The sequence below is a fragment of the Cynocephalus volans genome, chromosome 4 (assembly GCF_027409185.1).
Source record: "Cynocephalus volans isolate mCynVol1 chromosome 4, mCynVol1.pri, whole genome shotgun sequence".
In the NCBI taxonomy this organism is placed as follows: domain Eukaryota; kingdom Metazoa; phylum Chordata; class Mammalia; order Dermoptera; family Cynocephalidae; genus Cynocephalus; species Cynocephalus volans.
Genome location: NC_084463.1, coordinates 30,633,044 through 30,744,094, shown reverse-complemented (window position 1 = coordinate 30,744,094; position 111,051 = coordinate 30,633,044). Strand labels below are relative to the sequence as shown.

Below are 111,051 nucleotides of genomic sequence, written 5' to 3'. Positions count from 1 at the left end.
GATTTACTGATGCAAACTGCGGTGACAGGGCTTCATGCTGTGGCTCATGTTGCCGGTGCCATGCAACCACCTTATCATCTTACAGCACTCATCCTGGCTGATGAGAAGCCAGTGGCAAATACGGTGTTTTCACAGATCCATAGTTCCCAGCACAGGAGAAGTTATGTGAGCAGATGTTTAGTATCATCCTAACACTCATGGAAATCAGGCCAGAAGCAGACTGGGATCTCCAGCTCAGTGAACTCACTCAGTTTCTTTTCCTTGTAGTTACTGTGCCATCTTGAGGAAAATTCTTTTATTCATGGAGCTTGTTAAAGTATAAAAAAGGAGCAGTGGTCACTTTGGCCAAAATAAAAAGCTGCTGCATGAGTGTCGAGCTCTGTCCGAGTGCACTCGCATCACAGCTGCCCTTGACAGGAGTTTGCAGTCGAGGTATTTGCATGTGTTCTCAGCCACACCCCAGGACTCAGATCACAAACGACGACTTGTGTCTGAAGTCGCCCTGCAAAGCCAACATGAAGTTAGAACCTATCAAGAGGCCTGGGGGGTAGCAGGAAAGGAAAAACACCAGTCAAATCTGACATGGGCTAAGCATGTCCCTGAGGAGGAAACTAAGGGCAAAACTAAATTAAATAACCATTCTTAAGAAGTAGCCTCCACTTGGGCTTGCCAAGTGTGCATCTCAGTGTGTGCAGATGACTGTGAAGGGCTGAGCAGCTCAGGGTCTGCAACGTAACTCGGAGATCTTCCTCCTGGGGGACCCACTGGGTTTCCATGGAGAAATGTCGTTTGCCTTGCAGCATACACCCAGATCTCCATGTTTCCTAAATGATGTCTGCCCTCTTCCCTCACTCCCTACCTCCTCGTCTGTCCTGATGTAGTTAGCGTCATCTGGCTTCCCTGGGGTCTTGTAACTGTGGATAGGAGAAGAGAGCAGTTCAGTGACATGTCACATCAGAGCCAGCTTGACCTTTGCTTTCTGCACATAAGGTAGGCTCACCTTTCCTCATCCTGCTTGTTGATGAAGTAGCCACGTCTGTAGGCACAGCAGATGCCCAGCGTTATCAGTGCCAGTACAGCAAGGACAACCAGAACCCCCCCAATAATTCCGCCAATGTTCAGGTCATCTGAAGAAAAGGAGATGTGAGGGAAGAGATGATACACTCTCCGATCTTTAAAAAGACCCTGAGCCCGCTGTGCCCACCCCACTTACCCCACCTATCCCTCTGCCCCTCATGCCTACCCCAGCCAGAAGAGCAAACTGAAAACATTTAAAATCTTTCTAGCTTAGGACATGCAGGACACCATAACCCCTGATTTCACACATAAAAAGTACCGAGACTTCCACAGTTCAAATGCGGTTACACTTTACACTGTATAAAAGGGGCTTGGCAGTCTATAAAAACCCTCTGGCTAAATGCCTGAGAATGTTATCAAGGAAATGTTCACATTATAAGAAAAGAATTAAATCCAGGAGTCCTAAAGAAAAAAAAAATCCCTATTTTCTTGGGCCTTCCTTCATTGTAGATTACTTGGAGGAGGAAAGCTAGTTTCAAGCCTTACTTGACAGTAAAAAATACTAGATGCAAACCTGCCTTTCACTCCACTGGCTGCCTGGCCTCCTACCTGCAAGCCTCTTAGAGGAAACCCCCTGGAATTCCTTTTCTCATTTCTCTATGTGTACTGGGCAGAGGCACTTGGTCACTTTCAATGTGGGGGCACGGATGGCTGTTTCTTTTATGCAAATAAAAATGCATGGAAAAATACATGGGGAATTTATCAACAAAAGTGAACTAACTTGGAAGGTGTTAAACTTCTCCCTTATCTAGTTCTCAAATGTGAGTGTACATTTAAAAATTAATTTGAAAATTTTATTTTAAAATGTTAATTTCCAAGCTCCATCACTAAAGACTCAATAGATCTGGGGCAAAACTCAGGAATCTTCCTCTGGGAGAAAACGACCCTAGAGCAGTTTCCCTATTTTGACAGATGAAAAGAATCACCTTGAACACTTGTTTTCCACTCAGGCATTTCTAGCACACGTCTGGGCTAGGCCCTGGAGTCTGTGTGTGGAACGGTGGTCCCAAATGCTTATCATTAGGCAATTTTGGAAAACACCACTGTGGGGATGGTTGCAAACAGGGAGAAGGGCGGGACTCAAAAAGCTCCCCAAGTGATTCATATACACTTTACCTGCCCCCATGCTCCCCTCAACATCTCGACCCTTCAGAAACAGAACCCCAGAGATAATATCATCACAGAACAGGGTAAAGTGACTGGGGATAAAGCTCTGTCTCAGTTTCCTGCAAAATGATAATAACTCAATAAATTCCTGGAGACCTCACATAACCGTATGTTTTGACAATGCTATCAACTGACAAAGAAAGTTTATTAAACTCGCTGTGAGAGTTACATGACTGGCCCTGCTTGTCTAGACCCAGAGCTCTCTCTTCCTTCCCTTCAGTGTTCACAGTGGATTTGGGGGGATCCAGTCAGCACCAGAAGAAAGTAAACCCACAGCCGAAGAGCCGTCTACACTGATGGTCTCACATTAAATTTAAAATGTTCTATTCACTTCCCACTTCCGATGAAATTTTCTTGAAAAGTAACTCACAGACTTCCATCTCTTGCTCCTCACACCTGGCGGAGCCTGCGTCATTGGAAGCGATACAGTAATACCGCCCAGAATCCTCCTTGTGAACAGCCGTGAAAACCTGGTTCAGAAAATGACAAGTAAATAATTAGACCAATCACCAGGGCAGAGACCTCTGAGAGACAGGAGCACTGAGGCTCCCACCCAAGATCTCACTGAGTCCAGAAAATGGTCAAACGTCTGCTTGCTTGCTTCAGGCCTCCCCGAGGCTTCTCAGGCCCCGCCAGGTTCCTCCCTGATATGCTTCTCTGACACTCTTGCCTAAGCGTTCCCGAACAGTGAGATCCCCTTGGTATTTGGAGACACCGACGCCTGGCAACGTCCACCATGAGATGTTCGGCCTGACTTTTATTCTGGTAAAGGGATGCTCTGATAATGTCTGCTCCGCAGGCAGCACTTTGGCAAAACAAATACAGAGAATCTGTCATAATCTGCCTGATGATCCACAGACCAGAAGGCACCTCCCGGAGAACTACACATAGGAAAAGCCTGCTGGGGATTGCTGCTGAGGTCAGTCTGTCCTTCAGTGTACGACCAATCTTGTTTCCTCTCCTCCACCACCCACCTTCCACCACCACCACTGGGTTATTTTGAAGCAAATTCCAGACAAGTTTTATCCAAAAATACTTCAGTGTGTATCTCTGTAAGATAAGGACTTTTAAAAACCGTAATCACAATACAATTATCATGCCTTAAGCAATTAATAACTGCTTACCATCATCAAATATCCAGCCAATAATCAAACTTCCCAGATTGTCTCACGATGATTTTCACCATTGATTATCCAACCCAGGACCTGAATAACGTCCACTCATAATGTCTGCTTAATATCCCTCCTCTGTCTCGTTTAACCCACAGGTTTCCCTTCCTTTATTTTACCCCCTCAGGATTTGCTTATAAAAATGGGTAGGGCCATTTTTCCTGTACAATCTCCAACATTCTGGATTTTTAGCTTGTCTCTCCTAATAGTTGTTCTTTCTACCACAAGCATCCCTTGTGCCAAAGACACCTCCATTCTCACCTCTCGGAAGAACTCTTACCAGAGTGCCTGTGTCAGAGTTTAAGAGAAAAGAGGAATTCCGGAAGCGGGGGTTGGCCCTGGAGTCTGTGGGCAGTGGCATGTCGTTGCGGTACCAGCTGTAGTGAGGCCGGGGGGAGCCTTCGCCCTCCTCGCAGTGCAGCGTCGCCACCTTGCCTACAGGAACAGCCTTCGGCACTCTGCAGACGGGGGTCACCGGCTTCACTGTAGGAACAATATGGGCTGCTGCTCGCAATGTCAGCAACACGGCTCCCTTCTTACCAAAGCCCACAGGGAATCAGCTCCAAAGACAAGGAAGCCAGCCAAGAGCCTCCTGCACCCCTGCAGTCCCCATGATCACATCTGCAGACTCATCTGCGCCCCGCCCCCCAGGCACCTGTAATCCCTTCCCCCTCCAGGAGGGGCTGTGGAGGGACTGACGGTATGCTGCAGCTGAGGAAAGAGGCTGAGCTGCACGGCCCTCCTCACCTTCCACCCCGCTTAGGCAGCCTCGGCTCCCAGAAGTCCTCCCTCCCTAAGTCACGTGACAGCTCAGGGATGCAGCTCAGGAAGGAATGAAATCAAAGCAAGAGTTGAGCTCTTCTATCCTACGGAGCAGAGATGCATGAGGCCTGAGATGGGGTGAAAATGTTTTACCTTCACATGCGTTCCTACCTTGCACAGTCAACTCAATGGCAATCTCATCAATTTCTTTGCGGTCATTTCGAGCAACGACCTCGCAGCGATAAACGGCCGAGTCTGTCCGTGTCACATTCCAGATCTTCAGGGAAGTTTTCCCCAATAGCTCTGCACGACCTGCCAAGTCTCCTGTGCGAAAGAAGACACAGGACCCTAAGACACTCTTTAAAGATATCTTTGCTACTTGAGGAAGGTGGTTTCTGTGGCCACAATTTGATGCCACATTAAGAAGACGGTAGACTGGTTTCTGTTTCTATCCCCATATAACAGAAGTGACTCCCTGAGAACAGGAACCATGACTTACACCTATTTGTAACCTGAGCAGCAAAAACAGCCCCTGGTGTGTAAAAGACAGTCATTACATGTGTCTCTGTTGTTAAAGCCAGGAACCTCATCTCCTCATCATTCCCAGGAGGGATTCCCCATTAAAAGAAAAACAAAACAAACATTTAAAAAACAAAAACAAAAACACCTAACCTTCCACAAAGGGTCCTGGGACAGCTGGATATCCACGTGCAAAAGAATGAAGCTGAACCTCTACCTCACTCCATACACGACAAAGACCTGATGTTAGGAGGTAAAACTGTGACACGGGCTGGCTGGTCAGCTCAGCTGGTGGGAGCACAGTGCTGGTGACACCAAGGCCAAGGGTTTGGATCCCCGTACCAGCCAGCCCACACAAAACACAAACACAAAAAACAACAAAAACACTCTTAGGAAAAAAACAGGTATAAATCTTCATGACCTTGGATTAGGCAATTATGTCTTAGCTATGACACCAAAAGCACAAGCACACCCAAAAAAATTATACTGGATTTCATCAAAGGACACAGGCAGGTGAAAAGACAATCCACAGGTTAGGAGAAAATATATGACAAAGGACTAGTATCCAGACTAGATGAAGAATTTACCAATCAACAACAAACAGACAAATAACCTAACTAAAAAATAGACATAAGATTTGAACAGACATTTCTCCAAAGAAAATATACAAATGACCAATAAGCACATGAAAAGATGCTAAGTATCATTATTCATCAGGAAAAGGCAAATCAAAACCACACTAAGATACCACTTCATAGCCACTAGGATCAAACAGCCAGACAGTAACAAGTGCTGGTAAGGATGTGGGGGATACACCGCTGGCGGGAATGTAAATGGTGGCACCACTTTGGAAAACAGTTTGCCAGTTTCTCAAAATACTACACATGCAACTACCATATGACACAGCAATTGTATGAGGGTTCATGGAAAAATAGAATTAACAGATAAAACGAACACTGCCATGAACTTTTTGAAGTAGCCTTGTACTCTTGGTCATTATCCCAAAGATGAAAACTTATATTCACACAAAATAATGTTCATAGCACCATCACTGATAACATTCAAAAAGTGGAAACAACCCAAATGTACATCAGTTGATGAACAGATAAAATAATGTGGTATATCTACAATAGAATATTATTCAACCATAAAAAGGAGGGAAGTTCTGAGACACTCTACTACCATGGATAAACCTTCAAAACATTATGCTAAGTGAAAGAAGTCAGCACAAAAAATTGTAAGATTTCATTTACAAGAAATGTCCGGAATGGGTTAACCCATTGAAACTGAAATTAGATTAAGGGCTGCCAGGGACTGTGGGGAAGGGGACTGACTACTATTGGGTGTGGGGTTTCTTCTGGGGATTGATGAAAATGTTCTGGAATTTGATAGTGGGGATGACTGCACAACTATGCAAATACATTCACCACCACCACTGAATTGTACACTTTAACAAGGTGAGAAGAAACAGAGCACGCCTGGGGTCATAGGCATGGGCCGAGGGCAGCATCCCCTGCCAGGGAACAGGCAAGGAGCATGCCCAAAACACCACTCCCTTGCAGGTGTCCCACCACAGCCACTGCCACAGCCATGTCTGCCGCAAAAGCTGCTCAACACCACAGCAGTAGCCACAGCTACCGTGCAGGCCACCCGCCAGACACCCGAGTGCAGTGACACAAGGAGAGTTGACAGTGGAGACTGGAAAAAGAAGACAATGTCTCTCTCCTCAAAGCCCACTCCAGCGTAATAGACGCAACTGCTCTACCATGCCCCTGCTTTATTTCTGATTTTAGTAATTTCTGTCTTCTCTCTTTTTTTCTTGATCAGTCTATATAAAGGTTTGCATACTGTGTTGATCTTTTTAACGAATCAAAACAAAGACTATTAAGCAGTCTACATAGCACATTGATATAAATATCGTAATCAAACATTAACTTTACATAATTCTTTTAGGATATAATAACCTTTATATATATTGTATAACTTTTTAAATATGTAACTATCATTCATTTTCTTTGACAGACTTTGTTATGGGAGACTGAAATCAAGCTCAAAACCCATTTCTCATTATGATCTGTTTTTTCCCTTACTTTCTTTTCTGAATCTCTTAATGACAATATTGAATTTTCTAAATCAGATAGTTAAGAACATTTTTGTTTTCAAGAGTTCTATGTATTTTTTTTTTTTTTTTTTTTTTGTCTTTTCCGTGACTGGCACTCAGCCAGTGAGTGCACCAGCCATTCCTATATAGGATCCGAACCCGCGGCGGGAGCGTCGCCACGCTCCCAGCGCCGCACTCTCCCGAGTGCGCCATGGGCTCGGCCCTCTATGTATCTTTTTTAAAAAGGGTAAGACATGCTGTATGAATTATCTCATAAAAGAAATTTTAAGCATTAAGAGACACAGTGAAATCTTTCAAAGAAGCATGAAGAACCTGGAGAAAAACAAATAGGGAAAGGAGTTCAGAAAAAAAGAATGACCCAAAAAAGAAGAAACTATTTCGAAACCTTACAGCTGGTGATAAGTATATAAAATATATATATTACCATAATATAATAAAAACAGGAAGATGCTTATGAGAGAGATGAACATTTTCAATGCCTTCTTCATAAAAAGGTTTTTTATATGGTTGTGATTAGTAGATTAGAGTTTCTATCAGTTGTGATTAGTAGATTAGAGTTTCTATCATGTAAGAAAATAGTAAATAAAAATCTACCAGGGTAGTCCTGCATTGAGGCAAGAGACCAAGCAGACTCACGTTTTCCTCCAGCCCTCATATTCTGTGATAAATACTCTCCCTCAAACTCCCCATCTTTTAATTTTTTTTTAAATTAATTAATTTTTTTTTGCATGCTAAAATTGTTGCAGAGCAGTTGTGGGAGGGGAAGGGAGAAGGAAATAGGGTGTGAGTAGGAAGGAGTGGGGCTTATTTGAGGCCCGTGGAATCCCCCTCATTCCAGCAGGGAAGACTAGGGGGGTTCTGGTGGCAGCCTGGTCATCACTGGGCTGGTTGCAGATGTAGGGGGGGCGTGGCTGAGGCCATTGGCTCTACCACTGCCCTGGCTCGGGGGCCTGGGACACTTCCTGCAGCAGCTGGGTGGTCAATGCTGGGCTGGTTGTGGATGTTGGGGGGGGCATGGCTGAGACCATCAGCCCCCCACTGCCCCAGCTCAGGAGCCCAGGGTGCTTTCTGTGGAGGTTCAGTGGTTGTCACTGGGCTAGTGGTGGTTGTCAGGAGGGTACGGCTGAGGCCACTGGTCCCCCACTGCCGTGGCTTGGGATCCTGGGGCGCTTCCTACAGCGGCTTGGTGGTTCTCACTGGGCCGGTTGTGGTTCTCACTGGCCTTGGTGGTTCTCACTGGGCCGGTTGTGCCATCAGGTGGGCGTGGCTGAGGCCCTCTTCCCTTCTCCCTCTCTGGCTTGGGACCCGGGGGGGGCTCTGGTTCTTCTAGGTTTTATAGGTGTTCTTTGGTGGTGTAAGACCTTTACTAGTTAATATCAGACTTTGCCTCTGATCTGTGCATATTCTGTTTTTTCTTTCCGTTCTGTGTTGCATTATTCACTGTCCCCACCACTTAAACTCTGCACTGGAACTAATTTGTAGTCCTTTGCTTACTTCTAAAATGGAGGAACTTCCTGTGGGGACCAGCACTTGAGACCTGTGTTTGAGCTAAATTGCTTCATTGCTGCTGATTCCCTGGGGGAGGCTTTCTGTGCAGCTCAGGTTTTAATTGTTGACCTTGTAAGTACTTCCAGGTCTTATGAGGTCTGGTACACCTGGGTTGTGTGGAAACTCTGGTTTGGGCCTGAGTCTTTTCAGCAAACTGCACCCGCTGCAATTCTATATTCCTGACTAGTCTCCACTGAGTGGGCCTGTGCTGACTGGAGGGCAGGTCAGCTGTCCATGCTGTGCCCCAGTGTTCCCCTGGTGGGCCTGTCTCCCCCACTGCCCACACTCCAAACACTTCCCATGGGATGGGCCATGTGCTGGTCCCTTACAGTGACTCACCAGCCTCAGAGTGGCTCCTTTTTTCAGGTGTCTGTGGCCCCTCATTTCTGTGTGGGTCCACAGGAACCCTGCTAGTGGTCTTGCTGGTCTGGGGTCACCAAGGCCCTCTTCTCCCCTGCAGCCTCCAAGCAATATCATAGGAAGGGCACAGCTCTGGCTTTTGCCAGCTCCTGCTCCATGTGCTCACGAGCTCCTGCCTTGAAGCGGCTGGGCTCAAGATGATGAGAGCTATTCCTTCTTTCTCTCATCGTGGCTTCTCCTGCGTTCATGCACTCTGTAGGTCTCTCCTCTTCCCCTGAGCTCCAGTTGCCCCAGCTTGGCTGCTGTTGCTTTTTAATAGTTGTCTGAATTCCCCATCTCTACAGCTAACAGTAAGATATTTAATTCCCACAAAAAATTTCTTTAAAGGATTTCTGACTTGATTTCTCTGATGATCTAAACTGCACGTATAGGGCTTAACAGAGTCAGCCTAGTGGCCAAAGAAAACTGATTTATATTCTTAGAATAACATTTCCATCTCTTCAAAAATAAGAGGTAGGAGCCCTGATATGATCACTGCACACAGTATAATTGTACCCAAATATATTGTACTCTGTATATATATACATAAATTGTCATGGGTCAATTAAGAAAAATAAAAAGAGAGAGAAAAAAGAGAGAAATAGGGAGTAGAACAGTGGTTACAGGAGGGAGGGAACGGGAGGAAAAGGCTGGGGAAAGATTGGTGGACTGATACAAAGTTACAAAGTTACAGTCGGATAGGAAGAATAAGTTCTGGTGCTCCGGGGTGACAAAAGCGAGTAATACTGTATTGTATATTTTAAGAGAGCCAGAAAAGAGGATCTTGAGTGTTATAACTACAAAGATTTGATCAATGTCTAGGTGACAGCTATGCTAATAACTATTCTAACTCGATCATTATATAAAATATGCATCTTTTGAAACAACAAATTGAACCCCATAAACATGTACAATGAAAAACACTTTAAATTACAAAACGAAAAAGGTGGGGGAGGGCCCATGTTAGAGGGAAAACAAAACTATCTGTAAGAGCCTACAGCTCCTGATCCGGAGAACAGAGAGCAGAGAGACCGCAGAGTAGATCATGTCCACGAAGGCTTTCCCCACCCCCGGCCTCTCTGAGCGCTCTGATGGCGCTGCTTTGAGTGCACCTGCCCTTGTGCCCCTGTTCACTCCTTGCCTCTCTCAGGAGAGGTCATGTCCTTCACTCTGTGCCATCAGGCCCTCCTGCAGCACAGCCATCCTAGCAACCCTCCCCTGGACTCTCCATCACCTGTGCCTCCACCTCAGCTCAAGCCACGAGCAGCTCCCCCTGGGTCCACAGAGGAACTCTGACTTGGGCCCCTGCTCTAAGACTCGCCCATTCCCAGTCTCTTCTCCACAAAGCAGCCGTCTCCTCTCCCCAGCGCAGTATGACCGCCCTGCGTCCTCTCAGAACCACTCGGCGTAGCCATAGCCTCATCTCTTCCCAGCAGTGGTGGGGAAAGTGCAGCCTCCCCCCAGCCACGTGGGCTGTCACTTCCGCATCTTCACACCAGCACCCTTTCCTGGACCAACACCTTTGCCCATGCCGCCCTTGCCATCTTGCATGGCTCCCTGGCCACTCTTCACACCACTGCCCAGCTGCTGCTTTTGGGGAGCCTTCCTTGACCACTGTCCTCCCCCCAACTTGGTGTCATCCCAGGGTGCCCTGTGCTGACACTGGAATGAGGTCCTGCCAACCTGTCTAGCAGGGGCTTTCTCCTTGCAGGGAGACATGGTGGGGGACTTGGTAAACACCTGTTGTCTCCTTGCTGCTGCGCATGATCCTTCTGATCAACTCACTTCTGTCACCCTTGCCATGGATCATGATACAAAGATGGCCTAGGAAAGTGTTCACATTGATTCCTCAAAAAGATGAGCTGTGGACAGACTAAACTAACTAATGAATTGATATTTGCTGACAGGGAGGTTCAATATACTATTCTCATTACTTATGCACATGTTCGAAATTTTCCGTAATAATAAATAACAAAAACAAAATAGTCCTCGCGACAGACGCAGGTTGCCTGTCCAAGGTGAGTTTCTGGCCATAAGCACATGCCTGGGCCTGTGGACAAAGGACAAGTCAGCAGGCAGAGAAGACAACAGGATCATACCCTGAATGCTGTTGTCAAAAAACACATATGTGGTTTGTTCATCTTTAATTTTCTTCCATTCAATCCTAGGATCATTTGTCTGTGAATCCGTAATGATACAAGACAGCTCCACACCTAAAGAGCAAAGGAAAAAAGGACTCTCAGTGACTGCGTTGGAATGCTTCTAGGTTTACCTGTGCGCCCAACCCTGCATGCTGTGTAGAGTTTGAGAGACCACTCATGCACCGTAGAAACCTACCCACCTCCAGGCTCCAAGAGACTTTGAGAAAAGATGAGTTTTTGTCAGAAAAACATAAAGACAATTAGCAAGGATTTTACCACATATAGTACACACTCCCTTAAAATATGCTGCATGTACATAAATGTCTGTGTGTGAGCACGAAGCTGGGCAGGAATCGGATGCTGACCAGTACAAACCCACACAGAGTGTGCTGCAGGCCTGTGGACATGCTGCACATGAGCAGCCACCCCCCAACATCTCCTTGGCCTGACATACGTGTCCTGGCATGGCTGCAAGACCACCACATGTCCATTAGGTGGTGCTCATTCTCCTTATAGCATCTGCCTTGTACTTACTTTCAAATTCCTGCACCACTGGGTTTCGGTTGCTGGATTTGAGATTCACAGCCCCTATCAAGCAGCCTGAAGGAAAAAAGAAAAGTAAAATGAGAGACAATACATCTCTAAAACAGCAGAGAAAGTGGAACTGAGGTCAGGTCTTTCCCTTCTGTGTAGGCTACAGTCACTAACCATAGAGGATAGAAAAATACTATATTGCACAACGAAGTCTCTCAGGTACAGCAAGTTAACTCTCTCTCAGTCTGGCCGTCACTGGAAGGAACCAAGAGAAAGAGAAGTATTCTGAGAACCCACTCTCCTTCTGCGTCCCAGAGCAAAGCCCCTAGAGCTATAAAGCCCCATAGCTAAGCATTTAGTTTTTGCTCAGAGTCATCACTAATACTTTCGACACCTACAAGGGCCTCCTTGCGTGTTCCTCCCCCCAGCCTCACCTCCGCTCCTGCTTCCAACCCTGCAGTGGCCCCCCCCATGCCACATGATACAGTCCACGCCTGAAACGTTCCCCTTCAGGATGGCATCGACACGCTCTGGGTACAGTTACCAACCAGCTGGGAGTCCATCTCGCTGTATTAGCATCCAACCCAGTGGTTCCAGTCCATGAAGAAGTTTTCACCAGTCCTTGGTGAAACAGTAAAAATAATGATAACATGGTGATTTTCAGGAAGATAAGTTTATACTACTGATGAAATCAAGATATGCTACTTACATGGCAATCTCTTTCAAAGGCAGCATCTGATTCCTCATGCATTTCAGCAAACATTAGAAATCAGTTTATCAGGGTCTCAAAATTTCTCAACTACTCTTGGAGGTATCTGCTTAAAAAATGTCATTCTTTAGCTACCTGGCCTCTAAGAAAACATGTAGTTCCCAAAGAAGTCCTTCATACAGAAAACCCTTATTAAGGTCTCTGGATCTTGGCTTACTATATTTGCCAACCAAAGAAAATGTGCAGAAAGACTTGGTGCTCTGAGCTGCTTTCTTACTCCTTATATATTAGGAAGGCTGCTAGCCACAACAATGCGTTCTTTTCTTTATCTTATGTAATGGTCCAGCTGCATGTACCCATGCCAAGTATATATTTTGATCTTTTCTTACTTAGTAAAACTTCACTCATTCTAGCAAAAGCCTCACAGAATCTAATAAAAAGGGAAGAAAACAGAAGTATAATATACCTGAGTTACTATCAGTTTCTAAAACACTCACTTCTACAAAAGACTATAGAACCAGGACAGGTGAAGATAATGTTTTGTCTTATTTTGGAGGCCAGAAGTACACTACATGCATGTGTGGCACTTTTACTTCTTCCATCTGAAAGCTCCAGTGACCCACCAATTAACAGAGAAAGATACAAGATGCTCAGAGTGTCTACCAATGCCACACAGGTCCCTTCTAAGAAAAGTAACCACAGACAGTTGAGTATGATTATCATGATTTACAAAACACACCCAAACTCTCGCTACAAGTATCTGTGACCAGGAATCAGCCTCTGAACCACAGACCACTGAAGGGGCCTTAGGGGTAACTCATGAGAGTGGATAATAACTGGATAACTGGACAACCCAATCAGATCCTTTCTCTTAAGAAGTATGAAGCCACAAGAAATAAGAAAATGAGTTAAAGAGCTTATAGTCACAAGAGAAATAGAGTACAAGTAAATTATAAGGTCAGAGGCACAGATGTGTCAAAAAGGTGTAAAGTACTAGAGTGGGCAATAACAGATGAACTAGAGGACATAAAAGGTAAGTAGGCCACTAAACTTTCCGTAGTATCTGAACAATGTCAAATTTTCATGAAGGCCAACTGAGCTCTATATCTTTACAACAAACCTGAGGGTAAACTAAGCCAATGTGTTTCTTACAACCTAAAAGAAGCTAAGGTAACAGCCCCAGATACTGGAAATAATAACCTCTTATCCCTCTGTACTGTAGCAGAGAAGTGAATACTCTACACCGGTTTAGGAAGCCTTGGCATGATCTCTCTCCTGTATACCTATCCTACGTGAGTTGTACAGGCAGCATTTTGTGTCAGTCCTAGGAGACAACAGAGGGCACTTCAAGAAGCTCATGGAAAAATTCCTATTCTCTTTTAAATCTATTTTCCCATGAATTTTTTGAAGTACCCACATATGTCCTCAAAAGATTCAAGAATAGAGTACCACTTCAAAACAAGTGAGGCTCCACCTTCAGTGACCACCTGCCACAGTTGGGCCCTAGATCTGATAAGGTCCCAAGCTGAAAGTCCCTCCTCAGAATTCTCATTCTCTTCCTAAACCATTCCTAAATTTATAAATATTCTAGAACTCTTTAATCTGTACATCCCCAGTAGCGTAGGGTCTCACTTTAAAATTTAGTAATAACTGTGTAAAAGAGTGCTGCTATGAGGATTCGAAGACACTTGAAGACATCATAAGTAACTCATCTGGAGTACTATTCAATGCCTGGGGATAAGTTCTGACATAACCAGTTAGGAATGGGGTCTGGGAGCCAGCTTCAAGTTGTGGGTGCTGAAGTTCAATTGTGCACACACTGAATCCCAGTGCTATCAGAAAACTCACACACTGAGATTATGTTAGTTAAGACTGGATAAAGAGTTTCTTGGAAGGAGGAAAAAAGAAAAACTGCTCATCTATCAAATGTTTTTCCTATTTAATTTCATGTCTGTCTTGGCCTGTACATCAGCCTCTAAGCTGTTTGGGAGAATCATTCATTCAGTAATTTCTATTTAGCACCTAGTATGTACTATATACTGGTACAGATATTAGAGATAATATATGAAGAAAACAGATAAAAATTTACACTCTCGTGGAGCTTACATTTTAGTGTAGGAAAAAAAAAAAAAGGGTACTGTATTATTCATCTTTATTATATCTTCAGTGCCTGACTGCAAAACTTACTACAAAGCTACAGTAATAAAAACAGTATGGGATCAGCATAAAGACAGACATTTAAACCAATGGAATGGAATAAAAAGCCCAGACATAAATAAACCCTGTATATATAGTCAGATGACTTTCAACAAAGATACCAAAATCATTCAACAGAGAAAGAACAATCTTTTTAACAAATGGTGCTGGAAAAACTGAATATCCACATGCAAAATAATAAAATTGGACCATATGTAAAAATTTACTCAAATTGGATAGAAGACCTAAACATAAGCAATAAAACTATAAAACCCTTAGAAGAAAACACAGAAGAGAAAAATCTTCATAACACTGAATTTGGCAATGATTTCTTTGACATGACAGTAAAAGCCTGGGCAACAAAAGAAAAGATAGGTAAATGGATTTCATCAAAATTTTAAAAATTACACATTAAAGGGCACTACCAAGAAAGTGAAAAGACAATCCATAAAATAGGAGAAAATATTTGCAAAGCATATATATGATAAATGATCAACATCTAGAATATACAAAGAACTCATACAACTCACCAGCAAAAAAACAAATAGACTCAAAAATGGGCAAAGAACTCGAATAGACATTCTTCCAAAGAAGACATACAAATATTTGGCCAGTAAGCACATGAAAAGATGCTTAACACCACTTGCCTTCAGGGAAATGAAATCAAAATCACAATGAGATACCACTTCACAGCAATTAGGATGTGTTATATTAAAAAAAAAAAAAAGAAAGAAAGAAAAATAAGTGTTGATGATGATGTGGAGGAATGTGAACCCTTGTGCACTGCTGGTGGGAATATAAAATGGTACAGCCACTGTGCAACAGTTTGGCAGTTCCTCAAAAAGTTAAACACAGAATTACTATATGATCAAGGAAATACGCTCCTATGTGCATACCCAAAAGAACTGAAAGCAGGGACTCAAATAGATACATGCTCACCAATATTCACAGAAGCATTATTCACAATAGTTAAAAGTGGAAACTATCCAAATGTCTATTTACGATAAACAAAATGTGATATGAGCATACAATGGAATATTATTCAGCCTTAAAAAGGGAGGAAATTTTGACACATGCTACAACATGAATAAATCTTGAAGACATTATTGCTAAATAAAAGTCAGACACTAAAGAACAAATATTATATGATTTCACTTATATGAGGTACCCAGAACAGGCAAATTCATAGATAGAAAGTAGACTACAAGTTATAAGGGAGTAGGGAAGGGGGTAATGTGGAATTATTGTTAAATGGGTACAGTTTCTGTTTGGGATGATGAACAAGTTCTGGAAATGGGCAGTGGAGATTGTTACACAACATCATGAATGTACTTAATGCCACTGAAATGCATACCTTTAAAATGGATAAAATGGTAAATTTTTGTATATAGTAAAATATAGTAAGATATACCAAACCTGTGGTTTGGTGTCTGACATTAATTATGAGAAATTCTCAGTCATTACTGCTTCAGATATTTCTTTTGTTCCCTTCTTCTCTTTCTGGTATTATTACCATTACATATGTATTACACCTTTTGTAGTTGTCCCATATTTCTTGGATATTCTGTTCCATTTTTTTCCCAGTCATCTTTCTTTGTGCTTTCAGTTTTAGAAATTTCTATTGACATATCCACAAGCTCAGGGATTCTTTCCACAGCTGTGTTCAGTCTACTAATGAGTCCACCAAAGGCACTTTTCACTTCTGTTATAGTTTTTTCATCTCTAGCATTTCTTTTTTATTCTTAGAATTTCCATCTCTCTGCTTACACTGTCCATCTGTTCTTACATTGTCTTTTTCCATTAGTGCCCTTAGCATATTTATCAGTTTTTTAAAAATTCCTGGTCTGATCATTCCCACATCTCTGCCACATGGAAGCTCTAATGTTTGCTCTGTCTCCTCAAACTGTGTTTTTTGCCTTTTAGTATGCCTTGTAATTTTCTGTTGAAATCCAGACATGATGTACTGACTAAAAGAAACTGTGGTTAAATAGGCCTTAGGGTTGTGGGAGGGGAAGCATCTTTAGGGTTTTCTACATATAAGATCATGTCATCTGCAGAGACAATTTTACTTCTTTTTTTCCAACTTGGTTGCCTTTTTTTCCTTTTAGTTGCCAAATTCCTCTGGCTAGAAATTCTAATACTGCTGAATAGAAGTGGTAAAAGCAGGTGTCCTTGTTTTGTTTCTGACCTTAGAGGAAAAGCTTTAAGTCTTTTACCACTGAATATGATGTCAGCTGTAGGTTTTTCATACATAGGTTTTATCATATTGAGAAAGTTCCTTCTATTCTTACTTTACTTTTTGTTTTTGTTTTTATTTTTATTTTTTATCATGAAAGGATGTTGCATTTGGTCAAATGCTTTTTCTGCATTGACTGAGATAATCATGTGTTTTATTTCCCTTTCATTTTATTAATATGGTATAATACTATAAGTGATTTTCATATGTTAAACCATGCTTGCATTTTGGGAATAAATCTCACTTGTTCATGGTGTTTAACCCATACATTTAAAGTAATTACTAATAAGGAAGGACCAACTGCTGCTATTTTGCTATTTGTTTCTACATGTTTTGCAGCCTGTTTTGTCCCTCATTTCTTCCATCACTGTCTTCTTTTCTGTTTACTTGATTTTTTTGTAGTGATAAATTTTGATTCCCTTCTTGTTTTCTTTACTGTATGCTCTACAGATATTTTCTTTTTGGATACAATGGGGATTACAAAAATCGGATTTGAGTTGATACCAATGTAACTTTGCATATAAAAACTCTACTTCATTACTTCATTCCCTACCATTTATGCTACTGATGTCACAAATGACTTCTTTGCACACTGTGTGCCAAATAACATATATTCATATTTATTTTTTATACATTTGTCTTTTAATTCCTGTAGAAAATAAAAAGTGCAGTTACAAACCAAAATTATAATACTAACCATGTACTTACATTTAGGGAGATCTTAATATCTTCATACAGCTTCAAGTTACTGTCTAGGATTCTTTCATTTCAACCTGAGGGACTCTCTTTAATATTTCTTATAGAGGTCTAGTGATAACGAACTCCCTCAACTTTTGTTTATCTGGCAATGTCTTAATTTCTGCCTCATTTTCGAAGGACAGTTATACTGGATACAGAATTCTTGGTTTACAGTCTTTTTTTTTTTTTCTTCAGCACTTTAAATATATCACTCCACTTCCTTCTGGCCTCCAAGATGTCTGGTGAGAAATCGGCTTATAGCCTTCTTGAGGATCCCTTGTATCTGCTGAGTCACTTCCCTTTTGGTGTTTTCAAGATCGTCTCTTTGGCTTTGGACAGTTTGATTATGTACCTTTAGTGTGGGTTTCTTTGAGTTTATTCTATATGGGTTCCACTAAAATTATTGGATTTGTAGATTCATGCCATTCATCAAATTTGGGAAGTTTCTTCTTTTTATTTCTTAAAATGTTTCTGTCCTTTTATATCTCTCCTCTTCTGCAACTCCCACAATGCTTATGATAGTCCATTTGATGGTGTCCCACAAGTCTCTGAGGCTCTGTTCACTTTTCTTCATTCTTTTTTCTTTCTGCACCTCAGACTCAGTAATTCCAACTGTCCTAACTTCTAGTTTACTGATTCTTCCTTCTACCTGCCTAAATATGCCACTGAACCGCTCTTGTAAAATTATAATTTCAGTTACTGTATTTTCAGCTCCAGAATTTGGTTCATCTCTATAATTTCTATCTCTTTATTTATAATCTCATTTTTTTCATAGGTGTTTTGTGATTTCCCTTAGTTCCTTGTCTATGTTATTCCTTTAGGTCTTTGTTCATATTTTAAACAAATAACTTAAAGTCTTTGTCTAATAAGTCCATTGTCTTTCTTTCTTCTGGGACAGTTTCAGTCAATCCATTTTGTTCCTTTGAATGGACCATATTTTCCAGTTTCTTTGTATGCTTTGTATATTAGTCTGTTTCTATTGCTTATAACCAAATACCTGAAACTGGGTGATTTATAAAGAAAAACATTCACTGTTTACAGTTTCTGAGGCTGGGAAGTCCAAAGTCCATCCAGTGGTGGTGACGGTGACCCAGGGGTCTCACAATGCAATAAGGTGGAAGCAGAGAGAGCAAGAGACAGACTCTCCTCTTCTTTTAAAGCCCTCAGAACCATGCCCTTAACCACCATTTTTAATCCATTCACTACTGCATGGACCTACAATCCAATCACCTCTTCGAGGCTCCACCTTTCAATTACCATAATGGGATTTCCCACCCTCTTAACAGTCACAGTGGGGGCTAAGTTTCTAATACATAAAACTTGGGGGACACAATTCAAGCTTCAATGATATTTGGGGGGACATAATTCAATCCATTACACTTTGTGATTTTTTGTTGTTGTTGTTGAAAATCTGGTATTTGATTATTATAATGTGGTAACTCTGGAAATCAGATTCTTCCTGTACCTCAGGATTTGCTAAAAAATTACTGTTTAAAGCTATAATAGTCTATTTCTTTTGAGACTTCCAAACTTTCTTTTGCAAACACTATTCCTTTCCAAGTGTGATCATTAAGGTTACTTAAGCTTGTGTTCAGCTAATATTTTAACAGAGATTGCCTGGAATGCCAAGAGCTGAAACAAACACCAAAAAACAACCAACCAAACAAAAAGAACACACAGCTGCCTCTGTGAGTCTTTGTAGACTGGCTCTGTGCAGGGATACCCCTTCGTTCCTTAGCTGGGCTTGCTCACTGAATCTAGGGATTAGCCCAAGATGAAATCTTAAAGTCTTCTCAGAACTTTTCTTAGTATGTATCTTGCCTGGACATGAACATAGCTTTCTATATTCCCCCATATATGTGGCTGCTTTTGAGTGTCCTAATTTTCTAAAGAATTTCACCTAGCTTCTCCTATGGGTCTTAAATGGCCTATTGTATATCTCTAGCCAGAATCTCTTCAGGCCTCTATGGATTTGCAGTCACTTTGTAGCTTTTACAAGCAGTGCCCACTGATTGTTCTTCCTGTTTTCCTGGTTATACAAAACAAGCACTTTGCATTAGTCCTTCAGGTAGCCTCCAGACAGGTTAGAACAAACATAACACTAATAATTTCAGAATAAGGTTTGTTCTGCTCCCTCTGGCTCAACAGGGGAAACTGGACATCAACTTTTGCCTGCTCAAGACCAAAACAGCTGCCACACCAAGAAAGAGTAGGGCAAGGGTATGGAAAACACCATAGACCTTTCCTACTGGTTTAAAGATGCTTTTTTCCTTTTCTTTTTTTGATGTGGAAATTCTTTCTGCTCTTTTATCTCCTTCCCCCAATCATAATTTTTTTGTTAAAAATTTTTTTTTTTTTTTTTTTGCTGGCCAGTACAGGGTGAGCCCTGAACCTTGCTGTCATCAGCTCCATGTTCTAACCAACTGAGCTCACCGGCCAGCCCCAGTTTGATTTTTTAATTGACATGTAGTAATTGTACATATGCAGGCACTTCAGAAAGTTCATGGAAAATTCACATTATCTTTCCATTCTATTTTTTCACAAACTTTTTCAAGAATCCTCACATTTATGAGGTACAGTCAATACCTGTAAATACTATGTGGTGATCAAACCAGGCTAATTAGCATACCCATCACCACGAACATTATTTCTTTGTGATGAGAACATCTGAACTACTCTCTTCTAGCCATAAAGATGGATGGTTGCTATAACCTCTCACTGGTTTCAGAGCTCTGGCAAAGTTGGTTCAGTCAGTCAGTGAGTGTTTCTTCAATGTTTCTGTTGCAGAACAAGAGCCTGGAACTTCCCAGTCCACCATTTTGCTGAGATCACAAGTTAGCATTGTCACTACTTTTTTTTTTTTTTTTATTATAGCCATTCTTATTTTTCTTTGTAGCCTGATTCCCAATCACAATACCTGAGATTCAAAAAGTTTTTGGAAAAGTTACTGATTGTAAGTGGGGAAGAGGGACAGATAATTTCAACACAATATGGATTAAATGGCATGATAGAAATCTACAATGAGTGTATGACAAAGCTAGCCAAAGAGCCAGGATTCCAACCCTGAACTGACCCACTGTTTTTGCTCTTTCGGTGCTTCATTTGACAGTGGAGCTCTCACTCTCACTATAAATTGGTAAGCTGGCACTGCTGGCTTATATGATTTCCTAAGACTAATCACTTCAGGTAGAACTGACAGATGTGTTTTCAACCCAGAAGAACTAGGTCACTCAATCCAAGATAGATGTTGTGCTTGTAATTCCATCTTTGAAACTCTTTTATACGCCAAAGCTATGAACTACTATCAAAAAGTCTGGGCCCTACTTTTAATACTCTTATGGATTTTCAGTGTGATTTTGTACCCTTCAATTTTCCCACCTCTAAAAGATTATCAGAAAATCTTTACTCTTCTTTCACTAATAATTAAAGATAAATAAACATTTTGGAAGAAGAACCATTTATTATCATTATTAGTATATTTACTATCTAGGGACCAATGACCTTCTAGGGGCCAAGAGAACTGCGTTTCAAATAGCCTTAAACCTGAGGCCAGAAAATATATTAGCACTAAATACATGAGTGAAATGATACAAATGAGGATCCCAGGAAAATCCTATGTGAGGTCTAAAGCAGGTGAAGGAGAGATGGGCTAAAAAGCAAAAAGAAGAAAAGGAGGGTGCTGAAAAAGAGCGTACAGACTGAACTGTGCCCCCGCCCCCCCATTCACGTGTTGAAGCCCTAGCTTCCAATGTGACTGCAGATAGGGTATTTAAAGAAGAAATTGAGTTTAAAAGAGGTCAAAGGGTGGGACCCTAATCCAATATGACTAGCATCCTTATAAGAACACAAAGAGACACCAGGGATGTGCAAGCACAGAGGAAAGACCATGTGACAACACAGAGAGAAGGTGGTTGTCTGCAGGCCAAGGAGAGAGGCCCCAGGAGAAATTAACCCTGCCAACACCTTGATTTTAAATTTCCCAGCCTATGGAACTGTGAGAGAAGAAACGTCTGTTCTTCAAGCCACTCTCTTGTGGTATTTTGTTGGGACATCCCTAGCAAACTAAGACAAAGGGAATTGAAAGAGCAAGAAAAAGAAGGAAAATAGACAAAAATGTAAAAATGGATGTTTTCTGACTTTATACCAAATCCAGAAATTCTAAATTTTTGAGTAGCAAAATATGCCTGAAGTCAGAGCTGACAAAAGCTGTTGGTCTTTTATTCAATAATGTTTCATCTCAGCTGGGAAGAGTGGGGAGAAAGGAGCTCTGAGGATGCAGACTCTGGGGTCCACTCCTGGGAGGCTGTCCCTGCAGGTGAGCAGAGATGACAAGGGATCTATAACCCACATGGAATGACATTTGCAGTCATATTAAGGAGGAGACTAGACCTCAGGCTGGTGTGTTCTCAAGCTGATAATAACTACAAAAAATATACCAGCAGCTCAGTGTCAGGCCAAGGCTCAAACCCAGGAGGGAAACATTTTGTTTTTTCTTTCTTTCTTTTTCTTTCTTTTTTTGACTGTAAACAACACCCAAAAGGCTCTGATTTTATTTTTACAAAAAAATAATCACTGTTTGATTCACTGTGGGAGTCAATAAGTGCTTTCTGCCTAGAGGCACCCGATCCGCAATGAGAGACACCCGCCGGTTCAGACACACAGCGCAGGATTAGAAAGCAGCCCCAAGAGGGCACAGCGATGATGGAAAGTCCAGCTGAATACCAACCAGCCTCACTTACTCTCTTCTTGTTTTTCCCCTCTGTGCCTTTCTAGGAGCAGCAGCTGTCACGACATTCTCCAGTGGGCTTACTTGTTTGAAACATACTAAATTAATGCTGTATTTCTAAGTGGCATCCACTTTACAATGGCTTACTACCAGGACATTATCTCTCATTCTTGAAACCAGGAAAGGAAGTGAAAATGATTCAGGTTCATTCCTTGGCATCACCCTTCAAGATAGTCAAGGTAAGTGACATTGTTTCCAGTTTATAAAAGATGGCATGCCCAAATGGCTTGCCTCCAGTCCACCGCTGAGAGGTGGGGCTAGCACTTCAAGCTGTGTCCTTAGACTACTCCTATCCATCATTCTTCCCATCACACTGTGATGCCCACAATTCTTTTTCCTGTGACTCTATGAAAGAAATTTAAACATTTCTTTTTTTAATGTGTGCATGCTTGACAAGAAATGTGTCAAGAGATTAAAAAAAAAAAAAGTTTGAGAATTCCTCCTCTATAATCTAACCACTTATTCCCCCAATGCTAAATGACACTAAGATTGTCAAAGGCAAGGCTATCGTACAACATGTCACTGCCAGGCTATCTACATCACAATGAGAGAACGAGGTAGAGAGGAGCTATTGATATTTTCAGGGCCAGAACTAGGTATTGAACAGCTAAGTATAATCAGTGGGATTTGTGGACGAAGAGAGAAAACCAGGATTCAATAATATTACACATGGGATAGATTTACTTCCAAATTCATGCCCCTTGCCATAAACAGTGGTAGCTGGCACAGTTTTCTACATAGGAAGATCTGACCAAGAAACTGTGACTTTGCTATCCTACCTCTGTTACAAATTTTCTGAATTATCTGCACAGTCTTCAGACCTACCCAGCAAAATTCCTCCATATCTACATGCTCATATTTGAAATACACTAGTAAAGAGCCTCAGGAAAGACACACTACTGTGGGGAGAAGTAACCAGCTCTGAATCCTGCCTTGAGCATGCACAAACATTGACTGCCCTGAATTAAAACCACAGGCTCTTCCCAGTACCGAGGTTTTCCTCTCAGCTCTCAGAAGCAGATGACAGAGTCAAGCATATAAACAAATCTGCAGGGCACTGCAGCATGGGCTCTGGCAGAGGACAACGGAGATGGCAGGGATGAGCATGCTGTGGCCCCTCATCTGCACATGAGTCGCCAGCAGACTTTGCCTCTGCCTCACTCGGTTGTGGAACAAAGCGAATGCAGAGTAGAGAGCCGGAGGGCTGTAGCACCAATCTGAGTTTCTAAACTGACTGTGGCGTCAATTTCTAAGCATCTAGGCTCAAGAATTACAAGCATCCCACCGTTCTAAACACAGGGCTATTAGAAAATATATGCTTCTCCTGGAAAGACAAGGGTGAGCTGGGGAAAGGATGTCAGGAATACTTACCAACTACACAGAATATAAATTTTCACATATAAGGAGCCAATCATAGGTGCGCAGAGAAAGATGAGCAGAAAGAGAAGTGAGACCTTTGAACTCACAAAGAGCATTATTTTGACATGTAGCAAGTGTAGCAGTAAGCTGCTGCTGCTTGTAGGTCAGTTGACTATTTGGCTAAAGAAGAGAACTGAACCCTTTGGGGCACTTTTCTCTGAACTGGACTGTCAACCGGCCTGCAGGACTGATGCCTAATGTAGGGAAAGAACAAAGCAGACATTGTACTTTATCCTACCAACACTTTAATAATTAATGAAGCCAGAGAGAGCCAAAGGGTAAGCACACAGTGCTGCTGGGACTGTAACGAGCTGTATGTTCTTTGACTGTCGCCTGCCCTGTCTCACGGCACATGCTGAACACTGATTCAGGCTCCCAGCTTCCCATCAACACAGGTAAGGATGACAACGTTCATTTCTCATGTAGGGGGTCAGACCCAGGGAGGTTAACAACTACAAGCACAAAGTGAAAACCAGAAGCCAAGAGTTTTGACTCCTAGTCCCTACTTCCTGGCTTTATTTTACAATCTTTCTTATAAGAAGAAACATATGAAATCTATCCAGAACCGAGAGAGCAACAAATACGTGTGAAGAGGATCTGGAACTAAAAGGAAGTCATGAGTCAGACCCTGAAGCCTACACTGAGATCCCATTGTTCTAGTGAAACCCTTTCTTAGATGAGTTTGCAAGGAAGTGGCCTAAAAAAAGCCTCTGACCTGGTCTGCAGCGGCACCGTTGTCTTCAGCGCAGCCATCTCTTCCTTCCAGGGAAGGTGTGGGACTGCGTTACACGATAGTACAGGGAGCAGCGAGATGGGAGCGATAAGGCAGGGGAGGAAATGCTGGCTCGCTGGTGCACTCAAGGGCCTTCTTACTTCACAGGGCTCCTCAGGTTCTTCTCTGGAACTACTGTGTTCTTTGCTTCCCCTTCCTTTTCCTAATGTGGAATAATTTTAGCAGTTGTGGACAGCTGCAGTTTATTTCAGTTTTGAGAGACTTTCCAGAAAATCTGCCAAGGTCTGGGGATCTGATACCAGACTAGTTATATGACCATCATTTTGGAAACTTGTTTAAAATGCCATTTCTTAACTTGCCTTCTCGTCGCCTAGGTCACATGGCTCCCCACATTCTAATCCAGGAGGCTGGGAAAGGTCTGAATCTGTATTTTCCCCAAGCCTTCCATGTGATTCTCATGCAGAGCCTCATTTGGGGAACCCTACTAAATCACTTATCTGTGAGGGCCAGGTCCAAATCTGGGGCTGTACGCACAGAAAGGCAGCTCTGTTGTTGGACATGAGGACCATGCCTGCTGTCCTTTACTATTCTGAAGAATTACTGGCTATAAAATACTTCTACAACCTCAGAAAAAAAGAACTCATAATATAAAATATTATAAAAAAAAATACGTTTAAGCCATAACAGATGTTGAAGTATTGTTAGTCTCAGACCACAAACTTTCTGATTCAGCAGAGGCTGGCTTATTTTGATCGGTTTTTTTAAGAGCTTTAGCATACTGGTGGCAAGCATCCTGAAGCAGTGAGGGTCCATGAAAAACTAAATTCCAAAGGTGACCATTCAACCCATATCCAGACAGATCAAGGTCTCAACATGCAAACCACCTGTATTTCTCTCCTGTGGAAACAAAACTCATCTGAACAGCAGAGCAGGCCTGTTGACTCCAACAGAATGCTGGGACTGGGGCACTGGGAGATGAAGGGGCTCTGTCTTTACAATGGCTATTATCACTTCACTGTAGAGACAACTAAAAGAGAAAAATCAATAGCTGTTTTAGCTATCCATAAAGAATTAAATTACTTTGGGATTATATTCATTACTATAAACCAAGAGGGAAGAGAAGTTCTTTAAGAAAATGCTTTCACTTTAACTCAGATGTGTTGCTTGCTAAGAACTAATTTATGTATGTCTGCTCTCTGAAGAGTTATATTTAGCCTCTGACATTCTGTCCAGTTTGTCTAATGCTCAAAAGACATTTTTCCCTGACCAGGACTCCAGCAGCAAGGGTGCACGTCAGCATGCATCACTGTGGGACTGCAGAGGCCCACTGGGGCTCAAGTCTAAATATAAAGCAGCAATGTAGGCTTTCTAGCGGAGAACAGCTACATGTTTATTCTTCAAAACAGACCACTGCTGCATGCTTGCTTAGCAGAATCCATCTCAGAGAAGAGAATGTTCCATTAAATAGCATCTTTTCAACAATGTCTCAGTTCCTTAACTAATTTTTTAAGGAATTTAAGAGAAAGAGCAGGGGGAGAAAGAACACATAGTTCCCAGACCCTCTCACTCATACACACATAAAAAAATATATATATAGTAAATCAATCAAATAAGGGTTCTGACAAGAACACAAGCCAGCTGAAGTCCTGGTAGGCATATCCATTGTGACCTAGACTAAACTAAATAGTTATATAAGCAAAAGGACCCTTCAAAATAAAGTACAAGAAGATCCAACCAAATATCATGGAATTCCAAATAATCTGGCTATGGTGGTTAATTGTATGTGTCAACTTGGAGGGTGTTTTGGGATGAGATTAACATTTAAATTGGTGGACTTTGAGTAAAGCACATTGTCCCCCATAGTGTGGGTGGGCCTCATCTAATCAGGTGAAAGCCTGCATAGAACAAAAGGACCGGCCTTCCCATGCAGAAAGGAATTTCTCCAGCTGATTGCCTTTGAATTTCATCTTTGCCTCCAGCTCTCCCGGGTCTCCAGCCTGCCAGCCCACAATGCAGATTTTGAACTCACCAGCCTTCATAATCATATGAGCCAATGCTTTACAATTAATATCTGTCTATCTATCTAGCTCCTAATAGTTCTGTTTCTCTAGAGAGCTCTGACTAATACTACTATGGCTATGACACTTCTTAGAGGAAAAATCTACATCATTTTACTGCACATATGCTCTATGGAGAACACTTTCAGTGGCAATCCTAAGAGCAAAGTCAGAGCAATATCATGTAATATTCCCATTAAGCTAGCAGGAAGATATCAGATGAGATGCTATTTCTTTGAGTACACTGTCCTGTTGTTTCTGTTTGACTCAACTGTCTCCAAACCCAAACCATCAAAGATTTCCTGTCCACAAATCTTATTAATCCAGTCAGATAACACCAGAGTGAAACTCCATCTACCAGTCACCTTAATAAAAGCGCTTAAAGAAATAACTACCCTGGAAGAACTGTTACCCATCCCCCTTCCATCTCTAACAGGTTTATAGAGTTTAAGTGGGAAGTTCAGGATTATCATGGGAAGAAATTAATGCCGTATTAATAGAAGCTATGGGAGAAGACCAAAAGGAGAAACGGGGATGGCTGGGTCTGACATGCTCTTTCAACATTGAGCCATCAATAAAAATATAGATAAAATATCCTAACTACTGGTTGGGGGCAGGAGGTAAGGAACCGAGTGACGGGAGAACAAAGGACGCAGAGAAGACAGGGTGGGGGAAGAGGCAGGGAGGTCAGCAGGTAAAGGGAGGAGGAAAGGCAAGGATGAACGACATGGAGTAAGGGCGCCACTTCTGTTGCAGTGGTGCAGGGGCTCCCCATTTTTTCCAGTGGTTCAGAAAGGATCTGTGCAATGGAGATAGAACTGTGCACACTCCACTCACCACGAGCTGAACTCCGCATTGAAATAAGCCACTGGAATTACACTAGTGCTTGGTGGAGAGGGGTCACCATCTTTGCCTGAACCTAGCACTGTCACTTTTTCTAACTGCAGACCAAATGCAAACTACTCTTGGCTCTAAAGCACAGATAAACATAATATACTCCTGTCTGTGCCATGGGACCCATCTTAGAGGTACTGAAGCATGACAAGTGTGTGTGACTGAACACAAAACATGTGTCAAGGCATATTCTTGTCTGTAAAATACCTCCTCTGGAAATACATCATCCCTAACACTTGTCCTGTGCATAAGACCTTGGCATGAGGCTACTCTCTGTATGAGCTCAGTCTTGTAAACACTATTTGCATGGGATACGGATTCTGGTATCATATGCTTTAGAGAATAGTTCCAAGTTACATTTGCACTCCGCTGCAGACACACTGCAGTGATCCCCCATCCAGCACATCCTCTCTAGGCTCACTCTTTCTCTGTACCCTTCAGAGGGATGTGGAAATAGCCTGAGCTGCTATCGTGAGAGGCAGTACAGGAGTACCCTCTGACTTCAGAATCTGAGTGGATGAGCCACTGTGAAGGAGACACGGACTAGTTATGTGTTTATTTTTTGTTTTATTCCACTGACACATCAATGAGAGTAAACATATTCAAACTGCAAAACATAGGTTTTAGGTTTAACACGTTAAAAAAAATATACACAGGCTTAGACATATTCCAATGGTGACTGATATGTTGGGGAGTGGGGAAAGTGGAGGGGGTGGTCTCTACGAAAAAGTTAAATTCTTCTTTTTTCACTTTAGCTTCAGTGCAGTCCCACCTGAGGTAGAACAGATTCTAAACTACTGAGCATTTCTCTAATACAGGGGTAGGAAAATCTTTTTTCTGTTGATGACCACTGAATCATACACTCAAATAAAAACAATTTAATTGGATTTCTCTTATCTCAATGAGGAATAAAATATTCAGTCCACTTATATTTTAAATTAAGACCTGAATAAATATACATTCATTATATACATATTAGATACACACTATATAGTCAATAATTATAACTGAATATAATCAATAAATATAACTAATACTACAAGTTAAATATTTTAATTTTATATTAAAGCTAATTTAAGAAGAAAGAAGAAAACAGACCAATATAAGACTAAAATCTACAGTTTAGTGCCTCATACACAGTCAGGACTAAATATATAAAGTTTACTGAACAAATGAACATAGGAAAAGGGAGTGACAAAAGGACAAAGAGGAGGAAGAAAAGAAAGTGGACTGCAGATGCAACAGTCAGCCACGCTATGCCATTACAGCACAAGGGATTTTTGAAATAACAGTGGCAGGTTTTGGATAGGTATTCTAACAAGTGACCTTTGATTTCTTCTTAACTGGTTTTCTACCATTCACTGGTTTTCAATTGTTCCACTACAAGCAGGAAAACTGAAGATGCCTACTTTGAGAAGAGAGTATTCTCTGGGAAGCCACATCAAAGACTATCATTCTAGGGACAAAACAAAAACAAGGCAACGGCCTTCCAGGCTGACTTCCATACTGCTGATTTCAACCTCACAAAACGTAATGATTCCAGCCCTGCCTAACCTTCATAGCTTTCATGTCAAAAACCACTGTGTAAAAAATATGTTGGCATTTTTCTATTGGTTAGTTTTAATAACAAAATACACTATCAGGATCCATGAAATCATTTGTTTTAACAAATAACTTCATTTTAAAAAGAGGCCAGGGACCGGGGTTGACTAAAAAAGAGCTCCATGAGGGAATTTTTAGGGTCTGGTACTGTAATGATGAATACAGAACTGTACACCACAAAGAGTAAACTTTGCTGTATAAAAACTAAAAAAGAAAAAAAAAAAAAAAAGCCAGGATGTCCAGGAACCAGGACGGAATGCAGACAATGACAAATGAAACTAACTGTGTTACAAATGATACATAACCTCACTTAAGGGGTGGGGGAAGGAGATGGCATAAAAACCTTTGGAAAACAGTGTTTTGACTGTATATTATAAAGCTACCAACAAAAGAATTTTACACAGACATTGTGATCTAATTGATAAATTTGTTTCTCATAGCAGTGTGGGTTAACACCTCTGAAAATATTTTACATGCACTCAAGGGTTGAACAAATAACTATAAATATGCTGTAGATAATGACAGCCAAGTTTCTCACTGTCAAAGAAAGAAGTAATGAATAGGCAAGGGGGAAAGGCTAGCATTAACCCTGTAGTGCTGGATTAGAGTCAGAAATACCAGTATAATGTCTATTTTAACATATATACAAACAGAAAAATAAATATAAACATGCATGTATATGTGGGTTAGTATAAATATAGACATCTCCTAGCCCTGTCCACTGAGAGAGCCTAGAAGCAGTGACACCTTAGTAACAAAGAGCATACTAGTACCCAGCTCTTGTTTTCTAAGTGCCATTCTGCAGTAAAGGCAACCAGGATTCCTTGGAGAAATGGCTGATTCTAGGACAGGGAAAATACAAGATGAGTCTGCACATCTTGTAGTGCCAGAAAGTAAAGAAGTGCTAAAAAACATACCAGCAACAATGAAAACATAAAAGGACCAAGAGCCAACATGAAAGAGCTTCCAGTGGTCAAAGCTGGATGATTTTGAGCAAGAAAATAAATTATGATAATATTAGATTATAACACAAATAATAAAATATCCATGTATCCATATTGATATAAATAAATGAATGAATAAGCAAATAAATGGGAGAGATAGGACAAATTTTCTTTAGGGAAGAATTGCAATTAGTAAATGTAGAAAGAATGAAAGGAATAAAAAAGGAACATTAGAACACCACAGTAATAATTGCTGTAGGCAAGACCCACTGAAATTGCTAAAATTAGTGGAAAAACTTTAAGAAGAAACAATATTTGGAGATCCTCATAATATTTGATCCACCAAAATATTTATTTATTAATTATTATGTGGTAGTTTATTATTATTAAAATTACCAAGTTACTCTATAATTAATCATAATATATAATAATAGTTATTATTATGTGACAGTTTTAGCATACATCCACAAATTCTTTCCTTCTCCTCCTCCCTACAGGAGGTGAAGCTTAATTCTCCTTCCCTTGAGTGTGAGCTGGATTCCTAACAAATAGAAAGGGAAAGAAAAACATAGTAACATTACTGTGGAGAAACCCAGCAGACACCACCTAAACCTAGTGATCAAGGTAGCAGTACAAGTAAAATGTCATGATGATGTTATATCATGATATTACGTGATAAGAAGGGCACTGCACCTTTGTGGTATTCTTTCCACCCCCACCCCAACCTATAACCCAAGTCTAATCATGAAAAAATATCAGACAAACTCAAATTGAGGACATTCTAGAAAATACCTAACCACTAGTCTTTAAATGTGTCAAGGTAATGAGTTAGAGCTAATAAACCAACAAAGGAGATAAAATAGAATAAGAAATACTTAATCCAAAAGAAGGCATAAAAAGTGGAAAAGGGAAACAAAAAACAGATGAGACAGAAAACAAATAGCAAGAAAACAGACTTCAGCCTAACTATATCAATAATCACATTAAACGCAAATGTTCCAAACATCACAATTAAAAGGCAGAGATTGTCAGCCTGCATTTTTTTTTTTTAAAGCAAGACTATTTTAAATATAAAGACATGAATAGCTTCAAAGCAAAAGGATGGGAAAAATATATTATGCTAACACTAGTCAAAAAAAAGTGGAGCAACCATATTGATATTACACAAAGTAAATTTCAGACCAAAGAATATTACCAGGAATTAAGAAGGTCATTTCATAATGATAAAGGGGTCAATTCATCAAGAGGACATAAAAATTCTGAACAATTATACACCTTATTGTATAACTCACCTTCAAAATATATGATGCAAAAACTGATAAAACTGCAAGGACAAATAGACATACCCACAATTTTTGTTAGAGATTTCAACACTTTTCTCAATAATTAATAGAACAAGTAGACAGTAATCAGTAAAAATATAGAAAACTTAAAAAAACATTATCAACTAACTTGACCTAGTTGACATTTGTAGAGCACTTCACCCAAAGACAGTAGAATACACATTCTTCTCAAGTGCACATGGAACATTTACCCTCCTCCCCCCCTCTAATTACCCTAGATTTCTTCTTTCCTTTTGAAAGAATAATGGTTACTCTGTTGATTTGTTGCTTAGATGATCTGTCCAATGCTAAGAGATGTGATCAGGTCCCCCAATATTATGATAGAACAGATGCTTCTTCTGTCACTCTGGAACAGGCTTTGTGGAGAGACATCCTCTTCTTTATCTCTGCTGGTGACTCTCCTTGTGTCAATGCACTCCAGTGGCCGATGGACCTTCTGTGTGGTGGTTGTGGCATCCAACTGCTTTTATGGCAGCCTTGGTTATTGTGGTGGCTGTGGTGGGCCACCCACATGGAGGTGATGTTTCTGGCATGCTCCTTGGCACTGGCAGTGTGCCTGGTTGTATGAGGGGGGGGTCAGGTCCCCAAATTCATGCCTCGGATCCCGAGGTGGGCCCCAAGGCACTGGTGCAGTGTGCCTGGTTGAGGGGAGGGGGGGTCTGGTGTCTGGATCCATGCCTCAGATCCCGGGATGGACCCAAGGCGCTGGAGGTGTGTCTGACCCAGAACTAATTTTTTATCCTTTGCTTACTTCTAAAGTGGGGGAACTTCCTGTTGGGACCAGTACTAGAGCTTTGTGGTTTAGCTAAATTGCTGCTTTGCTGCTGCTTCCCTAGGAAGGCTTTTTGTGCAGCACAGGTTATAATGAATGACTTTATAGGTACTTCCAGCTCTCCAGAGACTTGGTGGACCTGGGTTGTGTAGTAACTCTGATCTGGGCCTGAGTCTTTTCATCAAACTGCACCACATGCAGTTCTATATTCCTGACCACTCTCCTCTGAGTAGTCTTATGCTGATTGGGGGGCAGATCAGCTGTCCTTGCTGTGCCCCGGTATTCCCCCAGTGCACCCGTCTCTCCCACTGCCCATGCTACAAACACTTCCTGTGGGACAAGCCATGCACTGGTCCCTTGTGATGACTCATCAGCCTCTGAGTGGTTCCTTTTTTTCAGTTGTTGTGGCTCGTCGCTCCTGTGTGGGTCCACGGCAACCCTATTAGTGGTATTGCTGGCCTGGGGGCCACCAAGGACCTCTTCTCCCCTGCCACCTCCAAGTAACTCCATCCAAAGGGCACAGCTGTGGCTTTTGCCAGCTCCTGCTCCGTGTGCACTTCCAGTCTTAAAACGGCCAGGGCATGAAATGGTCAGAGCAGTTTTTTCTTTTTTTCATCATGGTTTTTCCCACCTTCATGCACTCCATAGGTCTCTCCTCCTCCTCCCCTGAGCTCCAGTGGCCCCAGCTCGGCTGTGGTCGCTTTTTTATATAGTTGAAAATTGGTTGATTTCTGGGAGAGAGTGACACTGGGGACTGTCTATTCCACCATCTTGACCAGAACCATCTGCTCCCATCATTTCTAGTCAACACTGTATTGGAGGTTCTAGCCAGTGCAACCAGGCATGAAAAAATAAATTAAAAAAAAAAATCTAGATTGAAAAGGAAGAAGTAAAACTGTCTTCATTCACAGGGCACACAATTCTCTATGTAAGGGGTCAGCAAATTATGATCCAAAGACCAAATACAACCTGCTGCCTGATTTTGTTGATGTCGTTTGCTTTGGTAAATAAAATTTTATTGGAACACAGCCATACCCATTCACTTACTTATTGTCTATGGCCGCTTTGACTCTAAAAAGGCAAAGGTGAGTAATTGTGTCAGAGACCTTATGGATGCTCAACATCATCAGTGAAAGACAGATTAAAACCATACGATACCACACCTATGGGAATGGCTAAAATTAAAGAGACCATACCAAGTGTTGGGGAGGAAGTCAAAAACTGATTTCCCATCTACTGCAGGGGGAATGTAAAATGGTACCATGTATTTTTGTTTTTGGCAGCTGGCCAGTACGGGAGTCCGAACCCTTGACCTTGGTGTTATAGCACTGTGCTCTAACCAACTGAGCTAACCAGCGAGCCCTTATACCTATTATTTGGCCCAGCCATCCTACTCCTAGACACTTACACAAGAAAATGAAATCATACATTCATACAAAGACTTGTACACAAATATTCATAGCACTTTTATTTGTAATAGCTAAAAACTGGAAACAACCCAAAAGCCAATCAACAGTGAGTAGATAAATAAATGGTGGTATTTCCATACAATTAAGTACTACTATTCAGCAATAAAAAGGAATGAATTATTGATGCATGCTGCAACATAGATGTATCTCAAAATGATTATGCCGAGTGAAAGAAGCCAGACAAAAAAGCGTACATATGGTATGATTCCACTTTTATAGAATTCTAAGAAATCCAGACTAGTATATAGTAACACAAAACAGGTAAGTGGTTACCTGGAGACAAGGCAGGAGCGGGTAGAGGGAGGAAGGAGGAACAGAAGCCAAGGATTAAAAGGGGACACTAGGAACCTTCTGAGGGTGGTGGATACGTCCACTAGGAACCTTCCGGGGGTGGTGGATACATCCACTAGGAACCTTCCGGGGGTGGTGGATACGTCCACTAGGAACCTTCCGGGGGTGGTGGATACGTCCACTAGGAACCTTCCGGGGGTGGTGGATACGTCCACTAGGAACCTTCCGGGGGTGGTGGATACGTCCACTAGGAACCTTCCGGGGGTGGTGGATACGTCCACAAGGAACCTTCCGGGGGTGGTGGATACGTCCACTAGGAACCTTCCGGGGGTGGTGGATACGTCCACAAGGAACCTTCCGGGGGTGGTGGATACGTCCACTAGGAACATTCTGAAAGGGGTGGATATGTCCACTAGGAACCTTCTGGGGGTAGCAGATATGTCTGCTAGGAAACTTTTAGGGGTGATGGATATGTTCACTACCTTGATTTTGGTGGTGGTTTCAAGGATTTACATACGTGATAAATTTATCAATTTGTACATTAAATATATGCAGTTTATCATATGTCAGTTATACCTTAATTGTTTTTTAAAAAGTCCAAATGTGAAGAATAAGGCTCTGATGTGAAGACATGTGAAATAGTGATCTGGTGAATAAGGGTACATACAGCAGCTTTAAACCTGAACTCCTGATTCCCCAAACTGGGCAGAAATGGAGGTGTCCTAAATGTTTCCTGCGAGAAGCTTAGGGTATCAGAGCACGAGACTAACATGGATTCTTGAGGATGATTCTTTGTTCTTACTATGTGCTTCCTATGCCTATGCTACACACCTGCACCGCCCAACACAGCAATCTCTTAACTCAGCTATGGAAAGACACTAACGAAAAAGCAAGCAATTTCATTTTCTGCCATTCCACACAATCCTAAGGGAAAAGCAAAAGAGTCAGTAAAACCATAGTACAGTATTAAAAAGGAAGGAAGTCTAATTCTTATACCATGCAATGATCCTCCCCAAACATCCCAGAATTAAGTTTTTGGCACTGTTTTTTAACTTCTTTAGAATGAGATCCTACACTGTTCCAAGGAAGAGAATGGGGAAGCTGAAAAATGGTTAAAATTGCAAGGTAAAATAAAATTAAAGCTTAGAAAAAATGTTTTGCTCTCATTCCAGACAAACAATAAAATGGAAATCTCCAGGTTCATGGCAGATAATTCCCCTCAATGGAGAAATATTCTATTTTTAGCTGTTGTAGATCCATAAATTAATAAGATACTCACACATCGAATGTCTCCCAGTTATGATGGAAGCCCCACGGGCTCACAGTACCTAAACACCTCAAGGACCTGGAGTCTAGCCTTTCCTTCCTACTATAACCTCCACAATCATGCCAATTACATTTTAGAACTGAGAAAGAAACTAGATCTCTAAAAATAGAAAAATTGCTTCTATATGAAAGGTCCCCATCTCATATGGCAATATTTTTATTACTGGAAAGCAATTTAAAATGAGTTGTATACTCTGCATCGGAAATGGAGGTGCAGATTTCAAGTCAGTCTAACCAAAACTACTGTGTGTGTGTGTGTGTGTGTGTGTGTGTGTGTGTGTGTATTACATAACTTATACATGCTCATATAGATATACCTGATTATGTACCATGACACACACACACTTGCTAACATTTCCTGGAGTATTTACTATATGCCAACCACTAAGTTCCTTACAATTAACTTTTATATTCCTCCCAACAATCCTCCAAGGTAGGTACTGTGATTAACCCAATTAAAGATGAGGAAACTGACTCACAGAGAGGCACATAGCTACTAAGTGGTACAGGAGGAGATAAGCCCACATAGCGACTCCAGAGTACATGCTCTTACTAAGACAGCCTGCCTTCACGTAGTGTAAAAGGATATCAACGCAGACATCTCCATTGTCAAAGAAGAGTAGAGGATGAAAATCTTCTCATTTGAGGCCCACAGCCACAGACTAGTCTTAGAGAATGCTTAATATGCTGCCTTCTGTGTAATGGGCTGGGGGCTGGAGGGCCCTTGTTAAATCACCACCGAGGTCACTAGCAAAGCACTCCAGTCAAGGGCACTCTTGGAGAGAGATCATTTGAACCCAAAGGCCTCCATCTTGGTCTGAATCCTCAGTACCTAGTATGGTAACTGGCACAAAGTAGGGGCTCATAAATGTTTTGCTGCACAAATATCGAGAAATAAATATTTCACTGACAGACAGTACAGAGTAGTAATTGACAGTGTGGGTTCTGGGATTGAACTGTCTGGGTTTGATATGAATTCCATCATTTATTATGCTACTCTGGGTACTACTGTGCCTCAGTTCTCTCCTGCAGAATGTCTAAATCAGCACCTACTTCATAAGGTAACTGAGATAATTAAATGCGTTAGTGCACATAAAGGACCTATAGCATTGTGGTAATGGTCATGCTAACATTATTGATCTGATCATTACATCTTGGGCACAGGTGGTGATGGTCAGCTTTCTGCCCCATGAATATGCATAATCAATAAAAAAATATATACAAAAAAAAGATGAGACCCATAACAATTCCTGGCACATAGCACTCAGTAAAAACTAGAGGGAGGAAAGAGCATAAATGAGGGGGTAATGTGATCAGATTTATTTTTAAGATGATAATGGACAATATTGGTAGTGGTTGGAAAATTCTACCAAAAGAACAGTGCGTCATTACAAAGGCACAAAGAAGGTTACCATATTCTCTAGTACACTTAGGACATTTTCTGATATCAGAACAACAGTATTAACAACAGAAATACCTTAGTTAAACTCAGAATAGAAATTTAGAATGGAGACAGGCTTAAATTCCAGATATCCTGACTCACAGCAGAACGCAGTGTCCTTACCCATGTCACTTCCTTGCTGCCCCTCTCTGAATAAATATTCTGCTCTTACATTTCGCAAATCAAATGGTTCTGCTTATAGTTAAAAGGCTGTCCCCTTGACAATACTAGTTCCCAGAGCACAGCACTTACTACAGAACTGGAATAAAAATCCACACTTAAATTTGTACTTTAATGACAGTGCCATTCTATAAATGATATCACATTAATTAGTCACTACCATAAAGCAGTATGTGTGAAGTTCCTTGCTCAAGTACCACTGTTAAATTGCCTCTGGTTGTTTCTGTTTGAAGGAAGATGAGCACACAGAAGACATTTCCACAGTTCTCACACTGTTATCCCACGCTGGCTGCTTGTGACAGGGGCAACATCTCCTTGAATTACAAGAAGCACCAAGCACAGCAGCATGTCTCCTGGCTGACCACTCAGTGAGTGCATGGTTTATTTTATGGAGATATAAAACGTCACTGTGATTTCAGAAAATGAATTTTATGTTTCGGTCATTCATTCTTTTGCTCAAAAAAAAATCTGCTTAAAAACTAAGTATTTAATTAATAAGGAAGCAGTACGAAACAGTGGTTAAGAGCTGAAACTCTAGAGTGCCTGGGTTTGAATTCTATCTCCACTATTTACCAGGTGTTTGTGACTTGGATCCTAGTCAATCCTCTCTGTTTTCTCATCCATAAAATGCAGATAATTATAACATTTTCCTCTTAAGGTTGTAAGAATTAAATAAGATAGCATATGTAAAATGCTTAGTACAGTACCTGATATATAGAAAACATTCATTCAATCAACGTTAGCCATTATTATTACTGTACCAGAGAGCCACTTTCTAGGCGCTGGGGTTTCCATGGTGCACAAACCCAAAACTGCCCTCAAGAAGCTCACTACTGATTGGGAAAGAGAACACAGATCCATAAATAAAAGAGTGTGGGGACTCTAAAGTGGTCTTAAAGAGAGTGGGAGTCTAATTAGATTTTTAAAATCTGCTACCATCCATTCAATTTTTAGCTCCCCAAGGGATTTTCCTCACCATCTGGGCCACCAATCCAAGCAGGTTTGAAAAGCCTCATCATTTCCTACATCACACCTCCTCCTCAGCAAGAAAGACTGTGGGTGGAAAGCAACGAAGAACATTGCGTGTTACGCACAAAGCATACACTCTCCAGTAGAGTCACAGAAGCTTGTCTGCACCAGAAAATGTCAATGCACTGAAGATCCAGAGAAAGAAACTGACTACTGATTTATTCAAAAGGGGGAAACGGGGATCTACCTCAAAGTACTTTTCTAACCAGAAATATAAGTTTGAGAACAATTTATTTAATTAGTTTTAATGAAACCCTTTAAGGTAATAAGGTTACATTTCTGTCTTTATGCCCACTGAGCTCACACCTCAATAAAATATATAATGTCACTTTCCCATGTCATGAGATTTAACACTCATCAAAGGACAGGTCTAACATTAAAGACAGAAACAACTTCAAAGGGACTTCCAGTCAATATGGTGGAATAGATGGTCCCCAGCATCACTCTCTCCCACAAATCAACAAATTTACAACTATAAAAAAGCAACCACAGCCAAGATGGGGCTGCTAGAGCTCAGGGGAAGAGGAGGAGAGACCTACGGAGTGCATGAAGGCAGGAGAAGCCATGATGAGAGAAAGAAGGAATCACTCAGACCGTTTTGAGTCCCGGCCACTTCCAGGCTGGAGCTGGTGAGCACACAGAGCAGGAGCTGGCAAAAGCTGAAGCTATGCCTTTTGGGTGAAGTTGCTTGGAGGTGGCAGGGGAGAAGAGGGCCTGGGTGGCCCCCCAGCAAGCAAGACCACTAATAGGGTTCCTGTGGACTCACACAGGAACGAGGAGCCAGAACTGAAAAAAAGGAGCCACTCAGAGGCCAGTGAATCATCACAAGGGACAGGCACATGGCCTGTCCCATGGGGAGCGTTTGGAGTGCAGGCAGTAGGGCAGACGAGCCCACTGGGAGAAGACTAGGGCACAGCAAGGACAACTGATCTGCCCCCGAATCAGCGTACGACTACTCAGAGGAGACTGGTCGGGAATATAGAATGGCATGGGGTGCAGTTTGATGAAAAGACTATGGCCCAGACCAGAGTGTCTACATAACTCTGGTGCACCAGATTTCACTAGACCCAGAAGTAATATAAAGTCAACTATTAAAACCTGAGCTACACAAAAAGCCTTCCCTAGGAAATCAACAGGAAAGCAGCAATTTAGCTAAACCACACAGCTCAAGTGCTGGCCCCCACAAGAAGTTCCCCCATTTTAGAAATAAGCAAAGGACAACAAATTAGTTCCAGCACAGAGTTTAAGTGGTGGGAACAGCAAATAATCCAACACAGAACTGAAAGAAAAAACAAAGTACCCACAACCAGAGACAAAGTTTGATATTAACTAGTAAAGGTCTCACTTCACCAAAGAACACCTATAGCACCCAGAAGAACCAGAAGTCCCTGGGCTACCAAGCCAGAAAGCGGGGAGGGCCGGGGGCCTTAGCAATGCCCCCCAACACCCACAACCAGTTCCACCAAGCCGCTGCAGGAAGTGCCCCAGGCTCTCCCGAGCCGGGGCAGTGGGGGGCTGAGGGCCTTGGCCATGCCCACCCAACACCAGCAGCCAGCCCAGCAGCGACCACCGAGCCACTGCACGAAGCACCCCAGACTCTCCCGAGCCAGGAAAGTGGAGGGCCTTGGGCCTTGGCCATGCCCACCCAACACCAGCAGCCATCCCAGCAATGATCCCTGAGCTGCCACAGGAAGTACCCTGGGCTCTCCTGAGCCAGGGCAGAGGGGGACTGAGGGTCTCAGCCATGCCCCCCTGATACGTGCAACCAGCCCAGCAATGACCACCAAGATGCAGCAAGAAGGGCCCTGAGTTCCCGAGCTGGGACGGTGGGGGCCTAGGGCTTTTGCCACACCCCCCTGACATCTGCACCCAGCCTGGCACTCACCAAGCCACCACTGGAAGCCCCCCAGTCTCCTCTGTAGGAATGAAGGGGGTCAGGCCTCAATTCTGCCCCTCCTCCTTCCTCCTTCTGCCATCACATTTCCTTCCCCTTCCCCTCTCCCCCTCCCTCCCAACTGCTCTGCCACAAAATCCTAGAATGTAAAAAAAAAATTAATAAAATTACGTTTTGCTTAAAAAAAAAAAAAAAGAAACAACTTCAAAAATAGCACACTTACATGAATATTTAGGGTGACAATATTAAAATGCCCACTGGGCAAAGCGTAAAATGATAAGGTTAGGAAAATAAAAGAAACAAAGGGCAGAAATCTGGAAAGAAACATATAAAGATCAAGCACACAAGCACAACAGAATTTGATTTACAAATGCAGTATAGTTAATTACAGATGACAAATACTGTCTTATCCTCCAATACCAGCACCAGAGAGAGAGAGCTTCTAAGTAGTGACAAGAGGGAGAGACAAAGACAACTAAGAAAATAGAAACAGACTTCAACAAAATTATTGAGATAACTCTGAAACTTGATCCTGGGCCTGCCTTTCCCAGGCCTGGGCCACTTGCTTCGGGTTTTCCCTAACATAGCACCATCTTACATTTATCTCTTCTCATTCTCCCCCATCCATCTAAATGTGACTTTCTGACTTAACACAAAGTGGAGTATCAGTGCAAATGTTAGTGGGACAGGCATCCTAGGGAAAGATGGGTGCTTATCCTCATCACTAACATGAGCAGGTGGCGCTCCACCTTGCAAGCTGGCTCTGAAATCTCTGTTAGGAAGTACACCATAAAAATCAAGCCCAGAAAGATAAAAGATTAAATGTTGCTACTTGTCTAATTCACAGTTCAGTGACTTTGACTATGTCCTTTGTATGATGCAGCAAAGGATTTCTCTCTGCCACATTAGCTATCTTGTTAGAGATAAGGCTAACACGTAGGGAAGACCGCTGATCCAACTACCAAGAGATTGCATATCTGTATACCTGCCCTGGCATTTAAGCCTCAAGGACCACTGGTTCTAACTTCAGATGAGCAGGAAAACAAAATCCTACACAGGTAGAAATATTTTTACTGTCTCAATTCATTAAAGCTAAGTTGGCAAACTAAATACATAAACTTTCTAATAGGTTTCATCTGGTTTTGGTTATTGTGCTTTTCCCAAGAACTAGCTTTAGTTTTCATTAAGAGATCTCTTTCAAAACAGAAAATTTCAGTTAATTTGGAACTGCTCTTAGTTTTCCTCTCTGAACTTGAACTTCTGTGTCCATTCCTTCCCTAAAAAGCAGCCTATTTGCAAACTAAGGTTTCTGCATGTAACTGATACATATGCGTGCATGGTGTGACTGCGGTAAGTAGTAGGAACGGCTCACTCTTCTTCCCATGGAGGCGAGACCCTCGGTCAGACTGGAGCACAATGCCCTGGTGTGTACAGCAGGCACACAATAAATAATGACTAGGCCCAGGGGATGGATCTGATCCAGATTTCTAGGGGAACTAAGTGGAAAAGGAGATCTTTTCTATATGCTACATAAAGTTTATTGGTTTTTCACACACTTTTGAAAGTGATAAGAAAAAATTTAGTCCTCATAATTTTATAAGCACTAAATTTTTGAGAACTCAAGGGCTAGTCTTTAAAATAATGGCATGAACTCAATATCAATCTTACAATGAAAAGAAAAGTATACATATACATAGAATAAGGAAATTAAAAATAGATTTTAAATTTTAAAAACCTGAAGATCACTCCTTAAAACTACCTTCCATGATTTATGGAATTTATCAAGTGGCATCTTGTATTATAAAAAGAAATCAAGAAAACATTAACCTGAAGTAAACATTATTTGGTCAGAAATACAGCAAATTTTAATTGTTTTTAATTCTTTGCAGTTTGGATTTTCCATTTCATGTAATGACCCTCTTCTCCTTTACTAAAAAAAAAAAATCCACAGCTGACCAGAAGTCAGCCTGCTCCTCAAAGCCAGCACAGCTAAGCACCCATAAGATGTAAGAAGAGATGTCTCTGCAAAAAGCAATAAGTTGTGTCATTAATGCTCCAGAGGTTTGTCAAATGATTCTAGAATACTTGAGAGTTTCACTAATCTAAAGTGAAGGTGTTGTTAATGCACTCTGCTCCTGAGTGCTTGATGCAGAACAAAGAATCCAGCTGAGACTCAATCCAAAGGGCAAAATGTCCCGAAATGCAGAACATCAACCACGATATGAAAAACTGTTTCCACAATTTGCTAATTTTCATAGTATTTAAGAAATTCTCTCTGAGAAATTATTTCTAAGTAAAGTTCAAACTACTGAGAGAGGAGGATGTTAAAGGGAAGTGAGGACACATTCACTCTTTCCATTCCTCTCCTAAGGTGTTCCCCTCACCCCAAGAAGCTGTTTCGGAAGCGGGGCATGGGCATACGGAAGGGACAAACAAGAAGGCTTTTCTATGTTATATACTACAAAGGGACCCCTCAAGGGCAGTGACTATATTCCAGCCCTCTGTTACAGCTCCCAAGACATACCAATGCATTCTCTTCAGGTAATCCCCCAAAAGTTCTGGAAAGTGCCAAGCACAATGTGGGCATTCAGAAATATTTAATAACAACAATAAACCAAATTAGATATACTAAATTCGGTGAATTATGAGAAACCACAAATTGAGGAGTCCTTTACTAACTGGTGCAGCATAGGTGAGAGGTAATTCTGGCCAGTATCTACCAAAGGAAAGAAGAATCCAAATGCGTTCATCACTGGTCAACTGAGCACCACGACACACTAACGAAGTCAGTTCAAAGCACAGAACAACTGGAAGTATCAAAACAGAACCATCCTTTGCTTAAAGGAAGAAAGATTAGGGGTGGATAAAATACACAACAGCTTTTGGATAGCAGAAATGAGCCTTCAAAGAGCCTGCCTTTCCTTGAGTAGAAGAGCAGGTGACTAGACTCCCAAGTAAATGTCTTTCCAAACAACTGGGCCCTGAGAGAACCTTAAAACTGAGGAGGTAGCGCAACACTGCTACATGCTTACTCCAGCGTACGATGAAGTGAGACAGTGCAGCAATGCCCTCCCGGATGCTCACCCGGCTCACCGAGCCGCTGCTCCAGGGCGCAGCCCCGGGCCCACCGCACGCAGGTGAACAGACTGAGATGACCAGAAAGTCCAGGCCCTTCTTATTCATAATAAACTCACAGCTCACTCTAGCCGGTATCAGCTCATCGCATAAATGCCTTCTAAAGGCCAGACGATGTTAACGGTTCACTTAAGTCCAGCAAAGAAAAAATGATTCATTTGCTGTGTTAAATTTAGCTAAATTTTACTGATACAAACATCCTAGGAAACTGTCAGCATTGGTTCTGTTGAACAAATTTGACAGGCAAAAAGTTCAATACAGAGAAAATAAACTAACCTTGTTTCCCTACTTGCTAAAATTAGGTTTTTTAGCAGAACTGTCCAAATCTAAATAGAAAGATACATGTGTGAAATATCTTCTAAATATCTCTTTGCACATACAAATACAAATAGGGAAAACTCTTGTGTTTTCCACTGGTACAAAAAGACTGTTTTGGAAGTTTTCTTCTAATACAAATACAAAATCAGGCAAATTAAGTAATTAAATAGAAACAAAAATGTCTAGGTTAACAGAGGTACTGAGTCACGACTGTGCCATTAACTTGTTACACAACCATATAAAACAGGGGCTACTTTTTCACCATCTCAGGAAGAAACTCAGGACATCAAACACCTTAAACATCACCGCCTGAGATTAAGACTCAGGGTTCCAAATGCTTGTGTCCCTGACTTGCAACCACTCGGTCCACACATTACACACCAACCTAACCCAGTGTGCCTCAACTGATGATGTGCATGCAAACTGCTGGCCATGTTTTGTTTTTAATGAAAATTCTGATTCACTACATATGCAGATGAGCCTGAGATTATCCATTTTTATAACACTGATGGCCTACAGATCAAGCCTTGAGCAGTGCGGCCCTAAGCCACATTTTCAAAGGGCCAGAGTTAAAATCTGGCAGTGCTATCAGGGGCTGCTGCACTAGAGGTGCTAATCTGCTGGAAAGCATTCGGCAGCAGGTGCCTCCATTCTTCCTGCCCCAATTCAGTGATTAAGTCAACCCTTTGAGCGCAGGGTAACTGGGGCCACTGTAACCTCACCCTACTCAACCTTGCCCTCTTCTACTGTCTTAGGCATTTAGTTGTAAAGAGTACCAGTTGAAAAGCCCCACCTGGACGATCATGATTTTGCATGTGGGGTTCAGGGTGGCAGATGCTTGAAGCTCCACTCAGGTCCTGCTGCTGTAGGGAGGAATGCAAACACTAACCCAATCTCCCCAACCCCCCACCAGGTACTAACAGCACCCTGATGTAGAAGTTTTAATATTGTAGGTTGCCTGATCTTGGAACACAGACTAAAAAGAATCAGGGGAGGGGTTAGTGAGCCTGTGGAAGAGGAGGATCCTAGCTCTAATCACCTAATTCCAAAGCAATAAGGAGAAGCTGGTGAGCTCCGTCCTCGGCACCCATTTCCTAACCCCGCGCTTGATGAGGTATCATTTATTCAACAAATGCTGAACATCACTGAGACCTACCAGGTACTGTACTGGGGGCTGAGAGACATAACAAACAATTCTTGCTCTCTCATGCACCCTGCATTCTAAGTGTATTCCAGCAATACACACATACATAAACAACATTCTAATTCTACATACATAATTAATTGTGATTGCAATAAGTACTATAAAAGAATAACACAAGGAGCTATGAAAGTGCATAATAGAAGGTACAAATCTGAAAGATCTGGGAAAACTTCCCTCAGAAAGCGACATTTAAGGTTCAATCTGATGGATTAGTAGAGTTCACTCATGTGCAGTGGTGGCCACAGAACATACCACATGCAACAGGTAGCAGATGCGGCAGACCTGAGCATGTATGAGAAAATGAAAGCCTGCCAAGGACGTGAACAAGGGGCGACTGGCAAGAGACAACCAGAGAGGCAATAAAGAGCTTGAGACTTTGGGCTCTACACTAAGAGCAGCAGGAAGCACCTAAAGAATTCTGAGCAAGGGACTGAAAAAAGCAGAATACAAAATTATATTTAGATGATATAATGTCTGGGATTTGCTTCAGAATTAGATGGGGGTGGCAGGACCAGCCACCACTGATGCTGGTTGGGGCTGGGTGAGGGGTACTGTGGCTTCATGCAATGGTGAACTGTTTTTGTGCATTTTCAAATTTCTCCATAATAAAGGTGTTTATTTTTTAAAGATTCTTTAAAAAAAAAGAATAGAGTATGAACTCAATTATTTTTTAAAATATACAGAAAAATTAGAAATAAATATATAAAAATGTTAAATTGTTGCCAACATTACCCTGAGATTGCAGGATTCTGAATAATTGTTTTTCTTTATGTATACTTTTAAACTTACCAAATTTATACTCTCCACAAATTCTTCTTACAGTTCTTACAGTTAAATAAAAAGATCCATGTCCCTAAGCACAATGTTGGAGTGGCTCCCCTATTCCCTTGCCTCATGCAACTTTTCATCATTACACACATTTGTTGGCATGATACGTCCGCAAGCCCAGACTTAGTCTGCTGTGAATCCCATGTAACAACTCTTCTTTGCCCCTCTGCTCCACCTACTACCAAAGCTGTAACTCAGATGACCACTGCCGTGGATTGACTGGTATTCCCAAAGTTCATATATTAGAAGCTTAAATCCCCACTGTAACTGTTGAGAGTGGGAAATCCTATCATGGTAATAGAAAGGTGGAGCCTTAAAGACGTGATTGGATTGTATGACCACACCGTAGTGAATGGATTAATAATGGTGGTCAGGGGCGTGGCTCTGAGGGCTTTAAAAGGAGAACACATGAGAGGTTAGTATCTCTCTGCTCTGCCATTTTCTGCCATGTGAGACCCCTGGGTCACTGTTGTCACCAAGACCCTCACCAGATGTGGTCCCTGGATTCTGGACTTCCCAGTCTCAGAAACTGTAAGCAGTAAGTTTCATTTTTTTATAAATCACCCAGTTTCAAGTATTTTATCATAAGCAACAGAATTGGACTAATACAACTACTTATAACTGCCCTTCAGTACTAGGCCAATCCAGTGTCTAGCTGTTGGTTCCATCAGATTTCTCATAGAAAATACCACGAAAGAATACTGATGCCCAATGAAAAGAATGCAGCCTGTGGAAACCTCAGCTAGCCAATACTTTAGCTTAAGACAGTGTACAATGTACTCAACAAGAGGAGGAATGCAAAAGAGTACGACATGGCAGATTATTACTCCAAATGTCTAATGTCTCTTGTTCTATTGCTCATCTTAGCCTGCAAACCCTTAAGTTTGGGACTTCAAGATCTTTCATACTGTAAATTTATATATGTTCAGAATCATACATAAAACCCAATTATAACTAAGTTCAAAGATATCAATAGAATAAAAAAAGGACCTTCAAAACAGAGCATTTGAGGTTTTTAATACTGCAGTGGTTTGGAGTTTTTAAAGATACATGGTTTTGTTACACAGCTGTCCTAGAAAAGATTCTGCTAACCAGACCACAGCTGAAATCTAGAGACGTGCTTAGCAAAAAGCTTGAAAGCACTCCAGAATCCAGATGTTCAGATTTACCCTGACATTAATAAAGCTGGATTTCAGTCTCAGGTCCACAATTTCATATTTATCTGATCTAAAGCTGAACTTCTCTAGGCCTCAGCTGCCTCTTGCTGAATACCGTCTTATAACAGAGTCCTCAACTGGGGGAGATATTGCCACTCATGAGGCATCTGGAATCTTCTGGAGTCATTGTTGGTTGTTACAACTGAGGTATTGCTACTAGCATTTAGGACCAGAGCATTTAGGGCTGCTAAACATCTTACAATGCACAGGACAGCCCCCCAGTAACAAAGGACCATCCAGCCCCAAATGTAAATAGTGCTGAGGTTGAGAAACCGTATAGAGTCTTTCAGCTCTAAAATTCTATAACCTATACGTCTATGTGAGTTGAGAGGACAGATATTTGCTTTATGGGTAGAAAAGTTAACAGAAAAGGATTAAGTGACTTGCTAAGATCATGGTGTAAATCAGTGACAAAACGTGGATCTCCTGATTATTAGCCCAGTTACTGAGTAGATTTGGCTGACAAGACACTTCCTTCTTCCAGAGAAGTCCAACACGAACAACCTTTACAGGAAGAGGAAATTTTTTAAAAAGTATCTCATCTAGCTAGGTCTGTAGCAAGGCAGATTCCAAGATTTTGCTCTCCAATGGGTACTTTTAACTTTTAAGCAATAATTAATACTTCCAGACTCTAAAGACTTCAGCTCATGCTTTGAAATAAATATGAATACGTGAGAGACAGCTGAGAGGCCATGATTTAATGCCCATAGTGCTTTGGTTTAATACTCAAATATGGTGTGTTTCAGCATTTACTGAAAAATATATACTTATTGGGCTTTAAGCAAAGGAACTTTTTGTTGAGTTACAGAGTTTTTTCTTTTTCTTTCATACTCTCCTCTACTTTTTTTCCTAAAATACAAAAGAAAAAACACACTCTTCATCCTAACACTATATGGCACAATAATCCAGGACACAATAGTTCTGTTGCTTCATTCCACTACGAATGTCTGGGAAAAGGCCACACTAAAGCTCTCAGGTGGAAGCAAGCTGTGCAATGTGGAAGCTTTCAATTCACATGCTATGTTCTTGTCCTGAACACATCGTTCTTAGTCGCTGTTTATTTAATAAACTGTTTATTTTTAATGTAAACTCACTGATTTATATTGGCAGATCCTTTACTTCAAAATATGCTGGAATTCCCATTAAAACCTCTTATTATTCAAAGTTTGCTAGCTCAGGCATGAAAATTTCCTCCAAGCATGAGAGGTCTAATCTTTTCTACAAATATAACTGAACCACTTTTTAAATCCAAGAATGTCAAAGAGAAATTTTTCTACTTTACTCATGAAACTTAAAGCTAGATTTTTGTGCGGGTTTTTTTGGGTTTTTTTTTTTTAGCAAAACTCAGAACAAAATGTACTTTAGATAAAATATTTTTCCAACATAGGAAAAATAAAATTTAAAACTTGCTATCTCATCAAAATAAGCCACTAGGGAAGCTTTTATAAGAGATGGTTCCTCTCAGTTAGGACTGTTAACCTAAAGTTTTAGAGACCCTGAGAACTAATGAAACTTCAGAACTCAGAAGGAATAAAGCAAGGCAGAGACTGATATTTTACATTTGTGAAACATTTTATAACTTACAATGCCACTTTCAGTCAACCTCATTTAGTCCTTGTAATAATCCTACAAAGCGGGTACTATAACCTGCTCTCTACAGATTGAGAGAAGAGGGATCAGATACATTAGGAGACAATTATAACCTCAAAACTAGAAAGTATCAGAGATCAAAGTGGAACCCAGGTCTTCTGACTACAAATTAATTTAAAACAAAGATTAAGAAACACACTAACTAGTCCAAGGCTTCTCATCTGTCAAAGCTGTAATGTGTTTGAACAGAAATACTTGTCAGCCCTCTGAAATAGCTAATGAAGCACCTGCCCCTTCCCAAACCCACAACTAAAGAACAGAACTCCACCTCCCTACGCTGCACTGTTCTCTCATCAACGCATCTCTGCGCACCTATTATGCTCCAAACAACATGCTAGGCAGAAGACAAGGTTTCTGTCCTCAAGTCACAAACTATTTATGGAGTCGAGATACAAACACAGAAAAAAGAACTGCCATTAAATTAGTAGGTCAATATAATACCAAAGAATGTGATTCAAGGAAGACTGTGCTTGGGACACTCATAGAAGAGCCCAGAGCATATCCAACTTTAAGGCCCTCACTGGGAAAACAAATACAAAATTATGAATACAAAATTCAGTACAACATGAATATTTATTAACAATGAGAGCAGAAATCACCAAAAACAAATTACAAATTTTAAAAGCTGGCAACACAATAACACAAAATCTAGAAAAATAACTGTATTTTTGTTAATTCTTTGGTACTCTAATCTTTCCTACATGTTTTAGGATCTCTGATCACATCGTCATATATCAATGATTTTGTAATACTGCCTGCAGAAATACCAGAATAATTAAGACTTCAACAGAAAAGATTAATAGTAATAGTTTAGAAAGGTTCTTTCCTCTTCAGAATTCATTATTGGTAATATCATGGAAAAATGCAATATTCACTATTGTAAATCCTGCAGAGTTTTAAGGACTGTCGTTAAATTTGGTAAAACCCCTGCTTAAAGTTTCTTTTACATATAAGCTGTAAGATTTGGGGGCATTTCAAATTCTTTCTGTGTGTGTGTATGAGTGGGAAAATAACTTTATTTCATTTTGGGGAGTGGGCAGGCATCCAGTCTCAGAACTTCTGGAATTGCTTCTTGGTGCTGGCGGCCTCGGTGACTTTGGATACGCTGAAGCACACCATCTTGCTCAGGTGCCTGCACTCATCCACCGTGGCAATGTCACAGATCTGGACGCCCCTGAAGCAGAGGATAGGTGCACAGACATGTTCTTGTAGTGCTTCTCAAAATGACTGTACTTGTGGATGTAGTGGAGACAGTGCCTGTGGATGACAATGGTCCTCTGCATCTTCATCTTGGCCCACGCCAGGCAGGACAAGCCCTCGGGTGGAGACATTAGCAGTGAAGGGGCACGTCTCATCAACACAGGTGCCCTCATCAGTCTCTCTGGGCATCTTGGAGCCCAGACTGATGTTCTTGTAATATCGCAGGAGCTTCTCCTTGCCAGTTTCTCCCAGCAGGACCCTCTTCTTGTTTTGAAAGATGGTCAGCTGCTTTTGGTAGGCATGCTCAGTCTGAATGTCCACCATCTTCCAAGCTGTCTGAAATAAAACCTCAAGTTTCTTGCAGAGTGACTAATCTTAAACACTCTTTGACGAGAGAAAACTCATTACCTGGTTTTTCAACCACGTCCTCAATGCCATGGCATTAGAGGGGCTTACAGTGGCATTCAGGTGGGCCCTGCAACGTCATGTCACAATTCCAGGTGAGTTAAACAGCATGGAAGAGTATTCCTGGAGCCATTCTAACACTGAGGTGACCAGTAATAACAACTATACATAGCAGTGGCTGTGGAACACACAAACAATCCCACTAACCTAACCTGAGCTTCTCTGAGTTGGAAAGAATGCCTGTGGCCACTCCAACCCTATCTAACAGAAGGAGAAGCATGACAGAGGGAAGGCAGAGCGGAAGAAAAGAACAGTCCAAACTGACTGCAGCTAAAGCATCTTACTTGTGCAAATTCGAGGACACATTGCTGGCGGAAATCTAGGGCCTTGGAAGGGGTCCCTTTGTAAGTGAGGGAACCTAAAGCCTGTTTGATGAGCTTCACTTTAAATTTGCCTCTAAATAATTAAGAATCAAATGAACTGTAGCACAGTAGTAATAGAAGTAGCAGCAGGAGCAGCAACACTTGGTAATAGTAAATCTCTACCACTTATTGATGAAAACAAAACCTAACACTAAGAGCTTACCAGGCACTCTGCTAAGCACTTAACGTGAATTATTTAATTTTAATTTTACGTATTAATTAGTGCTATTTTTGTCACTGTTTATCTAGACACTGATAAGAGCTTTATATTTAGACATTATTTTGCAAAATAACCCTAGCAAGTTATACATTATTACTATTGTTTTATAGAGAAGGAAATTGACTTGAACAAGTCATACAGCAGTGCTGAGATTCAAACCCAGGTCTAGCTTATGCTCCTTCCTGGTAAGTAGGAATTCTGAAGAAGAAGAGATCACTTCGGTCTAGAGATCTATAAAAAAGGCTTTATAGAGAAGTACGCAAAGCTGAATACTGGGGAATGAGTAGGAGATGATAAGAAGAGAAGGCGACACTCTGAATTTGGGGTGGAAGGGTCATGGTAACAAAAATGATTCAGGCAGTACACAGAGTGATCCAGGAGACAGCAAAGGAACAATTCTACAGAGCCAAACACCATGCTACAAATCTTGTGCTCCCCCAAGAGAAAGTGAATCAATTACAGTCTTATGATCATTTTTCTCCTTATTACATAGTCACAATCTTGTAAAATAAAAGGAAAAAGCAACATTTCTCTAGAATCCAATTCCATCTCCCAGCGCCTCTATGGAAAGGGTGACACGCAACGCTGTCATCCAGAAAGCCAAGTCCAGCAATTTCTTTCTTGAAAGTTTGGTGATTTCCACTGGAAACAGAGACTTTACAACCAATCAGTTCCCATTATTATTCAATGTATAGAAAAGGACAAGCCCTAAGGCTTAAAATTGGAGCCTCTAAACTCCAGCTAATTTTCTTCCTCAAAGTTTCATTAGAAGAGCTTAAAAAAATGTGAGCTAAAAGGCGCTGCTCACACACAAGCATAGAAGCAAGCAAAGTTTTAACAGACTTTATTTACTCTGCACATAGAAATGTACTTGACAAGAAAAGCATAGAAAGTAAAATCTGTGAGTTCAAGAGAGAACAAAGCATTAAACATACTCCTTCTCAAAGAAGCTACCTGACTCTGAACTCACTCCGAGGAATAGTTTGCTGGAGTTTGCAAACAGCATGTGGGATATTAGCCACAGGGTGATGGTAGGAGAAAATATTTGTTCTGGCTTTGATGAGGAACAAATCCCTCATCCAATGTTATGAAACATCCTCTCACCACTATTGCCTACATTAGAGAATGAGCAAGGGAGGGAGAGAGAGAGAGAGAGGCAGACAGACAAAGAGAGATCTGTTATAAACGGACATAAGAGGTAGATGGAAGTGGAACTCTAGCAATAATTTCACCTCAGCATTTCGTTCTATTTCTCATATGGCTTAACTCTGCACACCTCCTGGAGCTGTACTAATATAATGAAACACTGTGAAAATCATAGAATTAAGCATCTCTAAAATTACATGCATACTTTGTTTTTCAATTAAAATCAAAGTCTCAGCGCTGACCCACCTCTAGTCTAGAGTACCTTAAGTTGAAAATGTATAGACAATAATGACCAGATATTTGATACTAAGTCATCATCCATAAAATAGTCTAAAAGAAAATTCAGACTTCAACAGAATTAATGAAAAGGAAAAATAAGAGAATAACAAAATAATACTTTTGTATGCTACTCCTGAACTCTGCATGCAGTTAACATCTGTTTCAGAAGATGCTCTAGGATGTGTGTCCCACACAAGGATCCTGGGCCCTAGAGCAGTATTCTCAACCTAAGGTACATAAGTGGTTTTCTGGGGAGTTATAAACCCCCCAAAATAGTATATGAAACTTTTCATGTATGTGCATAAAAGTACTTTTTGAAGGAAAGGGTCCAGAGCTTACATCTTTTCCTATAAAATGTCCAAAACATAATCTACTTCACTGATGTTCCCTCAAGGTCTAAAAGAGTGCTTGGTAAATAAAAAATACCAAGAAATATGTTCTTACTGAGCCACTGCTCTAGAGATCCACAGCTAAGGTTCCAAGCCCATTCTTTATTATCGGTGGCCTTGAAAGTTAGACTGACTATGGTCAGAGTGAAAACTTCATGTCTGATGCTTAGAAATCAGACTGAATAAAGAATACCAACTGAAACAATTAGCTATCCATTTTTTTTCATGGTAAACAAACACAAGGATTCTTAAAACACTAGATCTAGTAAGTAAGGCCATAGAGATTTAAAAAATTCGAGGTTCTGAAAGATGAATTTTCCAAACTTTTAGGGTGGAAAGGGGCTTCAAACCAAGTTTACCTGGTTCTAAAAAAAATATCTGAACTTTCAGAAGAGGAAGATATTTCTGTTAACTAGGTTTTCGAAACCTTCAAATGCCATTATAACTAATAAATATGAATTAATTCAATTAATCAGCTAAAAATTATCCTATATGCCTATAAAATCACATCTTTGGATCTAAAATTCATATAGCTAATGTGGGTCATCCAATAACAAAGAGAAAGGAATGTGGATGTTTTGGTGGGTGGGGTTAAAATTATTTTCAAGTGATTTGGATTGTAACCAATATTATTTCCCCAAGGTCCAAAAAATGAATCACATGCAGAACTGGGAAATGGATCCAGGATGCCTAACGCCCACGATGCAGTGCTCCTTCCTGCACCCAGAAAGTTGAGATTCCTGTTTCCAGGAGTGTAGTAGATTAGATACTCCCGAAGGCTCTAACTTTGCACTCCAACTAGGTCCTGCATAAACCATAGTTTTTACTGTATCTCTGGGCTCAAAGGAAGTGGGGGTATCATTAAAAGGACAAACCCAAATACCTGTGGGTTGAATCCCAGAAAGCAATAAGATGGGGGGAAGGGTACCCTGAGGGCAAAGCTCATTTTAACACTTCAGTGGGGATGACACAGGATAGGGCTAAGCCTGTAAACCAAACCAACTCCATTTTCCCTGCAGAGGACACTTTGTTACTTTCCCACTCCTCAGTCATGAGGCCCCCAAGGTGCATGACTACCCCACAACCCTGACAGAAGTGACTGAAAGAGCCTGGTTGGGCATAACCATCCTGATAAACAGGGATAAGAGTTATTTACTGAGTTGCAAAACTCCTTCCCCAAGGCTTCTTTAAATATAGCTGTTAGCTTTGCTTAAAACTTAACACTATACATCCATTCTTTCTTTTCTTAACACTATATATCCATTCATTCTTTCTTTCTCTTCACAACTTAATTGTGAAGATTAAGTTACAGATTAATCCCAAGACTCCTTTAGTAGATACATGCAAGATGTTCCTGGAACCGACCTCCCTCATGACCACTGTAAAAACACCAGAAATCATTAAAGCAAGATGCTGACATCAATCAAAGAACTGTCTGCCTTTAAAAACCCTTCCCCAACTTCACCCAGGCAACTAGCATGTGCACAAAGCTTCAAGGTGACTACTACATCAGCCCTCTTGGGGTAGCGATAATGAGCAACACCACCATCTTAGACCTACTGAGCAGGTGCAAGGACCAAAGCCCTAGTATGTGCCCATGCTGCAACTAGGAAGAACAGAATGGAGCACCTCCAAAGGCACAGAATGATGACACTGGCCTGCACTCTTGCCCTATAAAGACCCTGAACAGCTCCCCTCAGAGAGCTAGCTTCCCTATTAGCTATCTCCCTCGTGCATATGCTCTCTTCTCTTTAAATAAAGTGTTGGTTGTTTTACTGCTGGATGCATTGTTTGTTTCTATGACTCTGAGACCCAAGAGCCTGGTCTAGTCATAGGAAGACTGGGTCCTCAAGCCAGCAGGAAGGCAGGGAAGCAGGGTCTGAAATTTTCAAATTATGCCAGGGATCCTCAAAGGGCTAAAGCCATCCCAGGGGGTGACAGTCCTGACACTCAGTGGAAGGCATAGGCTCTCAAAAGAAAGTATCCTTGGGTTAGACCTAGATGTTCACACATTAAGATCAATCAAACATCAGCCTACAAGCAAAGAAACAAATCACCATATGTAAGAGTCATAAGAATCAACAAACTAATAGATTTAGATTCCCAAGAACTTCAGATATTTGAAATACCAGATATGGAATATAAAATAGCTGTGCATAAAATGCTTTAAGATTTTGAAAAGAAGTAGAAAACTAAGCAAATAGAAAGATGCCAGATTATAAAAAGAACCAAGTAAAAATTTTAAAATGAACAATATGCTTGGTGAAAACAACAACAAAAACCTCCATGCACTGATTAGATAATAGATTAGATACAGTTGGAAGTGAAGTAGTTAGCTGTAAAACAAAGATGAGCAAATAACTCAGAACAGCACACAGAAGCAAAAATATAAAATTATGACAGAAAGGTTAACAGTCTTGGAGGACAGAATAACTGAATATGTTTAATCAGAGTCCCAGAAGGAGAGAATTAAGAAAACAGAAGTGAGGTAATATTAGAATGGATAATATCTGAGAATTCTCAGGAAAGAAAGAAATTAATAGATACACAAAATACAACATACAACTAGACTAATTAAAAATAAATCCACTCTAGATACATTGCAGTAACATTTCAGAATGCCAAAGACAAAAAAAGGATCTTTAAAGTAGCTGGAGAGAAGAGAAGCAACCTAGGAAAGATTGAAAACAGCACAACAGTAATAATGGAAAACAGAAAGCATATATAGTCCAAGCTCTAAGACAAAATAACTGTCAACCTAGAATTATATATCCAGAAAATCTGTATTTCAAGAACAAGATTATAAGAGGCATATTTTCAGATATAAACAAAAACTAGCTCAACATCAAGAGACATAAACTAAAGGAAATTACCTTGAACTATTCTAATAGTTTCCTAATTGACCTTCCTTCTCCCAATCTTCCTGACTATAATATCAGATTAATACTCCTAAAACCATTTTGATCATATCACTTCCCTGCTTCAAACCACCAAGTGAATTTCTAGACTCTACATAATAAACTCCAAATTTCTTAGCCTGGCATTTAAAGTGCTTTACAATCTAGTTACTTGCCAATGCTCTCTGCAATGAATAAGCTCACTCATCAATTTACTAACTGTGACCTTGGGCCAGGTAATTCTCCTGCTGAGTCTCAGATTCACTATCCACAAAATGAAACCTATAAAACTGACTGCTGAGTCGATTAAGATAGCTCAGGTGCTATGGACTGAATGTTTACAGCCCCCGCAAATTCGCATGTTGAAACCCTATCCCCTAAAGTGATGGTATTAAGAGGTGGGGGCCTTTGGAAGGTAATTAGGTTCAGATGAGATCATGAGGGAAGAGCTCCCATCATGGGTTAGCGCCCTTAACAAGAAGATACACCAGAGTTTCTCTCTCTCTCCACCATGTGAGGATACAGCAGTCTTCAAGTCAGGAAGGGTACCCTCACCAGGAACTGTATCTGCTGGCACCTCAATCTTGGACATCCCAGTCCCCAAAAACTGTGAAAAAATAAATGTCTTGTGGTTTAACCCATCTAGTGTGTGGTATTCTGTTATAGCAGCCTGAGCTCACTAAAATGAGCAATATACTTAGTGAAAACAACAACAACAAAAACCTCCATGCATTGATTGAATAACCGATTAGATAAAGTTGGAAAACTAAAACTAAAACACCAGATAAAACAATCAGCATGATGCATGGCACATAGTTTTCAGTAAATCGTAGCTGTTATTATTTACCGTTATAACTCACTAGTCTCAAAATACAATATAGGCATTCCCAAGTCCATGCCTTTCCTCCACTTTTCTGGCTTTTGACACACCCATTCCTCCAAATCTGCACTTACATAAATAAAAATTATCCCTACAAGTCCAGCATCTTCTTGAAATTCTCCTCTACCAAGCCAGCCCAGAGTAAGTGCTCTCACCTCTAAACACATATTTACCCAAATACTATTCTGTTAGTTAACTATCTGAATTATATGCTTTTCTGGTCCAGGGAAGCATTATCCAAAATTTCCCCATTTTGCCCATGGAAGGCTTTACTGCCATGAAAATGGAGAATACCAAATACGCATTGGCTGAATAAATGTTTCAACACCCTGATAGAGACACTTTAGAGAAAAAACATCACCAAATTTTTACAAAATTGCAGCTGTCAGGATTTGCTGCATTCTTTGTAAGCCTCCAGACAGCTGCACTTCATTCTAAAGACATCAAATATTTCCTTAAAGAAAGACATCCAACAAGGAAGTCCATGTTGGGCAGGAAGAAGTGCGAGGGTACATCAGTTGAAAGCTCACTTCAGGAAACAAACATCTCTCAGAGTCCACTTTCAATGGAAGTCAATTTGACCTTGTATTCTTATCACCCAAGAGGAAGAAAATACAGATCCTCCAGGAGTTGCCCGGCTGGGCCAAAGTAGGTGCTCAATAAATGTTGGCTGACTCTGAAGAGGTGGACCGAGGCAATTACTCAGATTATTTGGTTTGTTTGTTCAAAAAGAAGGGCAAAGGCAGGTACTCTCAGCAGCTCTCTTTTGGTCTTTCAGTTAACCATTTGCTGAGGATGTCGCAGCTGGTTCCCCTACCCAAAAAGCAGTGACAAGCAATCTCTCAAAGGAGTCACAAAGAATACATGATCAAACAACTGAACTTCAAGTCACCCCCTCCTTCGTCCAATGTGGCAGACATTAATTAAGAAGCTAGAAAAAGGCACAATCCATATGCTATCACAATACACTAAACAAATTAAGTCTTCCCATTACTAGTGCCAAATTTTAAATTCCACTATTGTATCTACTGGAAGCCAAAACAAAATGCAATTTTTTTTCATTATATAAAAAAAAAAACAACCCTCATTAAAGAAAACTTGGAAAAGAGACAAAAGAATAAAAAAATCAGCCAGGAAAACAAAAATAGTAGAAAACAATCAGCCATAACACCTACCACTCAGAAACAGCACTTATCAACTTTTTGGCTCATTTTCATCCAGTTTTTTTCCCTAAGCATAAGATGTTTTGCATAATTGTAATCACACAGTATATACTGGTAGTACTGGCAGCTTGTGTCACTTAAATTATATCATAAGCATTTCTCTATATTTTTCTTCTTCTTAACCTTGCAACTGCATAGAGTAGATGGTAGAAAGATTTTAAAATTAAACCAAGTCAAGAAATAATTACCATTTTCTTTCTTTCACAGCAACTACTGTAGTAAAAACTGAGACTTTCCAAAAGTTCCAAGGGCCACTAGAACTAAAATAAGATACATAAAAAAATGCAGAGATACATAGGAAGTTTTTAAGAAATATTAACTGTCTCTCAAATGACAGAAAGAGACAAACCGAATATTTCCTACAGTCATCTCCAGAATGATACAAAAGAAGTTAAGTTCAGCATCTGTGCCCACCCAGCATCATGGAGAAGACACAGGGCATTAGCAGCCAATGACTAAAGCCAGTGTAATTCAGCATGTGGTCACCCTGCCCTCCAGAACTGGGCTGCTGTACTCATTCTGCTCCCCTAGCATGGCGAGCAGTGCCTGGCCTGTCATACCCAATAAATGCTGCACTGAACTGAACTGAACTACAGACTAAGACCTATGCTTTTTCAGAGACAGGAAAGACTGTTGTGAGCTGAGGTGGTGAGACACAGCAGACAGTGTGGATAAGGCAGAATTTGATTTGGGCAAAAATTTGCAAGAAGAAGCCTGAATCACAGAAGCCTTTGGATACTCTATAAATGAAAGAAGACATAAGGAAAAATGTTTATACAGCCCTGTTTTAGTCCATTTTGTGTTGCTATAACAGAAATACCTGAGACTGGATAATTTATAAGGAAAAGAGGTTTATTTGGCTTATGATTCCAGGACTGCTGCATCTGGCACAGGCCTCAGGGTGCTTCTACTCATGGCAGAATGTGGCAGGCAGCCAGCAGGTACAAGCAGATCACAAGGCAAGAGGAAGCAAGAGAGAGAGAGAAGGTGCCAGGGTCTTTTTTAAGCAATGAGCTCTCACGGGAACTAACAGAGCGAGAACTCACTCATTAATCCCCATTCCCCCAGGGAGAGCATTAATCCATTCATAAGGGATCCGCTCCCATGACTCAATCAGTTTCCAACACTGCCACATTGGGGATCAAATTTCCACATGAGTTTTGGAGGGGACAACACATCCAAACTCCATCATTCCATCCCTGGCCCCCAAAAACTCATGTTCCTCTCACATACAAAATACAATCATTCCATCCCAACAGTCCCAAAAGTCTTAGCTTGTCCCAGCACCAACTTAAAAGTCCAAAGACTCCTCTAAGACCAAAAGCAAAAGTCCTTCCAGCTTTGAACCTGTAAGAGTCAAAACCAAATTTATCTACTGCCAAGATACAATGGTGGAACAGGCATTGGGTACACATTCCCATTCCAAATGGGAGAAATAGGCCAGAAGAAAGGAAAAACAGGCCCCAAACAAGTCTGAAACCCAGCAGGGCAGACATTATGTCTTAAACCTCCAAAATAATCTTCTTTGACTCCAAGTCCTGCATCCTGGGCACAACTGGGCATCTGGGTCCCCAAAGCATCAGGCAGCCTTGTTCCCACAGCTCTGCCAGGCACAGCTCAGTGGGCCATGCTGGTGCCTGTGGCTCTTCCAGGCCTGTGTTGCACATTACCAGTGGCCCTGAAGTTCTGGGGTCCTGGAGGCAGCCCTGCTGCATTGGCTGTACTAGACATTTCCCTGGTGGGGGTTCTCTGTGGTGTCTCCGACCCCACTTTCCTGCTCAGCATTGCTCTAGTAGATGGTCTCTGTGGTGGCTCCGCCCCTGCAGCAGGTCTCTGTCTGGGCCCCCAGGCTTTTCCATACATCCTTTGGAATCTGGGTGGAGGCTGTCACGCCTCCACTGCTCTCAAGTCCTGCCAGCCTGCAGACTTAACACGATGTGGACACCACCGAGGTTTCAGGCTTCTACTCTCCAGAGGTGCTGCATGGACCACACTTGGGGCTGCTCCAGCCTGAGCAGCTGGGATGCAGGGAGTAGGTTCCCAAAGGTAGCTGCACCCCAGGTCTGTCCTCCAGGATAACTCAGTCCTTCTAGGCCTCAGGGTCTGTGATGGGTGGGGCACCCTTCCAGACTTCTCAAATGCCTGCAGGGCTTTCCTCTCATTTTCTCCACTATTAGCATCTGGCTGCCTCACTGCCAACATAAAGTCTTTAGCAACCAGTTTATCAGCTTCACCCTTGCATTGTTCTCCGACCCTCTGCTTCTTTACCACATGGCCAGGCTGCAAAGTTTCCAAATCTTTACGCTCTGCCTCCCTTTTAAATTCTGGCTTTATGTTATGCCTTTGCTGCCATAACTCAGAGTAGGCTGTTAGAAGCAGCCATGCAGCATCCTTAATGCTTTGCTCCTTGGAAATTTCTTCCGCCAGATACTCTGGTTTACAATTCTTAAGTCCCACCTTCCACAAAGTCCAAGGGCATAGACATAATGCAGCCAAATTCCTTGCTACGGTGTAGCAAGGGTGATCTTTTGTCCAATTCCTGATAAGTTCCTCATTTCTACCTGAGACCTCATCATCCACATGGTCTTTACTGTCCACATTTCTATCAACATTCTGGTCACAGCTGTTTAACCAATCTCTAAAACCTTCCAAACTTTCCCTCATCTTTTTCTCTTCTTCTAAGTCCTCCAAACTCCTCCAACCTTTGCCCATTACACAGTTCCAAAGCTGCATCCACATTTTCAAGTATCTGTATAGCAACACCCCACTCCTTGGTACCAATTTTCTGTTTTAGTATGTTTTGTGTTGCTATAACAGAAATACCTGAGACTGGATAATTTATAAGGAAAAGAGGTTTATTTGGCTTCCAATTCTGGGACAGCTGCATCTAGCACAGGCCTCAGGGTGCTTCTACTCATGGCGGAAAGTGGCAGGCAGCCGGCCGGGTACAAGCAGATCACATGGTGAGAGAGGGGAGAGAGAGAGGAGAAAGAGGAGACAGAGGAGAGAGAGAGGAGGGAGGGAGGGAGGGGGAGAGAGGGGAGGGACAGGGGGAGAGGGAGGGAGGGAGAGAGAGAGAGGGAGGGAGAGAGAGAGAGAGAAGAGGTGCCAGGGTCTTTTAAACAACAAGCTCTCACAGGAACTAATAGAGTGAGATTTCACTCATTACTCCCCCCTCCCCCAGGGAGAGCATTAATCCATTCATGAGGGATCTACCCCCCTGACTCAATCAGTTTCCAACACTGCCACAATGGGGATCAAATTTCCACACAAGTTTTGGAGAGGACAACACATCCAAACTCCATCAAGCCCTCATTTTACTAAGTAGTTTTAATAATATATGGCTTTACTCAGTAGTTATAATAAATGTGTCTACATAAGCAGCATTGAAACCCCTGCCATACACATTAATTACTCATAGAAAATGTAATATGCATTACATTTACATAATAAATATTCCTTAAAAACAAAGAAAACACACATACACACGAACACAAAATACTACAGCATTCTCTCAACATCAAAAAAACAAAGGCTAATTCTCAGGAAGCTTTCTGTGTGCCATGACAAGTGGCAAAGAGGCAGTGAGTTAAGAATTTAGCTCTCCATATAGAGTACTATAGTGGACACTGTCCTTGCTAAATGTGGTATAAAAGAATGTGCTTACCAAACTTTCTTTCAGGATCTCTTCATACTCCAGTGAACTATTTGCTTTACTGTTAGAATTCAGAGGGCTCATACAAAGATGTGAAATTTGCATTCAACCCTAACAGCATCGCATTCACACCACCTCATTATAAACATATCTTAAAAGAGAACATAACTTCATGATCAGGGCACTGTTCAGCAGACTCCATGTATCCTAACATCACTCACACATATTTTCTTTCTTTTACTCCACTTGTGTTTTAAAAAAATTCAAAGAATTTGTGGGGAAGGAATTTACCAATATCACATCTCTAACAGCTGCGAGGTAAATGTACTAAATCCATAGCTGCTTCTGTTACATCATGTGGCCATCTCATAAAATATGCTAGATAAAAGCCTGGTTTCTTTCAAAAGAATTAGTTTAAACCTCCCTATGTGGCTTCCTTAAGAACAAGGTCCATAGAACTTATAGATTGTGTGGATGATAATTCTGTCTGGATGTAATACTACAATTACTTATGATTAAGTATCTCTAGTAGCTATCCATTCAGTCTCCCTAGCCCAAGGCACTCAAGAACAAATGCCCATCAACAAGGCATTTGGGAATGAGCAGCTGATTTGACGCATTGCATGTTTACAGGACAAGTGTTCTTTGGTTTTCTTAACACACACACAGACACACAGATGTATAACAATGATTGTATCTGCCAGATAATTTAAAAGAATTAAAACAATATAAAGACTAGGCCATTCTAGAAAATGTTTCAAGAGTCCTAACAAATGCAAATGGAAGAATTAGAGTTTTCTTTCAAAAATTTCCTAGAAATTTTGATTTTCAGATTGTGTAACACTTCAGCACACAAATTGTCTTATACCAAGAATGCAAACTGTTACCATTTTAACTCTAAATGAAGTTAGAGTTAACTTCTCTCCAGGACATCAAAAGATTTGGAAAACTAATGGTAATTACTACATAATCATTCAAAAAAGAAACGTGGCTTAACATTTGTAAAGCTAAATTACACCTATCACCAATTCAACAAAAGAATATTTTATATACAAACCACATAACTTTGAACATTTGATAATCTGGTTAAATTGATACATAAGAAGAACTCCACTGTTAAATGTAATAACGAAAGTAATTAATAATTGGATTAACACAAATAATTGTAGATTTCCAAATTTAAGATTCATGGGATATCACCCTGGGCAAGTTACTGAATTGCTCCATACTTCTGCTTCTTCCTCTACAAAGCGGGCAAAATAATAGTAACAACCTCCTAGAGTTGTTATCAAGATTAAATAAATTAATATATATTAGATTCTTATAATAGAGCCAGGCAAAGGGTAACTACTAAGAAACATTTGCTATTATATCAGGAACCAAAATTTTTAAAATGAGAATACTGAATAATAATACCAATTAAAAAGAATAATTTTTTTAAAAAAGACAGTTTTTATGACCTGTTGAAGAATAGTTTTACAGTATGTTTAGAGCATAAACCAAATAATGGAAAAACAGCCCCCTACTAGAAATAGATAGCTACATCCCTTCAAAGTAGATTAATACATCCTAACACCTTGATTCTTTGTCATTAGTCCTAGTTTGCAAAATTTGATTCTTCCCCCTATAAAGAGCAGGTAAATCCCAGCCCTTAACAGCAAGAAAGCCACAGAAGTAGTCCCTAGAGGTTAAGAGTATGTGAAGTCCTTAGCATTTGCTAGTTTTATTAACAAGCCACCAAGTTGAAACTCATTCCTGAATAAACTGTCAAATGTTTCTGCAATAAAAACTGCAAACTTTCATGTGAACGGACCTCTTAAACAATAGGGAGTTGTTCTAGTCTGTGAATAGGATGGTGTCAGTGTGACCAATGCAGTGGGAGCTGGACATTCCTGACACCCTTGTCCCCTGGCTAGCCTTTGATCACTTACATTTCCCAACTGCATTTGGTTCTGGAAATCACTTTCAGGCAAAGTATGTGAACACCACCTGTACACTGAAACTTTCCCCTCCTCACAGAGCCCTGTTTCCAGCCCCTCTGTCCCAGACCTTCACTTTCTACTACCGCCATCATGAGCACCCCACTAGAACGGCATCAAACACAGGAACGCTTTGTTTTCCTAGGTCTGTCCATCCCCTCCCAAACAATCCATCCGTGTTTTAATTTGTATATTCTGGAAAACACCATGGGATGACAGTGGCAACTAAGCCAAGCAATAAAACGACCTAAGAACTGAAAAAGGCCCTGTTTGGTTCCCTGCGGATGGCTGCAGTGAAGCAGCGTGGTGCAGCAGTGCTGTGGGTGAACGGGAGCTTGAGTCTTCTCCACTACTTACTGGGAATGCAGCCTCGGAACAGGGCTGGATGTGACTCTGAAAATGGGTTAATAAAACCCACCTCCCAAAGTTGCTGTAGGGGCTAAATGAGACCATGGCTTCAAAGTGCCTAGCACACAGCACACGCTCACTAAATTCCTTCCGTCCAGCTGTCCGGGGAAATACGAATCGGATGAGACTTCCAAACAGTGGAAAAGAAAATGCACAAAACTCCCAAGGGCATCGGCCTGTCCTGATCAAAATGGCACAGACGCTACTTCGGGGTAAGGGTCTGTGTGGCTTCCTCGGCCAGGCCGGAGACAAAGGAGGTCCTGCGCCGGTACACGACCGGTTTCATCTCTCCAAGAGGAAAAGTTGGGTCTGCCCGATGCAGCCATCTCCCTTTGTTGACGGCAGATACCGAGAGCCGTGGCCGAGAGGCCGGCCGGGCCTCGGAGCCGCGCCTCGCCGGGCCGCGCAGCGCCCCAAAGCCGTGCACTTGCCCCGGGCGCCGCGTGCTCCGCGGGGTCTCCGGCCAAGCTCCCGCGCCCACGCCGCAGCTGCCGCCGTCCTTGCGGCCTGCCGCCCCAGCCGGACCCCCGCCGGTCCCCGCCGCGAGCGCGGCCCCGCCGACCCCTCGCCCGGGATGGGCGCGCCGCCCCTCCGCCCGGGACCCCGAGTACGCAGCCGGGACCGCTCTCCCCTCCCGGACCGGCTCCAGCCGCTGCGGCCCGCGCTGCTCCCATCGCCCCCAGACCCTACCCTGCCCTCGGCGAAAAGGCGCAAACTCACCCCTGAGGAGCAGCAGCAGGAAGAAGTCGGGCAGCCGGGCGCACAGCCCTAACCGCGGCCGCCGCCTCAGCGCCATGTCGAGGGGAGATGAGGAGCCCGCGGCCGCTCGCGCATGCGCCCGGCCCGCCGGGACCCCCGCGGCCCGCCTCCAGTTACCATGGCGACCGTCCGCCCGGCGGAGCCAGCACCATGGTGACGGAGGAAGCCGAAGTCTGGTTGCTATGGATGCTGCGATGCTCTGGACCGGACCCCTGGGGTCTCTTTCCATGATCTTGGTGGGAGGAGGGTAAAGAAGCATGTTCAAGAGTGGGGCGGGGCACATTTCTATGGCTATAAAATGAATCCGTCACTTCATTAAAATTTGGAAAATGAAGTGCTGTTTATTTTACAAATAAGAATGCAGCCCAGTTAATTATCTTGGAAGCATTATTGCTTTCGCATCTTTGGGGTCCCCCGTTCCAAATGTGATGGAAAGAGAAATCCCTGAAATGTTCTTAAAACATAAGCAAGACACACATTCTACAACACATTAAAGCGATGTCTTGCTAAAATAAGCATAATTTGTTTCTGTGGTGAATCAAAAGCATGATGATATACCCAATAGTTTATTCTGTAGAAAGGCAGGCTAATTCTTTGCTCTGATTTCTGAATGTCAGGAGATAGTAAGGCTAGGGAAGAAAAATGGAGCAGAATCTTATGATGGCAAGTAGACAAGATGAAGCGAAGGATAAAATGAACCGGAAATTGAAACTAAAGAGGTGGCGAGATTTGAAGTGTCACTTAATACTGTGGAAAATCCTTGAAATCGCTTGTATTGTATCTCCTATAGAAAGTACATACCTCATGCTCCCAGAAACAACAGAGTAACAACAAAATTTTGCATATAGTTATTAGTAAAATATGCCAGAGTTTCCAACGACTAATATTTCTTAATGTTTAACTTAAGAACTTCAGTTTTTCATATAGTCATTCTGCTTTTTTAGTATTCTTAGTTTTCTGCAAAGTAGACCTATATATATTACATATACTAAAATTCTATATAGATGCCAAGAAACATGAAATAGATTGAGATTGCTGCCAAAGATATGCTTCATCTTCCATCACTATATGATCCTCTTTATAACTGCTCAAACCTTTGCATGTGTGAATTAATTACTTTCCCAAAAATCTCATGAAGACAGAACAAAAATTTTAAAATAACTCAGTCACCTATTATGATGCGATTTGTCTTTCTTAAACCTTCTTTCTATTTCAAGTCACCATGTACCAAAGTCACAAGTAAAAATGTGAGAGTTATTTTGTAGGGGTGATCTCTTTCCCTTCACCAAACACAAAATAGAGAAATTAAAAAGAGGAAAATTCTTCTTCAGCCTATTGACATTTTTTTTCTCTTTCTTTTTTCTATTATTCCTTTTAGCTCCTGGTCACAGGGCCAGGCATATTCACCGACCTGAAGGAACCATTTTGATTCCTTGGGAAGTGTGAGACGGTGTCTGATTGTGGACAGAGTATAGTTTTCAGAAATCAGTGCCTCTTTTCCCCTGCTGGATTTCTTATGTTTGCATTGTGAAATGGTTCTGCCTGTTGATTGGTTTTCTCTGCTAGGGAATCTTTTGAAACTCACACCAAGATTATAAAGAACATCTCCATGAATATTCTATAAGGGGCAGAGGTTCCTAGGAGAGTGGTTGGCAGGTGCTTCATTGTAAAACAGTGATTTCCCCCCACAGATGGAGTTTGCATTCATTACTGGTGACTGAGACATGTTCCTGGAATGCAAGTGTAACTAGGGATGCAGCAGGGCAGGGCAGGGCATTTTAGATAATGTGTGACTGTGCAGTGGTCTGCTGCTCCTTAGGATTTCATTGTTCCCTGGAGAGCTCTGACCCTGTTCAGAAGGGAATAGAGCTCAACAAGGCCAGAGGCAAAGCTCTGGAAGCACTCAGTGAATGGGGGCTTCCTGTGCAACTTGCCTCTGAACAAACTCAAGGAGTCTGTTTTTTGTAAACTTAGGAACGTTACATAACTTCCCTAAGCCTTGGGTTCCTTGTCTGTAAAATAGGGATAATAATACTCACCTCAAATGGTCATAGTGAGAGTTATGTGAGATTAATACCTGAAACACAGTAGGTGCTCCATAAATGTTTATTACCTGTTCCCCTTCCCTTTCCTACTATTTTTGCTCAGATCAGGCAGAATGGTTACAATACTTCTGGAGAGGCTTGGTAGAGAAGAGGAACTTCAGCCTGCAGGGGGTCAGAGAAAATGAGAAGCAAAGAGGTAGTTTTACATCAATGTGTGTTTCTTCTCCTGGTGCGACTATATTGTTAAGAAGTAACGTGATCATGGATTCTGTTCCTTCGCTATGCTGTTATACCCCTGAATGATCACTTGGGGTCCACTCTTACAGCATGAGAGAAGTGGATCCTCTGACTGAGTGAAGCCTCTGACTCCAGAGTCATACGTTAAAAGCAAGCCTCTCCAAGGGTGTATCAAAGATCTGGTTACACTTCCACTCCATGTCCCCTCCCTTCAAGTCCCACCTCCCTTGCAATATTTCCAACTATGTTCTCCCACATTTTACTCCAACTAGAATCCCCTGCTCTTTCTCCTCAAAGTGATTCTTTAATTTTATTTAAATAGGAGAACCCCTCCCCCACCCATCTAAGGAAACAGTAACAGACAGAAACCTCCATCTCCTCCAATAAAATATGGTGCTTACGTTCCATAGAGGAAGGAAAGTTCTGCAGTTCGATTTATTTGCATATTCCTCTCCTCTGTTCAGTTGAAAATGGTCATACTAATGCCAAATTTTTATCAAGTGGTTTACTAGAGGGAGGCCATCAGCAGCAACTATTTAATAAACCTATCACGTTTCACAAAAAGGAGGCTAAAGGGGTGTGTGTGTGTGTGCGTGCGTGTGTGTGTGTGTGTGTGTCTTTAAATAATCACAGCATACACGTCAGGGGTTAAAGAGAGTCACCTGCTTCTGCTACAGCGGGAGTTAAAGTGTTGTCCTGGTTGCACCTCCACCAGCCAGGGGCCCTCTACTCACCAGTACACACTAAAGCACAGCACAACAGCCGACAGTGGATAACACTATGCACAATGGAAGCCCCGACGCAGAATTTACTTCTCAAGGCCGAGGTCCCTAAGAATTACGAACCCCATGTCCCAGGGAAGACTATCATCCATGCTGCCTCTGTCAGGCTGTCTGCTTCAACTCTTTCTTTAAAGATGTGGAGAAGAGGGCGTGGCTGGGTGCCCCCTACAGACACCAGAGAAAAGGTGTCTGGGATAGCTAGTAAACAACAGTCCCCAGACGCCCTCCAGCAGGGACAGATGTGATGAGATAAAACAGACCAGCTCTTTCTCTTTTTTTCTCCATTTGACCTGTTGAATTCTTCCACTGGACTGGGGAGAGGGTGAGAAACTTTCTCTAGACTGTGCTCCAGGGCTGAGGACATTGATGAGCCTCAGGGACACCTGTTGCCAGAATTGGCCTGGAGCAAAGCCCAGAGCTCCTGCTGCTCCTGTGGTCAGGGTGAGATGATCTCAGGTGGGGCTGGAGTGGGGCAGCTCCTAACTTTGGCAAACAGGGTACCTGCAGCGCCATGATGCTCCAGGTATGTGCCTCTAGGATGCTCCCATTACTTTGTTTATGGATTAGAGATATTTTTATCCCAGCCCTCCAGTTAGAGGGAATTTTTTCTTCACACAAATTATACCATGAAGTTTTTACTTCCTCGCAGCACCAGAGAGAGACCCAGACCTCTGCTGTTCTCCCTCCTCTGTTGTGGGGACCTCGCACCTTACAGAGTCCTGGCCAGAGTCATCCCCCTGTCTCAGGCCTTTGGAATGGGGTAAGTTCTTCCGGAGGGCTCTGGGCCCATGAGTCTGGCGTGGTAACTTGTACTACTCAGATCTTTCTAGGGATGGGAGTGTATTTTTTTGTGGTTGCCGTTACAGAGACTGGAAATCCTGTTCCAGGACTGGAAATACTGGAGATTTGATTCCATTCACCCAGATCTCTAATGGGAGGAGAGTTTCACCATAGAAAGCCCTTTTCCCAGAGACTATTCAATACCACATCTCTTAAGCAAGTGGCTAAGGGCTCTGGGTAAGACTCTATAGTTTCTCTTTAATCCCATGGAATTATGTTCCCACAAAACTTAGGATTGCAAGGAGTGGATGTATTTGGTCGTCTTGAGTGATGTCAGAATCCTCAAAGTACTCAAAATACTCAGCAGAGACCTACTCCAGTTGGGATGGCCACTCTTCGTCCTACAAAGGACAGAGAACTTGAATCAGCCATCCCCTAAAAACAACAAGCTTCTGCATCCTTTATACTCTGAGCTCACACCTTCGTCCATTCATTCTTTCCACACAATATTTTGTTTTCCAGCCAGGCACCGTTCCCTAGAATTACACTGTCCAGTGTACCCAGGGCCCAGCATGAGCTACTGCCCATGAGAGAGCACAGGAAGGAAACAGGAAGCTCTGCTAAGCTTCGAGATACAAGTCTCCTTGCGCACCCCCACCCCACAGCAAGGCAGTGGTCACCCCGCTGTCACTGGCCTATTGCAAGCTTTGTCACTTCATCTGGACTGTTCAAATGGTCTGCAGGCAGCTCTTCCTGTATCTAGACTTTTCAAAATTGTGACTAGGACAGGGCCTAGAACAATAATAGGTGCTCAATAAGTGTCTCTGGAATGAGTGAATATGACTCCTGTGCCCAGCAGCACCAACACCTGCTCATGTTGTCCTGCTTAAAATTCTTAAGTGGCTCCTTGCTAATTCAGAATATAGTTAAAATCCCTTGGTATGACTAGAGAACTCATAGCTGAAAAGAACAAATCCTATGTTCACAAGCATCACAACTTCAGCATCTCCACCACACCTTCCTCTATCCTTTGAATCTAGTTACATGGAGCTAGGCATAGTTCTCAAAGCTTCCCAAGCTCTCGCTGACCGCCGCAGTTGCCGCTGCAGTCCTTTCTGCCTGAGAGACCCTACCCTCAGCCTGGCCAGTTTTCTAATGCCGCTATGTCCTCTAGAAGCCATATCAAGCATCACATCCTCACGGAAGAGTTTCCCACTGTCCTCCAAGATGACTGAGGTGGTCCTTGTCTGTTCTTTTTTTAATACACCGTTTGTGCATCTATTTTACACTTTATTGCGTTGTATTGTAATGCTGTATTTTCTCTGCAGTCTATCTCAGACTTCTAGAGTTCAATACTGTGCTCACTCTCCTTCTTTGCTAATATATGTGCTGGGGGCTCTGACCCTCTCTAGGTACTGCCACTGCTGCACCCCACAAGTCGTAACATGTGTTATCTTCACTGTCACTCAGTCCCAAGTATTTTACAATCTCGTTTTTTGATCTCTACTTGACCATTCATCATTTAGAAGGTCTGCTTTATTAGTCTCTTGATATGGGTGCTTGGAGCTGTGCTGTGATCACTGACTACTGTGGTCAGAGAACAAGGTTTGTATAAAATGAGTGCTTTTATATTTGCTCAGACTGACTTCATGGCTTAGTAATGGTTATTTTAAATGTGCCATGTGTGCTCAAGAAAATAAAGTGTACTCTCTAATGGTTGGGTATAAGGTTATAATATATATCTATTCAGTATCCATGTTTGCTTTTTTTTTTTTTTTTTTTGCTTCAGCTATCAATTTCTGGAAAAGTCTCATTATAATTCTGTCCAGATGCTTTTTATTTTTACCCTTGTGGTGTGTGGGTTCAGGAATGTTGTGCTGTCCTGGCGACATCGGGAAGTATGTGGCCTGCCTCCTCCCACTGCCTCCACCCACTTCCTCCCTCGGGATCAACCAGCAAATGCCACCCTCACCTGCCTCGGAGCAGCTTTCTCCATTCACAAGCTCCCTGGCTTGCTTTAGCTGCTCTCCCAAAAAGGCCTATTAAACATTTTCTTCCAAACAAACACGGTCCTCTCAATGAATGACATTATGGCAAATACAATGTTCTCTATCGCATCATGTGAGAGCTATAATTTCCACATCACATCCTCCAACCAGACCATGAACATCCCAAGGGCCTACTACATAGTGTTGCTCAATAAAGAAAAACTCACTCAAGTAGGTGTCATAATGACACATGTTGCAGAACCTCCTATAAGGACTTTTAAGAATAAGAGAATATCTTCATGCTTGGAAGGGTTGAGGAAATTTTCTTTCAGAAGATGGAGGAATACCAGAAGCATAACCTTCCGTAATCACTTTCCATTAATTAATTACCCATCCACAGCAAACATTACATCATGTTTGTGGCTGGTACTGAGGTAGGAACTCAGTACCCCAGATAATATGGACACAGTTTCTTTCTCAAAGACCCCACATTCTAGGGTGAGAAGCAGCAAGAAAAATGCATAAGTGTGACTAGGGGTCTGGCAGCTCTCCAAATGGGCCAGTGTGGAAGGCTGCTCATCTACCACATTACACAGAGAAATTCTGAGTACAGGAGAACAGAAAATTAAAATACGTACTGCATTTGAAACAGAGAAAGAAATCCCCAAGTGACAGAAACAGAAAGAAATTTAGAGCCAAAATAATAAGCTTGGAAGTCAGAGTCGTGATAAAGAGGAGGAGGAGGAAGCAGATTCAGGAGCGGAGATAACACTCACTGGGCAGGGAGATAGGCCCTAGCACCCATTTGAAGCAGGACTTTGGAACTGATATCCATCCATCGGTTTCTGCCCCAGGTTCTGGGTGAGAAAAGAAAAAGACTTCCTGTGAACAACTCAAGTCTCCAGGCCCGTGTCACATGCTGGTGTGGGGTGTGAACTGACAGTATCTCCCATGACAGGGAAATCCACAAGCCCAGACATGAGTGTAAAACCTGTTCTCACAATGGGAAAACCTCTGGAGCTACCAGTGGAAGCAAATGCAAAATTCTTCCTAGCAGGTTCTGAGAACATTAAGAACCGCCTCAGAATAAAATGATCCCTGATGAAGACAAGCTAAAAGAAATGCACAAACCACAGAGGGAAACAGCTCACCACAGGGTAGAGTCAGCACTTCCAAATCTTGAGATCATGAAATAATCCAAAAGAGACAATAGAATAAGTAGGCTTACAAAATATAGAACACACAGAAAAAAGGGGGCATTGGGGAAAAAATAGGCAGATGAGAAAAAGAGCCACATAAAACTTTTAGAAATAAAATGTGTAGGAAAAACAAAACCAAACCAACTGTCCCCACTCCACCACCCCCCCACCACCCCCGGAAGAATTAAATAGTATGAGGGGTCTCCAAGAAATTCATGGAAAACGTGGATTATTTAAAAACTATACATGGATTGCAAACTTTTTTTTGCACCAAAATAAACTCATATAAATTTGTTATAACATGTCTGAAGTCTGAACAGGATCTAGTTTGAGGCACTAAGAAGGATAAAACATCAGCTGGAAAAGAGCACCTATCAGAGCAGCATGAATTCTGCTAAAATTGAAGCAAGGACAAACATTAAATTTATGGTGAAGCTTGGGTGGAAGAATGGTGAAATCACTGACGCTTTACAAAAAGTTTATGGGGACAATGCCCTAAAGCAATCAGCAGCTTACAAATGGGTAACTAATTTTAAGAAGGGACGACACAATGTTGAAGATGAAGCCTACAGCAGCAGACCACCCACATCAATTTGTGAGGAAAAAATTAAACTTGTTCATGCCCTAATTGAAGAGGACCAATGAGTAACAGCAGAAACAATAGCCAACATCACAGACATCTCAATTGGTCCAGCTTACACAATTCTGGCTGTAAAATTACAGTTAAGCAAACTTTCCACTCAAGGAGTACCAAAACTATTGCACCTAGACCAGCTACAGAGCTTTCAATGGAAATTCTAAATAAGTGGGATAAGGATTCTGAAGCATTTCTTCAAAGAATTATAACAGGAGATGAAACGTGGCTGTACCAGTACAATCCTGAAGACAAAGTACAATCAAAGCCATGGCTACCAAGAGGAGGAAGTGGTCCAGTTAAAGCAAAAGCAGACCGGACAAGAGCAAAGGTCATGGTGACAGTGTTGGGGGATGTGCAAAGCACTTTGCTGTTGACTTTCTGGAAGGCCAAAGAATTATGACATCTGTTTATTATGAGGGTATTGTGAGAAAGTTAGCTAAAGCCTTAGCAGAAAAACGCCTGGACAAGCTTCACCAGAGAGTCCTTCTCCACCGCAACAATGTTCCTGCTCGCTCCTCTCATCAAACAAGGGCAATTTTGTATGAGTTTTGATGGGAAATCATTAGGCATCCACGTTACAGTCCTGATTTGGCTCCTTCTGACTTCTTTTTGTTTCCTAATCTTAAAAAAAAATCTTTAAAGGGCACCCATTTTTCTTCAGTTAATCATGTGAAAAAGACTACATTGACATGACCCTCAGTTCTTCAGGGATGGAATAAGTGGCTGGTATAATCACTTACAAAAGTGTCTTGAACTTGATGGAACTTATGTTGAGAAATAAAGTTTACATTTTTTATTTTTATCTTTTGATTTCATTGTTCCATGAACTTTTTGAAGTCCCCTCATAGACTGAAATAAACTAGTAAAATAAAAGATAGATCATAGAAAATTATCCAGGATGAGGCACAGGTAGGTAAAGAAATGGAAATATAAAAAAGATGTTAAGAGATATACAATATAGAATAAGAGTTGTAGTGGAATAAAATAGAGCAAGGATATAAATAAAGGCGGTAATTGGAGAGGTAATGGCTCAGAATTTTCCAGAACCGATGAAACACATGAATCCTTAGTTTGAAGCTGTCCCAAGTAGGATATCCCAGAATAAAGAAATATCTTATTTTGCTTAGTCACACCAACCTACACAGGTCATACTGAGATATAACATGGTAAAATATTAGAACCCAAAGACTAAGGAAAAAAATCTCAAAGTTAGTTCCATGGAAAAGATTGGATATTTTCAATGAAACAACAGCAATAGTAGAAGCTGGAACAAAATGGAATAATTGCTTCAAAGTGCTGAGGGAAAAAAGTCAGTCCAGGGTTCTACACTCAGCTAAATCATGATTCAAGAGTAATGTAGTGGGTTAGAAATCTTGATTCTCCTTTGATCTTAGAATAGGATTTTTAGGTAATGCATGAATGAGCTAAAAGGCTCTCGTGTAGAGGATGAAAGTCCACAGATAAGTTTGGCAAAAGCCATCTAATCAATTCTAATCACTGTTTAGGGATGGGATTCTGTACTTCGACTGTTTTAGGTTGCTGGTTTGACTCTGGCTTGAAGGACTATTGACATTTAACCTACTGATTGTTCTTAAGATATGTTAAGGAAACTGCTTGAATGCTATTTAAATATGCTAGGGAAATTGCTGTGGGGAGAGAGAATGTTTGCTAAGATCAAGCTTTTGTTGGTGGGTCGACTTAACCTCTTGCAAATTGCATTATGGAATGTCACTTTGCTTGTTTGACTGATGTTACCAGCCTATATTGTTAAATTATAACCCCACCTATGTCCTTTTCCGGTAACTTCCTACTCTGGAGAATAAATGTGGAGCGAGAACCCCAGTTCTTGGTTAATTTCCCAAAAGGAAGGAATGCCTGTCTCTTGAGGGTTCTGGGAGATTAACCCTTTCAAGGCTTCTCACTGCTCAGAAGAGATGGGCTTTGAGTAATCTTTTGCAGCTCTGTCATCCAGGGAAAAAGGGGTGACAAATCTGTGGGAGGCAAAGCAACAGAGTAAAGGCAAAAAATTTGAGAGAGTTTATCACCTCTTTACTTGTTGAAAGAAATACTAAAGAATGCTTTTTTTAAAAGCTTCAGAAGAAAGGAAGAAACTGTGTCCAGAAGGAAGCAAAGCATCGAAAGAAGCAAAGGGGAGTAGAAGTTCAGTAAACAGGGGGTACTGAACCCCATAGGCACGTGCTCTGAACACCACTGCCAACAACACTAGTGACTACTCCATGAGCTTTTATAACACGAACAACAAGGATTGGAAGAAACTTAGAGCATTGGGAGGGCAGGAAATGATATTTAAATTTAAACTTTTAAAATTAAAGCATACAGCTTAAACATTTAAGAGTAGCACTTAAAAGGACAGAAATGAAATACGCAACTTCCAAGTAGTAGAACAGGGGGCTGATGTACATCAAACATAACTCCACCTTATACTCCCCTGACCCACCCTGGGCAGGATCAGATCACTTACTCTATGCTCCTATTTTGGAGGTGTCTATGAAATAGCATCCATTGCTTTATGTTTCCTTTATGTACATAGGAGCATAGCATATAACTGTCTTCTGCTAGACTAGGAACTCCTAAATGGAAGAAACATTTGACCCATCTAAGCTGATGACCTTTCAGCATTGTGGGGAGGGTCTGAAAGTGTTCACTTTCTGTCTGCAGCAGACACTGCCCCAGCTTCCATGATTTTTGCTTCTGATGGCCTGGACGCACAGCTCTCTTCTCAGGCCTCTGGGGGGGACTGGAGCCATTTTCCATGTGCTCAGGGAGCTGGGCGTGCCTGGTAGTTTCTGCACCCCCTGGAATCCTGTTGCTGGAGTATGGAAACCCGGCTCCCTTGCTTCCAGCTCCCCTGAAGGATCTGCTGAGGCTGGCACTGGCCCAAAACTCACTCTGGTTTGGCATCTTTCCCTTCCTTGACCTGCTTTCCACATGCCTGTGCTATTTCCCCTGGCAGCAATCTCTCCCACACAAATCCTCATGTCAGGGTCGGCTTTGCACCTCTCCTAAGACAAAGCCTAGCAAGTTGTCAATCGCAGAGCGCTGGTCAAGTGCTCATGTGTGCCCGGCCTCACACCAGCCCTGCCAGGAGCTCACCCCTCTCCTAGCCCTGCCTCCCTTTTCTCCATTGGTCTCCCTAATAAGCTGCAGGGCGGGTTGACCGCCACTCTCCATATGCTAGCCTGGCAACAAGAACACCCAAACTCCACAATTGAGTAGTAGTCCTTGGTGAAATCCCTTTCACGTCTCTTGGATTTGTTTTTCTAATTTTTATTGGGAATTCTACCATGTATTCCCCAGTCGCTCACAGTTTTTTTGTGACTACTTAAATGAAACCACAGACACCACCATATCTTGGAAGAAGGAAGCATCTGTGGCACACACTTGCTAAGCATTAGGATTCCCTTCAAGGGCTTGGAGAAAACTTTCCAGTCTCCTCCCCCTCCCTGTACTCTTGGCTGGAGACTGTCCTGCCCACAGCAGGATGCCAGGCTGGGAGAAGCCTCGGGACTGAAGAAGGAGGCTGCCTGGCTCCCTCTGTTGGTGTCTGCAAAGTATTCATAACTGGCAGGGAGGTTTAGTCATATGCTACTTAATTCTTGTTAACCAGGATTGAGGGGAGCTTGCACTCGTAGGTAACAGATGAACAGCGGCCTTCCCTGTGGCTCTGCCCGCGCTCGGGGACAGCTCAGCCACACTGGGGCCTGGCGCGGCTCCTGCTGCCACCACCCTCGGCCCCGCCTGCCTTCCGGTTCTCTGTGCTCAGCCTTTCTCTCCACTCACTCCTCAGATCGGATTCCCTTCCTCTCTTTTGCATGATCCTTCCAGTTCTTCCGCTTCGAAGGCAGCTCCTCTGCTTCTGTCTTTTCTGACTTGCTTTTTGGTTTGCACCCTTTTCTCTACCACTCCCGTCCACCTCTGTGTGTGTCCTGTTCTCCTCCCTGCCACGTCCTCTCCTTTTTTCTCCATGCACACAGGCCCACACACACATAACTTCCCTCTCTAGCAGCAACACACACTCTGACCCTTGGTTGCCCCGAGAAGGCCAAGTTCAAAGGTCTGAGGCAACCCTTCCTGCCCCAGCTGAGACCAGCTTCCCCACCCGCTCCTGACCTCCCAGAAAGTTCTAATCTAAGCTCCCTCTGCTCATGCACTGGAAGGAGAAGCTGCAATCAGACTCTGGGAAACCCTCCCAGTTTCTCCTCCTCCACCTCCAACTCTGCACATTGAGCTCAGAACAGCCTGCACAGGAGGGGAAAAAACTTCCCACCCCGAGGTCAAATGTGCTGGGGCTGTCACTCTTGTCCTCGCATCACACTGGGTCTGTCCTCTTGGTGTGTGTGTGTGAGCACATGTGTGTGCATACACCTGTCTGTGTGGAGAAATGCCTATGAGATAAATAGGCACACAACTCTCTCTGCAGGAGCTTTGCATGAGGACATGGAGACGGTGGAAGTGGCTCTGTGTGGAATGCCTGGCTGGGAAGAAGATGGATACGTGTGCATCTGAGCAGCATTTTGCAGAAAGCTGTTGAGGAGCGCCTGGAAAAGGACATTTGTAGGAATGTGTATTTAACAACAGATATGAACTGAGGTGGGAGAAAGTTTTTATTTACATGGTCTGTGTGTAGGATTGGTTTTGGATGAAAAACAGAAAGGAAACTCTCCCGTGTTTCTTAGGAACATCCAAACCCTCTCTTAGGATAGCCCCTAACAACATCCAATACCAGGGTAGCAGCAAATGTCCAGGGTGTAGCTTCCCTCCAGGAATTGGCTTTATTTCCAAGAAGCTCATTAGACTAAGGAAAAGGCATCTTTGACCTTGCCCACCAGCTTCTCCAACCTCAAGGACACACGCACACACAGACCTCCTCCAGTGGCTTGGCAGAGCCGTCCAGCCCTTTGCCTGTCTCATGGGCAGCTCCCTCTGCAGTCTCGGGATGTTTCTCAGAGTAGGATCCACCTGGGGTGGGTCTCAGGTGCCGCTGATCCTGCTCTTGGCCACAGTGGCTTATAAAAGGAAAAGAGGAGAGCAACGAGCAAAAACTCTTCTGAGCGCCTTCCCCCGTGTCCTGGGAGCCCGCTGATGAGCCCTGAGTCACGACCTTCTTGGGAGAGAGCTAGGCAGCCTACATCCACTCCAGGCTGCAGCGGGAATGGGGTGTGTCCCCTTCCTGCCCTGGCACACCGTTTTCCCCAGCCTCACTGCACCACCATGCGGTCGATCCTCACCATTACAATGCCATATTTCTTTCCACCTCCCCACCCTCCCAAAACAGCCCTTTAATGCTGACTGCTCTCTGTAAATGCTCAGTCTGGTGTTCTGTGCTCGACTGCAAAGGGAATTCTGTGTACCGTGTCCCAGTATTTTAAGAGCTTGCTGTGGTAAACAGAGACATCCACATGGACATAAGCCCAGAACTGGGCATGTGCATGAAACAGGAAAGGGTTAATGCTAAAGGCCACTTGGGTGGGAGTGAGAAAGGAAAAGGAGAACAGACATAGGAATTCCAAATACTTCAAACTGGGTTGGGCAAGGACCAAGGTGAGACACTAACTCAGTCCGTTAGGGCGATTTAAATGCAGGAGAGGGAGTAGAGCAGCCCGGATTTCGAGCTTGGGGTCTGCTTGCTTTGCATTGAGAGATCATCTGGGAAGGAGGGAGTCGGTCACAGTGCTCCTTCAGCGGGGAGGGGGCCAAAGCATCCCACGGGGAGAAACATGTGCATCACCTGCCCAAAGAGCACTGAAGTTGAATTCAGAAGACCTGCTCTCCTACCAACTCTGTGACCTTGAGAAAATTGTTTAACCTCTCTGGGCCTCTTTTTAAAGGTAAGAGCTGTCCATAGGTCTTGACCTGTGTTCAGGCTGTATCTGCCACTACTTCCTTTCACGTGCTTTAGTCAAAGCAGTATACTGTGGTTGCCCCAAACAGACATCACCGGTCCTTAAGCTTTGCTGGTATCACTATTTCTGCTTGGAATGCCCTTCCCACCGCATCTGTGCCTCTAGATTCTATCCATCCTCAGGGTGAACCCAATGTCCACTTCTTCCATGGAGCTTTTTCTGATCTTCCCAACTGGGTATTTCCTCTCACTTGCTCTTAAACCCTCACTGGGACTCCACGGATCCTTCTCTTGGGAGCATTATCTGGTGCTTCATAGTATATTCTAGTCTTTTGTACCTTTATTTTATGTCCTCACCAGGTGGTGAACTCTATTTGTGGGTAGTACGCTATATTCTTCTTCATGCAGCACGCCTAACACTGTGCTCTAGCTGCAGTAAGTGTTGAGTGGACTTCTTACTGAATGAAAAGAAAGGAATTTCCTTCTTTTTTGTAGCTCGACTTAAGTACACTTTCTCCTAGTGAGTCTCCATGAACACCCCACTACCCTGAGTGGGGTGAGGTGCCTCCGGATCATGCCTTCTCCCCACCACTGTGCCCATCACACTCGCTCCAATGGCCCTCACCTGCCTTCTCATCCACCAGATGACGGGCTCCTTGAGGAACCAGACTATTAGGTGTGTTTATTAGGTCTCCAGTGCCTGGACTGTATATGCAAATAGTAGGAACTCAGTAATGACTGGATGAATGACTAGATAGATTAATGAGTGGATGGGTAGATGCATGGAAATAGGGAAGGAAAGAGGGGTTAAAGATGATCTTTAAGATTCCTTTAAGCTCCAATATTTTATGATTACAGAGCTTTGAGCTCTTTTTTGAGGGCAAGTAGTCCAAGCTGTTTGGAAAACAACACAGTGATCGTGGCAGAGTCAGGTGCTTCTGTGGGGTCTGCTCCTTCCATGCTATGTGGAATTTCATGTTCCCTGGGCTAAGCCTGGCCCAGAACTTGGCAAGATCTCTGGGGTGTACATTTTCGTCACCCAGCCCCGGGTGGGAGGGTGGATGGGTGGGAGGGGAACTGTTTTGGGAAAGAGTGTTGGGGAGTGTTTGTGTGTGAGATGACTCAGGGCCACGGGAGCTAGGAGCCTTCCTCTCTGCTTGCACTCTGTGGGGGTAGTTCCTCGCACCAGTTGATGGGCGGAGGGTGGAGGATCACCAACTGTCTTTGCAAAGTTTGGAAAGTTTTCTTAGTCATAACTTATAGCAAGTCAGCTGGAGCTTTATGTAACTGGGACTTCTTTCTAGAACAGAGGCAGGGTGGTGTCAGAATGGCTGCTGCTCTTTCTGCAAGGCTCCTACCTATCCCAGCCCCTCCTCACTGCCCTGCCTGCCCTAGATGTTTTTATTTTCATGAAAAAGACTTCAGGTTGTCTTCGTGAACCCCGCAGGAATGGTTCAGTGCCCTGTGGGGTGTCCCATCCCTGTCCTGTTGGTCCAGCATTGGATGGGGAGTGAGAACGAAGCCCCCACAGCACGTTCTAGGACCCCTGTGTCTACTGGGCCCAGCTGCAGGCGACCCATTTCCAGCTGTGATTCCCCTCCTGTGCTGCTGGCAGACACAGCCTATCTCTGTTCCCTTATCTCTCGCTCTCCAAGCAGAGAGAGATGCATCATTGGGTTACCTGACACCACAGCTAATTTGCCTATCTCAACCTGAGTTCTGTAATGACAGCTCCAGATAGGACCTGAAATGATGTGTGCATGCATGCATAAGTGGAGAGAAAGACACGTAAAGAGAAGGCAGGCAGGGAGAGGAGTAGGGTGCTGGGGACTCACTGGCCGGCCAAACGGTCCAGCCACTGGGTCCACTGGGAGGAGACAGCAAAGCCCAGGGGTCTGTGGAGAGGTGTGGGGCCTCTCACAGGTAGGTCATCTTCATAGCCGAAGGCATCCTGAAGAAGCCCAGGCTCGTCCTCCTTTGTTACTGATTGGAGGGAAAGAGTTCTTTCTGGTGCCTCAGGTTCAAGGTGCTGGGGCTACAGGCTTTGGAAAAGATAGGCAACTGCTTTTGTTGGGGAGCAGGGCACTGACGCATAGGGTCAGTGAGCATTGCACCCGGCTACTTTTCAGAACAGGAAGCAATGGAAGCATTCGAGAAGTTCATCTGGGAAATGAGGTCAGCTGCCCTGACCCAGTGGCCCAGAAAGGAGACAGTACTCCTGGACCGAGAGGTACAGAGTCAGGCCTTCTGTCCATGAGCGCATCTGAAAGACAAGAGGGAGAGCACAGCAAGGAGATGGATGTGACAGCTCTCCAATGCCAGGGAGTTGCATGGGGCAGACGGAGAGGGCAGAAGGGAGGTCCTCCCCATAGCAGGGGTCTGAGCTGGCGGGGGGCAGTGAGGTAGATTATGAGAGAGGCTGGGGAGCTCCGCAGCCAAACTGCTGAGCTGCAGCTGGATGGGACCAGTGTGGTGGGAGCAGCGGTGAAAGCAAGAGGAGGCAGGCTCTCTCGCTGCTTAGGCGCCGGGGCAGCGCATGCCTGCAGGACCTTTCTGGATCTACTCAGTGGAAGCTGAGTAGAGGCTGGAGCGGCCCCTGAACCCAAGGAAGGAAGGGAGGGATGGAGGGAGCGAGGACTAGGAAAAGAGATAGAAAGGACTGAAGTTCCCCAGCGCACCACCAGGGGCCAGGCAGGGACAGCGACAGGGATGGCCAGAGGCGGCAGCCCTGGGCGAAGGCAGGGTTAAGTTTTTTCTGAAATGAGATCTTTATTCAGGCTGCCGCCTGCTGTTTCTGAGCTCGTGATAAGCCCGTGGTAGGCTCTGGTAGCCCACGGTAGCCCCAAGCCCCTGGAATTTCACCCCGCCCCACCTTATCAGATTACTTAGGACTTGGGGAAAGTCTTAGAGGAGCCATGACCATGGCACTTAGTGCTTATCTGTGATCTGTGTGCTCCCTGCCCCATTCTTGGCTTGGGTCTGTTCGAATGATTGATCACACAGGGCAAGGCCTTCCGTCCTCAGTCTACAGCTGTGCCTGCCCTTCTTCTGGGCCTCCGAATCCACAGATTGGGCTGTGATGTCTCCACCATGCTGCTGGGTTTCCTCACTGCCCAGCTCTAAGAGGAGAGGAGGCCACGGAGCCGAGGAGTCTGGCCTGTGACCTGAACATCCAGCTCAGCTGCCTACTAGACATGCGACTCTTGAGCAGGCCACCGTGGTGGCTTCCACTTCTGTACGGAAGGCTAGTACTCACCTTGAGGAGGAGTCATCAGGATTGGAAGAGGGATGCATGAATGTCATCTTTGTCCTGCAGCTGCCACACATCAGCTCTGAATGAACACTAGATCTGGTTTTGACACATAACCAGCCTCTCACGTCTGATCTTAATAGCCCCAAACACAGGCCTTGCATTCTAGTGTACCAGGAACATGCTCAGCCCCTCTTCAAGCACCCCCCTGCACAGCTACTCACACTCCCCATCTCGGGGACTCGCTAAAGTGCCACCCCCTTTCCAGAGCCTTCCCTGATCACTCAACCTACATAGACTTCTTCCTTTTTATCTTCACTGTGCTTCCAGCCAATGCCTTGAAATTTAACATTTAAATCACAGAATTATAGAATTGGAGAGCTGGAAGAGTCCTTAGAAATGACCCTGTCAGTTGCTCTTACTCAGAACAGTTGACAAGCAGCAAGCATAGTACCCTGACATCCCCATGGCACCCGCCATAGCCATCGTCCATTGAGTGCAGCACTCCTGCTAAGCCTGCATGCTGCCTCAGAATCCTGCTCAACACAGCGTTCCAGACAGTCAGTACCAGTCAACCACAAATGCCACTGCCACCTGCAGTCCAGACGGAGAGAAGAAGCTGCAGCTGAGCTGGGGGAGCTGGAGCTTGTGGAGGTGCAGGAGCTGCTTTAGCCCCAAGGCGCTGGGACAGAATCAGTCTAATCTCTGTCCAGTGCTGCCTGCATGATGCCAGGAGCCTCTTTAATCACCTTTTGACTGTTCTCTGCCTGTTAGTCTTGTCTTCTTTATTAGAGCTGTAATGTTTGTAAGGGTAGGAATGACGTCTTAAATTGCTCTAGTAACTTTCCCAGCACTGAGCACAAGACAGGACAGTTCACGTGCTTCCCTGCTGATGTCCTGACTACTTGGGGTTTTCGAAATTCCTTCTAACTTGTCTCCAGAGCTCAGTCAACAGGCAGTGCATTGGGGTGGTAAGGAGGCTCTGTCCCTCGGCTGATCAAGTCCGCCCAGAGCTTCCTGAGCCCCTCCTCTCTGCCCACAGCAGCCACAGGTACTGAGATCATTTGAAAGATGGGACATGTCATGGACAAAGTAGCCCAGAAAGGCCATGCTGGTCCTTGGCTTGTCTGCCGAGAATCCCTGGGAACCTTCCTTTATTCAGGGCCTTGCCATCAGGAGGAGGAGAGAGAAATGGTGCAGTTTGTGCCCATCTCTCAGGGCACCAGTGGGCATGGTCAGGGGTCTTTTGAAGGGTGGTCCTATGAACAGATGAAATGGAGGGGCACGGCTCACATCCAGAATGTTGGATGTGCTTCCCCGCAGCTAGGGCCATGGGTTCCCAAATGCAGTCTTGCCTTCATAAGCTATTGGAAGGTGGCATCACCATCCACCCAGGCCCACAAGCTAGGAACTTCAGAGCCCCCTGACTGCCCGACTCCTCAGTGAGTTCTCTCAATCCTCTTCTTGCTGAGGCCCTCAAATGTGGCCCTGCTGGCCTCACGGCCACTCCAAGTCCTCTCACCGTGTCTTGCTTATTCTGCAGGGCCTCGGAATTGAGCTCTACTCATGTCACAACTTTGTCAGAATTTTCTTTCTAAAACGTAGATTATGTCGTTCCCTACTTAAAAATCATCACCACCTCATTGTCTTCAGGAGAATGTCAAATCCTTAGCCCTGGGGCTCTGCACTGTTTATGCTTTGGGTTGAACTATCCATTGTGGTGGGGCCATCCTATGCAGCACCCCCGGCCTTCACCCACCAGGTGCCAGTAACACGCCACCTCCCAGCCCCTCAAGTTGTGACAACCAAAAATGTCTCCAGACATTGCCAAATGTCCTCTGGGGGGGCAAAATCAGTTGAGGATCACTGTCATAGCCTATAAAATAGGCTAAGAATAATAACTAATAACAGCACATACTTACTTAGCTCTGTGCTACCAGCTTTTCATGAAGTCTCTCATCTAATCTTCAGAACTTCCCTGTGGGGTGAGCTCTGTTAGTATCCCCGTCTTACAGATGTTTAGAAGGCACCCACTTAGAAGGTACCCAGATATTTCAAGAAAGGCAAAGACTTTTTCCTTCCATGTGGTATAAGAAGAAAGGCAGATAATTTGACATCTTTTCTCCTTGAGCGGAGAGCCACAGAGCCAAAGACTAGTCTAGGCAGGACTTGAGCTGGGTTCTGTCTGCTGGCAGGATCTGATTTTTCCCCCTACCTTCTGTCCACACTCCCCAACACCACATCTTCATGCAGGCCAGTACCTCTATCTGAGAAGTTCCTCCTCAACTTGGTGAAATCTGTGCATTACTCAAGGCCCAGGCAAAAACCCCTGCTCTGTTCCCTGTGAAGGCCCCAGGACACCATGAGAAGAGAGAATGATCCCTCCTGCATGGCTCGTGCACACACAACCAAGGTGGCATGCTCTGTCATGGCTAATTGTGCAGGTGTCTCCTTCCCTGCTAGCCTATCCAGGGGCAGAGATGCTGGCTTGCCCTCCTTTGTAGTGACAAGTGGAGTGCACCACACAGAGTGCTCAATCTCCAACTGTTTGTGGAGTGGCATGAAGTGAGTGAGTGGACAGAGGGCCAGTTCCCTCCAGGAGCTGATGGCCAGTGCCCATTGGACCTGGGATCTCCAGTGCCTCTGGGCAGACAGATTATACACAGGTGCCCCTGCTCTGGGCAGAGGACATGGCTCCAGGAGTGACACACGGCTGGATTTGGGGCCCCTTGGTTGGGGCCTTTGAGCCATGCATAAACTGTAGAATCAAGAAGTGATGGAGCATAGGGCTGGCGTTGACACCAGTAATAATGGAATCCCCCACGATCCCTCACCTGCTCTTCTAAGAGTATGTGTGTGCAGGTGCATGCCATCATGGGTGTGTGCACAGCATGTATGCCTGTGTGAGAAAAGAGGCATGTGGGCCATCCCCATGTGTGCAGTGGCACCGATGGCATTGGTCATATGCAGCACATGCCCAATTCTGTGCTGTGACACTGGGATGCATATCAGGTCCTTGTGAACACAGAGCCAAGGCCCAGACACTTGCAGGCTTTCTGGAAAAGTGAAGAATGCAGTCCACTCTCTGCCTGCTCCCAGGCTGGAGCGCCTTCACTTGAAGCCACATTGTCTCCCGAGACAGAAGGAATCGGAGCTTGCAGGAGAGGAGCAGCGCTCTGCCCCCGCCCAGCCCCACATAGCTGGATGACACTGAGTTGGGAAAAGGGGCCTCAGGGCCAAAGGTGGTGGGTGTGTGGTATCGGCTGGGACAAGTTACAGGAGAAACCCAGTGCAGCAGCTGGCATTACTTGTCCGCCACTGACAATCGGCAGAGAAATGCTTTCCTGACAAGATGTCATGATTTTTGGGTAAGAAAGAGGGTGGCTGGGCAGAGAAGGGAGAAGACACAGGGGCGAGGGCCATGCCCCAAGACAGGGGTCCAGGACTGTACCCGTGGCCATATGTCCATGTGAGTGTGCCCCTGGGCCAGTGTGAGGTGGGTGGGGCTGAGGCGGGGGGACAGCTGTGAATGTGAGGCATACATAGCATATAGCTGTATACCGCCCCATTGGAGAGGTCAGGCAGGTGGAATGGAAATTTCTGGCCTCACGCATACTTGCATGTACGCATTGTATGCACATGTACATACCAGAATGTGATAATGTGTATCACACCTGTATCAACCCTATATGTGCATTTATCTCTGCTCTTATTGGGGGTATCCACCTTTGGGCCCAAACTTTATATTAGCATCTGTACACACAGCCTTCATAGCCCCCAGATTCCTACATGTCTGAGAAAAGACAAGGGGAAAAAAAGGCCAAGAGACAAGAGGAGATAAAAATAGCTGAATATAAGCAAGCTCTCCAGATCAGAAATCTCTGTTTTAGTGAGTCACCAGTTTTCCAGACTGAACAGGCACCCCCAAGCATGAGTGCCCGTGCGTACACACACACAGACCAACAAACATGAGCGCGCGTGCGCGCGCGCGCACACACACACACACATACACACACACACACACACACACACACACACACACACACACACACACACACCCCGCAACGTGCCTCCAAGTCATGCTCTTATGGCCACACAGAGACCCTCGGTCTCATGCACTCCTGCACTCTGACCTCCAAAGGAGATGATTCTGTGGGCCTCTGCATAATGCTCTGAGCTCAGAAGGCATGAACCACTCCCCAGCTCCCTGCAAACACATTTGCACATTCACCACCCCCTTCCCAGCCTCTTCTGATTTCTCTGGACTTCTTGGTACCCTCCCTCCCCCTTTGTAATGGGGTCCAGCAGGAAGGGATGGTCTTGCTGTCCTACTAAGGTCATGCTGCATTCTTCAACAGGCCCCAATGCTGGAGGGGTCAGACAGCTCTCTGCACAGCATCTCCGGAGCTAGGCCCTGCACTCGAGGAGAGGAGACAGCTCTGGATGCAAAGAAAGATTTATGAATGTGTTTTGTTGATTGCATTAGTGGCTCTGTGGGAGGATGGTGTGGGCTTTGGCTTTAAACAAGGTGAGCCCAAAGAGGCATCCGTAGAAGAATCAGGACTAAATCAGTGTGCATGAGCATCCCATGGTCCTGGGGCCACACACCCCCCAACCCGCCCCGCAGACCCTGGGCTCTGCGCCACTGTTGCTGGATTTCAGCTCAGCGGGATGGGCTCTCCCCTCCTAGAGAGGCCAGGTTGGCAGTCATGTTTGAGAATCCTATTCCCTTCTCCTCTTTCTATTTCCTCTTTGCCCCCTTCCTCCATCTCTCCTTCCCTCCCTTTCTCTCTCTTTCTGTTTATGTCCTTTCCTCCATCCCCTCCTTTGCCCTTGACTTTGTGAATCCAAATCTGCTTTACTTTAAGCATTTAAATAAATCAGCTCCAAGGTCCTTGGTTGCCCCCCTCCCACTCCTTTCTCAAGACAGTGAGTAGCTGTGGCTGTGTTCCTCTGCATCTGCACAGCCCCCAGCCCTGGAGGAGTCAGCATCGAGTCTCTGTGTTTTTTCAGCAGATGAGGAAGTACAGGCAAGCAGGGCCAGTGGGCCAGCTAGAGAGGATTTACCTAAACATCAGAAGCAAATCCGAGCGAGTGGCTAAAGGAACCGTTTGCCTAGGGACATGTCACGTGTCCAGGGTTATAACGAGCTCTTGCAGAGAGGGCCCGTGTGCTGTAGAGCCCTGTCACTTGGTGCTGCCCTTCTGGATGGCAACTCTGGGACATTATTTCTTCTTCCTCAGCCCCTTTGTGCCTTGTCTGGGCTGGGATCTCAGCTGTAGCTGTGTTTGGGGGTGTGGGCTCTGCATTCAGGCTGTGCAAGGTAGAATCCAGATCCCCACCTTCTAGCCCCGGGGGTTAATACTTTCAGCCCTTGTTTCTTCAACTGTCAAAGGGAATAATAGTAACAATACCTTTATCATAGGGTCCTTTTACAGCTATGGTGCTTGAAATGGTGTCTGGCGCCTGGTAAGCACTTCATAAATGTTAGATATTAGTACACAGCCAACGTCAGCCTCCCAGTCTCCTGCACCTCCCACCCCAAACACAGGGATGAGCAGCCCCACCCCCTTCCTAAGGCAGTTTCTGAGGACCAGAGCGGGGACACAGGCCCAGGCTTCCTCCTCCCTGCTCCTGCCTCACCTGGTCTTTGCCCATTTGGGAGGCACTTGCCTCTGGCCCCACCCTCTGTCCCCCTCAGTCTCTGAGACCTCTGCAGAGCTCTGGTCCAGCCTGAGCTGGACTGTGCAGAAAGGAGGCTATTTTTAGCCCTAGACAGAAGCAGCTGCTGTACAACCACCTCTCAGAGCTCGTCTTGCCACAGGAGATTCCAGCCAGCGTGGGAGAGGCCCAGGAAGGGCAGGAAGACCCCAGCTCTCCTCTTCCCTCCTCAGAAAGGACGAGCTTCTCTCCCACCTCCCTCCTGCCCCCAGCTTTCCAGCCCCCAATGGGCTTAGCAGTCGAACTGTGGGTGCTGCCAAGTGGACAAGGAAAGGGCTCAAGCAGAATCGACAGCGAGACTGAAGAGCCAGAGCCTGTCCTGAGACCAGGTCCACCCTGGTCCTGGTCGGATTTATAACTGCTCCCCAATGCCCCTGAGAACTCAGACCCTCAAGGTGCAGGCTCAGAGACAGGGGATCCTTCAACCCGGTTCTGTTGTGGGCACCACATCACAAGACAAGCCCAGCATGTCTGCCCATGCTTTCCAGGAGTGCTGCCTCTGCGTCTGAAGCAGCACACAACACAAGCTGCGTCAGGAGATCTGGGCTTGGAGTTGCCTTGGACTGCCTTGATTTCCCCAGGATGACTGGGTTTTAACAGTAGATAAGAAAGGTCCTGAAGTGCAGCACTGAATTACCAATTAAATCTTGCAATTCTTGCACCCAGACTCCCCTAATGATGGTAACTCTTGCAGTTGCTGGAGAGCAGGTAGGAGAGGGTATGGGAAGAGAAATACCGCTCAGATTAATAAATTAATCCAAGTTGTATTTTCACCTAGTATGCCCAAGCCCTGACTCAGCCCTAAGAAGATTTTAGATAGGAAAACCAATGGACAGGAACCTTACTCTTGAGGAACTTACATTCTAGAGCATAGAAGCTCTTTATATTGCAAAACATGTACTCATAAACCTAGGAAACAATAGTCCAACCCATCTATGTCTCTGAATGCTGCTAAGGTACCTAGCAGCTGACAGCTAAGATCTGACTTTAGATCCCTGATGCTTTAAGGCAGTGATTCTCCACCTTTTCCATATTATGCATCTCTTTATAAAATCAATTAAGGCTGTGAACCCTTCTTCAGAAAAATGTCTGGAGCACAGACGCTCAGAAACCTGCCTACCATTTGAGGGGCTATGAGCTCCAGGAAGCTCATGTATGGACTTTGGGTTTAGAGCCTCTGTTCTAAGAGTGGGTGGCAGCTGCCCAGGCCTGCCTGTTGGACACACCCCCGCACTTCCCAGCAAGAGCTCTGCAGCTGAGCTTCAGTCACAGCACTCCACCAGCATGCACCAGGGGAAGCTGGCCACTGTCCAGCCTCCTGAGAAACTTCTAAGTTCTACCAAACTGTAGAAAAACCCATTTGCAAAAGTCCTGACAAATTATAATCTTGGTGTGGCCCCAAATGAGCTCTGTGACCTTGGCCAGTCCCTTCATTTTCTTTGGGGTCTCAGCTTTCTTGTCTCTAAAGGGTGGGGGCTGGACATTGAAGGAGAGTTGAGGTCCTTTCCAGCCCTGATGTGCCCTGAATCTCTCCCATGTGGCCATACAGGTGCATGCTCTACCGAGGCAGAACTGGGAGAATAAGAGAGCCCAACCTCAGGTACTGCAGCCCTCACAAGGGGTGGGGGCCTGAGCTGGAAAGAAGAGTTCTCAGCTGTGTTCCAGCTCACCCCCAGACCCCTACCCCTCTTCCTTCCAGTTCACTCTTCTCCCTGTGGCTGAGGCTGAGGCTGGCTGCTGGGGCCAAGGCTGCGGAGGCTGCTCCTGGGCTTTAGGATTTAGCACCCCACTCCGAGATTGATGCTAGGCTCCCTGCTCTGGCAGAGGTTGCAGCCTTATAACTCTCAATTCCATGGGGAAGGGCTCAGCACAGCCTGAACACCCGGAGATGGAGGAGAAGTGGGGTTTTTCTCTGGTGACCTGGATGGCCTTCCTGGGCAGCTGGGCTGAGTGTGTGGACATGCGAGAGCTCTCTGCTCCTTGGGACTCATGGCATGCATCTGGGAAGAGAGGCTAAAGACAGCCAGAGCCACCCTGTGCAGAGACCCGTTCCTGGCTTCTCTGGTTGAGGCACCTGCTCAGTGGGTAGAGAAGGGTAGCCTGTCTTCTCTGCAGTGCGGTGAGTGCTGCTCTCAGGAGTGTGGATGTGGGCAGTTCCTCCTGTCACCCTAGATGCTTAAGCCTAAGGCTTTGACACAAATGCGGTGGGCTCAGGTTCTGACTCTAGGACTGGCTTTCAGACATGGAGGAGGAGGATGCTGGACACTTCAGGCTCCAAGTGATAAGGTCTGCTAACTCCAAGTCCCTCCTTTGGAATCCATGCCACCTTTTCTTTCCTCTTTCCCAGGGCCTCCTCAGCACCTCCAGGCCAGAATTTAAATGTTATTAGGGATAATTGATCTGCCCAGGGAGGGGAGTGGGATGAAGAAGGAGGTGCTGCAAGGTGGCACAGGCTTTGCCGCAGCTGCCTGTCTGTCCTAGGAAGGAAGACCCTCTCAGAATCCCTCCAAAAGCAGGACAGAGAAGCACCTGAGTTAGAGTCTTAGCGGGAAGCTCCAGGAAATGTCCTGCTACAGTTAGTGCTAGTGTTCTTTACACACGTACCACCCATCCCTCTGCACAGGCCATGCTTGTGAGCACAAACACACAGACTTATGCTCACATACACATTCTTGGACCTGTCTGTATAATTTTTCTCTCACAGTCACCCAGAAAAATATGTACAGACCCTGATCACATCTCCACATAAACACACCTTTATCTTCCTTTTCTGTCCTTCATGTGCACGCATTTGCCATCATATATATGTTAATGTACACAGCTGTCTTAAACTCATGCACACACCCTTTCCTGACACATCCTATATGCACATGCTGTGCACACGGAAACAACAGCCTTCTGCACATACACACGCGGGCCACACCCCGGTCTCAGGCCACACCCCGATCTCAGGCCACACCCATCCACCTCATGTCTTGCCCCTCCACCCCAAGCCACACCCCTTGGTCCGAGGCCCACATGTCAGGTGAGGGTCCACTCCATCACACAATTGCTTCACTCTCCTTTACTCATTTCTTCCTGAAGCAGATATCTATGGGTGGAAATTTCTGCCTCTAGTCACTTGGCTTTGTCTCTTCATTTTGAATCGAGCATGTGAAGCAGTGTGATGTCAGGGAAGGACTATGACACTGGGCATCTGGGAACCTGTGCTCTCAGCTTCTCCGCGTTCATAATAAACTACTTTGCTCATTTATTTTATATGCCCTGTGAGGCCTTCGATAAATGGGTACTCAAATCCTGCCTCAGTTTCCTCATCCATAAAATGGATTACAATACTATCTGTTTTATCTCCATCATGGCAATGTTATGGAAATCAAATCTGATGTATAAGAAAGCAGCCTGAAAAGCTTAATACACATGATAATGTGGGCTATTAGGATGTAACGTTCAAGAGAGCTGGCAAAGGTAGGGGCAGCATTTTCCTGGTATGAACTGGCCCTGGTGCTGATCTTGCCAAGAGGCTCCCGGTCCAAGGTCCAATGAATCAAAGTAGAAATTTCACTCCCAGGCCCTCCTTTCCTCACTTTTGTCTGTCTCAGACATATCATGACTATAGAGCCAACAGTTTAGTTAGAGCTAAAAGGGCCCTAACACTGAGCTGAGCAACTGTCCTGGGCACGTGGGCACACATGGGCCTAGCTCCCAGCCTTCCAATGGCTTGTGGCCGGGAAAGCTTCTCTCTGCTCTGGGGGCACTGGTGCTGTGCCAAGCAGCTGAGTCCAGACAAGAGGCGCTGTGGTGTGGTGAGTTTCACAGATCAGGCTGGGCTGGTTCCTGCACCTGTGCAGACCCAGATAGGTATGGGGCTGCCCCAGGCAACCCCCCATAGCACCTTGACATCTAAGATGGACATGGGAAGGACCAGAGACCTCCGTGCTCCAAGCCACATAGGCTGGTATGGGCTGGGGTAGCCCTGGAGGAGGGGAGGCAGGAAGCTGGGGCCAGTGCCAGCTTTGGAAAGAGACCAGCAGCTGGCATGAGCTGGCCTATGTCCAGCATGAACATGTGAGAGGTGAAGGGGCCATTCTGCAGGAGAGCTGGCTGGCTTTGGGGCTTAGAACAGGCTCGGATTCAGCTTAGAGCCTTTATTCCTTTAGCTCAGCACTAACAGACCCAGGGCGGTGCTTGTCTCCCACAGCTACTCCTCCTTGGAGCTGTATTCAGAGGAAATTTCAGAGGGACACCTGGTACTTGGCAGAGCAGACAAGCATTTCTAGTCAGGCTGAGGAGGGGATGCTGAGGCTGGGGTACCAGGAAACCGGGCTCCTGTAAAACCTCAGGGCTCCCCTATTGAACGTGGAATGAGCATGGATGGGGTGGACGAGAGCCCCAAGTAAGCCCATCCCCTGCCCAGGGCCTGTTTTCTGCAGGGGCTGACTCTGGGTGACCCTCCCTCCTCCAGCTCTGCAGCAGCACCTGGTTTCCAGCAGGGCTGGGCAGGAAGCGGTGGCCAAGAGGGAGCCAGGCAGACAGGGCCCAGAAGCAGACCATTCTGGGGGTGGAGACTGCAAACTCCGCAAAGCTCCAGACTGGCTCCACCCCTTTCCTGCCTGGAGCTCAGAGGGATGACATCACCCAGACTGAGGGCTCCAGCCTAGATGGGCTTCATTAGCGTGGAAGTCGGTACTGCAGGGCTCAAGGACTTCCCGGGCTTGCAAGCGGCAGTCCTCTGCTCCTCTGCTGAATCTGGTTCCGCTTTAGGGGGTCTCTGTTCTGGGGTCTTGGAGATGGCACCTGGCTATTCAGACTTCCAAGTCTGGGACCATGTTTTCTTCACCAGGGACCAAACCCTTGGGCAACCAGCATAAGCACTCCTCTCTACCCTGCCAAATGCCTCTTTGCCTTGCCAGCACTAGCTGCAGCTCCATTTTTCTGAGGCTTCGTGAAGAAAGATCAGATCATTCATACTGACCAAGCTGCAGTAAGCCCATAGCAAACCCAATGTCCCCCTCCCTGTGGGTCCATGTCCCCTCTCCCCCCACCCCTCAAAACCCTACTGGGTGCTTGTGTTGCCTGCTTGCAAAGCATATGCTTGGCTGCTTGCTGAGTGTCTGCTGTTTATCCGTCTCTTCCTACTTAACTTCTGTTTCTGCTTGGCCCATCTGGCTCCGCGTACCTGTCTCTCACTCTCATCACGCCTGTACTCCATACTGCAGTCCCCACCTCGGCTCCCAGGGCTTGGCTCTTTGTCTATCCTGGGGCCACTGGCAGGAAGCCCTGACCTTGGGTATAGGACCAGTGAGGGACTGCCCCAGGCACAGCGGGGAGCCTGACGTGGGGGTGTCACTGCTGTGTTCTGAGGATGCCATTTGGGGATGGCGACTGCGGTGGGTGGTGGAGGCCTGGCAGTTGCCTTTGGACTTGGGGGAGGGATAGGTCCTGGTGGAGACCTCCCTCTTGCCAAGCCCTTCTGAGCTTGGGGTGGGGGCGTCCCCCACCTCAGAGTCTTATAGATGCTGCTCTCTGCAGCACTGATAGGACCGTGGCCTGGAGGTCGCAGCTGGAGAGACAGAGGCCAGGGAAGCCCCCAGGTTGCTCTGGCCCAGGACTCAGGGTTCGATCAGCTCCTTCCCGCTCAGGAGAGGCTGTAGCAGTCTGGCGGCTTGGGTGGCGGCGAGGGGCTGCAGATACTCACCCAGGGGAGCCAGGGACAGGGGGGGGTTCGCCAAAGGAGAGAGTGAGCCTGCGCGGCCGCCGGGGATCAACGCGGCCCCTCCTTCCGGGCGCGACGCGGCAGCGCGCGGCTCCCCGGGGCCGCAGGGGGCCGCGGAGGAGGGCGGAGGCGAGGAAAGCGTGCGCCCCGGGGAAGGGGCAGGGGCACGGCCGGGACGTCCCCTCCGGCCCGGAGTCACCGAGGCCCCCGCGCGAGCGTCTGCTTCCGCGGACCGCGCCTCCGTGCCCCCGGGCTCGGCCGAGCACTGTGTGCCGCAGGCCCCGAGGCCGTCTCTCCGCCCTGGCCCTTATCCACCGTCCTTTTCGCTCCTCTGCATTCCCCGCGCCCATCCCCCTCTCTCTCCCCACCCCCATACAGATTCAGTGGCTCCTTGAAAGCTCACCTAGATTATTCTACGTGTTAAGAGCCTAGATCCGCTTCAGTAACCAAACTTCTCAGAGCTCTAATTCTAGGACCTTGTCGCAGACCACGGTCCGGGCTGGTTGTCTGGAGAGTGTTGGTCACTCACTCCCCTTCCACCAAGCTCGCTCTCGGCTTGAGGTGCTTTCTCTTCCGACTTGAACGAGGCAGCCACGAGGTGTGCTGAGGCCACAGGCAAGCCACAGGCAAGCCACAGCGCCTCGCCTCGCAGGTGACACCGCCGAGGATGCGCAGTGTCTGGGGCCAGCGTCTTCCCTTTAGAGGAATCTGAGGAGTTCGGTCCTGGAAATGCATTGAGGATCCAAAGTGTCTTATCCTCTCTGGTGCTTTCACAGTCCTTTTACATCTTCTATTATCCCCTTACAGCTCCCATGGGAGGTTCATGAATGAAGAAACCGTGGTGTTGGGACTGGCAGTCACTCGCCAGCACTACCCAGCGCTTGAGGAACAGAGCTGAAGTTGGCATTTGGCTTCTGGATTTTCACCCCTTTAAGGTGGCAGGTGAGCGAACAAGAGGGGTGAGAAGCCAGCAGACAGACGGGTGGGGGGGCTCAGCGCCCAGGGGAGGGGAGCAGAGGCATGGAAGAGAAGGGATGAGGGCAGGCGCTGCTCCCCCTGGTGCTTGCTCCCAGTGGCCAGCCCCTTCTTTCCAGCTAACTGCCGTGCTGGGTGGGGGGAGAAGGGAAGGACGGGGCCACTGCGTCCTCTTGTCCTCTCAGGTTAACTCCCATGTCACTCCCCCAGCCCCTGTGTTTCCTTCATCTTCTTTCTCTGCCTAGTTATTATCTGGCCTCATGGTTTCTTGTCTGCTTTATTCTTTTCTCTCCTTCCCACTTTCAGGTCACCTTCCTGTCTTTCCCCTACATTCTTGGGGTCCAGATCCTTTTTTCTCCTACCTTTCCCTCTCTCAGCTCCCTGTTGGCCTCCTCTGAATTCTGACTCTGTGTCATCTGTCGTCTCACTGCCAGAGGAGCCAGTGTAGGCTCAAGGTGGCCAGGGAGTGGCCAAGAGCAGGGTCCATGCGGATGGACTGGAGCTGGGCTGCCACCTGCCTTCATGTAGCTCCTGGCTGGTCTGAGCGCCCTGGGGGCTCTTGCGCACCTCTCCTTTATGAGCACCATGGGAGGTGTAGGCTAGGCGCCTACCCAGTGCACACCTGTGGCAGGTTTGCTCTGCAACCAGCCAACCAGTTTGTTCCCTACTCAGGAACACCAAGACACCTTGAAGCCTCATTTGGGGCCTCATCTGGGGCCGTTTGGCAGCTGCAGAGTTGAAAGACCCCTCTTCTCCAGAGAGAGCCCTTGACACCCCTTTCCTCTGCCGACACACCTCAGCCTCTGATAGCAGAAGACAGTGGGTCAGCCCTGAGACTCCTGCTTCTGTCTTCCTGGCTTGGCTTTTCTTCTGCACCTTGCCGCTTCCTAGATTTTACATGGAGCTCCTGGACCAATGTCTTAAGTTTTTCATAACTTTTCTTTTTTATTTCTGTCCAGGAAAAAAATCAACCCTAACAAACGCTTAAAAACACACTACGTGTTTTAAACACATCATTCTACCACAGAGGACCCTAATGTCAGCCCGGGCCTCTTTGCCTGTTCTTCAGGTGGGGAGGGGCACCCGAGTGGCCCTGGGTTCCCTTTAATCTGTTCTCCTCCTCCTTCCCTTGCAGAGCCCCCATCTTGTCATGTCTTGAACTCTGGGCTCTCATGCACTATAAGGAGACAGGGTGGGAGCTAGAGATGCAAGCCCCCAGGCCATCAGACCTGCTGGTGCAGGCCATGTGACGTTTTAGGGGAACAGTGAACCCAGTACAGAGAAGCAGTTCCTCCCTGTAATTTCATGTAGAAGACCATGAGGGAGATTGAAAAAGCAGCATCTAGTCCCAAAAGAGCTGGATTAAGTCCTAGATCAGCTCTGATGGGTCCCGCTGTGAGGTCTTGGGCCACTCACTAAATCTCTTTGAGCTTCAGGTTCTTATCTGTAGAGAAGGAGCAATAATACTCCTAGCTCACAGGATTGTTGAGAAGATTAAATGAGGAACTATGAATGCAAGCCCCTCATAAATTGTAAAGAGCTCTGGAGAAGTTATTATTTATGGAGCAGATGTGGAGTGCGTAGGTGTCGGGACGAAAGGAAGAGAGGAGGCAGCAGGGTGCACTTGCCCTCTAAGAGGCTTAGCGAGGGATTCTGAGAAAGAACTCGGGAATGCTGAGACACCTGGAAGCCCGGGGGCCTCAGGAGAGGGGAGGCAGATCTCCACTGCCCCCACAGCCTCCACCTGCTGAGAATACTGTCATTTGCCTGCACAGATGCTGCTGGGATGCCAGCCTTGGACTCTTGCACTGGGTTGCAGAGGTACAGGAACTAGGTTGGCACATCTAGGTACAAAGATGAGGTCTCAGCAGGAGAGGGCATGGATGGTGGGTCTGTAAAGCAGAGAACTGATGTCCCAGAGCAGCTTTCCTCCACCAATGAGAAGGCAGAAGATGGGTTCATGGCTAGAAGACGGACACCAAAAGCATGATATCACTATAAAGTTAACAACTAAAGTGGGTAAAAGAAACATTAAAACATTAAAAGACATTTAAAAATGCATTGTCTTTACCCACTTCATAAAGGCAGCATGATGCTTTTAATGTTCCCATCTGTGCTGCATCCTTGTGGAATTGTAAGTTCCTCTTGGACAAGGACCTTGTCATTGTGGATTACATTTCTGTGCAGTCCCTTGCAGACACATCCACTTAATACATAGTACTTGACTGAGTGACTGGGAAAGAGCAGGAACAAAGAGAGAGAAATAAGACGTGAGCTGTTTTTATGTAATCTATTGTGTAGCAGACCTGAGCATCCTAGCTTTGGTACTGACTGGGGCACAATTTAAACAGGACTTCCCACCTGAAAGGAAGAGAAGTTGTAACACCAACAAACCGATTGTCCTGTCTCTATATGTTGGCAGGATCTGGATAGGAACGGAACATCGAGCTGTTGGGAGTGGCAGGTGGAGTCAGGCAAGGGCAGGGGCATGTGGAATAGATTCAAGGAGTTACTCAGCTCAGAGAAGCAATTTGGAATATTAGAATGAACCAGTTGGTCCAATTATTACAGAAGAGAAAATGGAGGCCCAGAAAAGTTAAGTGACTTGCTCAAGATCACCCAGATTGTTGGTGGCAGAACTGGGAATAGAACATGGGTCTTCTGACTCCCAGTCTTGAGTTCGTCAATGACTGCAACACCAAAATCAGGTTGAGCTTGAGGTCTACTTCTGGCTTGCAGAGGGAAGGCCATGCCGAGGCTGAGAGAGTCCATCCCAGAGAATGAAAATGCTATGCTAAGGGCACGTGCTTTCCCCACCCTCCACTCCCCCACGCTCCCAGCAGGATCCTGGCAGGGGCTGTGGGTGTGAGAGCCTCCCCAAGGAAGCAGAGGTCAGAGAGAAAAGCTTGGAGAGGGTTTGCCTGCATTGGGGCCAGGCTGGGGATGAGAACCGGTCTCCAGGCTGCACTGACAACCCCTCCCTGGCCCTCAGGGTTGGCGAGGACCCCACTGTTTATTGCCTGTAGTTGGAGAAGGAGGTGAGGGCTTCCGACTCCTGCTTGGACTGGGCTAGGAGGGAAAAAAGAATGGGAAAAGATAAATAAAAATAGCTGCAGGACAAAAGATGCCCATCTGTTGTGTGGGCAACGGAGCCCCGAGGAAGAAGGTGGACTACGTGGACTCTCAGCTAAGCGGCTGAATTGGGAATTCCTGGCTTTAACAGGCCACGAGGAGCAGCTGATATCTGTGGGATAGAATAGAAACGGTACAGATTTTGGAGCTGCTAAGTGTGGACTTACGTCCTCTATGGCCTGATTCAAGTTACCTTGCCTCTCTGAACTCATTTCTCACTTCATCATATGGGAGGAGAATACTACCAGCCTTGTAGAGGTATTGTGAAGGTTAAAAGCTAAATATACTAGAATTGCTGGAACATAATAGGTGCTTCTAAATGCTAGTTCTCTTTTTTCTGTTATCTCAGCTAGGCCCGGCCGCCTCCTTTTGGTCTTCGAGCTTCTGAGAGCAGAGTCGGCCAGGCAGCTCCTGGAGATGCTCCCCTGGCTGTTTCAGCAGTGGAGGGTCCAGTGTGTCCTATCGATGGTTCTCTTCCTTATGGGCTTCCTGGGAGCCATCACCGGGCAGCTAGAGTGCTGGGTCCACAGAGGAGATCCCTTTGTTTTCTTGCACATGTTTTTCAAGCAACTAAGCAAAGTGATCACCACAGTGGATCCTGGGGTTTGAAAGAAATTGACTGCTGCTGTAAGAGCACGAGTTGCAGGGTGTGTGGTTTGGGAGGGGCACTCTGGCCATTGGGGTCCTGAACCCCAAAGTCCCACGTGAAGGTGATTGCTCGAGCCTTGAGAGGCGAACAGGTTACAGTCACGTGGCCTTGGGCACCTCTGCTGTCTGCTGGCACATTAGGGAGAGATGGGATTTGTAAGCAGACAGATGCAAGTTCAAATCTCAGCTTTGTTACTTTCTGGCTGCATGACCTTAGGCAAGTGGTCTGACCTCTCTAAGCCTCAGTTTTCTTATCTAAAAAGAGGACAACATCTCACTCGAAAGTTTGCTTTACAATGTTTAATCTCCACTCAATAAATGGTAACAAAGACGGTGCTCTTAGATGGTGATAATGTTAAATAGCAACTACAGTCAGACCCGTGAATTGGTGATCTTGGGACTGTGGCAAGACCTTAACCTGCTTCATTAACCCGACTTCATCTGTACCTCAGCCTTGTTTAAATTAGAACCAGTGGTCGTCCATTTCCAGTCTCTCACCCTTACAACCTCTCTCTGTCAATCTGAGGAAAAATTCACACTCAGCATCTTCTGAATGCCTTTGCTAGAAGTGACCAGGTTCAACTGGCTGCTGGCTTACCTGGGACATACCAGTAGGACTTACTCCTAGAATGACTCTTGGGCAAGGAGATGGAGCTCATAGGTAGAAGTGCCTGGCAGAGGGATGGGCATCTCTGTGTTTTCGGGCTCCTTCCCCTGCAGTTGGGCCCTCTGCTCGGGAGCTGGCTCATATCCCATCCCTGGCCTCTCAGCCTCTGGGGAGGCCTGCTTGGTGCAGACATGCAACCAGTCCCTTGCCCTTTGTGCGCTCTGCCCAATCACAGCAGAGCCTTTGCACCCCAGTTAGCCGCTCAGGGAGAAGGAGGCGCAAGTGTAAGCCGGGGAGCTGTCCAGTCTGTGATGAGTACTTCCCCAAGCCCACTGTTGCCATGGCAGCCAGCTGGGAACACCGCTTCCAGGGCCTGAGGTGCGGGCATGCATGGGGGGGTGCCGCCCTGCTGGGCTGCTGCCCACTCTCCTTCCCCACCCTGGCCTCCCGTCTCCCTTAGCAACAGCCACTGCCACTGTCATCGCAACCACCACTGCTGCTTCTGCACTGGCCAGGGGCAGTGTCCAGGGAAGCTTGGGGAAGGTGGAGCGTGTGCATGTCGGGGGGAGGAGGGGCGGCACAGAGCCTAGACATGAAGATGGAGAAGAAAGGGACAGGAAAAGGTTTGGCAGTCTTAGCCACAGTAATACTGATAAAATTATAAGGATGCTTCCTGATTACACAGAAAAGAGGCTCATGAGCTTGGGCTCCAGTGGACACCTTGGTGATCCGATGATCACCCTGAACTTCTAGGAACATTCTTGTGTATGTGGGTATATGTGAATTTTTCTCAAGAAACAGTTTATAGTTTTTATCAGATTCTCAAAGATGATTAAAGTCCTCAGTGGGTAAGAACGTTCATTGCAGAGCCTTTTGCTTTTCAGAACCAGAATGACCAGGCAGGCTCAAGAGAGATGCTTGGAAAAGGGAATGAGTGCACACAGAGCAGGAGCCTGTGGCACGCTGCACTGGTGCCCCCAGCGTCTGGGAGATCTGGCATTTGCCCCAGGGTGGGCCTCTAGGAAGAGGGGAGTGAGTCTCTTCCTGACATGCCCTTGTAAACATCCTGTCCTGGCCTGCCTTTCTTCTTGAAGCTGTGCCCAGGGTGTGAATCGTGCTCTTAGCTAGAGTCCGCTTTGGGCTGGGCCCTGAGCTCAATGTCTTAGTACACCATGCCCGTCACCCCACTTAGCCCTCACACAATATTACGAGGAGGGTCTTTCACCACTGCCATTTAAAAGATGAGAATGTTGGAAAAACAAAAAGACCTGAGTGATTTGGAAGCTGCAGAAGTGTGGGAGCAGCTTAGTGGAGTGGTTAAGAGTATGGCCCTGGGCCAGAGTGCCTGAGTCTGACCCTGGCTGTGCCCTCTGTTAGCTAGGTGACCGGGCCTGCATTCTCCCAGCTGCAAATTAAGGATACAGTTGTGGGAGGTAAATGAGTTAAAACTGTGTTTGAAAAGTGCTTAGAACAGTAACTATCACCAAATGAAATGGAGTTAGGTAGAGTAGGTTCCAGCCATGGGCCTGCCTAATGCAAAAGCTCACGTGCTACACGGCGCAGGTTTTTGGGGCGGTGGCACACTCCTGCTGCCAGGGCTGGGTCGTGCCATAATGGAGAAGCAAGCTCTAGACTCAGCATTGCCACTTACTGAGTGTGGGTGAGTTGTACAGATGTTTCGAGTCTCAGTTTTCTTATCTCTAAAGAGCAGTGATAATAAGGCCACCATGTTTTCTCAGGATAGTTGTGTAGTCATCACTATTGATGACATAAAGATCAAATGAAACAGCATCTGGGAAAGTTTTTTGGAAACCGCGCCTTGCTATAGAAATGTACTCAGTACCCTGGCACTGAGTGCCCCGCTCACGCCCCGTGGGGCTGTGTGCCCTTTCCTTGGCTGGCAGCTCAGGGCAGGGAGCCCAGTGTGATCCCCCGAGGTGGGCAGATGGCGTGGTGCCTTTGGGTGCCCATGTGCCTGGGTCAGCAGCCAAGATGAGGATGCTTAGGAATTCCACGGAGGCAGCTGGGCCCCGGGCTTGGCAGAGCCATGCCGGGGTGTGGCGCCGTTTTCTGTGAGGACGAGCAGTTAGTGGAAATGAGAACAAGCTTTTTTAGTCACTGCTGAGGATAAACACAACAAGGGATTATCCAATCAGCTAATGGAGGGGTTCAGAGTCCTCTACAGGCTGCTGGGGGCGAGGAACTTCATGTCCCTTATCTTTTTGTCCCTAGAAGACTCGTGGTGCTGAGAGCAGATGCTGAGGGGGAGAGGGTGGGTCCTTGTACTTGAGTCACCTGGCTGCTGGGATGCCTTTTTGGGACTCTGGGAAGTACAGCAGCAGCCAGCACCTTGGACAAATCGGCAGCCCGTTGGCGGGGAGGCGCGGGTCGGACGAAGGAGGTGACACTGGGAATGACTCGCGGCCCAGTCAGAAGCCGTAATTGGAGGTGATTAATCTGCGGAGGAGAAGCCGCTGGAGTCATCGCTGACTCAGGCTGGAGCTGGCTCGCTGCCGCGCCCCTCCCCCCATCACCTGCCTCCCTCCAGCTCAGCGAGCGAGCGCGAGGCTGCTTGAAAAGGTGAGTGATTCAGAGGCAGTTAAAAAGCAGCCTTTCTGCAGCTGATGAGCTTCTGAAGCTCTGGATCAAAGATTTTTTTCTTTAACCCTTTAATTTTCCAGTGGTAATGAGAGGAGGCTGGGGGTCTTCTCTGAGAGGCAGGGGCAAGGGGCTGGGTCGAGCACTGCCGGGACCTGGGCATGAAGGGCAGTGATGCCCCCTGCAGGAGTGGGGTCGCACTTGTCTCCTGCGGGGCACTGAGCCAGGCTTTCTAGTGAAGGAGACCTGCATCTCAACCCCGAGTGGGCACTCGGTGGCTGTGGTGAATGGCTCAGCCTCTCTGAGTCTGTGCGGTGGGATGAAAGTGCTCACTTCGCAGGGCATGGCGGTGACTCAGTGGGATGGTGTGGTAAAGCTGTCAGCAGGTGGGGGCGAGACTGGGGTGGGAGCAGCATGGGCCCCATCCCAAGAGAGGCCACACCGAGAAGATGCCTCAACAGAAGCAGCATGAACTCCTCTCCAGTTCCTCTCCTCTCCGTTCCAAAGAGAATCAAGTAAGCCTGACCGGCAGGAAGAACAGCTGGGCTTATGCATCATTGTCACAATGGAAGATGTAAGATGGGACCCGAGGATGCAGATGACCAAGAAAGTAGACCTACAAGTACAGTAAATAGGTCATCAAAGAGGCTCTTTCCCACTAGCAACCAACCACCCACCTTTGGTGAAGGTGCTGAAAGAACACGTATCTTAAAAATACCCAATTGGCTTTCAAAGAGACTTAGATGGGAATTCTTTCCATTCTGAGTGCAGAGTCTTGGAGATTACAGATCAGGAAGCTGTGAGCATTTGGAAGAGCTGAGTATGGAATCATCAAGACGCTCTAGTCCAGCTGTTTACATGTGCATGGACTGTATTGTGGAGCTGGGGCGAGGTCTTGGGTGGGTTTGTCAAATCCCCCATCTCAGGCTAGGCAACGCCAAGAATATGACTTAAAAGAAGTTCTAATTGTTTTGAACTTTTCTTTATCTCAATGGAGAAGTAAGAAAACTTGGGAATTAGATTTTGCACAGTTGCCAGAATGCAGAAGCGAGGTGATGGACATAAGATGCAAATGGGCATAGTTAGGAATGTCACTTCTTTAACCTCAAGGACACATGAGCCAGAGCGAACAGCATGCTCCAGACAGAGCGCAGCTTGCAGGTGCCCCAGAGCACCTGTGGGAATCCACGGCTGAGGTGGCCCCTCCAGGGGAGCTGGGATCTCCATCCCCATGTTTTCATTGGTTCCCTCCTGCCCCAACACCACCCCTGCCCACCCAACCATTCCAAGGACCCTTGCCGGGAGCCAGCCTATTCACCAGGTGCAAACAATTGATCTTATCCACTTGCCAGGGTTTGTTATGAGACTGGGAAAAGCAAAAGTCATTTTTCACAGGAGTATCCCTCAGCAGGTATGGGTTTTGGGCTTGTCTGAATTTTCTCCTGTGGACTACATTTAGAACACTCCACCAGCCTCAAGAACTCTGACAATCAGGATGGTTTGACTGTCAGAATGGGTAGCCAAGTAACCAAGACCTTTACTTCAGAGCTCACTAGAAATAAAATTCCAATTCTTACATCTACCTGGAGGCATGCCTCTTTCTGGGGGGAGAAGGCTGATGGCCTATTATGCATCCTTCTCAGCTCTGAGGAGTCCAGTTCTTCTCCTGAAGTTGTGATTCTCAGTGCTCTTCAGGCTCCACCAGCTGCAGAGTGATACATAACTCTCTCCCATGCAGCTTCCCTCCCACTTAACATTCCTGTGCTGCAGCCTCTTGCTGTTTAATGCATGGGCAGCAGCAGTCAGCATATAGATTGAGCTCCTAATATAAGAAGAGCTTCAGGAAAAAGATGAAGAGAGTGTTGAGCCAAGTTGGCCTCCCCGAGGGAGAAGATATCTGCTCAGAGGAGGGGCTCATCAGCTACCTCTGCCACTGAGCAGAGGGGCTGGGAGGGAGTTTGACAGGAGGTTTTATCGTGAGACCCCCCTCCCCACCACCCCGACATACACACAAGAGCAGAAAGGGAAGGGGAGGAAGGAGCTGAGCTGGGTGGAAGCTGCTGGCCTTGTCCTCTGAAGGCATCACTCCCCACCTGCCGAGCCTGCCCATCCTTGCTGAAGAGGTGTCCACTGCGCATCCTCTGTCTGCCATTTTGGGTCCTCCTCGAATCCACCAACTCTAATTTCTGCCAAAACCAGATTTTTGCTGAGTCTTGTCACTACAAGGCATGTAAGATGCAATGCTAGTCCTCTGGATGTGAGGAACAAGACAGCAGATTGGGGCACAGGATCTCATTCAGGCCAGAAGCTTGAGGGGCAGGTAACCACAGAAGTGTAGATTTGGAAGACACATTTGGAATTCCAGATAGTGAACTGACACCTCGTGAGATGAAATGGTTCATCAAAAGTCTTGCTCGCTGGTAGAAGATCAGGAATAGACCTCGGGTCATCTAACTCCTAGCCCTTCCTGCCATTAGGGGAGTCTTCCCCACGCAGGGAGCTCTGCCGACAGTATGGTTGCACGGCTCTGGTAACTGAACGGCAATCCTGCCCAAGCATGATCTCAATCCCTTTTTAGGCATCCTATGTGTGGCCTTGAGGGTCGTGCACACCCTGGGGTCTGCCTGTCCTGACAGCATGGAGGAAACACGCAGGGGACATCCCGTGGGGACTAAGCCTGGAGAAGCACCACCTTGCTTCCTGAGGCACAGCAGCCTTTGCAGCAGTCAGAGCTCTGCATGAAGCTGTGAGAGTCAGACCAGTCATTTCCAGGGTGGCTCATGATTTCCTAGTGACTTAGTGCTTCCTTACACTTGGACTAGTCACCGTCACTACTCCCACAACTAATCTTGAGTGTGTGCCCTCCCTCCCTCCCATCGCCGCCTCCACCGGGGCCTCCCCCACTCCACCTGTTCCTCTTCTCCATGCACTGCACAGCTGGTCTTGTCCCCATTGGAGGTGCTCTCTTAGCCTGAAGCTGGAGGAGAGTTTGTGGGGGCTCGAGAGAAAGATCAGAAGCCCTGCTGGTGCCCAGGGGTGAGGCAGACATTTCTGAGCAGCCCAGACACCTGCTGGGGATGTGAGCAATTCTGGGTACCTCCAACAACCTTCAGTGCGTACCTGCGATGCACCAGGCACTATGCCATCTGCTGGGGGTACCTTGCTACCTAGAACAGGGTCTCTGTCCTCAGAGGAGTACTCTGTTGAACGAGGAAGCAGACAAGCAGAGCAATGGCTTCCCTACAACATAATGGACGTATGTTGGGCCATAATGGACCTAGGAACAAGGAGTCTGAAGACCAAAATGGAGGGACAGTGAAGTCAACCTGGGGAGCAGGAAGCTCTCAGAGAAGGTGATGCTTGGGTGGAGCACTGGAGGGTTAATAGGGGTGCAGTGGGTGAAGAAGGCTTGGGGGGCATGACGGAAGGCTGCCAGGTGTCTTAGTGCGCAGTGGGTGGGTGGGCTCTGAGCCAGTGTTCTTCTCGTTGGGCGACCATGCTCTGGCAGAAGGAGTCCCCCAACAAGGGAAGTCAGAGGACAGAGGTGTGGACCTGGGTTCCACCAGGAACTAACTATATGACCTTGGGAAGTTGCTGAACCTAACCCCTCGGGAAATGAGAGAATCTGGCAAGATAACCTCTGATGTCCCTTCCAGCTCCAAAACTATTCTCTCCCTCCAAAACACACAGGAAAACCAAAGTAAATAAGACTCATAGATGCTAAGACCTCCTCCCAGAAAATCAGGTTCAGGGTCAGTAAAGATGGTGGGAGAATCCGCACGCGCTGGTAGGTGGAGTGGGCCAGAGGGAAAAGAGAAGCTCATCCCCTTGGTTGGGTCAGATTCCCCAAAAGTTGACTGAGATGCCAGTGGGAACCCTTCTTGTCACGATGTTTCACTCCAGCACCTCTCTTTCTATTATCATCCCAAGTGATTTCTTCCAAAAACAAACCCAGCAGCAAAAGAGTAGCTGGCTCCCCAGGGAGAGGCTCCTCTCCTCTTCCTCCGCACCTGCAGGCTGTGCCCCAGCTCCAGGCCTGCCCCTCGTTCTGTGGGCGGGGCTGCGGGGCTGCAAGGCTGGTCAGGGACGGGGCTCCAGGTCTGACCTTCAAGTCTGCCAGGCTACTTATCCTTCACAAGCAGTACTTGCTGCAAGTTTCTACTCTAATTTATTTGAAACCTGGGTAAGCATTTTTCTCTACTTTGTACTTTAGACTCCTCATCTCTGAAATGGGGAGCAAAATTGTGACAGTTTCCCCTACAAACCCAGGGAGGTGCTGAGACTTGGGTTCTGGCAGCGCCATGCCCTGTCATCTGTCTGCCGGCGTTCCCATGGAGCACAGCTCTAAGCAGTGCCCCTTCTCCCAGAGGGCCATCCTGAGAGCTCCCTGTGACACCATGCCCCAAACCGGAGGCTGGCAAAGAAGCTCATTCGTGGAAGGCTTGAGATGAACTGCTGTGTCCTTGAAAAGTCTAAACCTGGAGGTTTTTAACCCTCCCAATAACCCTTTTGCTTGGCTTCTGCTGACTGAAGCAGGCATTGGGGAAAGTCTGGTGGAGCCCTGGGTCACTGGGGAGGGTGTGGGCTGATCGTGTCACCATGGCATCTGGGACAGTCACTTCCTCCTTGGAACCCAGGGGTTCATTTTGCTTCGTCAATTTTGTCATTTGCTACTCAACACATGCTATCTTACATTTTAGTGATTTTAAAAAATGCAGCCCATCTATATTTTAAGCCTTTCAAGGGAAAGAGTAGAATGATAACACAGTAGGTTTTCAACACCTGATTGGTTTTGTGATTGCTGATGATTATAACCTTAACTTTGGGATTTATGAATCTGTGAAAGAATTAGAATCAAGGACTGTTAGAACAGAAGGGATCTTAAAGTCCCAGGCTAACTTCCTTACAGACTCGCAAGGTGTAGGTTGTAATCTTTTGTCTTCAGAATCCACTTTCCCATCCTTCCAGGGAAATATGTGTATATGAGTGGAAGATCTTCATCTCTTGTCATTTTGTCTTCATTCTAAAGATGAGGAAACTGAGGCCTGGGGAAGTCAAGTAACTTGCCCATGGTTGTACAGTTGGGAGTGACAGCGCTTGGATTAGAACACCAATTTCAAGGCTCATGTTCTGTACACCATGCTGTCATTCTTGGTGATCGGACAAAGGCAGTGATTTCCCGACAGTTCATGAACTCTGCTTAGATCAGGAGACAGGAGACGGGAACTGTCCACAGCGACACAGCATGTAGAAGGCAGAGCAGGCATGGAACCCCCGGCTCCTGGCACCAGGCTGGTGCCTCGTGCATGCCAGGCAGCCCACACACCCGCCAGCTTCCAAGAAGAGAGTTGAGATTTTTTTCACCAAGTTCACGTGTTGAGAAGAACACGCATGACTCTGCAAACACCATGTAGACTTCCTGACAACAAGAGGACAGTCAGGTTGTGTGGATTCCAGGGCAGGGACTGGCACTCCTGTTGCTGGCATGTCTTCTTGCACTCACGGAGGAAGAAGGGTCATCACCATGCCCGCGTTGGCAGTGAAGCTCCTCTGGGCTCCCTTTGGTGGGGGGGCGTATGTTGAATATGTAGGGGTCGGGGAATTGTGGGATTAAAGGGTGATTTCTCTTCTCCCGCCAAGGGCAAGTTGCTGCAACAAAACTGTGATGAGCTTTGAAGAGTGCTTTCTAACCACTGAAAAGCCAGTCCTGATTTTGAAGCTGTGTCGTTTAGCACAGTTCCCTTTCCTCCAACTGTCTGCTATGACACCATAGAGCTAAATAGCAGAGCTGCAGAAATAACAGTCAAGGGAGAGGGAAATTAAGAGGCACCAGCAAGGGAAAAAAGATTTTTTTTTTTAAGCAAGCAAGGGAATGAGGCAGCAACCAATAACACAGAAGCAAGATGTCTGTTCCAGTGACAAGAGGCAGAGATGTCTTTTGTGAGGCAAATAGGTCCAGCATGACAGCCACACGCTGAACAGAGAGGGCAGGGATGATAGCAGCCTGCATTAACAAGGAGCCTGACACTTCTCATGAACGTGCACTCATTTGATTATGTTGCCACACGAGAAGAGGCAGATATTAATGTCATTTCACATGTGAGAAAAAGTGGTGAGTTTTCATTAGTAAGTGCAGACACGCATCTGGTACCCCATCACAATGCCTTTGGACCAGGCTGTGCTGCTTAAGCCAATGCCAGTGTATTTAATAGAAGGTCACAGCAGTGGGTTTTCTGGATATTGGAGCAGTTGTAGTAAGATTGAGCCTTGCTTTCAGCCTGAGTGACCGCCATGCTGCAGCACCACTCCACATTTGTCACTGTGAAGGAGTGGATGAGCCTGCCCTCCCTGTCATCTGCCTTGTATCTAACAGGGACATGAGATCTGGGCATGAGTTTTGTAGTAGGGTCGGTGGCTCCCAGCTCACCTTATGATTTGTCTAGATGCGTAAATAAATGTGCAGGGACAGCCGTGTGTTCCTGTGACATAATCTCCTCTCTTCCTTGGCAGGCAAATATACAGGTCCCCTCCCTTCTCCTCCAAGTCCCCAAACAGCAGAGCTTTCTCAAAAGAAGGTGTTGGTTCTCATGCTATATTGTCTTCTCCCTGTCTCTCCCCAGCCCCCCCACTCTCCACTGACCCCCACCAAATGAAAATGTCTCCATTTAATTAGAAGAAGGGGTTTTCTGTGAGCCTGCATTCTGCCTGGCCATAATCTGTTCTTTTTTGTGGCATTGGAGGAGTCCAAGACGCTACCACAAGCAACTGAGAAAATGGACTTGCCAGTTACAAGTGGTGTAGTCTTACAGACCCAGGGGTTCACCGTCTAGAATCAGATTCTTCCCAAGCTGGATGAGACCTCCAGAATCATGCAATACTAGAACTTGAAATGGTCTTAAAGATGTTCATCTAGCCTCCTTCTTCAATGGAAGAGGAAACCAAGGCCCAACGTGTTGAGTAACTTGTTACTTAAAGCCACTCTTTCCCTGATGCTCTTCCCACGGCTCTAACGTGCCGTTCGTTTGCCCCACGTCTACTCTTAGGAATACTTGCTTTTGAGTCATCTCTCTTCTTAATTTCCAAACATTTTATAAGGAAAAGTTCTTTTAAGCCCGGTATGTAGAAGTGTCTCTCAACCCCTTGAGGCAGGAATGCTACCCAACGTCAGCGAAGTCTTTTCATCTCGCTCTCATGCATCTTTCGGCTGTATCGCCTCAACTTTTTCAGTGAAGAGAGAGAAAAGGGATCTTTAGGCTTATAGGTGTCAAATGGGCAAATTTCCCCCTCCCTTCTGCACCCCCCCACCCCCCTGCCTTTCTTCTCCTCCTCTGGTCTTCTGGTCTAGCTTTCTTTTGTTGAAGTGAAAGAATCAGAACTTGTAAGCCATACGCTTAGCTCCCTAAAGTCAAATAAAGGTTAGTCCATTGGAGAACTGACTCTTTGCTTAATGACCAAAAAAGTAATATCTTTAAAAGCTTTCTCTTTCATTTCATGCCAAAGTTCAGGTTGATTGATTGGGCTAGATCCAGCCTAGGCTTCTGGCATGCAGACATGTCAGAGAGCAAAACAGGGACAGAGAGCACCACAGGGCCCTGGTACATGGGGGCTGTGGGACAGTGGTAGGTTTCAGGGGAGCTCCCCAGCTTTCTACCATGTGGTTCTCAATGCGTGCCCATGAACATCTTGAAAAGAATTTGCAAAACTGCTGAGAAGCCAGGCTAAAAACTACCCATGGAGCAGCCTGGATCAAGGAGAACCGCAGAGATGGGTGTGAGGTCCCCATGGAAGGTGTGGGACTGGGCCCAGGAGCCAGCCAGCAGTGACCCTCTCAGCTCCTGTTCTAGGCAACTGAGCCATGATCAGGTGGATGTAGCCAGGGACGATGGATACATCTGGAGCTATGTTCTTTGTTTTATTTTTGAGTCAGTCCTGTCCAGTGGTGTCACAAGTGTGTCTAAGGAGCACCCATTACATGTCCTAGAACTACAAGTTCAAGAATACACCCTCTCCTTGAGAAAGTTTACACTGCTGCATACGTTTTTTATACTTCTTAGGAGGAAGTCACGCCTGAAAGAGAAACTCAACATTTTAGACAAATCGGGTACCATTCATAGCCTTATTAAATGTTACAATATTAACCATTAAGGATGACTACTTCTTCCTTAAATATTCCGCATCTTTTCTTTTATTAACTTTATTTTTAAAAATTATTTATTGATTTATTTTATTTTTTTATTTTAATACATGCAAATAAAAAATTTTATATATACATACATATTTATGGTGTACAACATGATGTTGTGATATATATATATGCATCGTGGGATGGCCCAGTTGAGCTGATTGACATATGCATTATTTCATATATTTATCATTTTGCAGTGAGAACACTTAAAATCTACTCTCTTAGTTTTCAAGAATACAATACATTGTTATTAACTATAGTCACCATGTTGTACAATAAATCTCAGACTTATTCCTCCTGTCTAACTGAAGTTTTCTATCGTTTGGCCAATGTATTTATCTGTTTATGTTGCTTATAACAGAATAGCTGAAACTGGGTAATTTATAAAGAAATAAAATTTATTTCTTACAGTTTGGAGGCTGGGAAGTCCAAAGTCCAGGGAAGACATCTGGTGAGGGCCTTCTCCTGGGTGGGGACTCTCTACAGGGTCTCACGGTGAGGCAGGGTATCACAAGGTGAGAATCACAAGAGTAACAGAGAGCCAGCCTTCTCTCTTGCTCTCCTTATAAAGCCGTCAGAATCACGCCCATGACAACCCATTAAACCATCAACCCATTACCCCATGAATGGATCAATCCATTCAGGAGGGCACAGTCCTTGGGATCCGACACCTCTTAAATGCCCCACCTTCTGCCACCATATTGGGGGTTAAGTTCCAACATGGGCTGGGGAGACATTCAAACTGCAGCAGCCAGCATCTCCCCAGTGCTCCCTCTGCATGAGTGGTTGAAGACCTTGTAATGGCTCCCTATCGCCCTTCATAACAAGTGTAACTTGGCTTCACCAGCTTCCTGGCTCTCTGTCTAGCCCCGCTCCAGGATCCTTCTTCTAACACTGGATCATGCGTTCCTGACAATATCGCCTCTAGTTTGCTTTTTCCAGTTATGAACCTTCTGTTCTTAATTACTGGGAACATTTTACCATTGGAAGATTCCCTCCCTCCCTTCCAGGGCTTCCGTCAGCAATTCCAATCATGCTTAGGCTCTTTCTCTTTCGGCAGGAGGAACCCACTTTCTTGAACCTTTCTTCCCAGGATATTTCCAAATTTCATCAGCCTCTCCTCAAGTGCCTCTTAGCCTGAGGAGAGAAGAATGAGGAAGAGGCGTGATGAGTAGGGACAGTCTTCCTGAGGGTCACCAAGGGTCATGGAAAACAGGCAGAACCACCTGCTTGTTCATGTTTTCAAATAAAAATGAATATTTGAGACAGAGACCTTGGTGAATCAAGTCTAAAGACAGACAGTGTGGTATGGGCAACCATCCACAGGACACAAAGAACAAAGTTTAAAAGAGTAAAAGGAGACATTAAGCATTTATATTATGCATAGATCAAGGTAAGTGTGTTTGTCACCCTGATGTAATTTGGTTAATCTGTCCCTGGCTGTTCCCTTGGGAAACTCTTCTTCCTCTGTACCCTAATTATTTTCAAAGTCTATTCCTCTTAGAGGACAGAAGTGCAGATCTGCATGACCTTGTGATTGTAAAATCTTGCTGCTGATTGTGATTTTGGAGACATACTTGAGCTAGTCATAAAGTGACTCAAGAGAACTGGGTGCTATTGATGAACTTTTGGGCAGTTTGTCAAAAACTAAAGATGCCTGTTATCATTTGTTCAGCTTTGACCCATTTGTGTGATTTTCATTTTGAGTGCTCTATGGAAATATCCTGTGTATACAGTAGATGTAGTCATTGTAAAGAAAGATGGCACACGAGTTTACTTGGGGGTACATAAGCTTTTTGCTTTATCTAGAAACTCTGAATGCATCACATTTTATGGGTAGAGAAGTGGTAAGTTCATTGGTGGCTGGAATCTAGGGAAGTTGAGGCAGCTTTTCTTTTCCCAGGGCCAGGATTCCCTTGTGGCCTCTGGTATCCCATTTGCATGAGAGAAGAGAGTAGAGAGCTCCTGGAGCAGGGGCCTGAGTTCAGTGACCACCTCTGCCTTTGAAAACCAGAACTACCTCCCTGTTTGAAGGGCTTCTTAGGTGGGCTGGTGGGCTATGAAACCGCAGTGGGAGAATCATATTCAATTTCCATCTCCAGTGCTGCTGGCATTACTCAGGCATCCTAAATCCCTGAAAGAGAGAGGTAATTGAGTCTAGACCCCACGTTCTCTTGGCTTTCTTTCCTGGAGTTGCCAGTAAGACCTGGTACAGCTCCCCTCCAAACGCTGGGCCCATCCAATGCCGGTTGTGACGTTTTCTGCAAATTCAGGAGAGGCCTGTGCCTCAGGCTGTCTGCCTTCCTGTTACTGCACCCTAACCTCATCTCGCACTCAGCTGGGGCATCCCTGTACACCACCCATGTCAGTTACCACAAACCCCTTCAGGGGCCTTTACCAGAGCAAACTCTTGTCCTCTGCAACACTCCATCTGGGTCCTTTGGGTGGGCTGTATCTTCTTCTGGAGTTTTTGTCTGAGGCAAGAGCTGGAGGAGACCCCTTTGGGAGGCAGTGAAGACTCCCCACCAGAAAATAAAGGCCAGGAGGGCAGAGGGTTTTGTTTGTCTTGTGCATAGCAGGTGTTTAATAAATATCTGTTGCACAAATGAAAGGACTAATGCATGGATGCGGTGGAGAGCAGACGCAGGAAAGGGAGGGAGCAGAGGAGGAAGGACAGAGCCTGCTCCCACCGAGGGCCCCACCTCCTTTCCTGGTGTTTTGTTCTCTGGGAAATTTCTCTGAGTACAGAGTGGCTTCTACACGAGCTGGGGGGGAGAGCAGAGCCCATCGAAATCCCAGCAAGGAAACCCTGTGCTGCAGCAGCTACAGTGAGACCACTGGCCCTGAAAGAAAATACAGAGAAGCTGCGGGCCTGCTGCTGACCCAACTGTCCAACCATGTGCCTCCCACATGGGGGCTGGGATGGTCCGAGCTCCAGGGTGCATGGAGAGCAGGAGATGGCCAGGAGATGCTCAGGTGG

General features: G+C 44.9%; 1 protein-coding gene and 1 pseudogene across 1 annotated transcript; both read right to left on the bottom strand.

Moving 5' to 3' along the window:
* Positions 1–459: 459 nt before the first annotated feature.
* JAM3 (junctional adhesion molecule 3) lies at positions 460–63,970 on the bottom strand. The gene is made up of 9 exons (XM_063094649.1): positions 63,673–63,970; positions 11,439–11,504; positions 10,863–10,976; positions 4,347–4,499; positions 3,694–3,896; positions 2,615–2,714; positions 1,001–1,127; positions 860–914; positions 460–502 (listed from the first exon to the last, which is right to left on the bottom strand). Exons 1-9 carry the CDS (start codon positions 63,968–63,970, stop codon positions 467–469), a joined length of 1,152 nt encoding a protein of 383 aa, XP_062950719.1. The 3' UTR covers positions 460–466.
* On the bottom strand, positions 48,900–49,373 carry LOC134374883 (small ribosomal subunit protein uS17-like; annotated as a pseudogene).
* Positions 63,971–111,051: the final 47,081 nt, after the last annotated feature.

Excerpts from the sequence above, each read along its gene's own strand:
- JAM3 (XM_063094649.1), bottom strand. The coding sequence starts at position 63,970 with ATGCTTCTTTACCCTCCTCCCACCAAGATCATGGAAAGAGACCCCAGG. Across the intron at positions 1,128-2,614 it reads GGAGCAAGAGATGGAAGTCT|ATGACCTGAACATTGGCGGA; the intron begins GTGAGTTACTTT and ends CCTTTTCTTCAG. Across the intron at positions 915-1,000 it reads AACAAGCAGGATGAGGAAAG|TTACAAGACCCCAGGGAAGC; the intron begins GTGAGCCTACCT and ends TCCTATCCACAG.